Consider the following 144,179-nt stretch of genomic DNA (forward strand, 5'->3'; position numbering starts at 1 on the left):
CAGCCTGGGCTACCAAGTGAGTTCCAGGAAAGGTGCAAAGCTACACAGAGAAACCCTGTCTTGAAAAACCAAAAAAAAAAAAAAAAAGAATTGCTGTGCTCATGGTGTCTCTTCACAGAAATAGAAACTCTAACTAAGACATTAGACATCCATAGTATTGTGTCAATTTTCTAATTTCAAGAATTATGTTAACATTATGAAAAATGATACATGATGGGAAGCCCATGAAAAGGTAAAAACTCTCTTTATAAGGTCCTATGAACTTTATCAGTGACTAACACAGTTTATCATCCATCTATGCCTGGATGTCATGCCCAGATTTAAAAGAAGCAGTTTCCACTCCACCTTAGTTCTGGGTGTCATGTGGCAACCCTGTCTGGGCATGCTGGGGTTCTGGTTCTTACACAAGGAACTATGTGGCTTCCTCACAACTTAGTAGCTGAGTACCTGTATGAATAAGTTTTCCTATGAGCTTTATCAGTGACTAACACAATTTATCATCTATGCCTGGATGTCATGCCCAGATTTAAAAGAAGCAGTTTCCATTCCACCTTTCCATGTCTTCAGTGCTGGTACACACAGGAGGGTGAGAGGAAATATCCAGGCTCTTTCCTCATGGCTAACTTTACTGATCTTAGAGGACACTATGAACACATTCCCTTGTGATGAGAACTGTCCCCAAGAACCTGTAATATCACAGACATAGCTGCTGAACCTTCCAAGAAGAGATATTTCAGCCCCGAGTCTACTCTAAAAGATTCTGTCTACAGCTCTGCACCAGGCTGGTGAGGAGGGTTTGACAGTGAGTTGCAGGTGACAGGGAGTCCTAGACCCAAGTGTTACTGGATCCCCAGTGGCTCCCACCTTCTCACCTCACAGTGAGAGTATAGCTTAGCCACAGGAATGAGATTCAGTGAGGAGTGGGCTGTGGTCTCAGGACTCCACGGTGAAGGGAACAGGACAGTTGAGGCATGGTGGTTTTCATGTTTTGAGTGCAAAGGCAATAATATTATAATAGATTTTGGGGAATGTGGCTTGGACACCATGATCATATAATATAAATCACCTGTTTGGAAAGATAATCCACAGAATGAGAAAGAATACCTCCAAATTAAAGATCAGATAAGAGCCTAGCACAGTGGCAGACTTTTAATCTCAACAGGTCAATTCCTGTGAGTTGAAAGTCAGCCTGATCTACATAGCAAGTTCCAGTCCAGCCAAGACTACATAGTGAGTCCCTGACTTAAAAATAAAAATCACATGAGGAATTAATACCCAGAACATAGCTTCTAAAAATCAACAAAAGAAGCAGCCTAATATAAAATTAAACTAAGATTCAAACATATTTATATGATGAATACACACAAGTGATCAATAACCCAGGAAAATATACCTAACTACTGATAGCATGGAGAGCAAATCTTCAAGGAGTTCACACTCAACTATAATGGTTATGAAAAAAAGAAGAATCAATCTAAAAGAGTTGTTGGAATTTAAAGCCATGTCAATTTCTCCTGGGAATGTAACAATGCTCAGTTGCTCTGAAAGCAATGCAGCAATTCCTCAAAAAGTTAAATGGAATTCTCATGTGCCTTAGAAAATGCAATTGTGGAGTTATGGCTAACACAACTGAAAAAAAAAATAACTCAATAGATAGTTAGACATTGATGCCCATTATTGCATTATTTATAACAGCCCCAAGTGGAAGCAATTCAAGCATCCATCAATAGAAGGATAGTGAAGTAAAATGTAGTCAATCTGTATTCAGAATATTACTCAGCTATAAGAAGAAAAGACATTCTGGTTTTGCTCCAACAATATAAATATTGAAGATATTATGCTAAACAAAATAAGCTAGACAGGCTTTAAAATCACATTTATTTTTCATGTTATTAGTTTTTTGAGAATTCTGCACAATATATTTTGATCATATTCATATCCTCCTCCAAGTCTTCCCAGATCCATGCCCCATGCCTACCCACCCAACTTTGTGTCCTCTTTAAAAAAACAATCAAATCCATTCTGTCTTGCTCCTATGGTTTTGTATATGTGGCATTCCAGTGGAGCGTGGTCTCTGGGTGGGAACATGGTGAGTTGGAAACATAGATGCAGGTATTCAGTGCTCAGAGTGTGTTTACAGATACCTGAGATGCTGAGGTGGTCAGTGTTGTATTTTTAAACTGGCAGGAGGGAATCAAACCATACAACAAAGTTCACATGGGACGTTTATTGGGGGGAGGGTAGAGAAGGGAGGCAGAGAAGGAGGTAGAGACAGGTCCCTAAGGATGAGATTGGAGTGAGAGAGAGGGGGGGGGATTAAGGCCTGCCTTTTACAAGGAAATGTATTAAATGTGCACAGGGGGTGCTCTTAGTGACTGCAGTTGAGAATATATCCTATCAGTACAGATGCCTAAATGCTAACATCCAGTGAGTCTGAGTCCCTAAAACTCCCTTAACAGGAGCACATGGTTGGCCTAAGCTATTTTAAAAACAATCTCACCCTGTAGCCACTCAAAGATCCTGAGAAGTACAATTGAGACCTTGGATCTTTCTTCAAAATGTCACAGGGAAGTTTATAAGACTGAGCACAGGTTAGCAAGGGTACTAAAGATAGGAGTCCTGGAGGCAGAAGTACCTAGTGACTTCTTTCATACAGAGACTTGGGATCTCTCTGACTAGATATGGACAAGCAAATATGATCTGCACAAGCTCAAGCCAGACAAAATCTCAGTATAGAGAGGGGGTATGGGCATGGTGTCACACCCCTAGCTGAGGAGCTATAGAAAATTGATAGCTGATTGGAAAGGGAGAGCCAGTTTTAGTTAAAAGTATGTACCCTGGTAAGTGGACCTCACTCCCATGGGTAGCCTCACATCCAAGAGTATGTGAGCAGCACAAACTGGACTTGATGTTGTTTTAAAGACAGGACACAAAGTTGGGTAGATAGGGATGAGGGATGGATCTGGGAGGAGTTGAAATATGGGGTGAGTATGAGCAAAATATATTGTGTGAACCTCTCAAAAGTTAATTTAAGCTGGGCAGCAGTGGTCCATGCCTTTAATTCCAGCATTTGTGAGGCAGAGACAGGCAGATCTCTGTGAGTTCAAGGCCAGCCTGGTCTATAGAGTGAGATCCAGAACAGGCACAAAAACTACACAGAGAAACCCTGTCTCAAAAAAAACTTTTTGAATTTAAAAAGAAAAGAAAGGTGGATAAAAATAAGCCAGCAACACACATGGAATGCACAAGATAAATTATATGTGATGAACTGCTGGAATTGTTTCAGGTAGTCTTGGATATGGGCCAAATTCAGGGGGTTTGGCTCATGTGTCTTCTGAGACTTTGTTCTGCTGCTTAGCCAGGAGCACAATTTCTGACTTCAGTTCTCAGAATGGATGACTCATGAAAATTTATCTGTTCATTATGGGCTCATTTTTATTGATACATTTTAAAGTTATTCTTTGTGAAGTTGATACATGTATACAATGTATTTTGATCATATTTTCTCTGGAATGAAAGCCCATTGCTGGGGAGGCCTTAGGCCACGGGAATGAACTGACTATTATACTTTGCTATGGACACAGACACAAACTGCTTTCTAAACACCTATCCTTATCCTCATCCATTGCTGCAGCTCTGAGCCCTCATCAAAGGAGCTTCTTTGTGTAGTAAAATAAGATTGAGACAGAGACTCACAACTGGTAAAAAGCACTGAGAATAAGTGACTGTGGAATGCTTGGTCCTAAATACAACATTTGTATCACACCTCCTTCCCCCAGGGACTGTCTCTTTTTCTTTTTGTATATAAATGTTTTGCCTGCATGTATGTCAGTGTACCATGTGCATGCCTAGTACCTAGAGAGGTTAGAAGAGGATGTTGGATCCACTGGAACTGGATTTATAAGTGGTTGTGAGTGGCTATGTGGGTGCTGGGAATTGAACCCAGATCCTCTGTAAGAGCAGCTAGTGCTCTTAAGCACTGAGCTGTCTCTCCAGCCCTTGTTATCTTCATTTCAAATTTTTCATTAATATTCAAATATTTTAGCATGTCTCAACATTTCCTCCTGTGTATGTGTGAGTCCATAGAGAGATCACACTTTCTTTCAGGTGGGAGACATCATAACTCTTAAATGTTGCATTCCCTTACTGTATGTTGATCATTATTCTTTATGCATTTTCTTTAAATACGTTCAAATCTAAATTTACACCAGTACTAGCTTTCCCACCTTTTTTCCTACCTTATATCTGATTAAGTTACTGTCTAATGCTTTTTCACTTTCTCCCTGAAGCACTCTCTGGGATGCTTCTTGCATTATTATGGAAAGTAGATTCTAAAGATCACAGGGAGACCAATGTCTGTGAGAGGAGTGTTGGGGAAAAAGACAAAATTTATAGAGTAGCTGAAGAATGGAGGTGAAGGAGGTGTGATAACAAACTGACTTCTCAACTTCAAAGAGTTGAGTGGTAACTGGTTAGGATGGGAATAAATAGATAGACAGGGGAGGCTACCAAATTACATGAATAGACATATACTTCTTGAGAATAGATGGAGGTCTTCCATGAACTCTGGTTCTGGTTCTTGGACTCTTTCAGTCATGACTGTTGGTTGCTATATGTGGTGGTCTGAAAGAAAATGGCCGCATGTGGAGTGGTACTATTAGGAGATTTAGTTTTGTTAGAGAAAGTAGGGCTGTCACTGTAGGGCTGGGTTTTGAGGTCTCCTTTGCTTGTTATGCTCAGTTCTGCCTGTAGATCAAGACGTAGAACCCTCAGGTCCTTCTCCATCACCATGTCTCCCCTGCATGCCACCATGATGATAATGGACTAAATCTCTAAAACTGTTAGCTTGCCTCAATTAAATGTTTTTCTTTATAAGAGCTGTTGTGGTCATGGTGTCTCTTCACAGCAATAGAAACTCTAACGAAGACAGTATATTTAGCCTTGAAGATGAAGGCAGAGAGGGTATGGAAATCTAGTTCAAGTTAACTATGTAGGATAGTTTTGAACAAAACATTTCTCAAATGCTGGTCATGTCTATATGGACATGTAGGGATAGAACCTGAGCCAAAGTTTGAGGCAGTGAAGGGTGCAGGAACACTTTGGAAGCAGACACACCAAGTGTAATGGTGTGAATGGGGATGGCAGCCATAGGTTTGTACATTTGAATGCTTAGTCACAAGTAGGTGGAACAATTGGGCAAGGGATAGGTAGTGTGACTTTGATGGAAGAAATGTCTCTGGTTCAAATGCTAGCACTGTTCTGAAATAGCTCTCTCTGTCTTGTACCTGTGTCCCAGGATGTGAGCTCTCAGCTACTGCTCCAGTGCTATACCTGCCTGCCACAATGCTCCCCATGATGGTGATCATGAACTCTCTCTAAAATTGTAAGCAAGCCTCCAATAACCTCTTTCTTCTATAAGTTGCCTTGGCCATGGTGTCTTTTCACAGCAATAGAGGAAAAACTGAAACAGAAGTTGGAACCAGAGGTGGGGTATTAGTTTGATAGGCCTGGCCATGCTGGGTTTTAGAGAATATGGATAACTTTGTAACTTTAGAGTAGAAAAGTGTTTGAGTGCTATATACGTGACTTAACAGTCCATCTTAGTAGGAGCTTGGGAGACAGTTGTCTTGAGAGGCATGTGGATTACAGATGTGTGCACCACCTTTCCTAGCCTTGGAAAGATCGTAGTTTCTCTGTTATTGACTATGTTTTCTTTCCGTCTCTTTAAGCACACTTACAGATGACTGGGCCTCCATGATCTCTAAAGGAAAACAAGCTGCTGGTTGGGATGGGGGGAGGGGAGGAGCTTTCTCAGCAATCTTATTTCCCACTCACTGCTCTTTATTTAGGGAGTTGTGCTTCCCAGGTTCATCTGGGTTTGGGCTCTATTTCGTCTAAGCAGGACAAGGGTGGGGAATCATATGAAGATCTGGAGAAAGAACAGGGTGCTTCTGTTTCCCCAGTCCCACCAATGTGGATAGGAAAGTATACAATGAGTAACTTAGGCCAGTGAACTTGGTCATGATCACAGCAGTCTAGGGCTTCCTTTCTTAAATCATTAATTGCAACTCATGATCTTTTCACAAAAACTCTTGTTTAAGCTGGGCAGTGGTGGTGCATGCCTTTAATTCCAGCACTGGGGAGGCAGAGGCTGGTGGATCTTTGTGAGTTTGAGACCAGCCTGGGCTACCAAGTGAGTTCCAGTAAAGGTGCAAAGCTACACAGAGAAACCCTGTCTCGAAAAAAATAAAATAAAATAAGAGCAACAGAAACACAGTGGATTACAAGTCTGGCTATGGTTCCTGGCACACCTTTATGATAAACAAATGAGGGTTGCCTGGAGGAGTTACAAAGATCTTTATCACTGTGTTTTTTGCTCAGTAGCCAACTACCTGTTAGTTTTGTGATGACTTGGAATTTACATTTTTCTTGCTGTCAGTATACAGTAGTAATAGGGATTGGTTCTTCCAGCTGAATCAGGGTGGAAATTCAGTTTGCAACTGAGTGTAACTCTTTTATCTCAGACAACTTCTAGAACAATCATGAAGTTCAGTTTAGTGGAACAGAACTGAGTCCAGTCTGGGTATCAAAGCTACACTTCCTAAAGGCCTTCTGAGTGAGTACCTTGATATTTACATGTGGGACCTGTGGTTTCCTGGACACTGAAGTGGGCAAGTGTGGGGTTGGGGTGAGGAGGTGGCAATCACTCTGCTCTTTTCCAATTTCTTATTCATAATTCGTTAGATTACTTGTACCAGATATTTCTGTGTTTCTAGTGTCAGGTGACTTTGGGCTTGATTCAGCAAAGTGAGGACATGAGTAAAATTTTGGAATGCACCAGGAAGGAAAATGTGTATGTCCTTTGCTCTAACCCTGCCTTGGTCAGCACATCTAGTAGCAGATGAAACTCCATCTCTTCAGACCCTGGCCACAGCAACCATCCCTTCTGTTCCACCCTCATCAGGGAGCCTTCCCTGAGCTCTGATCATTCCTTCTTTACCCTCCCCTTCCCTTCTGTTCCTTTCTCTCCCCTGTAAAGGAGTTGCTATGAATTCCATTGTCACCAATCTGTCTATGTGTAACTTCTCCATCTACTGTATAAATTCTCCATTTTAAATTCCATTGATTATAAATTCTTTCTCAGACTAATAATGGTTAAAATAGATATTTTGAGATGAATATATTTGCAAGTCTTTGTTGTGACATAATTTAAAACAACATATATGGTGTGGGGGATGTTGGTCAGTAGTAGAGCATTTACCTAGCATGAAGGTGACCCTGAGAATTATCTTCAGCTCCACAAGGCAATAGAAAATAATTGTCTTTTAGACAAAGCAATCAAAATATTAAATCTTTAGAAGCTTCCTGGTCACTTCAAGGCAATGTGATCAAAAGTAGATGAATATATGTCACAAAGAGTAGATTTTTAGCATCTTAATTTAGATACTTTTATTGGTCCACATTGTTAGTCCACATTGAGTTTTTATGGCGGGGAGATAAATATATCATGTTTTAGGAAAATTTTCATGGCTTGGCAAGATCTTTCTGGATTTGCAGGACTACAGGAACATTGAGATGAGTTGTCACTTGTGTCTTTGATCTTAGTCATTCTGACAGGTTTAAGACAGGTTTAAGACAGGTTTAAGACAGGTTTAAGACAGGTTTAAGAACCTCAGAGTCATTTTGATTTGTATCTCCCGAATGGCAAAGACTGTTGAACATTTCTTTAAGTGTTTCTCGGCCAATTGAGATTCCTCTGTTGAGAATTTTGTTTAGATCTGTAACTCATTTATTTATTTCAAACCAACATTTATTTAGTGTTGTTCCAGGAAAAGACCATTCACAGGTATGTGAGTCTGTCTCTGCCTCTGTCTCTCTGTCTCTCTGTGTGTGTGTCTCTCTGTCTCTCTGTCTCTCTGTCTCTCTCTCTCTCTCTCTTTCTCTCTCTCTCTGTGTGTGTGTGTGTGTGTGTGTGTGTGTGTGTGTGTGTGTGTGTGTATAAACTTAAAACCTTTATGTATGGAACTCCACCTAATTGGAAACTGAAATTTTCAATGCAAATCTTCACACATTACAAGTGTTCATTGTGTGGGGAGGAGTTGTGTATTTCAAAAAATGAAGAGCTCATATGTGGCCTGACACATTTAATCTTGTTATAGGTTGTGTCAGACTCTGCTTCTACTCAAAATAAATAAATAAATGAACAGGATACTAAGAAGATGGGGAATGCCTTTAGCCTGACTGTCTGGAATGAGTTGGCCATCTGCTGGTCTGAAGATATATTGCACCTGTCCTTATGTAGACTTGCACACCTTTTTCCACAAAAGCAAGAACTCATATTAATGAAGTATTGAAGGACCCCACTCCATTATGAGGATATGGGGCGTTGGGCCGATGTTATGCCCCCCCAATAACTTGGCCTTAGAAACGCCATTCTGCAGGAATCAGAAAAACAGGAGTTCACAGCTGTGACTAACTAGCCAGCCGGCCTTGGAAGAAAAAGATAACTGTGGCCAGCCATCGGGCCTAAGATAGGGGATAATTGGGTCAGCGGCCTTGGGAGTAAGACAGTTGAGGATATTTTATGGCGGGCCCCTGGCCTTGAAGAATAAGCAGCTGGCCTGGGCAAGGCCAAGTCAGCCACACATCAAACTTCTGATAATTAAAGAACGCGACCCCAAGTTCACCCTGGCCTTCTGTAAAACAGCCAATAGGGACCCTGTAACTATGCTTCTCGCTTCTGTAACCACGCCTCTGCCCCTGAAATCCCATAAAAAGTCCCCTTTGCCCTCGGTAGGCGCGCAAGTCCTCCGAGAGACTTGGCCCCAGGTACCTGTGCATCTAATAAAGCCTCTTGCTGTTTGCATCTGATCTGTGGTTTCGGTGTGTTTCCCGGGTCTGGGGTCTCTCCCTGAGGAAGATCTCCCCTGGGGGTCTTTCATTTGGTGGCCCGTACGGGGATTGAGACCCCTCCCTGGGACCACCGACCCACCATCAGGAGGTAAGCCGGCCGGCCTTGGTTTATGTCATCCCTGTCCAGTCTGAGTGTTGTCTGTTTGTCTGAATGTTGAATGTTGTTTGTTTTTCTCCGTGCCTGCGCCTGATAATCTGTCTGTGTCAGTGGATCTGAAAGAGGGGGCCGACGGGCCTGGACTTCGCCACTGGAACCCTGGAAGACGTTCCAGGGGAATCTGGAAACCTGGAAGACGTTCCACGGGAATCTGAAATGCCCTCTGGGGCACGGTTTTTTGGGGCCACTCACGTATCCGAGGGATACGTTGTGCTGGTTGGAGAAGAGGGGGTTGGACCCTCGCAGTCTCCTTCTGAGGTTTTGCTTTCGGTTTGGAACCGAAGCCGCGCAGCGCGTGTTAGTGTTATTTGTATTGGTCTGTTGTTCCTTGTTTTCTGTTTAACCGTTCTCCTCCTAGAAACAACCATGGGACAGACTGTCACCACCCCCTTGAGCCTCACGCTTAAACACTGGTCAGACGTAAAGACACGAGCCAACAACGAAGGAGTCGTAATCAAGAAGAAAAAATGGATCACTCTTTGCGAGGCCGATTGGGTTAGAATGGATGTAGGATGGCCTCATCAGGGAACCTTTAACCTCAGTCTTATTTCACAGGTGGAGGGAAAAGTTTTTGCTTCCAGTCCCCATGGCCACCCGGACCAGGTCCCATACATTGCCATGTGGAGACTCCTGACAACAGAACCTCCCCCATGGGTTAAGCCGTTTCTCTTCCCCTCGGCCCCCCGGCAGCAGCAGCGCTCGCCGAATCCCGGGGCCGAGGAAGCCAGATCGGCGGATCCCTCCCACTCCCTGTTCCTCCCTAACCCCACACCAACAAGTCTTTTCCTCTCCCCGCAGGCCGCCGCTCCAGCGCAGGTGGGCGCGCGAGCAGGCTTGCAGGCGGGTGCGGGAGATGGGAACACGCAGGCGAACGTGCAGGCGGGCGCGCAGGCGGCCGCAGGTTATGGTGCCGGCGCTCAGGCGGGGCGGGGGATGGGATCGGTGGGAGACTGCTCCCCGACCGGCGAAGGGCCATTACCGAGTGCACTTCCTCCACTATGGCGGGGTGCTGGGACCGGCTCTGGGACGACTTGGGAGCCCCGATTTGGGGAAGGGGGCTCAGGAGGGACGGCGCCACTCATGAGCGCCAAACCACCGCTCCCTCCCGCCTCTCCTTCCTCCTCCCTTTACCCTGTTCTCCCACGAAAGGATTCCCCTAAGGCTCCTGTCCTCCCCCCGGACCCCAATTCACCTCTTATTGACCTCCTCACAGAGGACCCACCACCATACCCAGGGAATCGGGCACCGGAGGGACCGGTGGCCCCTGCAATGGCACCGGAGGGACCGACGGCCCCCGCGGAGGCGCCTGAACAGCCTCCAAGGAGAGAGAGGGAAGATGAGACTCCGGCTCCCTCCCCAATTGCCGGTTGCCTATGAGGAAAGCGCGACGAGCCAGCCAAGGAGTCCAGAGCCTTTCCCCTTAGGGAAGGTCCTAACCACCAGCTCCAATACTGGCCGTTCTCAGCCTCTGATCTCTACAACTGGAAACAACATAATCCCCCTTTCTCTAAGGACCCTGTTGCCTTGACTAATCTGATTGAGTCCATTTTAGTGACCCACAAGCCCACTTGGGAAGATTGTCAGCAGTTACTGCAGACCCTCCTGACGGTGGAAGAAAAGCAGCGGGTCTTCCTGGAGGCTCGGAAGCGGGTTCCAGGAGACGATGGAAGACCCACCCAATTGCCTAATATCATTGACGCAGCCTTTCCCCTCACCTGCCCGAACTGGGACTTCGTGACCCCGGAAGGTAGGGAGCACCTACGTCTCTATCGCCAGTTGCTCTTGGCGGGTCTCCGAGGGGCGGCTAGACGCCCTACCAATCTGGCCCAGGTTAGAAATGTAACCCAGGGAAAGGAGGAAACGCCGGCAGCGTTCTTAGAAAGACTTAGAGAGGCATATAGAATGTATACCCCGTACGATCCAGAAGATCCAGGGCAGGCGCCGGGGGTCATACTGTCTTTCATCTATCAGTCAAGTCCAGATATAAGGGCCAAGTTACAGAGACTAGAAGGATTGCATTCACTCAGTTTGTCAGATTTATTGAGAGAGGCAGAAAAAGTGTTTAATAAGAGAGAAACTCCCGAAGAGCGGGAAGAGAGATTATGGCAGAGACAGGAAGAAAGAGATAAAAAGCGTCATAAAGAAATAACTAAAGTCCTGGCCACTGTAATGTCTCAGGGACAGGTCAGCGAGGGAGTTAGGACGAGAGATCGGAGAAGGCCACCACTTGACAAAGACCAGTGTGCTTACTGTAGAGAGAGAGGACATTGGGCTCGTGACTGCCCAAAGAAGCCTCAAGAGTCTCGGAGGCCTAAGTCAAGGGCCACGGACCTCCTCAATCTGGAGGATTAGGGAGGTCAAGGCCAGGAGCCCCCCCCCTGAGCCTAGGATAACTCTCAAGATTGGGGGGCAGCCAGTGACCTTCCTGGTGGACACCGGGGCTCAACATTCAGTCCTGACCCACCCCGGAGGCTCTCTCAGTGACCGCACAGCTTTGGTCCAGGGGGCCACAGGTAGCAGGAGATATCGATGGACCACCGAGAGAAAGGTTCAGCTGGCATCTGGACAGGTAACCCACTCTTTTTTGCATATACCCGACTGCCCTCACCCATTATTGGGCCGAGACCTGTTGACTAAGCTCAAGGCTCAGATCTATTTTGATGATAAGGGGTGGACCGTTACAGGACCCAAAGGGACCCCCCTACAAGTCCTAACCCTAAAACTGGAAGAGGAATACCGCCTGTTTGAATCTGAGCCCTCTAAGGGGCCACCACAAGAAATGCAGGACTGGCTGAGGGAATTTCCCTCGGCATGGGCAGAGACTGGCGGCTTGGGGCTGGCTCACGACCAACCCCCACTTGTTATTCAGTTAAAAGCCTCCGCCACTCCCATTTCAATCAAACAGTATCCTATGTCCCGGGAAGCCCACGAGGGCATTAAACCGCACATCCGGAGGCTTTTGGATCAGGGAGTACTTGTGCCCTGTCGATCACCTTGGAATACCCCCCTCCTGCCTATAAAAAACCTGGGACAGGGGATTACAGACCGGTTCAAGACCTGAGGGAGGTTAATAAACGGGTTGAAGACATACACCCCACGGTGCCAAACCCTTACAACCTCCTCAGCACTCTTCCACCAACCCACGTTTGGTATACGATACTGGACTTGAAGGATGCCTTCTTCTGTTTGAGATTGCACCCCCAGAGCCAACTGCTGTTCGCTTTTGAATGGAGAGACCCAGAGTGGGACTTTCAGGACAGTTGACCTGGACTCGGCTCCCCCAGGGGTTTAAAAACAGCCCGACTCTCTTTGATGAAGCCTTACACTCAGACTTAGCCGAATTCCGGGTTGAACACCCGGCCTTAATCTTGCTCCAATATGTGGACGACCTCCTCCTAGCAGCCAGAACCCAGGCTGAATGTCAGAGAGGCACTCGGGCCCTTTTGGCTAAACTGGGACAGAAGGGCTATCGGGCTTCGGCTAAGAAGACTCAGATTTGCCAAAGCAAAGTCATTTACCTGGGTTATGCCCTAGAGGGAGGACAGAGATGGCTCACGAGAGCACGGAAGGAGGCCATACTCTCCATACCCCCTCCAAGGAACCCCCGCCAGGTGCGGGAGTTCCTAGGTACAGCCGGCTACTGCCGCCTCTGGATCCCAGGTTTTGCTGAGATAGCTACCCCCCTGTATCCTCTCACCAAGCCTGGGACCATGTTCCACTGGGGAGAGGAGCAGCAACAGGCCTTTCAACGAATTAAGAACATCTTACTTGAGTCACCAGCCCTTGGCCTACCAGATCTGACCAAGCCTTTTGAACTGTTCGTGGACGAGAACTCAGGCTTTGCAAAAGGAGTACTGGTACAGAGATTGGGGCCATGGAAGAGACCTGTAGCTTATTTATCCAAGAAATTAGACTCGGTAGCTGCAGGATGGCCCCCTTGTCTGCGCATGGTAGCCGCCATTGCTGTTTTGCTCAAGGATGCAGGGAAACTGACTTTGGGACAGCCATTAACTGTGTTATCCTCCCATGCGGTGGAAGCTCTGGTCCGGCAGCCCCCAGACAGGTGGCTCTCAAATTCCAGGATGACCCACTACCAGGCTCTGTTGCTAGACACAGACCGAGTGGTGTTCGGACCAGTTGTCTCCCTCAACCCCGCAACCCTGCTGCCCTTGCCAGACCCATCCGAGGAGCACAATTGCCTCCAGATTCTGGCGGAGGTCCATGGCACCCGCTCTGACCTAACAGATCAACCGCTGTTGAACCCAGATTTTATCTGGTTCACGGATGGGAGCAGCTTCCACCAAGAAGGAGAACGGAGGGCCGGAGCAGCTGTTACCACCGAATCAGAGGTAGTTTGGGCCTCACCGCTGCCGCCTGGAACATTGGCCCAAAGAGCAGAGCTGATCACCCTGACCCAGGCCCTCCGGATGGCGGAAGGTAAGAGACTCATGGTTTATACCGACAGCAGATATGCCTTCGCCACTGCTCATGTACATGGAGAAATCTACAGAAGAAGAGGCCTCTTGACCTCGGAGGGTAAGGAAATTAAAAACAAAAAAGAAATTTTAGACCTCTTAAAGGCATTGTTCCTCCCGCATCAGCTCAGCATCATACTTTGTCCGGGGCACCAAAAAGATGACTCTGTCGTAGCACGGGGAAATCGGCTGGCTGATCTAACAGCCCGGACAGTCACCTTACAATCCCCAAGGGGCGACCAGCTGTTGGTCTTGCAGGACCAACAGCCAAGTAGAGACCCCATGTCTTACAGCCCGGAGGACCAGGAACTAGCGAAGAAAATGGGGGCGAAATGGAGCCCCGAGCGACAAGCTTATATAATGGATAACAAATTAGTTATGCCAACCTCCCATACCAAATACATGCTCAAGTTCCTTCACGCGTTAACCCATTTGAGCAAAAACAAGATGAGGACTCTTCTGGCTGATGAGACTTCGGGTACTGTATTATTGAATCAAGAACAGGTCCTCCAACAGGTGACTTCCAGCTGCCCTGCCTGTGCCCAAGTTAATCCAGGAAAAGCCCATCTGAGCAGAGGGAGCCGCCCAGGAGTCCATTGGGAACTTGACTTCACCGAGGTAAAACCCGGACTATATGGATATAAATACCTTCTGATTTTTGTAGACACATTTTCAGGGTGGATGGAGATCTTCCCTACCAAGAAGGAGACCGCTAACGTGGTAACCAAGAAGCTCCTAGAAGAAATTTTTCCCAGGTATGGAATGCCCCAGATATTGGGGTCAGACAATGGGCCCGCCTTTGTCTCCCAGGTAAGTCAGAAGGTGGCCAGGCTACTGGGGATTGATTGGAAACTTCATTGTGCATACCGCCCCCAGAGCTCAGGACAGGTAGAACGTGCAAATAGAACCATTAAGGAGACTTTAACCAAATTAACGCTTGCAACTGGCACTAGAGATTGGGTGCTCCTACTCCCCCTAGCCCTTTACCGAGCCCGGAACACTCCTGGGCCTCATGGCCTAACCCCGTTCGAGATTATGTATGGGGCTCCCCCACCAATTGTAAATTTCCTTCACCCTGACATCTCCTCTTTTGCCACTAGCCCTACCCTAGAGGCACACCTCCAAGCCCTCCAGCTGGTGCAAAAGACGGTGTGGAAACCCCTGGCGGATGCCTACCGGGAGCAACTGAATCGCCCGGTGGTGCCTCATCCATTCAAGATTGGGGACTCTGTCTGGGTCCGACGCCATCAATCCAAGAACCTAGAGCCGAGGTGGAAAGGACCATACACCGTCCTGTTAACTACTCCCACCGCACTCAAGGTTGACGGGATAGCGACTTGGGTCCACGCGTCACATGTGAAGGCTGCCAAGGAACCCGACGAAGCTGAGAACACCGAGACATCAACATGGAAAGTTCAACGCTCTTTGAACCCACTCAAGATAAGACTCACTCGGGGGTCCCCTTGATCCCCCTAATAGTCCTCCTCCTAACATTAGGAGGGGCATCACCAGAGAGCCCCACCTGGTTAAGAAAATTACCTGGCAGGTCATCTCACAAACTGGGGAGACGGTCTGGCAAACAACCGCTCTTCATACCCCCTTTACATGGTGGCCTAACTTGCATCCAGATCTCTGCCAATTAGCAGCAGGGTCAGAGGACTGGGACATCCCTACCACTGACCCCATGAACCCCAGAGCACCAGACGTCTGTCAGGATGGTAAGGGAACTTGCAAATGTAATGACGGGAGATACGGATGTGGTCACCCTGAAGCCAGGGCAGCCCTGTCACAACTATCCTTCTACGTGTGCCCCCGGGATGGTAGGGACAAAAAGATGATTAGCCAATGTGGGGGTTATGAAAGTTACTTCTGTAAAACATGGGGACTTAGACTTTACATGATAAGACGGGACCAGGGAATTGTGTTTACGATTAAGCTTAAAATCACGGAGCTCTCCACCTTTATAGGTCCCAACCAGGTTCTCTCTGACCAAAAGCGTCCCTCTTTCCCCGCTATTCGCCCAAGCACGGCTCCGAATGCCGCTGTAACCCCAGCCACCCTCCAGCCACCCAGACCCGGTACGGGAGACCGGCTATTGAATCTTATAGAGGACGCTTACTCAGCCCTCAATGTTACCAACCCAAATCGGACTCAGGAGTGCTGGTTATGCCTAGTTTCCGCACCTCCCTATTATGAGGGGGTGGCCGTAGTCGGAAGCTTCACCAACTCTTCTTCACCCCCACCAGGATGTGCCTCGACACCTCAGCATAAGCTCACAATCTCCGAGGTGTCAGGACAAGGAATATGTCTGGGGACAGTACCCTACACCCATCAACACCTGTGTAATCGCACCCAGGTACTTGTTCCAGGACCCCATTATCTCGTGGCTCCCAGCGGAACTTACTGGGCCTGTAGCACTGGACTTACACCATGCCTCTCTCCCTCAATACTAGCTAACATGGCCGATTATTGTGTACTAATAGAACTGTACCCCAGGATAGTCTACCATACACCTGAAGATATCTATGCTCGATATGAAACAGGGGTCCCCCGAATAAAAAGAGAGCCAGTCTCGCTAACCCTGGCCCTAATACTAGGTGGATTAACTGTGGGAGGAATCGCCACCGGAATAGGCACAGGTACCACTGCCCTCATGGAAACCAACCAGTTCAGACAACTCCAGGTTGCCATGCATACTGATATCCAGGCACTGGAGGAATCCGTGAGTGCCTTGGAAAAGTCACTCACCTCCCTGTCTGAGGTAGTTCTGCAGAACCGGAGGGGATTAGACCTCCTCTTCCTGCAGGAAGGGGGGTTATGTGCTGCCCTTAGAGAAGAATGTTGCTTCTATGCGGATCATACTGGGATGGTAAGAGATAGCATGGCCAAATTAAGAAAGAGATTAGAACAAAGACAAAAACTTTTTAAAGAACAGCAGGGATGGTTTGAAGGATGGTTCGAAAGGTCCCCCTGGCTCACCACCCTCATCTCCACCCTTATAGGGCCCCTTCTGATTTTATTGCTCCTTCTGACACTCGGGCCCTTCATCCTAAACAGACTTGTCCAATTTATCAAGGAACGTGTTTCTATTGTTCAGACCTTGGTATTGACCCAACAATACCAACGACTCAGCCAGGTGGAAATGGAGCCACATCCCTATTCTTCCCCATGAATGGAAGATTCCATTCCCTGAGAAAAGAAAATGGGGGAATGAAGGACCCCACTCCATTATGAGGATATGGGGCGTTGGGCCGATGTTATGCCCCCCCAATAACTTGGCCTTAGAAATGCCATTCTGCAGGAATCAGAAAAACAGGAGTTCACAGCTGTGACTAACTAGCCAGCCGGCCTTGGAAGAAAAAGATAACTGTGGCCAGCCATCGGGCCTAAGATAGGGGATAATTGGGTCAGCGGCCTTGGGAGTAAGACAGTTGAGGATATTTTATGGCGGGCCCCTGGCCTTGAAGAATAAGCAGCTGGCCTGGGCAAGGCCAAGTCAGCCACACATCAAACTTCTGATAATTAAAGAACGCGACCCCAAGTTCACCCTGGCCTTCTGTAAAACAGCCAATAGGGACCCTGTAACTATGCTTCTCGCTTCTGTAACCGCGCCTCTGCCCCTGAAATCCCATAAAAAGTCCCCTTTGCCCTCGGTAGGCGCGCAAGTCCTCCGAGAGACTTGGCCCCAGGTACCTGTGCATCTAATAAAGCCTCTTGCTGTTTGCATCTGATCTGTGGTTTCGGTGTGTTTCCCGGGTCTGGGGTCTCTCCCTGAGGAAGATCTCCCCTGGGGGTCTTTCAGTATGATTTTCAAGAAGGCAGTAATTTGAAGTATTTATTGATATAAGCACCCCATTTTAATTGAATTATTTGTTTTGTCAATGTCTAGTGTCTTGAGTTCTTTTATATTTTGGATATTAGGCCTCTGTCAGATGTGGAGTTGGTGAAATTATTTTCTCCATTCTGTAAGCTGCTACTTTGTCCTATTTCTGTTTGTCATTTGTCTTACAGAAGATTTTCACTTTCATGAGGCCCCATTTATTAATTGTTGAAATTAGTGCCTGCGCTATTGGTGTTCCCTTCAGAAAGTCTCCTGTGCCAGTGAGTTCAAAGTTATTCTCCACTTTCGCTTCTATCAGGTTCAGTGTATCTTGTTTTATGTTGAAATCTTTGATCCACTTCGACTTGAATTTTGTGTACCATGATAGGTATGGATCTATTTGCACTCTTCTACATGCCACCATCCAATTAGACCAGCATCCTTTGTTGAAGATGCTTTCCTTTTTCCATTGTATATTTCTGGCTTCTTTATCAAAACTTGGGTGTCCATGGGTGTGTGGATTTAGGGCTGGGTTTTTGAATCATTTCCATTGACCAACTTACTTCTTTTTATGCTAATACCATGAGGTTTTATTACTACAGCTCTGTAGTACAGATTGAAATCAGGGATGGTGATACCTCCAGAATTTCTTCTATGGTATAGGATTGTTTAACTATCCAGTGTCTTTTTTTTTCATGTGAAGTTGATTATTGTTCTTTCAAGGTCTGTAAAGAACAGTATCAAAATTTTGACGGGGATTGTGTGGAAACTGTAAATTGCCTTTGGTAAGATGGCCATTTTTACTATGTTAATCCTACTGATCTACATGCAAGGGAAATATTTCCATCTTCTGATATCTTTAATTACTTTCTTCCAAGTCTTGAAGTTTTTATCATACAAATCTTTCACTTGCTTTGTTAGAGTTATCTCATGATACTTTATTTGTGGCTATTGTGAAGGGTGTTTTTTTCCTCTGACTTCTTTGTCAGCCTGTTTGTCATTCATCTATAGTAGGGCTACTGATTTATTTTGAGTAAATCTTGTATCCAGTCAATTAACTGAAAGTGTTTATCAACTATAAGAATTCTCTGATAGAATCTTTGGAGTTGCTTGTGTATACTATAATATCATCTGCAATTAATGATACTTTGACTTCTTCTTTTCCAACTTGTATCCCCCTGATCTCCTTCAGTTTTCTTATTCATTTAACTAGAACTTCAAGTACTATATTGAATAGATATGAAGAGAGTAGACAGCCTTGTCTTGTCCCTGATTTTAGTGAGATTGCTTTGAGTTTCTCTACATTTAATTTTATGTTGGCCATAGGCTTGTTGTAAATTGTCTTTATTATCTTTAGGTATTTCCTTTGTATCCTGATCTCTCCAAGACCTTTATCATGAAGGAGTGTTGGATTTTGTCAAAGGCTTTTTCAGCATCCAATGAGGTGAGTTTTTTTTTCATTCAGTCTCTTTATATGGTGGAATTTATTGACACATTTTTGTATGTTGAACCATTCCTGAATCTCTGGGATGAAGCCCACTTGATCATGGTGGATGATCATTTGGATGTGTTCTTGGATTTGGTTTGCAAGAATTTTATTGAATATTTTTGCATCTATGTTCATAAGGGAAATTTGTCTGTAATTCTCTTTCTTTGTTGAATCGTTATATGGTTTAGATATCAGGGTGACTGTGACCTCATAAAATGAATGTTCTTTTTGTTTCTATTTTTTGGAATAATTTCAGGATTCCTAGAATTAGGTATTTTTTAAAATTCTGGATGAGTTATGCACTAAAATTTTCTGGCCATGGGCTTTCCTTGGTTGCCAGAATTTTAATGACTGCTTCTATTTCCTTGGGGGCTATGTGTAGCCAGAAGTCCTCCTGTGTCCCACCTGGTCCACAGCTGCTCAGACCCAAATAAACACACAGAGGCTTATATTAATTAAAACTGCTAAGCCATTAGCTCAGGCTTACCACTGACTAGCTCCTACACTCAAACTCAGCCCATTTCTGTTAATCTATATGTTGCCACATTTTCCATGGCTTTACCTGCATGCCATTACATGCTGCTCTCTGGATGGCAGGCTGACATCTTCTAACTTGGCCTTCCTCTTCCTAGAATTCTCCTGGTCTGCTTATCCCTCCTATACTTCCTGCCTGGCTACTGGCTGCCAATCAGCAATTTATTAAACCAGTGTACAAAAGCATTATCCCACAGAAGCTATAGGTCTGTTTAAATGTTTATCTGATCTTGATTTAACTTTGCTAAATGGTATCTATTTTTTTAAAAAATGTTAATTTCTTTCAGATTTTTAAATTTTGAGGAATACAGGTTTTTAAAGTATGACCTAATGATTCTTTGAATTTCCTTGGTGCTTATTTTTATGCCCTTCTTTTCACTTCTGATTTGCTAATTGGATATTCTCTGTCTTCTTTTTAGTTTAGATAAGAGTTTGTCTGTTTTGTGTATTTTCTCAAAGAACCAACTGTTTGTTTCCTTGATTCTTTATATTGTTCTTTTTGTTTCTATTTTATTGAGTTTATCCTTCAGTTTGGTTATTTCCTGTTGTCTCCTCCTCTTGGGTGTACTTACTTCTTGTACTAGAGCTTTCAGGTGTGCTATGTAGTTGCTAGTATGAGATCTCTCCAATATTTTACTGCTATGAACTTACCCCTTAGCACCACTTTCATTGTGTCCCATGACTTTGTGTATGTTATACATTCATTTTCATTGAATTTATAGAAGTCTTTAATTTCCATTTTATTTGCAAATAGGATTTATTGTTCAATTTATCATGTTTTACTCTATGCTTTGATGAAAATGTTTATAATCTGAAAACAAGACAATATTTTGGTGATGTAATCCTTAAACTAATGTTATTTGAGATTAGTGAGAAAACTCAGTGGGAAATGTCTGTGGTGTCTCTTTATTTCTTCCTTGACCCATTGGCAATTCAGTAGAGAGTTGTTTAGTCCCAATTAGTTTGTAGGCTTTCTGTTCTTTCTATTCTTGAAACCCAGCTTTAATCTGTGGTGGTTTGATAGGATGCTGGGGCTTATTTCAATTTTCTTGTATCTGTTGAGACTTGCTTTCTGACTGAGTATGTGTTCAGTTTTGGAGAATGTTCCATGAAAAGAAGGTATATTCTGAGAAGAAGGTATATTCTTTTGTGTTTGGGTGAAATATTCTGTAGATATTTGTTAGATCCATTTAGTTCATAGTGTCTGTTAGCTACAGTATTTCTATGTTTAGTTTTTGTCTAAATGACCTATCCATGGGTAAGAGTGGTTTTGAAATCTCCTACTATTCATGTATGAGGCTCAATGTGTGATTTCAGCTTTAGCAATTTTTCTTTTACACATGTGAGTGCCTTACATTTAGGACATAAAAGTTAAGAATTGAGGCATCATCTTGGTGGACTTTACATTTGATAAGTATGAAGTGTCTTTCTCCATCTCTTTTGATTAATTTTGGTTGGAAGTATATTTTGGTAGATATTAGAATAGCTATATCAGCTTGCTTCTTGGAGCCATTTGCTTAGAAAATCTTTTCCCAAACTTTTTCTTTAAGGTAATGTCTATCTTTGAAGTTGAGTTGTATTTCTTGTATACAAAAGGATGGAACACCTATTCTGTTAGACTGTGTCTTCTTATTGAAAAGTTGAGGCTGGTGATATTGAGAAAAACCAATGCCAATGATTATTAATTCTTGTTATTTTTTAGGTGGTGGTGATGGTGGTAGTGTGGTGTGTGTGTGTGTGTGTGTGTGTGTGTGTGTGTGTGTGTGTGTGTGTCCGTCCCTTCTTTTGGGGGATTATTTATTTCCTGTGTTTTCTTTCTTTCTTTTTTTTTTTTTTTTTGGTTTTTCAAGACAGGGTTTCTCTGTGTAGCTTTGCGCCTTTTCTGGAACTCGCTTTGGAGACCAGGCTGGCCTCGAACTCACAGAGATCCCCCTGCCTCTGCCTCCCAAGTGCTGGGATTAAAGGCATTCGCCACCACTGCCTGGCTATTTCCTGTGTTTTCATGGGTGTAGTTAATCTTCTTGGGTTGGTGTTTTCCTTTTATTATCTTCTGTAGGGCTAGATTTGTAGATAGATAGTGTTTAAATTTGACTTTGTCATGCAATATCTTGTTTTCTCCATGTATAGTGATTAAAAGTTTTGCTGGGTATAGTAGTCTGGGCAGGCATCTGTGTTTTTTTAGAGTCTGAAAGACATCTGTCCAGACTCTTCTGGCTTTTAGAATCTCTGTTGAGAAGTCAGGTGTAATTATAAAAGGTCTGCCTTCATATGCTACTTGGCCTCTTCCCCTTGTAGCTTTTAATATTCTTTCTTTGTTCTGCATATTTAGTGTTTTAATTATTATGTAATGGGGTGACCTTCTTTTCTGGTCCAATCTATTTGGTGTTTTGTAAGCTTTTTGTACCTTTATCAGCATGTCCCCTTAAGGTTAGGACTATTTTCTTCTATAATTTTGTTGAAAATATTTTTGAGCCTTTGAGCTGGGTATCTTCTCCTTCTTATATTCCTACTATTCTTAGGTGTGGTCTTTTCATAGTGTCCCAGATTTCCTGGACCTTTCATGTCAACAACTTCTTAGATTTAACATTTTCTTTGACTGATGTATCATTTTCTTGTATCGCAGCTTCCACATCTGAGATTCTCTCTTCCATCTCTTGTAGTCTGTTGGTGATGCTCCTGTCTGTAGATCCTGTTTACTCACCTAGATTTTGCATCATCAGGATTCCCTCAGTTTGTGTGTTCTTTCTTGCTCCTGTTTATGTTTTCAGATCTTGGACAGTTTTATTCATTTCCTTCACCTGTTTGTTTGTTTTTCTTGACTTTCTTTAAGGGATTTATTCATTTACTGCAATTGTTTGTTTATATTCTGGATTTCTTTAAAGTGTTTATTAATTTCCCCTTTAACTACCTCTAGCATATTCATAAATTTGGTTTTAAGGTCATTTTCTTTGGCTGTGTTGACATGTTCAGGGGTTCTTGTGGTAGGATAGCTCTGGTAGTGCCATATTGCCCTGGCTGTTGTTGACTCTGTACTTGCACTGACATCTAGGCATCTGGGTTGGGGATGAATATAGATCTAGGAGCTGATTTCTGTGCTTGTTTTGTTAGATGGATGTTTTATTCCCTGGTTTCTGCTTTCTTTTGGGTCTTCTGGATTTTGTGGTCTGTATTTCTGGCAGCCAATGTGATCTCTTTTCCAGCAGAATGTTTCCATCAGAGTTGGGGGCAAGACTCTGACAATGAGCATGACCTTTGGTCCAGCAGGTGTTCTCTCTTCCTCTAACTGGCATGTTCTGGTCAGCCTGGCCTGCACCTGAACAGGGGATATCTGCCTAGATAGGGTTGGGGGTACAACAGTAGGTGTGGGTGGTGAGCAGGGGAAGTGTCAACATCTTTGGTCTTTCTGCTCAGAACCAAAGGTCTGGGAGAGTTCTGAGGGCAAGTGGGGCTCTTACCTATTCTGACTGGAAATTGTTACATAGCACCCACTGTCTGAGTTTCTGTGAGGGTCCCAGGCCTAGTTTGCATACAGCTCTCTGCTCCGATGGACTCAAGATTGGATATATTTATCTTTAATTGCATTGACACATGATAATTTTAGAACATTCCAATACATGTTTAAACTATGTTCAAATGAGCATTATAATGGTGCATGCATAATGTCACTTCACTCCAATGCCTCAGGTGCCCATCCTTCAAGTAGGAACATTCAGGAGCTGGTATTTACTGGAAGAAACCAGACATTCGAATCTGTCCAGGGAAGAAAATTGAGAGTTAAGATCTTTAAAATGTAGGTAGAGATGCATGTCCAGGAAGGCAGATATGAGAGGGTGGGGCACACAATGGTGACCTGAGTGCACACAGTCAGGGTGAGATATCAGGGGAATCGATTAAAACACATTTTGTTTGAAAATGGCAAAATGATATCTAATATACTGTGTGCTGGCTTAAGAAATAAAAATGAGGAACACAACAACTTGTCAATCATAGGCCCCAGGGTGTGTGTGGGATCTACCAGTGGTATTTTGCTAAATGGTCACGTTGTCAAATGACCTTGTGTTTGTGTGTGTGTATATGTGTGTTGTTGTTGTTGTTGTTGTTGTTGTTTATGTTTTAATGTTCACTTTTATGTATGTGGCTGTCTTGCCTACATATGTCTGTGCATGATTATCTGCAGTGCCTGAATGGCCAGAAGAGGGCATCCTTGGATTGGAGTTACAGGTAGTTGTCAGTCATGTGTGTTCTGGGGATGGACCTCAGGATCTCTGGAAGGACAACAGATGTTCCTAACTACTGATGCAATTCTCTCTTCCTCAAATTACTTTCTTAATAATTTTTATGCCTGTACACATGTGCTCTCAACCTTGGTCAGAGAAGTTTCTTTTATAGTAGGTAATGGTTGATACAGAGACTTATAATTGGTCAATGTGCTGAGAACAAGTAACTGTGAGTCTCCAGCTACAGATGGGTCATCTGTATCAACTAATCTGTTCCAGCCAAGGCTCAGGGAAACATGCTGGAAGAGTGAGTAGAAATAATGTAAGAGCCAGAGGTTAGGGAGGATAGCCATGAAAGGCTGTCTTCTGAAATGATATAGCTGATGCACACATCTACTGACAGCATCTGTGATTGCCTGCACAGACCTGGGCAAGTTCAAATCAGTCAAAATACCAGTGTATGTGGGAGCATGAAGGTTCCCCAGGCCACAACCCAGGCTGAGGGAGCTATGGGCAGCTGGTGTCTACTGGGAAGGGACAGTTACTTTCCTCTGGGGACATGGCCTCAGGTATATTGCTCATTCCCCAGTGAATGGCCCCACACTCATTCACACCTGGTCAGCAGTGACAGGACTCAGGGTATATTAATAACAGTAATAGCAATGGAGGACCTCATATTGGCGAGAACCAAAGAATTAATAATTCTTTTTTCCAGTGATGTACCAGTACTATTGACACAAGAGTGACCTCAGGTTGACAGGAATCAAAGAATTAATAACTGTTTTTATGACCCACTGATTATAACCAGGATCCCTTGTGTGGCCACAGGTTCAGAACCATCTATTGGAGCCTAGTGACTCACCATTTGACACATGAAAGACAATGACAGTCCCTTCCCTGGATTCCACCAGTAGCTAATTTGGTAGGGAGAGAGGAAGCCCAGTGAGCTCACTAGTACCCATGGTTGGCTGTTGACAGGCTGAGCTGTACCCAGGCAACTGAAGTAAGACTGAGCTTGCCAACAACCCATTATCTCCAGAATGCTTCCTGAGCCTCAGAGGAGGTGGTACAAATGTCCTGTTTACAGCCCAGCACTCAGCCATCATCTCAGTTAGTGACTGCACAGACATTAAAGCCTACCTGGGCATCACTTTGTTGCCTAATAAAAAGTGGATTTTCTTGGATATCTCTTCTGTAAAATGTTTCTGCTGCAAAATAGAAAATAAAAATGAAGAATAAAAGAAGTGAATGAACAAAACATCCCAAAGGTTTGTTAGTGATTAGAACAGGGGGGCAGGGGTTTTCATAAACGGAGGTAGGTGCACCTGAAGAACCCCCTTTTCCATTTCCATATACAACCCTATGTACAGACAGGGAGAGGATGCTTACCTGGCACAGTTCCAAGAGATGGGGGATGAACTGCAATGGGATTTCTCCCCCTGAAGTTTCAGCTTGATGAGAAATTTCGGATGGGAGCCATAAGACTCTGAACAGCAGAGTTCAAAGCAGGGCCAATAGGGGCAGTCAGCAGTACCACAGTTTCGAGTCAGGTTAAAGGGCAAGATGGCATCATCCACACAACACTGCTGCGAGGGGATGTAGATCCTGTCCCCACACATGGGTACTGGCTGGCACAGCAATAAGCCAGTATGTGAGAGAGTTGGGGATGTGTGAGATTCTGCAGCTCCTGAGTTTGTGAATAGGAGTATGGGAATGAGGATGATGCCTGAGAAACATAAATGGGACAGAATCACAATGGGTGCCACAGCTGATGATGATCAGAGACAAGGGACTTCACTAGACACTCAGAGTGGAGTTTGTGACTGACTCTGGATGTGTTTCAGGATCTGGGCTGACACATGAGGAATGTAGGATGCTAGGAAGAGTGGAGTTTGTGAAGTTTGCAAATGGGAAGAAAGATTACCCTTGCAGATTCCACATGGGTGGTTATGAGGGAGACCCTGGGAACTGAACACAGAAAGAGGGTTAATTTGAAGTTCATAGGTGCATTAGAGCTGCAATAAGTTTCAGATGTGACTTTGACTAGACTCTCCATCTAGATTCCATACACAGTGATTCTGATCAGGCTGCTGGGTAGTACGTGATGGAGGGACAGCAGAAGTGGGTTCATGACTGCAGCTGCTGCCTCTGAAGACTGACAAAGGATGACAGCCTCAAGGTAGACTGAGCAGTGTATAGAGCGAAACCATGAAAGTTCCAGAAAGATTCTTGGTTGGGTATCAAGAGACAGCTGGTGTGTTGTGGTCCTTTGTGTGTACATGAGGGAGACTGTGGTGTATTTTCCTATTGGAGATTCCATGAGCATAGTTTTTTAATAAAGCATTTGGCAGAATCACATTTAAAATATTTTAACTTTATTATTATTATTACTAGTATGTGTCTGTGACACACACACCCAGGGAAAGAGAGAGAGAGGGAGCAAGAGAGCAGGAGAGAGGGGGGATATACAAGGAGGTCAGAAGACAGTATGGAATCAGGTCACTCCTATCTTTATCTGGGTTCTGATGGTTGAACTCAGGTGGTAAGGCTTGCTGGCAATCTCTTTTATGTGGTAAAACATAAAACTCATAACATCTCCATGCTAGAAAAAAAAGCCCCTCTCTATGTGTGGCCATTTGGGTGTATCAGTGTGTGGGGGATCATGCCAGGGATTCAATGTAGAGTTCAGAGAACAATCTCTGTGTTAGTTCTCACTTCCTCCCTTGTTTGAGACAGGGTCTCTTGTTCTCATGCCAGGCTGCTTGGCTCGTCAGCTTCTAGGAGATTCCCTTGTTTTCATTTCCAGTCTTGTTATGGGAACATTGAGATTAGAGACTCCAGCTACAAGCTCTGGTTTTATCTGGGTTCTGGGTATTTTAACTCAGACTCTCATGTTTGCACAGCAAACATTTTACCCACTGAACCATCTCCTCAGCCCTAGAGTCACACTGCTAAAAGTTCCAGAGTACAATTTTGTTGAGTCTGGAACTGAAGTTGAGGCACATTGAAAAGTTAGTTGATGTTTAGGTTTTTCCAGCCCAACTCTTTCTAGGAGCACAGAGGCCTCTCCTGCATTCTTAGGTCTTAGGTGTCAGGACCCATCCACAGCAGTCGTGAACAATGGCCTACCAGAAGTTCAAGAGTATAAAAATATCAATAGTCCTAGTATTTAGTTTTCTCTTGTTGGAACAAACACCTGATTATTAGTACTTTAACAATAAAACAGCCAATTCTGGCTCATGGCTACAGAGGTTAGAAAATCACAGATCACATAGCAGCCCTTGGATGGGACTGTGTGCTGCTCTGGGTTGAATAAAGAACAAGTCTGTATAATGGAAAGAGAGATCATTAGAGGCACTTGCTTTTTTTACAAGATATTTTCAATATGACCACTCAGAGAGAATGAGAGCTTCCTCATTGCTGCCATTAACTGATACTGACATCACTTCTTTCAGAATGGCTCTGCTTTTGTGTCTCATGCCATAAAATATCTCATAGACCCTGCTCTAACTCACTCCAGCATTGATCAATTAAGATTTTATTACATAAACTTTTGGAAGACATACTCAAAAATCATAAAAATAGTCAAAAAATCCTCCAAGTGATTCTTAACCCCTATCAGATTCTGGATGATCTGCAACAATCTGCCTAAAGTTATCTAAGTGACAAGAGAGATGGCTCAAGGGATTTGAGCACTTTCTTTGCAAGAAGAAGGACATGAATTTGAATCTCCAGCACCCATGTAAAAAGCCATGCATGACCCTGCACATCTGTAATCCCAGAATTGGGAGCAGAGACAGGAGGAACTAAACAGCTTTTGGTAAGCTAGGATTATCAAAACAGTGAGCTTCAGGTTCAGCTAAAGATCTTGTCCCTAGGCAACAAGGTGGAAGGCAACAGAGAAAGACACCCTGCATCTTGCTCTCACTTCCTTGTGCACTCCCATGGGCACTTCACACTCACATAACTCTTACATAAGCATGCATTTCACACAAAAAAACAACAACAAAAATAATAAACAATTGTCAAAAATAATCTAGATGAAGTCAAATCTGACCATGGATAACTTGTGTGGTGTTCTTGAAGAATGAAAGATGGAATAGAGGAGAGTGAGGGGAGTCAAGGAGAGGCAAGACCTGAGATGGGCTATCACATGGCTACATAGAGGTGGAATTCTAGGGGACAACACAGTCAGACTTTGTCCCTACTCCCTCCCATTCAAGCCTGCACTATAGTAGGACCCTCAGTTGAACACAGATTTTGCTGATAAGAAAGGTGTGCAATCAGGCTTCAAGTATAAGATGTTGAAATTCGCTGGGCGGTGGTGGTACATGCCTTTAATCCCAGCACTCGGGAGGCAGAGGCCTGCGGATCTCTGTGAGTTCGAGGCCAGCCTGGTCTACCAAGTGAGTTCCAGGAAAGGCACAAAGCTATACAGAGAAACCCTGTCTCGGGAAAAAAAAAAAAGTTGAAATTCACGACCTTTTGATTCTGAAGGGCCAGGACTCCAGGCCACAGTGCTGGAAGCACAGCTGAGATGCACAGCTGGGGACACAGAAATGAGTGCCACTCAAGGATAGAAATTGCATTCTTTTTATAGCACAGTAGCTCTGCTTTGCCACCACAGGAAGTTTTTAGCAAATTAATGTACAGATATTTGGGGGAGTCATGGCTTTGCTCCAAGACTCCTCACCTCCCTCATCTAGAGGGCTCCATCTCTTCCCTCCTTGTTGTATCTATTCCCACAAGTGACTCTTTCTGAGACTGAGCACGTAAGTACAAAAATGAGGAGCAAAAAGGGAGTGAGACTGATGTTGGGGGAGCCACCAGGTGGTCATGATCAGGGCTACAAGCTCACATGTCTGAGCTTCTTTTGTTGGGTTTGGTAGCTAATAACAGACATTGAGACTGACCCTAGTCATGTCTGGTGTTGACAGAAAATTTGTGAGGCGGGTCTCAGAAGAGGAGGAAACTCCTGAAAATTTCAGGCAGAGTCGTTGGATCACAGCCAGAGATGCCAGCAAGGATGATGAGATGGGGAATCAAGAATAAAGTAGAGAAGGGAGGATTACAAAAGCTCAGAGGTAGCCAGGCATAGTGGCTCACGCCTTTAATACCAGCACCCATGGGGCTGAGGCAGGTGGATCTCTGTGAATCCAAAGGCAGCCTGGTCTATTTAGCAAGTTCCAGGACAGCTATGGCGACAAAGTGAGATGGCGTCTCAAGTAAACAAATAAGTGAAAATTCAGAGGCAAAGGAGAGATGCCAAATACCTGTGTCTCCTTGGGATGGAGTACTTACCAAAGTTCTTGAGCACCATGGTTCTGGTTAGGCTATGGAGCTGTAAGCGGCAGTCGTGGTAGAGTGAAGACTTCAATTGTGAGCTGTGGCTGATAAACATTCAGTATCTTTTATCTTATAGGCAGTGGTAATCCTGGGTAGGTGGAGAAGATAAGTGGAAGTTTAACAATCGGCTCCTGTGTCCAGTCCAACCAACATACCTGTTATACCCTTGAACTCCATAGTGAAATAGCTGACTACCTTCTGAAATTTAGTTTGGAGGAGGTATCATATCTGGAGACACTCTCTCTTATTCATGTGCAGACTGCCAAGGAACACTTACTCTTTCTATCCCTTTCATACATTTTACCCTGAAAGCCGTATTCAAAATGAATCACCCAGCCTTGATGCAAGGGAAAGAGCTTTGTTCTGACTCAACAAAGCTGAACTTGATTTGTCATTCATTGACGAATCATTGACACCCATGAGAGGCCTGCTCTTTTCTGAACAGGGAGGAGTGGCTTGGGAAGGGTAAAGTGAAGGTGCAGGGAAGAGGGAGGGAAATGGGAGGAGAGGAACGAGAGGAATCTGTAGTCAAGATGTAAAATAAACAAAAGCATTTAATTAATAAAAGATACTAAGAAAATGCTTAAGTTGAAAAAATTTTAAAAGTACTCACTTGGCACAGGTATGGCCTTAGATTCTACACTCAGTATTGCAACATATGTTTAAAATAAAATTCTAAGAACGAAAAGTGAATCAAAGAATGAGCAATTTTGGAAATCCCTGTTCTAGGTCATAACTTAGCTTCATGATTTCCATCAAATAACTATGAAGACTATTTTTACAGTGCAGGGGATTAGTACTCTACCACTGAGCTGCAGCCAGCAAATGTCAACAATATGGTCACCTAAACAAGACCCAAAAAGTGATGGAGCAGTTGATGTGCCAGTGTGCATGGCAGAATTCTCACAAGGCTTTACTCTTAGAATAAAAGCTAGACATAATTAATGTGTCCTGAAGGAGGAAGAATCTGTCTTCTACAGGGTCAAATCCTGATCAGTTAATCAATCCCAGAAGGTCATCTAAACAACATTAATTGAACATAGCAGGTTATATTTATAAACCTATCTACGTATATATGTAAGAATTATGATTAAAGAATAAAAGCCACAACTTTCAGAAAGAATGGGAAGATCAAGGGAGGAATTGGCGGGAGAAGTACATTAGCTACTGGTGGAATCCAGGAAGGGGACATTCATTGTCTTTCATGTGCCAAATGGTGAGCCACTAGGCTCCAATAGATGGTTTGAAACCCGTGGCCACACAGATGGTCCTGGTTAAAATCAATGGATCATAAAAACACTTTTATTAATCCTTTGATTGCTGCCAATCCCAGGTCCCCTCTTGTTGTTATTGTCAATAGTACTGAGTCCAGTCACTGGTGAATATGTGTGATTGAGTAGTGGGGCTTTGGGGTGTCTGCTGAGCCAGCAGGAGGCTGGGGGGGCACCTGTTGATTGGTTGCCCCTAAGTTGAGGTTTTTTGAGAATTGCTTGATTAGCTTTAGCCCATTTTTAGTGAACCTAAACTAAGACCTGGTTCATGCCAGGGCTGCTAGGGGAGCCTGTTATGACCCTGGCTTGGTCATTCAGTTCTTTTTTCTTTTTCTTTTTTCTTTATTTCTTTTTTTTTTTTTTGAGTAGTGGGCCATTTTAAATTCTGAATATGCATTTTTTTATTTACAGGCCAGTATTGTTGTTTTAGAACCAATAGCTTGACCATGGAGAATTGCTCTGTAGATGTAACCAACCATCTTATTAAATAAGAAACACAGAGCCAATACAGAGATGAAAGCCAAGAGGTCAGAGGAATATCTAAGAGCTAAAAACCTTACCCTTCATTGTCGCTGTTGTCCTGCCTCTCCAAAGAAGACCTACTTCCTGTGTGTCTGTCTTTTTTTTATAAAGTTTCTGTTCTGCCTTCTCATTGGTTGTAAACCCAACCACATGACCTCCTAGTCACTGCCTGTCTGTACAGACATCCAGGTCTTCTATGGTTGGTATTGAGATTAAAGGCATGTGTCTCCATGCTGGCTGTATCCTTGAACACACAGAGATCTACCTAGCTCTGCCTACAAAGTGCAAGAATTAAAGGCATGCACCAGCACTGCCCAGCTTTTGCTATGGCTTGCTAATAGCTCTGATTGCCAGGCAACTTTATTTATTAACATACAAATCACATTTTAGTACAAATAAAATATCACCATATATCCCCTTTTCTATTTTAATAAAAGGAAAAAAGTTGTAACTAATGTAAGAAAAACTATATACAAAAGTACAATAACTATATACCATATATACAAGCAATAAATACCTAAACAATGTCTAGTCCATTTGTATTTGACAAATTCAAAGAAAATAATTCCATTATCTATCCTATTTTTGTAAGTCCAAAATGTACCTAATTCACTTTCTATCCTAACTAATCTTCTTCAACTATAACTAACTAATATTCAACTCCCACAAAGACCCAAGAAGGAAATAATATTACCTAACAAAAATAAAAACAGGAAGTGCATGCAAGCAACTTCCAAAAAATTTGTGAGTTGACAGAAACAGCCAGCTGCCTGGACAGTCATCTAAGGTTTCTCTGCAGTGTCAGCCTATAGGCTTAGCATATCTGACAGACTCATTTGTGAAGTAGGATGTACACAAGGTCAACAGTTCAACCTCACATTGGGTGAGAGCAGTCCATGTACCAGAAACACTTGAATTCCACTAGTGTCATGTCATGATTCAGGATTTTAAATTCTGGAAATTTGTGATGGTTTTTTAATTCAGCTGTCCATTCTTCTTGGCTGTGTATATGTGGCTTCATCTCAGCATCCCGTTCTTCTCCACATCCCTCTATTAAATGCCAGTCTACTATTGAGAGGTGTGAGCTTAGTTACTCTTCAAGAATAACTGTTTCTGCTGCTGTTCCACTGCACATCAGAAGCCATCAACCCACTGCCTGTTTGGCTGCCTTCGAAGAAAAGGGCACTGTACCTTTTCCGGATTGTGAAGGCCACTTCAGGGACAGTGCCATATTGTCCTGGCCTCAGAAGATGCCTTTTGATAAAGCCATAACAACACTTGTTTTGGCAAGAATCAGTAGTCCTTTGTTTTGTGTCCTGTCAGTCCATTTTGTCCTGTTGTCATCAGTTGATTCGAGGATACTTTGTTGTCCAGTGCCTAACTTTTGCCACAATGAAAGTTAACTCCATATGCAGTTTTTTCAATGCCCATATTCTCTCTGAAGTACATTGGTATTTCTAGGAGCTGACATGTCTCATAGTCATAACAAAAAGAAAAATTTTCTAAGTTATTAAAACATTTTAAATGCCATATTCTGTAGATCTCTGAAGGGTTTGAAGATGACCTGTCTATCTAAAATATATCTGCTCAATCTTGAAAACATACCTAATATGACTACAAGTTCTATTATAATGTCTAACTACTAACTTTCATTTCTTTATATCCTAATAGTTGGTAATAATAACATTCAAGGATCAGAAAATTGTATTACATTGTTAAATGAACAGTATAAGTATAATTAGAAATATACATATAACATTTTCTAACAATATCAATTTTAATATATATATAATTTGTATATAATATAAAACAATCCAATCCAATGTAAAGTATATAAAACTAGTAATTGTCTTTTTCTTTTTTTAATTTTTATTTATTTATTTTTAAACAAGAACCTTAAATCTAATCTCCTTTGCTTAGCCTTTTTCCTAACCCTTGATAACAACTTGTAACCAACCCACCTAAACAATGAAAATTATCTTAAACCCAAAACCCATTAAAAGACAAAAAAAATGCCCCACACCACTTCTTTGGGCATGTGGGCATCGTATTCTTAAAATTGCTTCCTGTTGGGCATGGACGAAGGTATCTTTATCCTGAAAAGAAAAATTTTAGGTTAATTGTCAAAGGTAACTATATCCTTCATTATCCAGTCTGTGTATAATGCCAAAGTTCAGGGTTTATCTCAAGTCCTTTTCAAGTAGTCTTTGAGACTGGATCATCTCAGCTGCCATTTCAAAATTGCTCCAAGCACTTTGTAGTCCAAAGCTGATCTGTAGATGATTTTTGTCAGCTTAGTTATGTTATTATTGTCCACGTGGAATTGTTGTTGTTGTGGGGCCCCATCTTCTTTCTGGAGACTTCAGTTGATGTTAGGCCTGGCTGTGATTTCCTGCAGAAAACTGATAAGAGACTCGAACACAAAGACATATATATGCAACTAATTAAAGCCTTTTTTTCTAGATTTAGTTAGTACCCTATATGACAATTCATATATTAACAAAGTTTAAAATGTATGTGTATATATATGTGTGTGTGTGTGTGTGTATTAATCTTGTAAATTCGATCTAAAATTCATACTTTAAGAAAAGTTTAAAGAATGAGAATACAATCAAAGAGTTGAGATTAGTAATAGAATAGTCCCTTAATTAATTTGGTTTTTTTCTGTCCCATAGCAGAAGATGGATCTTTTCTTCTGGCATGATACAGGGAGTTTGTATTTTCCTTTTAACAACATGCTTGAGTTTAAAGAAGGAGAGAGCCATTCTCCAACTCCAAAGTCAGCTTTAAATTTTAAATGAACTGGGACTACAAGAAGACCAATAGTGTTAAATGTCTTTAGAGAAGAGCAGAAACAAACAATTAGGAAGACATTAAATTTTGTAGATGATGTACTCATAGGCCATTTCACTCTGTTTCCTGGGATAGATGATTTGTCCTTTTTCCTCACTTGTCTCATTTGTCCAGTATTCTTCAGATTCAATTTGTAATCCCCAGAAAGGCAATTTTTTTAATTCTTTAAACATTCTTTCTAAAGTATCTGTATTTGAGTCAGTTAGTAAAATATCATCCATATAATGATAAATTATAGATTTAGGAATTTTTTTTTGAAAATGTAATTATTATTTATTTATGTATGGGGGTATTTGGTCTGCATGTATGTCTATGCACTCAGTGTGTGTATATGTCTGGTGCCTGAGGAGGCACCAGAAAGGGGAGTTAGAGCTCGACAGTTGTGAGCCATCCTGTGAGTGCTGGGAATTGATCTCAGGTCCCCTGGAAGAGCAGCCAGTGCTCTTAACTGCTAAGCCATCTCTCCAGCCCCAGAAATTTTTTATGTATCACTTCCAATGGCTGTTGTACAAAATATTGGCACAGAGTTGGGCTATTCAACATTCCCTGTGGGAGGACCCTCCATTGAAATCTTTTAACCGATTGAGAATTATTATAAGTAGGCACTGTGAAAGCAAATCTTTATCTGTCTTTTTTCTTGTAAGGGTATTGAAAAGAAACAGTTTTAAATCAATAACTATTAAAGGCCATCCTTTTAGTAACAGGATAGGCAAAGGAATTCCATTTTGTAGAGAGCCCACTGGCTGAATTACTTCGTTAATTGCTCTAAGGTCTGTTACCATTCTCCATTTACCAGATTTCTTTTTAATAACAAATACAGGAGAATTCCAAGGGCTGGTTGATTCTTCAATATGTGGAGCATTTAACTGCTCTTCTACCAGCTCTTCTAAAGTCTGGTGTTTCTCTGTTGTTAAAGGCCATTGCTGAACCAATACAGGCTTGTCTGTTAACCCTTTTAAAGGTAGAGCTGTTGGTGTCTTTGAGAGATCATCAGTTATTGTGCCCTGTTCTAGTATAATATGGATGGCTGGTGACCACTCGTTAGAATATCTTCTATATTTCTCTCAGAAACATGTGCTAGTTTATGATTTATTTCTGAGGTTGCAGGGATGTTAATTTGAGTATTCCATTGTTTCAACAGGTCTTGACCCCACAGGTTCATAGCTATGTTAGCCACATATGGTTTTAATTTTTCTCTATCCTTCTGAACCTATACATTCGAGCCATCTTGTACTCTGTTTCACATGAGATAATGTTCCAATTCCTAACAGTTGAATGTTTACCTCCTGAAGAGCCCAAGTTGGATGCCAAAATTCTGGTGAAATTATGGTAACATCAGCACCTGTGTCTACCAGACCAGACAACAAAACACCATTTATTCTTATTGTTAATTTTGGTCTTTGTTCATTTATAGAAGTTTGCAAAAAATTTTCTTTATGTTTTTTCCTGAATTTTTTATTCTCTCTGTTTCATCATCCTGACCAGCATGATTTATTCCAATAGGCATTTGGTTATTTAATTGCTCTGAGTAAGGGTTTTCTCTACAGCTGCAGGAAAGGTTTGAACTGGATTTGCTGTGGGGGCCTGCCTGAGGCCCCCCTGGGAGTTTCCCGAAGACCGAGGCAAAGGATTACTTTGCCCGTCCCTTGTTGATCTATATTCATTGGTCCAGTGTTTTCTTTTACCACACCTTCTGCATACTCCAGAAGGAAAGGGCATTCTGTTGCCATTGTTCCTTGAAGAAACATTGTTTCTAGGAATGACCTGTTTACAGTCCCTTTTCAAATGTCCTTGCTTTCCACATCCAAAACATCTAACATTCCTCAAAACTTTTGAAATTGCTTCTCCTACCCACATGTTATCATGGTCATGAGCCTCAACATTAACCATGTATCTAATCTAATCTTCCAAGAGTGCAGACCTTGCCTTTAACGGCCTAATTATTCTCTTGCACACTGCATTCACATTCTCAAAGGCCAAAGATTTGATTATTATCTGACTAGCTTCTGAGTTCGGGAACATTCTCTGTACTACTGAAGTCAATCTTTGTAAGAAATCTGTGAAAGATTCTTTTGGGCCCTGTACAAACTTTGTAAATGACTCAAGTTATTTTTCCTGGTTCCTCAACTCTGTCCCATTCATTCAAGGTTGCTGTTGGACATAGAATTAGGGTTTGGACATCATATAAACATTGTGTTTGTACTGAAGCATATTGGCCTTCTCCAATAAGCTGATCCTGGCAGACTTGTATTCCTTTATCCCTCCATTGTTTTTCTATATTTTTAGACTCCTCCTTGAACCACACTTGTCACTGGAGTTGTCTGGGTTCCAGAACAGCATGTGCCAGCTCCCACCAGTCTTGTGGAATAATCCTATTATATGTTGACCAAGAGTTTAACATTTGCTTTACATATGGGGAATGCACGCCATAAGATATTATTGCCTCCCTAAATCTTCATAAGTCTAACATTTTAACTGGAATCCAAGTATTTTGTACATTCTCTTCATCAGGTAGCTGCTGTATGGCTACCGGATAAATTAAGAGTGATTGTGTGAAAACAGGCTTTCTTTCTGTAACTTTATGAACCAATCTTGAAACAACTTTACTGTTAATTTCTTTTGTTTGAATCTGAATTTCTCTATAATTCATTTTAACAGGTTTTTCTAAAACTTTTATCCTGGCATTTAAATTGACTATCTTTTTTTAATTTTTTTAATTTTATTTTATTTTACAATACCATTCAGTTCATCATATCAGCCATGGGTTCCCCTATTCTCCCCCCTGCCACACCCTCCCTTTTCCCGAGCCTACCCCCCATCCCCACCTCCTCCAGGGAAAATCCTCCCCCGAGGACTGAAATCAACCTGGTAGACTCAGTCCAGGCAGGTCCAGTCCCTTCCTCCCAGACTGAGCCAAGTATCCCTGCATAAGCTCCAGGTTTCAAACAGCCAATTCATGCAATGAGCACAGGACTTGGTCCCACTGCCTGGATGCCTCCCAAACTGATCAAGCCAATCAACTGTCTCACCTATTCAGAGGGTCTGATCCAGCTGGGGGCCCCTCAGCCTTTGGTTCATAGTTCATGTGTTTCCATTCATTTGGCTATTTTTTTTCAGTAATTGAGTAAAAATGAAATTTATTATAAGCCACAGTCGTCCTCCATGCTATATATATATAGCCTCCATGGTTCTATGGGTTGTGGTCTGATTGTTCTTTATTTTATATCTAGAATCCACTTATGAGTGAGTACATACCATGACTGTCTTTCTGGGTTTGGGTTACCTCACTCAGGATGATTTTTTCTAGTTCCATCCATTTGCCTGCAAATTTCGTGCTTTCATTGTTTTTCTCTGCTGAGTAGTACTCCATTGTATATATGTACCACATTTTTTTCATCCATTCTTCCATTGATGGACATCTAGGTTGTTTCCAGGTTCTGGCTATTACAAATAGTGCTGCTATGAACATAGCTGATCATGTATCTTTATGGTATAAATCAGCATTCCTTGGGTATATGCCCAAGAGTGGGGTGGGTGGGTCTTGAGGTAGTTCGATTCCTAATTTTCTGAGAAACCACCATACTGATTTCCAGAGTGGTTGTACAAGTTTGCATTCCCACCAACAGTGGAGGAGTGTTCCCTTTGCTCCACATCCTCTCCAACATTGACTGTCACTGGTGTTTTTGATCATAGCCATTATAACAGGTGTAAGGTGGTATCTCAGAGTCATTCTGATTTGCATTTCTCTGATGATTAAGGATGTTGAGCATTTCTTTAAATGTCTTTCAGCCACTTGTGATTCTTGTTTTGTGAATTCTCTGTTTAGCTCTTTAGCCCATTTTTTAATTGGACTGTTCAGTATTTTGATGTCTAGTTTCTTGGGTTCTTTATATACTGTGGAGATCAATCCTCTGTCAGATGTGGGGTTGGTGAAGATCTTTTCCCACTCTATTGGCTGTCTTTTTGTCTTATTGACTGTGTCTTTTGTCCTGCAAAAGCTTCTCAGTTTTGAGAGGTCCCATTTATTAATTGTTGTGCTCAGGGTCTGTGCTGTTGGTGTTTTATTTAGGAAATGGTCTCCGGTGCCAATGCGTTCAAGAGTGCTTCCTACTTTCGTTTCTATTAAGTTTAGTGTAACTAGATTTATGTTGAGGTCTTTGATCCACTTGGATTTGAGTTTTGTGCATGGTGACAGATATGGATCTATTTGTAATCTTTTATATATTGACATCCGGTTATGCTAGCACCATTTGTTGAAGATACATTCTTTTTTCCATTGTATAGTTTTGGCTCCTTTGTCAAAAACCAGGTGTTCATATGTGCATGGATTAATGTCAGGGTCTTCAATTCGCTTCCATTGGTCCGTATGTTGGTTTTTGTACCAGTACCAAGCTGTTTTTATTACTATAGCTCTATAGTAGAGCTTGAGGTCAGGGATGGTGATGCCTCCAAAGGTTGCTTTATCATATAGGATTCTTTTAGCTATCCTGGGTCTTTGTTTTTCCATATGAAGTTGAGTATTTTTCTTTCCAAGTCTGTGAAGAATTGTGTTGGGATTTTGATGGGGATTGCTTTGAATCTGTAGATTGCTTTTGGTAAGATTGCCATTTTTACTATGTTAATCCTACCTATCCATGAGCATGGGAGATCCTTCCATTTTCTGATATCTTCTTCAATTTCTTTCTTTAGAGATTTATAGTTCTTATCAAAAAGGTCCTTCACTTGTTTAGTTAGTGTTGGCCCAAGGCAACACTATTATATTATATTATATTATTTGTGGCAATTGTAAAGGGTGATGTTTCTCTGACTTCTTTCTCAGACCTTTTATCATTTGTGTATAGGAGGGCTACTGATTTTTTTGAGTTGATCTTGTATCCTGCCACTTTACTGAAGGAGTTTATCAGCTGTAGGAGTTCCCTGGTAGAGATTTGGGGGTCAATTATGTATACTATCACATCATCTGCAAATAGTGAAAGATTGACTTCTTCCTTGCCAATTTGTATCCCTTTGATCTCCTTTTGTTGTCTTCTTGCTCTAGCTAGAACTTCTAGTACTATATTGAATAAATATGGGGAGAGTGGACAGCCTTGTCTTGTTCCTGAATTTAGTGGTATCGCTTTGAGTTTCTCTCCATTTAATTTGATGTTTGCTGTTGGCTTGCTATAAATTGCTTTTATTATGTTTAGAAATGTTCCTTGTATTCCTATTCTTTCTAAGACCTTTATCATGAAGGGGTGTTGGATTTTGTCAAAGGCTTTTTCAGCATCTAGGGAGATGATCATGTGGTTTTTTTCTTTCAGTTTGTTTATATGGTGTATTACATTGACTGATTTCCGTATGTTGAACCATCCTTGCATCCCTGGGATGAATCCTACTTGGTCGTGATGGATGATTGTTTTGATGTATTCTTGGATTCGGTTTGCCAATATTTTGTTGAGTATTTTTGCATCAATGTTCATGAGGGAGATTGGTCTGTAGTTCTCTTTCTTTGTTGCATCTTTGTGTGGTTTGGGTATCAGGGTAATTGTAGCCTCATAAAAAGAGTTTGGTAGTGTTCCTTCTGTTTCTATTGTGTGGAACACTTTGAAGAGGATTGGTAATAGTTCTTCTTTGAAAGTCTGGTAGAATTCTGCACTGAAACCATCTGGTCCTGGGCTTTTTTTAGTTGGGAGACTTTTGATGACTGTTTCTATTTCTTTAGGGGTTATTGGTCTATTTAAATGGTTTATCTGGTCTTGATTTAATTTTGGTATTTGGTATTTATCCAGAAAATTGTCCATTTCTTCCTGGTTTTCCATTTTTGTGGAGTATAGGTTTTTGAAGTATGATCTGATGATTCTCTGGATTTCCTCATTGTCTGTTGTTATGTCTCCCTTTTCATTTCTGATTTTGTGAATTTCGGTGTTCTCTCTTTGCCTTTTGGTTAATTTGGCTAGGGGTTTGTCTATCTTGTTGATTTTTTCAAAGAACCAACTCGTTGTTTCATTTATTTTTTTGTATTGTTCTTTTGTTTTCTATTTCGTTGATTTCAGCCCTCAATTTGATTATTTCCTGGTGTCTATTTCTCCTGGGTGAGTTTGTTTCTTATTGTTCTAGAGCTTTCAGTTGTGCTGTTAATTCATTGGTATGGGACTGCTCCATCTTCTTTATGTGTGCATTTAGAGCTATGAATTTTCTCTTAGCACCGCTTTCATAGTATCCCATAAGTTTGGGTATGTTGTACTTTCATTTTCATTGAATTCTAGGAAATCTTTAATTTCTTTATTTCTTCCTTGACCCATTGATGTTTCAGGTGGGCATTATTCAATTTCCACGAGTTTGTGGGTTTTCTATAATTTTTGTTGTTGTTGAGGTCTAACTTTAAGGCATGGTGTTTGATAAAATACAGGAGGTTGTTCCAATTTTTTTTGTATCTGTTGAGATTTGTTTTGTGTCCAAGCATGTGGTCAATTTTTGAGAAGGTTCCATGAGGTGCTGAGAAGAAGGTATATTCTTTTGTGTTAGGATGGAATGTTCTGTAGATATCTATTAAGTCCATTTGAGTCATAACATCTGTTAGGTCCTTTATTTCTTTTTTATGTTTCAGTCTGGTAGATCTGACTTTTGGTGAGAGTGGTGTGTTAAAATCTCCCACTACTAATGTGTGGGGTTTAATGTGTGTTTTAAACTTTAGTAGTGTTTCTTTTATGAATGTGGGTGCTTTTGTATTTGGAGCATAAATGTTTAGAATCGAGACTTCATCCTGGTGGATTTTTCCCATGATAAATATGTAATGTCCATCCTGATCTCTTTTGATTGATTTTAGTTTGAAGTCTATTTTATTAGATATTAGGATAGTTACACCAGCTTGTTTCTTAGGTCCATTTGCTTGGAATGCCTTTTCCCAGCCCTTTACTCAGAGGTAGTGTCTGTCTTTGAAGTTAAGGTGTGTTTCTTGTATGCAGCAGATGGATAGGTCCTGTTTTCTTATCCATTCTGTTAGCCTGTGTTTTTGTATAGGTGAGTTGAGACCATTGATATTGATGGATATTAATGAGCAGTGATTGTTAATTCCTGTTATTTTTTTGAGGTTGTGCTGTGTTTTCCTTCTTGGTGTATGTTGGTGTGGGATTATCGATTGCTTGATTTTTCATGGATGTGTTTAGCTTCTTTGGGTTGGATTTTCCCTTCTAGGGCTTTCTGTAGGGCTGGGTTTGTGGACAGGTATTGATTAAATCTGGTTTTATCCTGGAATATTTTGTTTAGCCCGCCTATGGTAATAGAGAGTTTTGCTGGGTATAATAGTCTGGGTTGGCATCCATGGTCTCTTGGTGTCTGCATAAGATTTGTCCATGATCTTCTAGCTTTCATAGTCTCTATTGAGTAGTCTGCTGTTATTCTGATTGTTTTGCCTTTATATGTTACTTGGTCTTTTTCCTTTGCAGTTCTTAATATTTTTTCTTTGTTCTGTGTGTTTAGTGTTTTGATTATTATGTGGCGAGGGGACTTTTTTTTTTTTTTTTTGATCCAGCCTATTTGGTGTTCTGTGAGCTTCTTGTATATTCATAGGTATTTCTTTCTTTAAGTTAGGAAAGTTTTCTTCTATGATTTATTTTGAATATATTTTCTGTGCCTTTGAGTTGGTATTCTTCTCCTTCTTCTATCCCTATTATTCTTAGGTTTGGTCTTTTCATGGTGTCCCAAATTTCCTGGACATTTTGTGTTATGACTTTTTTGTCTTTGGTGTTTTCTTTGACTGACGAATCTATTTTCTCTATTGTGTCTTCAGTGTCAGAGATTCTCTGTTCCATCTCTTGCAATCGGTTGGTTATGCTTGTTTCTGTAGTTCCTGTTCATTTAGTCAGGATTTCTATTTCCAGCATTCCCTCAGCATGTGTTTTCTTTATTGTCTCAAATTCATTTTTCAGATCTTGGAATGTTTCTTTCATCTGTTTAATTGCTTTTTCTTGGCTTGATTTGATTTCTTCCCATTTTTTGTTCATTTTTTCTTCCATTTCTTTAAGGGAGTTTTTTATTTCCTCTTTAATGGAGTTTTTCATTTCCTCTTTAAGGGAAGTTTTTATTTCCTCTTTAATGGAGTTTTTCATTTCCTCTTTAAGGGAAGTTTTCATTTCCTCTTTAAGGGAGGTTTTCTTTTCCTCTTTAAGGGAAGTTTTTATTTCCTCTGAGGGAATGTTTTGTTTCTTCTTTAAGGGCCTCTATCATCTTCTTAAAGTCATTTTTAGGGTTGATTTCTTCTGTTTCTTCTGTCTTGGTATGTTCAGGTCTTGCAGGTGTAGAATCACTACATTCTGATGTTGCCATATAGGTCTTTATGTTGTTGCCTGTATTTTTCTACTGGCGTCTACTCATCTCTTCCTCTGCTTGGTGCAGGTGGTGTCTGTGTCTGAGAGTGTCTCTCTTGTTCTAATTTTTAGTCTTGGTTTTGTAGGAGTTCTTGGTTAAATTGGTGCTATTGGGCTGTTTCTTCAGGGGCAGCTGATCTCAGTCAGTGAAGTATATACTTATGATTCTGGTGATCTGGTTTGGTGGCTGAGCAGCGCCTTCTTCTGTGTTCCCAGGTCACGTTTTTGTCCATTCGTCAACTCCTCAGCTGATCTTGTTTCTTCAGACTTCAAACTGTAGGGATCTGAATCCTCTCCCAGATGGATTTCAGCTGAGCAGGGTAGTCTCACCAAAACCTCCAAGTTATTGGGTTTCACAGGATCAGCAGCTGGGCCCTGGGTTGTCCTCAGATGGAGTGTTCAAATTCGTTCTGGTTCTGTCCCACGGAGATAGCTTCTTCCAGGGTGTTGGGGTTAGAGGCGTCCCTGTTCCAAGCTGCGTCTGCTTGTCTCTGTCACCGGGCTTGTCTACCTCTGTGGGCTGCCGCTGGGCCTGTATGTCTCTGCCGGCTGCCGGCCTACCTACCTCTGCTTGTCACTGCTGCCAGGCCTGTCTACCTCTGCGGGCTGCCGCCGGGCCTGTATGTCCCTGTCGGTTGCCGCCGCTGGCCCATTTACCTCTGCGGGCCGCTGCCGCGGGCCTACCTGCGTCTGCTTGTCTCTGCCGCTGGGCCTGTCTACCTCTGTGGGCGGCTGCTGGGCCTGTATGTCTCTGCCGGCTGCAGCCGGGCCTGTATGTCCCTGTTGGCTGCCGCCGCCGGGCCTGTCTATCTCTGTGGGCCGCTGCCGCGGGCCTACCTGCATCTGCTTGTCTATGCCACGGGGCCTGTCTTGACTATCTTTTTAAATAGTAAAATGAGGATAAGAAAAGTAATAAAGTGCATAATTCGATCAACATTAATCTTCTGATATAGTTGTTCCATTGTCAGTCTGCCTAAAATTTCAAAGCCCAATTTTCTTCCAATGTACACATAAAACCCATTTTTTTAATGTGGAAAAAAATTTCTTTTAAATAGTTTTCTTTAAAATATCTGATATCTTAATTGACTTACCAAGTCTGTGCAGAACCGTAGAAATCTGAGAGAATTTCAAAACAGCCACCCAGTGTCCAAGGTGTGAATCCAGAGAAAGAGAGAGTGAAGGGTTCACAACACGCCCCCCCCCCACGGTCGCATTTACCAGGCGGACACTTCCGCCTAGCCAATTCCGGTCAGGCCGGACACCTCCGCCTAGCAAGTCCCGGCCAAGGCATCTCGCGTGACCAGAATCTGTGACGTTACATGGCTACGTAAGCACGCAACGTGACCATGTGATCTACGCACAATTTGGAGTAGTGACGTGACCTGGCCACGCCCCCAGCTGGTTTTTAAAGCGGAGCGCCATATTCTCTCTCCTCTCTCTTCTCTTCCTCTTCTTCTCCACGCACGTGTCTCTCCCACAGGCCTGCGCACTCTATCCCTTTATCTCTAATAAACTCTATAAGCGGATTCTGTCGTGTTTCGTGACATTTCCTTGCAGGGTAAGAACACAACGCAGCTAAATAACTAACAGAGAGAGAAAGGAAGAGAGAGAGAGAGAGAGAGAGAGAGAGAGAGAGAGAGAGAGAGGAATCATAGACACAATTTCTGGCTAAAAGCTTAAATCCAGCCATATGTTCCCTCTTGAGTCGAGTCAAGCCTGGGCTCTGGCTTCCTTAAGCTCCGACCACATGTGTTGGCTTTACAGGAAGGGGCCCTTATTGGAGAAATTATTTTGGCCACTCCACGTAGTTTAAAGGATATCTATTTAATGGGGTAACTCACAAATTAAGTAATGAGTAGGTTGCAGGGTCTGGGGAAGGTGTAACGCAGTCCAGCGGTGTTCTCCAGAGCTCTGCACAGTCCACCTTCACCGGTCAGTGTCCCGGCACCAAGAGAGCGCACAGAGAGAGCGCTGGCCCATCCAGTTCTCAAGTCCCCAGGCACCTCCCCTCGCCCCGCCTTGTAGGCGTGACAGTTGCCAGAGTCTCAATGGGGGTTGGAACTTCCAGATTCAAGCTGGAATGGCTATCCACTACAGGCCCTGTTTGGCAGGGCAGGCCTGAGTTTTTCATAGCACTGGCTTTAAGCAAATAGCTCTAGCTGCGGGTAACTGCTTGGGGTCAGTCCGGCCTGAGACCTAAGCCAGCTGGGCCCAAGCTAGGGAGCCGGGCTGCCCAGCCAGAAAACCAGACTTGCTGCCAAGCCAAGCCAAGCAGCTTTTAATGGATTCTTGCCACGTGGGCACCAAATGTAAATGTAATCAACTGTCTTATTAAATAAGAAACACAGAGTCAATACAGAGATGAAAGCCAAGAGGTCAGAGGAATAGCTAAAAGCTAAAATCCTTACCCTTCACTGTTGTTGTTGTCCTGCCTCTCCAAAGAAGACCTACTTCCTGTGTGTCTATCTTTTTTATAAAGTTTCTGTTCTGCCTTCTCATTGGTTGTAAACCCAACCACATGACCTCCTAGTCACTGCCTGTCTGTACAGACTTCCAGGTCTTATATGGTTTGTATTAAGATTAAAAGCGTGTGTCTCCAGTGCTGGCTGTATCCTTGAACACACAGAGATCTACCTAGCTCTGCCTACCAAGTGCTGGGATTAAAGGCATGTACCACCACTGCCCAGCTTTTGCTATGGCTTGCTAATAGCTGTGACCACTGGGCAACTTTATTTATTAACATACAAATCACATTTTAGTACAAATAAAATATCACCACATTTCCCCTTTATAAATTTGACTAGGGCATTAATAGTGCTAGGTTTACAGGTTAAGGCCAACAGTAAGAATATCAAGGGCCCAGCCAGGGCTGACAGGAGAGTAGTTATCCAGGGTGACCAACTGAATAAAGATTTATATTATTTTTTAAGTTTTTTTTATTAAGTAGCCTTTTTTATTAGATTTATGGAGGTTTTTTATAACTTTTGAATTGTTAGCAAAAAAAAAAAAAAAAAAAAAAGCATCGTTTTTAGAGCCAGACATAGACACCCCCTCGTTGAGGGAACAGTAAGTTTAGCGCCCTTTTATTTTGGAGGACTACCTTAGCTAAAGAGGAGAGTGATTTTTTTTAGATGAGTGATGGATTTTTTAGGGTGGCTATGTTTGCATTTATGTTGGTTTTGGAGGATGAGGGCTGAGGTTTTAGTGCCTATGGCTTCTGCTAAGCCCAAGCCTATGAGGGAGGATGTGGTGGTAATCTAATTATACTGAAATGTGATTTTGATTGTATGTTAATAAATAAAGTTGCCCGGCTAGCTCAGTCGGTAGATCATGAGACTCTTAATCTCAGGGTCATGGGTTCGAGCCCCACGTTGGGCGCCAGGTATAGATGTAACCAACCATTTTATTAAATAAGAAACACAGAAATAATGCAAAAGAGAAAGCCGAGAGGTCAGAGCTCAGAGCCAAAATCTCACCCTTCCGCCTGCGGTGTCCCAGCTTGCCGAATAAGCACTCTATTTCCTGTCTCTATTTAAAGAGACAGAACAAGCCACAGCTATCTCACCTCACCAGTTCCTCAGCTGGTCCTGTTTCCTCAGACTGGAAGCTTCTGTGTCCTCATCCCAATAGCTCTCAGCTGAACTGTGTTGCTCCAAAGCCTGAAAGCTTAACCAGCCAAATGCTTCTAGTTTCTGGTCCTCACGCCTCATATATCTTTTTGCTTTCTACCACCACTCCCTGGGATTAAAGGCTGGCTTTCTGGGATTAAAGGCGTGTGCCACCACCGCCACACTCTTGCAATGGCTCTAATAGCTCTGACCCCCGGGGCAACTTTATTTATTAACATACAATCAAAATCACATTTCAGTATAATTAGATTACCACCACAGGAGGATATTAGGACAGCTGGGAAAACTTTTTGTTTAGCCAGTTCTAGTGGTTTTAATTGATGGAGAATTTTTTTTAGCAAAATAAGCTATTTTTGGGAACCAGCTGCACCAAGACATAGAAACCCTGAGTATTATTTAAAACTCAGGCATGTATGCAGGAGGTTAAACTCATGGTACAGGCCCACCAGACATTGTTTGGTGGGATTAAATATTTTGTTTTTAGTGGGTTCTGAGTTTTTGGTGCAGAGGTTAATATAATTAGGTATGGGTTTGCCCACCTAGAGGCCATTTTTTGTTACAGACTGTAGGGTAAGTGTTTTGTTTTGTTTTGTTCTTTTGCCTGAATGTTGCCATTTGCATGACTGCATGTCAGAGAAGCTGGTATTTGTAGCTAGAGTTTTCCTGGTCCTGCCTAGCCCATGGTCAGGACAAATCTCTTTCACCTGCTAGTCCCGCAACTGCTCAGTTTTGTTTTTTTTTTTTTTTAACCACCACTAGTAAATTGAATTAATATTGGGTTATATGGTTTTTTTCTGTTTTTTGTTTTTTGTTTTTTGCAAATTTAGTTTATCAAGCACCCAGACATTTTAGTTTGGCTATTTTTTTTTACTCTGGTAAGATTATTTTAGGGGGCCTTTTACCAAATATGACCAGTGGAGACACAGCTTTATGAAGCAGAGAAATAGTTATTGGCTTTTTTACAGGTTTTTATTTGGGCCTTATTTTTATTATACTCAGGGCAAACATAAAAATGGGTGACTTTTTGTAACATAGCATTATATACCTTAGTCCAACCATAAAAGGTTTTTAAATTAAAGTATAGGTTAGGAAACCAGTTCCCCAAAGGGGCTGTATGGGAGGTTTGGTTTAGGACCTTTTTTGAGCCAGCATTGATAATTTTTTATCAATGTGAGATTAAAGGGTAGGTGGGGGTTGTAGTCCCTTATGGTGATCTGACTGGAAAGTCCAAGAGAGCACATGCATTTGTTGAAGAAGCGTAGAGACAAGCCCACTATTTAGCTGGATTGGTGACTTTGAATTTTTAGTTTTAGAGGATTTTGAGGGTATTCAATGGCCCTTTAAAGTTCAGGATTGACTTTTTATGAGCATAGTTCTTAGGATCGGTGTGTGGGTCTACAGGTTTCACATGGGAATGATTAATTTAAGTGGGGACCCTGTCCATTGTGACAGCTGTGGGTGCTGTTAGGCTGACAGTATAAGGTTCCTTTTCGCCAGGCTTTAAGGTTGTGTGTGTGTGTGTGTGTGTGTGTGTATTTCTTGATGATTACCAGGTCCCCTGTGTAGATGTAACAGTCTTATTAAATAAGAAGCATAGAGTGAAATGCAGAGTTAAAAGCCTAAGAGGTCAGAGCAGTAGCTAAGAGCTGATACTAAAAACCCTTTCTTACCCTTTGCTGCTGCTGCTGTCCTTCCCCTGAGAAAGAGACCTGCTTCCTGTGTATCTGTCTTTATTGACTTTCTGTTCTGCCTTCTTATTGGTTGTAAACACAACCACATGACCTCCTCATCACTACCTGTCTATACAGACCACCGGGTCTCTATGGTTGGTATTGAGATTAAAGGCGTGTGTCTCCAAGCTGGCTATGTCCTTGAACACACAGACTCTGCCTGCCATGTGATCAGATTAAGGGCATGTGTCACCACCACTCAGCTTCTGCTATAGATTGCCATTAGCTCTGACACCCAGGCAACTTTATTAACATACAAATAAAATCACATTTCAGCACAAATAAAATATCACCATACTCCTGGCCAGAAACCGTGGGGCATAGGAGCTGGTGCCTTTTTATAGATTGCACGCAGCTGAGGGCAAAGTTGTTTTTTCACCTGAGACAGAACTTGTAGGGAGGAGAGAAATCTGTGGTCATTAAATTCAGCCAGCAATTCTTCCCTGAGATTATGCAGAATTGGTGGTGGCCTGATATACATGATCTTAAATGGGGTCAGGCCTAAGGTGTAAGGAGAATTGCGAACCCGGTAAAGAGCAGAGGTTAAGGGAGACACCCAGTCACCACTAGTTTTAAGGGTTAATCTGGTTAAGGTCTCCTTCAGGGTCCTGTTGACCCTTTCTGCTTGGCTGGAACATTAGGGATAATAAGCACAATAGAGTTTCCAATTGGTTTCCATAGCCTTAACTAATTTCTGTGTTACCTGTGAAGATGAATGCAGGCATGTTATCTGAGCCCAAGAGCACAGGGAGGACATACTTGGGGATAATTTTTTAGCAGCTTTTTGACCACCATGGCAGCCATTTTGTGGTTAGTTGGAAAAGTCTTAGTTTATTTTGAAAAGGTATTAATACAAACTATCAAATATGTATAGCCATACAGGCTTGATTTTACCTCTGTGAAGTCATTTTTTTAGTTGGCACCAGGCCATGTTCCCCTCTTTCTGTGTTTAGTTTTTGTGACTCCACTTTTTGCTTTGACAAGAGGGCAAGTGGGACATTGGCCTATAGCTTCTGCTGTTTTGGCCTTAAGATTTAAAACCTTATGGTGTGTGTGTGTGTGTGTGTGTGTGTGTGTGTGTGTGTGTGTGTGTGCCAGCAAACAATTTATATTTATTTACAAGTGACATGGTGAGAACGTGCAGTGCCTTTTTTTTTTTTGATTAGTTACTAATATTTTGGTATGGTTAAAATGGATGTGGGCCCCCATTTCAGTTAGTAATTTTTTTTAACAGTGGGTATAGGGCATTGAGAGATGAACATGAGTGACCTGGGTTGTTTTGTTTTGTTTTGTTTTTTAATGTTAACTGAATTTTGAGTAGTTCATGAATATTGCTTTATTTTTGTGGTCCCTTGCACCCAGGATTGTTTTTGGGACATTTTGCCTAGAGGTTGTTTTAAAATGGAGTGTTGTGCTCCTGTATTCAACAGAAAATTTATGATTTTTTTTATAACCTTTAGGGTTATTTAAGTCTTGGGGAGGGACTTCAAGCCCTGTCCCCTTTAATTACGTATTATTTTTAGTTTTAGTACTTTTACTTTTGAGCCCTGTTGTACATACAGGACATTTATTCAGAGCCCAACTTTTTATAGTAGGCACATTGGTCTTTTTGCAGTTTAGGCCTATTGCTTAGTTTTTGCTTCAGGCCTTTCTCTTTCTCTTTTCTCTTTATGTGGTGAGCCTTCAGAAGCCAATGCCCATTTTTTAAACTTTAGGCTGCCTGATGCAGTTAGGAGGACTTTGATGAGTCCCTGGAGTGACAGGGGTAATGGGGTGAGGATGGCGGGCCAATGAGATGATGCCATCTCAGCAGTTACTAGGTAGAGTCGATTCTAGGTCGGGTAGTGCTGAGTCACTCCTATGCGGAAGAAGTTACACTGGGCCTCAACTCCTGGGCCTTATGGGGCCCAACATTGATTGGTGGAGGGAAGATTAGTCTGGGAGTTGATCGTTGGGAGGCTGTAGTGGTTAGGGACCCATTGGTGGGGAGAGGGTCTAGTGTCTAGGGGCTTGTTGACAAAAGGGTAGGGAAAGCAATCTTTAGCTAGCAGAAGTCTATGAGACATCTGCTGAGCCGGCAGAGGGGCTTTGGGGTGCCTGCTGAGCCATCAGGAGGCTGGGAGGCACCTGTTGATTGGTTGCCCCTAAGTTGTGGTTTTCCTGAGAATTGCTTGCTCAGCTCCAGCCCATTCTAGTGAACCAAAACTAAGACCTGGTTCATGCCAGGGCTGCTAGGGGAGCCTGTTAGGCCCCTAACCTGACCATCCCATCCTTTCACCTACCAGGAGAAAAGAAGTCAAAGAGACTCTGGCCACATACCACTTGGACTTAAGCCCTAGGCAAGTGGATTTTTCATCTGGCCACATGCATCTCGGACCAAGCCAGGGATATAAGGCCACAGGCAAACATCCTAAATTTGTGCTACAAACATTAGGGCACCTGATGTAAGACGAATTGCTAAATGACCTTATTAATAAAAAAATTAAAAAAAAATAACACCCAGATCCAGATATTGGAGTTAAAACTGAGAGATGAGAGGAATAGAACAAGCCACAGACAACCTTACCTTACAACACCTCAGCCTCCAAAGAGACCTGCTTCCTGTAGACCCACACTGGCGTGCCTTTTTGTTTGCTATCTCACTTCCTCTCTCTGCCCAGCCACTTCCTGTCTATCTATACAGACTTATAGACCTCTATAGTTAGTGCTGGGGTTAAAGGCATGTGTCACCATACCTGGCTCTGTTCCCAATGTGGCCTTGAATCTTGTGTATTATTCTAAGGACCAGCCTTAATACTATGCTTCCCAGGGGCCCAGAAGAGAAACTAAGAACAGTGAATTTTTTTTTGTGGGGGGGAGAATCTAAGTACACCAAGTTCTCTACCCATCTACTTTATTCCTCTGGAATAAGAACCTATCTACATAGCTTCAGTTCTGTTCTTGTGCCTAGCTCCTTTCTTTCCTGATTTCTTTCTACCTTTATCTGCTGCCCCCTCTAAGTTCTATCTTAATTCTATCATCTTAATTCTGCCTCATCTATGTCCTTCTCATCTCTCTTACCCATCTCATTTTTCCCCATCTGGCTCTTCCTCATCTTCCATCTCATCCCCAAGTTCTCTGGTCAAAATCTGCCTTATCCCTTTCAGTTCTCTCTTTAAGTTCTCTAGGGTATTCAATTATAAACCCAAGCAATAGCAATCCTCCCCCTCCAGCCAGGTCATCAGGCTTGAATTCCTACAGGGTTATAAAGGCAGGTAAGAATTTTCCTCAGGCAGTGACCGTCAGGCTTTCTTTTACAACTTGAAAATGAAGTGGTTAAAGGAGGAGGTCAATTGAGAGCTAATGACCAGTTAGTATATTGAGAAGGGGATCTATGTGCTCAGTTGACATTCCTAGAAGTAGTTAGGTAAGAAGTTAGGAGTCTATAATGTTAGTAATATAAAAGGAAGGTCTTAGTTAAATTGTGTGAAGCTATTACTTAAGGTCTACCTGGCCTAGGAGACAAATGCTGTTTCCATAAGGGTGTTACCTTAGTTCAGGAGAAAGTTTGGCCTTGGATGCTTGATAGGTATTTTAGATAAATACACTGTTAGGAGTTGTTGGACGCACACAAGAAAATCATTTTAGGAACCAACTAATTATATATATAACATATAAAGCTAATGTGATACCTCAGTAAAACCCCCCACTCTATCCCCTACAGACAAAGAGAAGCTTAAACCAGGATTCCAAAGTGTAGATAAGAACTTAGACCCCTTTTCCCCAGGTGGCTGTATCTGCTACAGGGACTTTGGAAAACACAGTCAGGATATTCGACCAAAAGACTAAAAAATGGGAGGCGGGTTAAAATAAATTATATGGTCTGTGCCTTTAAGAACTAGCCTCACAAAGAAAGGGGAGTGTTCCTTCCAACCTCCCTGCTGTGAGTGAGAGATTTGGAAGAGCCTCCCTGGAGGCTTGTAAACTTAGAATACACTTTACTTTTGCATTCTGTACCTATAGTCTCCAGTGGTGGCTTTGGGGATGATCTATGCACAACAAGACCCTCATTCTATTGTCTCAAAAAAGGGGCCTTAGACAAAGATATCTCAATATAGATAGACCCAGGCCAGTTTCAAGTCCCCAGAAATGATGGCACCAGCCCCACGAACTCAAAAGAACAGAGTCAGGATGTCTGATGGTAACCAATTAACCACAAGATGCCCCTCTCTGGAGTTAACATGACCAGACCCCGGAGATGAGTTGTAAAACTCCTGACAGGGCAAACAGATAAGCTAGAATAAGATAAAGTCCAGGCCCGGGAAAAACTGGACCAATCAAGGATGGACCTGTACTAACCCCCTCCCCTCTAAGAAATGTTATGGGTTTTGCCTATAAAAACTAACTTCCCTGAAAAAGAGTAACTCCTCCCTGCCTCACTGTGCTGAGGCCAGTAAATGCTTAAGATGAGTTCCCTGTCATGACTTGCAGCAGAAGTAAACCTTGTTTTTGCATTCTGGTATGCTTGTCCTTGGTGGTCTCTCTGGGGGTTACGATCTGGGCACAACAGCTAAAATATCACCAAGACTTCTTAAGCGATGGCTTGACCTTCAGAAAAGGCCTTGACTTTTCCAAGTGGTAGCTTTTGTGATAGTAGCTGAATTCCATTACATTTTGCTGTGGCTTGCAGCACTTGAACTCACAGAGATCTGGATGAATCTCTACCTCTTGAATGCTAGGATTAAAGGCATGTGTTACCACTATATAACCTCTATATGGTGGCTGGCTTTTTCCTTTTATCCTCAGATGAGCTTTATTGGGGTGCACATACAAAATATCACCACAGATACCTGGCCTCAGTGGCTTTCCTTAGCCTTTTATGGAGATTCCACAACTCCTTTCCTCTATCCTGAATTCTAAATCCAGAACCACGTGGCAGTAACTTCCAAGTTCTACTGCTTGATGGAGCTGGAACTCAACCCCCTTGTTCAAATATATTTTCATCAGCTTTCTGTTTTCAATTGTTTCCTTCACTGCTTAAGCTTTTCTTTTATTCCTTTTCACAAGTTAGAGGTTTAGCTGGGTGGAGTCTTGCCATGAGGCTACTACTTCCTTTATTCCATTTAGCATCAGGCTTTTTTTACATTTTTTATTTTCTTGATTATTGGAACTAGCACCATTACACTTTCTGGTATTCCTTTTCTTCTCAAGCTGTGCCACACCAACTCCAGTGTTGTCCGTGTGACATGAACAATTATGTCAATAATAGCAGACAGGAGATACATGTCCTATGGGACTAAGCTCCCTGGAGGTCCCTGGCAGAGTGCCTGTGTTATGCTTCCTTCTCAAAAAAGATGTACTTCACAGCTCATGAGCTCCCTGGGTTCTGTACAACTGCTTTTCTGATAATGTTCTATGTTCTATGATAATGTTCTAATTAATCTATGAAGCACAGCCAAAATTAATAAACACTTGGGTTGTGAACTATGGAGGAAAGGGGAAGCTGGACATGGATCTTAATCAGATATAGCAGAACGAGCTATTTTTTAAGACTCCAAGCTGCTAGATAAAGAAAGAATAATAGTTCAGGCACTTCTAGGGAATGAACACTCACCCACTAGGAATCCTTTAGGAATCCCAACTAAAGTGATTTATCGCAGAAGATGTTATCTCATAGGAGGCAGACAATGGGCCCCTCTGTTGAGGAAGTTCAGCATGGAAAACTTAAGGACTACAGCAGAACCCCTTCCCCTTACAGGCGAAAAAGTACAAGAGTCCATATTCCAGCAGGTAAAAAGGTTTTATATTAAAAGAGATATGTGGTAGAAAACTAAAAAAAAGACTTAGAGAAGGTCTACAGCATCCAAATTGGCTAAGTGGGTCATGAGAACCAGAAAAGTAGAAGTGCATAATAAACTAGAGAGCAGCTGAGATAAAGATGAAGGATACAGTTGCAACCACAAAGAAGCCTACACAAGTCTAGGAACTGTACTAAGTTTAAAAAACACAGACTGATCTTTGGGTCATAAAGTTCTTGTGAGTGAAGGGATATGTCTAGCGCCGATTAATGATTGTGTGCTTGCTGTTTTTTTTTAAAGATGATGTGATTGAATTATTGCCAAGCTCTTGTTGTTCCCTGTATGACTTGATAGTTTTCTTTTCTGTATATAAACTACTGATTTGCAGAAATAAAATTACAGCAGATTCAAACCACTTCTGAGTGTGTTGTCTGTCTGTCATTTGCCAAATCCTTGCCTTCCTGACTACCCAAGTCCTGGTTCTCCTACGGTCGTGGTACCCCTGATGGGCCAGGCCGTGGCAAAGCTGTGCATTTTGGTTTTTTTTTCTTTCTCAGCTTCCTTCTTTTCATTATAGATCTGCATAAGAGTGACCACTAACAACCATATGACAGAGTCAATACTACGCCATCTTGCAATCTTTCCTGCCAGTGCGATTGATCTAAAACTTCAATTTAGCCTGAGGCAGATGATTTTTGGACGAGAGCAGAAAGAGCCACATTCCTCACCAAAATACTACAAGAACAGTCTCTAGGCCACTTACTAATATTATTCTCATCTGAAACCTCTTGAGTAAGAAGAGAGAGAAACTGAGACTGGCTTGGGCTTTTGAAACCCCGAACCCTTCTCCCAGTAACACACTTTCTCTAACTAAGCTACACATACTCCAGCAAGACCACACCTCCCAATTCCTCTCAAATAGTACTGCTCTCTAATGATCAAACATTGAAATATATGCATCTATGGGTGCCATTACAACCACAGCCACCATGTGGGCACTGGGAATCAAATGTGAGGCTTCTGGGAGGACAAGTGCTTTTAGCTGTTTACCTGTCTCTTCATCCTCTTATAGAAATTCTACTTGTAATATCTTAAAACTCAAAAAAGCACAAATGCCCATTTAACAAGTGAACTGACAGACTAGCTATGGTCTGTCAATATAATAGAATGTGAGTGTGGCAGTTTGAATGTACCTGGCCCCCATAATATCAGAGAGGATGGCACTATTAGGAGGTATGGCTTTGTTGTAATAAGTATGGCACGTTGGAGGAAGTGTGCCACTGTGGGGTGGGCTTTGAGGTTTCCTAGGTTCAGTATACCACCCAGTGTCTCAGTGGATTTTCTGTTGCCTGCGAGATGTAGGGCTCTCAGCTATTTCTCAGGTAACACATCTACCTGCACGCTGCCATGCTCCCCCAACCATGATGATAATGGACTAAACCTCTGGAACTCTAAGTGGCTACTGTAGCTGGAGTTTTCTCCAGTCCTGCCTGGCCCATGGTCAGGACAAATTCTCTCACCCGGCAGTCCCGCAGCTGCTCAGACCGAACCAAGTAAACAAGCAGAGACTTGTATTGTTTACAAACTGTATGGCTGTAGCAGGCTTCTTGTTATCTAGTTCTTAAATCTTAAATTAACCCATATCTATTAGCCTATAAGTTGCCATGTGGCTCGTGACTTACATTTCGCTTTTCATGGCGGCGGCTGTAGCGTTTCTCTGACTCAGCCTTCCTGGTCCCAGAATTCTCTTCTCTGCTTGTCCCACCCATGCTTACTGCCTGGTTATTGGCCAATCAGTGTTTTATTTATTAACCAATAAGAGCAACACATTTAACATACAGAACACCCCACATCAAGCTACCCCAATTAAATGTTTTCTTTATAAGTGTTGCCATGGTCATGGTGTCTCTTTACATCAATAAAAACCCTAAAACAGTGAGTCAACAACCAAATAAGTAAAATAATGCTGATAATGATATGAATGGAACACAAAGACATTATGTCAAAGGTCTGAGGGGAGAATATGCTGCTGTTATTCTTCTAAAAAGGACATAGTATTAAATTGACACCTAATGATTTATTCTCATACCCATACATAAATGCCTCTCAATCCTAATCCGAGAAGCTTATATTTGTAATAGATAGTGATTAACATAGAGACTCTCAACTGGACAGAGTATAGCAAATAAGAGATTGCATAATGCTTGGCCCTAAAAGAAGCATGGATATCCTCTCAAACCTCAGGAACCATTGTGTAAAGGGGAATGGAAAGTGTAAGAGCCAGAGGTTTTTGATAACTATAAGAAAACATCTTCAGAGTATAACAAGGCAGCTGCACATAGGAACTCATAGTGATTAAAACAATGTAAATAAAACCTGTGCAACCCAAGATATATCCCAGTATGAAGATGGGAGTTTGGCATACAATCCCATCTCTAGCCATAGAGCATATGAATGCCAATTTTTAGATGCTGGGAGAGAGGAGAAAAGGAAAAGAAGAGGGAGAGTGAGAGAGAGAGAGAGAGAGAGAGAGAGAGAGAGAGAGAGAGAGAGAGAGAATTTTATCTACAAAGGTTGACCCTGCTAAGTTGATCACTCTGACAGTGGCCCAGATGTATAACTGAAACAACTAATGTGTTCTGCAAAAACAAGTGCTACAAGGTCCCCCTAACCTATTCCTTACAATGATGTTGTTATGGTTTTTGCTTTTATAAGCTCTTTACCCTTGAGTTTTTGTGCTAATAGTTCTTTGTGCAAGATCCTGCTACTGGTCGCTGATTAATAAAGGACTCTTACTTTGTCCTTATATATGTGGTGCTCTGTAAATTTCTCAGCTTGACTCTAACACTTTAAATGAGTTTGAATAGGATTACCTTTAAGGGGTAGACATGATCACTCCCATGCAAATTATTAAATGAAAATCACAGTACAAGGCTTGGAATGCTTCCCTATGAGTTATTGGTCAAGGAAGCCCCAGAGGTCATTGAAACAATATAGGCTATTGCCATTCATTTTGGTTCCCCACCACAAGTACATGGCAAGACTTTATTTCTAGGACTGTACACATTTTGGTAGTTTGGCAGTAGGGCATAGAGAAAGCAATCTCAAACTCACTAGAAAACTTTCTCTCTGATGGATAGTTTCATAGTACTGAAAAGTGATATGCAAATTATTTGGTGAGAAATGATATCAATGATCTTACCATTGTTGAGCCCTGCATGCTACTATGCTGACCATCTAGGCAAGATGTGCCCACAGTTAAAATAGTGGTATGACTATTATGGTATAACCACCAACTTTATTATTGAATTTGAGGCCTGCTCCATAGGAGGGGATATTTAATACTATAATCCTAGTGAAAAGCTCATAGCTGGGGAGTTTGTGGACCCTAGGTAAAACATGCTACTTTTTATACATATAAATACATTTATTTATTTTTTACCTAAATTTTAGTTATAAAAATGAATAGCACTAGTAGACATTCTTAAAATGAAATAATTCTTGTTATCTCATCACTGCACATATCTGTTTATTTTTATAACTTTCCCTATAGTTTTTTTTTGTCTATTTGTGTGTTTGTTGGGTTTTTCTTTCCAAATTAAAAGGTTAGTTCTTTGAGAATTTCATACAATATGTTTTGGTAAACACACACATTTTAATGTCTGGAACTTACTGTTGAAATTATTTGGTAATCAACTTCTTGTCACAATATTACAAACAGCATTTATATGAGTGAGTATTTAAGACTGAAATTTTGAATTATTTAGGATCTAATTCAAACTAGCACAGGTATTCATAGGCATCTTGGATAGAATATAAGTTTTAAGACCCTTGATTATAAGTATCACCATTATGAAGAACTAATGAAAAAATTCCTGTATTTCTCAATTCCTTCTGAGTATGTCAGCTTTGGTGCAATTTCTAGCACTAACCCCGTGACAGAAGAGGCTCTATCCCTGATAAGTTCCATTGTTAACAGTCGGTCCATGTAGGCATCACTACATGTCCCGAAGGAAGCTGGAATGATGCAGTTTTTTTACAGGGGGCATGTTTGAATCCGGGAGGAAATAGTATAGGGTCTGCATAACCACCATGCAATAAAGCATGTTATCCAAGGCACCCAGGGTGGTGGAGCACTTTAGTCTCCCTGCCTTCTGCAGTCCTGACTGCACCCTCAATCCCCTGTGCAGTGGGCTCCAGCTCCCAGGCACAGGTGCATCCTCCCCTGAGCAGAGGGGCCTGTGCTGATACGGAGTCTTTATCTGGTTCATCAAGACCATGATCATGGACATAGAGGCGATGGTAATGAACCTGAATTTGTTTAGCCTGAAGTTCGGCCAGATGACTACGCTCAAATCGAGTTAGTCGAGGCAAGGCCCAAGGGCTGAATGTCAGGACAAGAATGAGGCCAACCAAGGGTCCCCAGAAGGGATGGCAGGAGGGTGGTTAGCCAGGGAGATGCAGAGAACCAATTTGAAACCAGTCTAGCTCTTGATCTCTTTCTTTTTTGCGCTTCTCTAAGCCTTCGCGGGCCTTGGCCATGCTATCCCTTGCTACTCCTGTGTGATCAGTATAAAAGCAGCACTCTTCCTTAAGAGCACGGCACAGAGACCTCCTTGCTGTAAAAAGAAGAGGTCGAGCCCTTGGTGGTTTTGGAGGACCACCTCTGAAAGGGAGGTGAGGGAGGATTCATGGGCGGAAATGCCTCACTCAAGCTGTGCTATATCTTTATCTATGGAAATTCTAAGCTCTGAATAATGTTGATTAGATAAAACCAAGGAAGCTATGCCCATACCGGGCCCTGTAGCCCCGACCCCCAGGAGGACAGCCAGAGTAACTGCAGTCATGGGTTCCCTTTTCGAGTGATGGGTGGGCACTAGGGCAGCCATCTCTGCCAGAGTCTTTTCTTCCCATCTTCCTGAGAATTGATCTGGGGAAAATAGGTTAGCCTAGGGATAAGTTGAACCAATATACAGAATAAGGGGGCAGAGGGATTATTTAAATGAAGAGAAATGCATGGTGTTAGGCCATCAGTACAGGCCCACCAAGTATCATTGGCAGGGAGAAGATATCCAGACTTAAGGGAGGTATTTAGGTTATCTGTGATATTACAAAGGGGTTGATTAACCAGGGGAATGGAAGTGCCTTGGGTGACAAGGCAGCGGCCCAAGCCCATAACTTGGGAGAGTGTAAGACGAGATGTGGGTGACTGTTGCCAGCGACAATCGTGTGGGTCAGTGGTTAGGGAGAAATCTAAATCAACAGGAACTCCTTCATAAAATGGGGGGAGGGGGCAGAATGATAGCAAAGCCCGCAGGAGTCAACCAAATCAGTCTTGGAGGTATTAAGTACCTGGTAGGTTTTTGTGATGTGGGTGGTAATTATATCTTTGGTAGTTGATGGGGAAGGTGGGAACGCGGGAGAAAAACCCGTGGATGTCTGAGATATATTGGTTGTAGGAAAATCATTGTTGCCGAGAAGAGAGTTGAGACCAATAGCAACAGGGTTAGGGGAACTGACAGGCTGTTTTAAAAGCTTAATGATAAAGGTGATGCCTGTACCTCTTCCCTCCTGTGTAGATGTAACCAACCGTCTTATTAAAATAAAAAACACGGAACGAATGTAAAAGAGAAAGCCGAGAGGTCAGAGCTCAGAGCTAAAATCTTACCTCCTGCAGTGCTCCTAGCTTCCTGAAAGAGAGCTTCTTCCTGCTTGTCTGTCTTTAGTCATTCTGTTCTGCCTTCTCATTGGTTGTAAACCCAAACACACAACGGCCTGTAAGTACCGCCTCCTTAAAGGCGTATGTCTCCAATGCTGGCTGTATCCCTGAACACACAGAGATCTACCTAGCTCTGCCTACCAAGTGTTGGGATTAAAGGAATGCACCACCACCACCACGCTCTTGCTATGGCTCTAATAGCTCTGACCCCCCGGCAACTTTATTTATTAACATACAATGAAAATCATATCATCAACATGCCAATCAGGGGATGTTAAAGCTGCCATTTTACAAAGGTCGGGATAAAGGTCAGGCCACCAGGGGGCATGGGTGACTAGGAACTTTGCCAGATAACATCTTGTCGCCCCATCAGCACCTGCCAAGTATGGTTTAAGGGCTGGTGGCGATTGGTGTTTTGGGGTAGGCTAGAAAGGCTGAGGCTCAGAAGGAGGAGTATAAGACCCCAGACAGCCAGCTGACTCACAATGGGCAGCTTCATGGGTGGTCTCCATCTCTTTGGGGTCTCGGTCTTTGATGGTAGCTTTAGCATCTGGAAGAGAAGGAGGATCATGGGGGGGGGGCTAGTCAACCCCCTGGGTATGTTAGGTAAATTTACAGATTGGACCAGGTGCTCAAGGAGCCAGCACAGGGTATCATGTGCCTGCTCAAGGATGCAAGCGGAGCCATGGCCCCAGATAAGTACAGATCTGGACCATTCCAAATGCCTGTAAGGGGGTCTTGCCAAATGGCCAAAGGGTGGCTGGTGTCTGCTGAGGGGTGCCAATGGTGGTCAGCCGCTGATCAACCTTCACCATCCAGGATGAGAAAGTTAAGAACAAAGAGGGCATGGCTCAGGCAGTCTTGGGGGGAGACGAAGGAACGCTCCGACATCTTTAATCAAGACAGCCATGTTTTTAAGGTCTGGTGGGCCCATTCTACAATGCCCTGACCTTGAAGGTTGTAAGAGATACCAGTAGTGTGACAGATTTCAAATTGTTGAAGGAACCATTTAAGTCCTCCACTGGTGTATGCTGGGCCATTGTCTGTTTTTATGTGTTTTGGGATACCCAAGGTAGAGAAGCAGACCAAGAGGTGAGCAATAACATCCTTGACAGCCTCACCAGTATGAGGGGAGGCAAAAATAAATCCACTGAACGTGTCAACAGAAACATGAAGATATTTTTGTCTGCCGAAGTCAGGAACATGTGTGACATCCATTTGCCAAATCATATTAGGCAGGAGTCCATGGGGGTTAACTCCAACATGGGGGACTGGATGGGAGACTAAATAAGAAGGGCATTGTTTAACTATCTCTCTAGCTTGTTGTTTTGTGATTTTGAATTTTAAGTGATGGTTTTTGGCATTAAGATGGTAGAGGCGTGGGCATGAGAAGCTGACAGGATGGGCTCTCCTAGGACTGGAAAAACCTGTCGAGTGGCTGTATCAGCCAGAGCCTTTCCCTCTGTGAGGGGGCCAGGAAGCTCCCCATGAGCACGAATGTGGCCAATGAAAACAGGATGGGAGTGTTCTCTAAGTTTTTGTCGAATTTGAGCGAAAAGGGGAATGGCATTGGAGGTGGGCTTAATGAAGGGGGCTGTATCAAGAAGGGGAATTGAATGAGTGATGTACGCACTATCAGTGTAAATGTTAAGGGGGGAATCATGGAAATCCTGAAAAACCTGCAAAACAGCAAAGAGTTCAACCAACTGAGCTGAACGAAAGGGTGAAGGAAAGGGAAACGAGTGACCTTGAAAAGCATAAGCTGCAGTGCCATTGGCTGACCCATTGGTAAAAAACGGTCGGAGCCTCAGGCAAGGGGCTGGGGGAAATGACTTTTGGGAAAATAAAGGCATGAGTGGATGCAAAATGAAGGACTGTGTCATCAGGGAGGTGATTGTCAAAAAGGCCCAGGAACCCCGAGAAGGCAACACCCCAACAATCCAGTGTCTGGAACAAAAATTGAGTCTGTTCATGGGTGTAGAGGGTTAGGATGGAATCGGGGTCCTTACCGAAGATCTGATGCGAGGTCTGACGACCGGGCATGATTAGGGAAGAAACAAGTTGGGGATAGGTGGGAATGACCTTAGTATGACTGGCAGGCATATGAATCCATAAGAGGGAATGACCCTTAAGTTTAGCCTGGGCACTTAATGTGGAAGGGGAACTCTGCCAAAGGACCCCGGTGGGCACATGGGGAGTAGATAAGACAACAAAAACCAGTGGGAGGTAATAATCAATCTGAAAAGAGGCTTGGGAGGAAATGGCCCTGGTGATTAGTGACAGGAACTTATGGGCAGCCAGGGTTAATTGATGGGGGAGGTAGATTCACTGGGGCCCCGAAGAATGTCATAGAGGGGTAGAAGATCAGCGGTAGGGAGTTTTAAGTATGGTCGAAGCCACTGAATGTCCCCGAGAAGTTTTTGAAAATCATTAAGGGTGGTAAGGTTATCTGTGCGCAGCTGGATGCACCGGACCAAGACTCAATTGGGATGTTGCTACGCCCACAGCTGTTACACCTGTGTAGCTGTAGCAAAGCATGCCGCTTCGTTGGGGCCCGGCAGCTGAAGGGTTGAGGTTGGAGCTTCCTGGAGCGTGGCCTCAAGCGGTTTCCCCACAATCAGTAGTAGTCATGCAGCCTGAGGATTCCAGGAGGTCCTGTAGGACAAGATGGCCTTGACGACGGTCCTTGTTGGCACTAATCATGCTTTTTCTCTGTATGTCTTATCTGTGTCGGGGGGGGGGGGGGGGCGGCACTGGTGGACAGCCCCTAGGTGGACCCCTGAGAGTGGAAATTACCTAGAGCCGCTCCCATATACGGGAAGCTATGATGAAGTTGGGAATAGATGGGTGACTCATGAAGGAAAGAAACAACTTTGGAGTGATTTGCCTTTTATGGAAAGGCTAGCCAGGACTAGAAAGCCTTGGTGCCTTTATAGTAAGGAAGAAAGACAGCAGATCATAGAAAATATGAAACCGGCTCTGAAATACTGGCATAGAAGAGTATATGATAATTGGAAAGATAGATGGGTGTATAATAGTGAGGAGGAAATAAATGATATTATACAAAAATATATAGAAGGGGATTATAACCCTGGCTGGTAAAAATCTGGTTCCCACAGATGTGGTCTTTGGCGCGAGACAGATTCACAAAATTCTGAGATCATGCCCTTAAGCAACAACCGCAATGAACTCCAAGCTGCGGAAGTGATACACAGAAATAGATACTGATGTACTTTGTTATTGTTTCTTGCTGATTCTGAGTAATTGTAAAAGTTAATGGTCTGATGTAACCCCCTGCCAAATTCCTTGATTGTAAAAGTATATAAGCACTGATTTTGCAGAAGTAAATTTGCAGCAGCACATCAACACATTGTGTGTCTGTCTGTCATTTCCTCGCCGATTCCTGATTTCTCCTTGAGCCTTCTCCCTGGTTCTCCCGCAGTGGTGGTCTCCCTCTGGGTGGTCTGCGGCAGGATGTAATTCAAGGCCCAGATAACTAAAGGGCGTGGAGTGCTGGATCTTGTCAGGGGTGAGCTGTAAGCCAGCAGCACAGAGGGCCTGTGACAGATCTTGGAAGGTTGCTTCTAGGATGGAGGAACTAGGGGCGGCCAAAAGAAGGTCATCCATGTAATGTAAGATATAAGTAGAGGGCCATTTTTTGGCGTATGGGATCTACCGCCTGGGACGCGAACTTTTGGCAGAGAGTCGGGCTATTTGCCATTCCCTGGGGTAAGACACACCAATGAAAGCGGAGCATGGGGCCCTGAAAATTAACCCTAGGGAGGCTAAAGGTAAAATAAGCTCGATCATCAGGGTGTAGGGGAATGGTAAAGAAGCAATCTTTTAAATCGATAACCTTTTTTTTTCTTGTGATAGGCTTCAGAGATGGCAATGGGTGAGAGCATGCCTGGTTGGAGAGCACCCATGGGCTGCATAACCTTATTAATGGCTCGCAGGTCTTGGAGGAGTCTCTATTTCCTGGATTTTTTTTATGACAAAGATGGGTGTATTCCAAGGGGAATTGGATGGTTCAATATGACCTGTGGCAAGATGTTCCTGTACCAACATCTCTGCCGCCTGTAGTTTCTCTCATGGCAGAGGCCACTGGTCTACCCACACAGGTTCATGGGTAAGCCAAGTGATTTTGTCTGCATGGTGTACAGGGGGAGCAGTGGCCTCAATTAAAAACCCTCAAAGCCAAGACCGAGCCTGTCTGTCTTATTAGCGGGAGCAACGGGTTGGATTTAGCCCTGTTGAAGTTTACTGAGACCCTTTCCTGGGATGAAGCCCATGCGTAACATTTGTTGGGTAACCACCTCATTTGGGCTACAGAGGATGACTTTCGTTTGGGAGAGAATATCTTGGCCCCAGAGGTTGACAGGGAGCCCAGGGACCACAAAGGGGGTGACAGTACCCTGGTTACCCTCCCCATCTGACCAGGTCAGAACTTTAGAGGATTGGAGGGTGTTGTTGGATTAACCTATGCCTTTGAGGTCGGTGAGGGAGGGGGTGAGGGGCCAGGAGGCGGGCCAGTGGTCTTGGGAGATCACAGTGGTATCAGCGCCAGTATCCAGAATCCCCTGGAATTTTTTGCCATCTAGCTTAAGGGTAAGTGTGGGTCGAGGAGAGTGGGAAATAGGCTGAATCCAATAAGCCTCTGATGAGCCAATCTGAGAAGCTCCTTGGGGCTGGGCAGACTGAACTGGGTTATCAGAGGAAAGCACGGGAAGAGTAACCAGCTGGGCAAGGTGGGTGCCATGGGGACTGCAACAAGACCCTGGAGTGCTGAGGCCAAAATCTTAAGTTCTCCTGTATAGTCATTTTCAATAATTCTGGGGTAGACCTGGACACCTCTTAAGTTGGATGAGTCATGGCCAAGGATAAGGGCATGGGTGTCTGGGGGTAGGGGGTCCCAAATCCCGGTAGGGATGACTTGGGGGCCCTGGGATGGGTCTAATATTGTGTCAGTGCCGGCACAGAGGTCCAAGCCTGCGCTACCTGGGGTTGCCTGTTGGAGGGAGCAGACCGTTGGGGAGCAGTCTGCAAGGCCCCATGGGGTGTTCCCTGGAATGGAGGGGCCCCTGAAGAAAGTTTCCCGGCGGGCGGAGAGGGAGCAGGTGACCATGAGCTTCGGTTTTAGATTTGCATTCCCTCGCCCAATGAAGGCCATGCCACATCTAGGACATAGGGTGGTTGGTAATGGCTGAGTGGTGACCCCAGGCTGGGGCATCGAGGCCGTGCCCCCCAAAGGGGCAGGGATCCTCTTGGGGCATTCTCGCGCACAATGTCCAGGTTGTTTACAGGAGAAACAAAGGCAACTTTGTTGGGATCTCAAATCTTGGGTGCCCACAGACTTTAGGGCTGCACTGATAGCCAAACCTATGGCATGAGTGGAGCCAACTCCAGCACAAAGGCAGACTTACTCAGAAAGGGGGGCCCTATCTCTGTGGGGGCGGAGGACCTCCTGACAGGCTGGGTTTGCATTTTCAAAGGCGAGGTGTTTAACAAATGTGCTTTCACTTTCTCCTGAGCCCAGGAGGCGCTCAGCTGTGTCATTGAGACTGGATATGAAATCACTACAGGGCTCCTCTGGTCCCTGACGCACCTTGGCCAATGAGGTGGTAGCAGCACCTTTTTGGGGAAGTCTTTTCCAGGCTCAAAGGCCAGCAACCTGAATCTGGGCCAATAAGCCAGGTGGAAAGGTGGCCTGGATCTCGTTTTTTTGTCATAAGGAGTTTTGCCAAGTAGTTTATTAATGGTCCAATGTTTTGAGGAAGGGTCATCAGCATTGTGCTGGGCCTTCTCGCGGCAGTTTTCTGAAAAGTCAGTTTTCCATAGGACAAAATCGCCCCCAGACAGGGCAGCATGGGCCAGAAAATGCCAATCATTTGGCATAAGCCAGGCCTCACTCTGGTTGTCTAGCAACGCAAGGGTAAAGGAAGCAGTGGGGCCATACTGAGTGCAGGCTGATTTAAGGCGCTCAACAAAGCGAAGGCTAAGTTTTTGGTAAGACTGACCAGGTGGGGGGCCCCAGAGCCCGCAATCGGGGCCTCCTCCTTGTGGGGGGTCTCTCCCTCCTCCTCTTCAAGGGGAGGCAATTCCTCCCGGGCAGACTTGGCATATCTGATCCACTCACTTGGCCTCGGGTAACAGGAAAAGCCAAAACTGGCTGTGGCCGAGGTTTTTTGAGTGAGGGAAATGTGGGGGAAGGCCGAGTTTTTGGGGTGCCCAGGGCGAGATCAGAGAGCTCCTGATCAAGGAAGCATAGTTCCTTTAGAAGGGCCAGGTGTTGTCTGCGGGCCTGAAGTGTGCCCTGTAGGCACTGTAATTCTGTTACGAGATTAGGGGGAATTTCTGAATCATCGGGGGTCGGCATTGGGAGCGCTGGCAGTGAACCCACAGGGGCCTCAAAGACTGGGGCACAAAAGGGGCAATGGGAGGGCCATCATAAGGAGGGGGCTGAGTAAGATTGTATGGTGTCTTTGTTGGGAGTGGCTTTTGTGAGAGGAGGGTTAAAGGGGCCAAGGACACATGAGGTGGCCAATAAGAATTATGATATTTGGCGGTCTCTTTTTTTGACCAGCCTCATCTCCAGTGTTAAGGGATGGGGGGCGGGTCAAGATCCTGGAGGGAGGGATAGATAGACTGAGGTGGAGGTGATTGGGCTCCTTCTTTCATAATCTCCTGTATAGAGGGTGCTTGTGAAGGGGGGGGGGAGTGGGGAGTATGTGAATCATCACGAGAGGGGGGACAAGACTCTTCTTTCATGACTTTTCAACCCTGAGAAATAACCGACTGGATGTCAGGGGAGGGGGAGGTCCTTTGGATCCTGAGGATATTGTTAACAAGGTTCCAATAGGAAAAGGTTACAACAGGGACTTTGTCTGGGCCAAAGACACTGTAGTAGTCAGTAAGGCAGTCACCCACCCTTTTCCAGCATTTTTCATCGATCGTCCCTTCTTGGGGAAACTAGGGACAACAGTCCTCTAAGTGACTAAAGAATCCCTCATGTCTTGAGGGCCTCTTTAATGCCCTTAATGAAAAGATCATGGGAAGAATTTCCCTGTCCCATGGTTGAGTCTAAGTTTAGACTAACCTCGTCCTTCTAGCTCTCCTCCAGATCGTCAAGAAAGGGCGTCAAGTCGGGCAGTCTCAATGGATGATCAGCAAAAATATCTCCACCAGACGTCTGGACTTTCCTGGAGAAGGACGTTCAACTCCCAACGAGTCGAGGGTCTAGCCCCACATTGGGTGCCAGTTGCCCTGGCCAGCAGGGTCTCAATGGGGGTGACCCACCTGTGGGAGAGAATGAAAGGGATGGGGAGACACGAAGGAAGACAGCAAGACAGGGTTCTGATCAAGCTGCAAATTTTATTCTCCTCAGCAAGGCTTATATAGCATGGGAGGGGGCAGGAAGGAGGGAAGGGGTGCATGCTGGACATGCAGCTGAGGGGTGGGGGCATGCAGGTGAAGGACTATGTGCAAGTCGTGAGGCTGCTAGGTGATAAGGCCACACCAGTCAGGGCCCATTGTTCTATACTACCTGACCTACCTGATGTGTTCTTTATCTTTGGGGGCATCTGGTTTAGGGCCTGTGGCTTGTTCTCTGGCCTAGCTAGTACTTTTCCATGGTTCATGTTTGGTTCCTGACAAATGTTTTGCTTGCATGTATGTGTACCACTTCCATGCCGCATTGACTATGATAGTCAATAGGGCATTGAGTCACTGAGACTCCAGTCAGAGACAATTGTGAGCTGCCATGTGGTTGATAGTAATTGAACTTGGGTCCTCTGGAAGAATAGCCAGTGCTCTTAACCATTGAGCAATCTCTCTAGAGCCGTCATGCATGAGTAGATTTTTCACATGAAGGGTAAGATGTACATCATTCTCTACAACTAGCACAATGGCTATATTCATACAACAAACTGTACTATAGCGTTGCTTTTATGTCTCTAGGATTAGTCATGAGTGGAAAAAAATAAATATCTTCAGACAAAAATCATTTTTTGTCCTATTAGAAAAGAATGGCTCCATTACTAACTGCAGTCAGACGCTCTCACACTTTGTGTTCCCTGGCACATTTAGGAATGTATAAACATGTTCCCTAAACAATGTTAGAATTATTGCTTATTTTATTTTCATTATATAAACAGATATAACTCATACGAGGGAGGTTTCTGTAATTCTATTGTATGCTGGTAAGAAAGAAAAAGCAACCAATAGATTTAATCAATGACACTGTAAACATCATATAGGTTTTCTTATTTCCCAATTGTTCCCATGATAAACATTAAAATTCAATGTGCTTGGTGATAGAAATCCCACAGGTTGGCCAAAGCAACTCCTTCAGTTTCTCTATCTGCTGAGCTGGTAACACAAAGACATTTTGTTGAGAGGGTCAGAAATCATGGAGTATTTCATCAGTGAGGTTATGCTACCCCAGAGCCAGATGTTAGAAAGCTGCAACCTTAAAAAAAATAGAGAAAGGTCTGGTAAAATTCTATGATGCATCCATTTGAACCTGGCTTTAAAAATATTTATTTATTTTACATCCTTACTGTAGTTCCCCTCCCTTCTCTCCTCCCAGCTCTCCCTCTATTTTCCTTCTGACCCCTCCCCCAATCCACTCCTTCTCAATCTACATTCAGAAAAGGGCAGACCTTCCATTGAGGCATATCAAGGTGTAGCAAGACTAAGCACTTTGCCTTGTGTTAAGGCTGGACAAGGCAACACAATATAAGGAAAAGGATCCCAAGTGAATGCAGAAGAGTCAGAGATAGCCCCAATTCCCACTGTTAGGTGTCCTATAAGAACATCAATCTATACAACCATAACATATATGCAGAGGACCTAGGCCAATCCCATGCAGGTTCCCTGGTTGTCCGTTCAATCTTTGTGAGCTCATATGAGTCTAAGTTATTTGTTTCTGTGGGGTTTCTTATGATGTCCTTGACCCCTATGGTGCCTACAATCCTTCCTCTCTCTCTTTAGAAGGATTGCCCAAGCTTAGCTTAAAGTTTGACTATGTATCCCTGTATTTGTTTCCATCACTTCCCTGATGAAGTTTCTCTGATGACAATTTGGCTAGGCACCAATTTATGAGTATAGCACATAGACATCATTACGTTGACATTTTTTCTCCAGTCATATTTGGTTCTATTCTAGGTCTCTAGGCTATCCAGGCTCTGGGTCCTGGTACTCCAAGCAGTGTTGGGGGTGAGCCCACTCTGTGGCATGGATCTGAGGCTAGACCAGTCATTGGCTGGCCACTTCTGTAGTCTCTGTACCACCCTTACCCCAGCACATCACATAGGCACGTGGAAGGTTATATGGCTGGGTTGGTGTCATAATTCTTCCACTTGGAATCTTGCCTGGTCATAGGAGATGGACAATTTAGGTTAGGTATCCACTATTCCTAAGCGTCTTACCTAGGGTCATTCTTGTAGATTTCTGGGAGTGTACCTCACCCTGAAGTGCCTCCCTTTCAATTCATCTCTATCAGCACTCTTCCCCTCCACCCCTTCCCCGCCTGATCCCTCATGTTCTCACACCCACTCCAAGTCCATCCAGGAGATTGCCTCTATTTCCCCTTCCCAGGGAGATCAGAGCATCCCCCCTTCAGCCTTCCTTGTTACCTAGCCTCTCTGTGTCTTTGTATTGTGGCATGGTTATACTTCACAGCAAATATCCAGTTACAAGTGAATGCATACCAGGTTTGTCTTTCTCAGTCTGAGTTACCACACTCAAGATGATTTTTCTAGTTCCACCCATTTGTCTGCAAATTTCATGATGTCATTGTTTTTAACAGCTGAGTAGTACTCAATTGTGTAAATGTAGCACATTTTGTTTATTTTTTGGTTGAGGGACATCTAGGTTGTTTAAAGATTCTGGCTATTATGAATAAAGCTGCTATGAACAAAATTGAGCAAATGTCCTCATGGTGTAATTGAGCAATCTTTGAGTATATGCCCAAGAGTGATATAGCTGAGTCTTGGGATAGATAGATTCCCAATTTTTTGAGAAACCACCACATTGATTTCCAAAGTGGCTGTACAAGTATGCACTACCACCAGCAATGGAGGAGAGTTCCTCTTACTCACATCCTTGACAACATAAGCTGCTACTTTTGTTTCTGATCTTAGCCATTATGACAGGTGTAATATGGAATCTCAGTAAAATTTTGATTTACACTTCCCTGATGGCTAAGGATATTGAGCATTTAAGTGTTTCTCAGCCATTTGAGATTGTTCTTTTGAAAATTCTCTGTTTAGATTTGTGCCTCATTTTTTTAAATTGGATTGCTTGAGTTTTTGATGTCTGGTTTCTGGAGTTCTTTATGAACTTGGAAACGAGCCCTCTGTCAGATGTGGGATTGTTGAAGATCTTGCCCAACTCTGTAATGTGTCATTTTGATATATTAAAGGTATCATTTGACTTACAGAAACTTTTCAGTTTCATGGGATCTCATTTATTGTTGACTTTAATGCCTGCACTACTGGTGTTCTATTCAGGAAGTTGTCTCCTGTATCAATGTATTCAAGGCTATTTCCCACTTTATCTTTTATTGAGTTCAGAATATTTGGATTTACATTAAGGTTTTTTATCCACTTGGACTTGAGTTTTGTGCAGGGCAATAGATACAGATCTATTTGCATTCTTCCATATGCAAATATCCAGTTATACCGACACTATTTGTTGAAGATACATTCTTTCTTCCACTGTATACATTTGGCTTATTTGAAAAAAAAAAGGATATCCCTAGGTGAGTAGATTTATGTCTGGGTCTTCCATTCTATTCTCTTAACTCACCTGCCTCATTTTATACCAATACTATGGTGTTTTTATTACCACGACTCTATAGTAAATCTTGAAATCAAGAATGGTAATACCCCAGAAGTTCTTATATTATACAGGATTGTATTAACTCTCCTGGGTTTTTGTTTTTCCACATGAAGTTGAATTATTTCGAGGTCTGTAAAGAATAGTAGTGGGATTTTAATGAGGATTGCATTGAATTTGTACATTATTTTTGGTAAGATGGCTATTTTTCCTATGTTAATATTACTGATCCATGAGCATGAGAGATCTTTCCATCTTCTGATATCTTCCCCAATTTCTTTATTCAAAGACTTGCAGTTCTTGTCATACAGGTCTTTCACTTTCCTGGTTAGAGTTACACCAAGATATTTATATTATTTGTGGCTATTGTGAAGGTTTTTTCCCCTAATTTCTTTTTCAGCCCCTTTATCATATATGTACAAGAGGGTTACTGATTTTTTTTAGTAAATCTTGTATCCAGCCAAACCACTAAAGGTGTTTATCAGCTCTAGGAGATCTCTGTCAGAATTTTTGGGGTTGTTTATGTATATTATCATATCATCTGGAATAATAATATTTTGACTTCTTCCTTTCCAATTTGTATTCCCTTTGATTTTGTTTGTCTTATTGCTCTAGCTAGAACTTAATGTACCATATTGAATAGATATGGAGAGGAACAAGCCTTGTCTTGCTCCTGATTTTAGTGGAATTGCTTTGAGTTTCTCTCCATTTATTGATGTTACCTGTCAGGTGGCCATATATTATTTTTATTATGTTTATGTGTGTCCCATGTATTCCTGATCTCTCCAAGACTTATCATGAAGGGGTGTTGGATTTTGTTAAGGGCTTTTTCAGTACCTAATTGAGAAAATTGTTTTGTTTTCTGCTTTTTGATTGTTTATGTTGACTGATTTTCATATACTGAAGCCTACTTGATCATGGTGTATGATTTTTTTATATATTCTTGGATTCAGTTGATGATGATTTTATTGAGTATTTTTGCATCAATGTTCTTGAGGGAAATTGGTTTGTAATTTTCTTTCTTTGTTGAATTTTTGTGTGATTTGGGTATCAGAGTAACTATGGCCTCATTAATAAATAGACAATGTTCCCTCTGTTTCTATTGTGTGACATAATTTGAGAAGTATCTGCATTAGCTCTTCTTTGAAAGTCTGGTAGAATTCTGCCTTAAACTGTCAGGCTGTGGGATTTTTTTTTTTTTGGTTGGGAGATTTTAATGAACTCTTCTATTTCTATAGGGGTTATAGGTCAATTCAAAATGTTTTCTAATATTGATTTAACTTTGGCAAGTAGTATCTAACAAGAAAATTGTCCATTGCTTTTAGATATTCTAATTTTGTGGCATATAGGTTTTTGAAATAATACCTAATGATTCTAAATAATACTTTGATGTCTGTTTTATGTGCCCCTTTTCTTTTTGATTTTGTTAATTTGGATATTCTCTCTGCCTTTTGGTTAGTTTAGATAAGGGTTTGTCTATCTTGCTGATTTTTCAAAGAACCAACTCTTTGTTTCATTGATTCTCTGTATTTTCTCTTTGTTTCTGTCTTATTGATTTCAGCCCTCCATTTGATTATTTCCTGCCTCTACTTCTCTTGGGTGTATTTGCTTCTTTTGTTCTAGAGTGTTCATGTTTGCTGTTAAGTCAGTAATATGAGATCTCTCCAAATTCTTTATGAAGGTATTTAGTGCTTTGAACTTTACTACTTTTAACACTACATTCATTGTGTCCCCATAAGTTTGAGTATATTGTGCATTCATTTTCATTGGATTCTAGGAAGTCTTTAATTTCTTTCTTCTTTTTTTCTTGACCTACTGGTAAGTAAGTGGTGAGTTGTTCAGTTTCCATGAGTTTATAAGCTTTTTGTTAGTTCTGTTGTTGTGGAAATCCAACTTTAATACATGGTGATTTGATAATATACAGGGGGTTGTTTCAATTTTCTTGTATATGTTGAGTCTTGTTTTGTGACCAAGTATGTGTTCAATTTTAGAGAAGGTTCCTTGAGGTGCTGAGAAGAAATTGTATTCTTTTGTGTTTGTGTTACATGTTCTGTAGATATCTGTTAGGTCCATTTGGTTTATAACATTTGTTACCTCCAGTATTTCTCTGTTTAGTTTTTGTCTCGATGATCTATCCATTGGTGAGAGTTTAGTATTGAATTCCCCACTTTCAATGTGTGAGGTTCAATGTGTGATTTAAGCTTCAGTAGTGTTTCCTTTACAAACATAGGTGCCTGTTGTGTTGTGGCATAGATGTTGAGAATTGAGACATCATCTTGGTGGATTTTTCCCTTGATGCATATGAAGTGTCCTTCCCCATCTCTTTTGATTAATATTGGTTGGAAGTCTGTTTTGTTAGATATTAACATCAACTTGCTTTTTGGAGCCATTTGCTTGGAAAATCTTTCCACAATCCTTTAATCCAAGGTAAAGGCTATCTTTGTTGTTGAGGTGTGTTTCTTCTATGCAACAGAAAGTTGGATCTTGTTTCCACCTCCATTCTGTTACTGTGTGTCCTTTTATTAGGGAATTGACTCCATTGATTCTGAGAGATATTGATGACCAATGAGTATTAATTCCTTTTATTTTGGTGGTGGTGGTGGTTTGTGTGTGTGTGTGTGTGTGTGTGTGTGTGTGTGTGTGTGTGTGTGTGTGTGTGTATGTGCCCTCTCATGTGCGCATGTGTGTTTTCACTCTATGGGTTTTGCTGATGTGGGATTATTATGTTTTATGGGCATAGTTAAAATACTTAGGTTGGAGATTTCCTTCTAGTACCTTCTGTAGGGCTGGATTTGTGGATAGAGTTGACTTTGTTATGGAACACCTTATTTTATCCATTTATAGTGACTGAAAGATTTGCTGGATATAATAGTCTGGGCTAGCATCTGTGTTTTTTTTAGAGTCTTAAAGATATCTGTCCACACCAATATAGCTTTATAATCACCATTGAGAAGTCAGGTGTTCCTAATAGGTCTTCCTTTATATTTTACTTGGCCTTTCCCCTTGCAGCTCTTAATATACTTTGTTTTGTACATTTAGTGTTCTGATTATTATGTGGTGGGGCACTTTCTTTTCTGGTCCCATCTATTTGGTGTTCTGCAAGCTTCTTGAACCCTTATAGGTGTGTCCTTACTAAGGTTAGGGAAATTTTCTTCTATAATTTTTTGAAAATATTTTCTGCTCCTTTGAGCTGGGAATCTTATTATTATTATATTCTTATTAGTCTTATGTTTGGTCTTTTCATACTGCCCCAGATTCCTGGACATTTAGTGTCAGGAACTTTTTAGATTGAATGTTTTTTTGACAGATATATCAATTTCTTCTGTCATATTGTCAATGCCTGAAATTTTCTTTCAGCTCTTGTATTCTGTTGGTGATTCTTGCATCTGTAGTTCCTGTTTGCTTACTTAGACTTTCCATTTCCAGAATTCCCTCAGTTTCTGTTGTCTTTCTTTTTAAAATTTTTTATTCATTTTACATACCAAAGATTCCCTTCTTCTCTCCTCCTGGAGGATAGCTCGGCCATTAAAGTTTAGGCTCACAACCCAAAATATAACCGTTTCTATTTTCTTTATTGCTTCTGTTTTCATTTTCAGTTTTTGAACAGTTTTTTTGTTTTTGTTTTGTTTTGTGTTTTGTTTTTTGGGACAGGATTTCTCTGTGTAGCATTGCAATTTTCCTGGAACTCACTCTGTAGCCCAGACTGGCCTTGAACCCATAGAGATCTGCCTGCCTCTGCTTCCCAAGTGCTGGGATTAATGGCATGCACCACCACCACCTGGCCTTAGTTCTTGAACAGTTTTATTCATTTCCGTCAACTGTATTTTTTTTACATTCATTAAGAAATTTATTGATTTCCTCCATTTTTATTGTCTTTTCCTTCATTTCTCTAAGAGATTTACTCATTTTCTCTTCAAGGACCTCTATCATCTTCAAAACGTTGGTTTTAAGGTTATTTTCTTGTGTGTTGGCTATATTAGAATATTCAGGGCTTGCTGTAGTGGTATGGCTATGCTCTGGTTGTGCCACATTGTCCTAGTTACTCAATGAGTCATAAAAAAGATATGAAAGTAGGGTAAGAACCTGTTGGGGAAAATGGTGTCTGGAGGGAGTGTGAAAGGTATGAGAGAGTACCGGGGGAAACTGATATTACCAAGTGTATTATATGCAGGAATTAAATAGTTAATGAAAAATTACAAAGTGTTTAAAAAGAGAAAGTTAAAGATGGCAGAAACATGAATGAATGCCAAGGAGGAGTCAGGCCAAGACAATTGGTGACCATCTGTCTCAGTCTGTTAGTCTATGATTTATGAAGCAAATCACAACCATATTTGAGGTGTACATTTTCTAATTACATTCCAATGACAAATTCCTTCCCTTCTCCAACAATTAACCTAAAATTTTTCTTTCAGGATAAAGAAAACTTCACCCATACCCAGTAGGAAGCAATTTTAAGAATACGACGCCCACATTCCCAAAGAGGTAGTGTGGGGCGGGTGGTTTTTTGGTCTTTTTAATGGATTTTGGGTCTGGAATATTTTTCAGTGTTTAGGGGGTTGGTTACAAGTTATTGTCAAGGGTTAGGAAAAAGGCTAAGCAAAGGAGATTAGATTTAAGGTTCTTATTTAAAAAAAAAAGAAAAGAAAAGAAAGAAAGAAAGAAAGAAAGAAAGAAAGAAAGAAAGAAAGAAAGAAAGAAAGAAAGAAAGAAAGAAAGACAATTACTAGTTTTAAATACTTTACATTGGATTGGATTGTTTTATATTGTATACAAATTTGAAACTGACATTGTTAGAAAATGCTATATGTATATTTCTAATTGTATTTATACCATTCATTTTAAAATGTGATGCAATTTTCTGATTTTTGAATGTTATTATTACCAACTATTAGGATATAAAGAAATGAAAGTTAGTAGTTAGACATTACAATAGAACTTATAATCATATTAGATATGTTTTAAAAATTGAGCAGAGATGTTTTAGACAGGTCATCTTCAAACCCTTCAGAGATCTACAGAATATGGCATTTAAAATGTTTTAATAACTTACAAAATTTTTCTTTTTTGAGACATGTCGGCTCCTGGCAGTACCAATCTACTTCAGAGAAAATATGGGCATTGAAGAAACTGCATATGGAGTCAACTTTCATTGTGGCAAAAGTTAGCCACTGGACAACAAAGTATCCTCGAATCAACAGGACAAAATGGACAGACAGAACACGAAACAAAGGACTACTGATTCTTGCCAAAACAAGTGTGGTTATGGCTTTATCAAAAGGCATCTTCTGAAGCCAGGACAATATGGCCCAATCCCTGAAGTGGCCTTCGCAATCCAGAAAAGGTACAGTGCCCTTTTCTTTGAAGGCAGCTTAACAGGCAGAGGGCCGATGGCTTCTGTTGTGCAATGGAACAGCATCTGAAAGCTCAAGCCTCTCGATAGTAGACTGGCATTTAATAGAGGGATGTGGAGAAGAACGGGATGCTGAGATGAAGCCATATATATACAGCCAAGAAGAATGGACAGCTGAATTCAAAAACTGTCAACAATTTCCAGAATTTAAAATCCTGAATAATGACAGGACACTAGTGGAATCCAGGTGTTTCTGGTACATGGACTGCTCTCACCCAATGTGAGGTTGAACTGTTGACCTTATGTACATCCTACATCACAAATGAGTCTGTCAGATACACTAAGCCTATAGGCAGAAGATGATGCCCCAACACTGCGGAGAAACCTCAGGTGACTGCCCAGGCAGCTGGCTGTTTCTGTCAACTCACAAATTTTTTGGAAGTTGCTTGCATGAACTTCCTGTTTTTATTTTTGTTAGGTAATATTATTTCCTTCTTGGGTCTCTGAGGGAGTTGAAGATTAGTTAGTTATGGTTGAAAATTAATTAGGATAGAAAGCACATTAGATACATCTTGGATTTACCAAAATAGGATAGATAATGGAATTATTTTCTCTGATTTGTCAAATACCTGTTTAGGTATTTATTACTTGTATATATTGTATATAGTTATTGTACTTTTGTATATAGTTTTCTTTTGTTAGTTATAACCTTTTGCTTTTTTTCTTTTTATTAAAATAGAAAAGGGGAAATGTGGTGGTATTCTAATTGTACTGAAATGTGATTTTGATTGTATGTTAATAAATAAAGTTGCGCGGGGGTCAGAGCTATTAGAGCCATAGCAAGATTGTGGTGGTGGTGGTGGCACACGCCTTTAATCCCATAGATCTCTGTGTGTTCAGGGATACAGCCAGCATTGGAGACATATGCCTTTAAGACCTGGGGGGCTGTACATACAGACAGTGATGAGGCAGTCACATGTTTGGGTTTACAACCAATGAGAAGGCAGAACAAAATACTATAAAAAGACGAACAGACAGGATATAGCTCTCTTTCGCTCTGATGGAATAGGCGTTAAGTCCAGATAGAGCACTGTTAGTTGCTTCCAACATGTATGTGCTACTTATCATACCTAAATACATGCCTTGAGCCATATGAGCATATGTTGATAATTGACATTGACATTGGAGTTCTGCAGGACTGCTTAATTGCTTCATTTGGCAACTTGCATAGTATTTTTTAGAATCATGGAAGCTAGACCTCAGCAGAGACTTTTAGGACAGTTCTATCTTGAATCATCTGAGTTGTATTCCCTAATTGTATAGTTAGTGCCTTAAGCAATAGGAGTCCTCCCCCAAACCCTGAAAGGGAGCCAAGAATTACATCTATAACCTACCTAGTTTATCCTGACCATCCATTTGAATTATTTCCTGTGTATAGTACTGGAGTTTTTGTTAGTCTATGGTTCTTGTGTGATCATTGTCAGCCCAAGTGGTGTGTGTGTGTGTGTGTGTGTGTGTGTGTGTGTGTGTGTGTGTGTGTACATATACTTACATGTCTTAGCTATAAATTTAGGTAAATATAAAACAATACCATTACTTGAGGTCTTATCAATCTTGGCGTTATTTGTCCCTCATCTCTTCTCTTTCTGTACAGACCTCCCTCCCTCTTCCACACTTCAAGCCCCCTTTATATCATCTCTCTCCTATCATTCTCCTCCCACTCCACTTCCACACTCCTTTTATAGTTCTTTTATACTTTCTTGGATTTTTGTGGTTACTCTGTGTTGCATACTCACATCTAAAGACTTGGAGCTATGAGCCACAGGTGATAAAACATGTGGTATTTGTCTTTCTGGGTCTGGGTCATCTCACAAAATATAATCTTTCTAAGACTATCCATTTACCTGAAAATTTCATGATTTCATTTTTCTTTGCAGTTGAGTAGAATCCATTGTGTATATATAGCACATTTTCATTATCCATTATCAGTTGATGAACATTGAATATCTAGGCTGTTTGCTTAATTAATAATAGAGCACAGTGAACATGGGTAGAGCAGGATATAGTATTCTTTGGGTGTATGCTCAAGAGTGCAATACCTAGAGCAAATATTAAATCTATTTCTAGCCTTTTGAGAAACCTCCCCACTGATATTTGTAGTGGTTACATTCACCACAAACAGTGAATAAGTGTTTCCCTTTCCACACATATTCTTCACAGTGTCTGTTGTATTTGTTTTCTTAATTTAAGCCATTCTGTTTGGAGTAATATAGAATTTTTTTTTTCAGTTTTTCAAGACCGGGATTCTCTGCATAGCTTTGTGCCTTTCCTGGAACTCGCTCTATAGACCAGGCTGGCCTCAAACTCACAAAGATCCACCTGTCTCTGCCTCCTGAGTGCTGGGATTAAAGGCACCAACACCCAGCTAGATAGAACCCTAAAGTAGGTTTAATTTGCATTCCCCTTGTGGCTAAAGATGACACTTTTTCAAAAAAGCATTTATTTCTTAACAATTTGCATTTGTTTTGAGAACTGTCTGTTTAGTTTCATGCCCCATTTTTAATCAGGTTGTTATCTTAGTTGGGGCTACTATTGCTGTGGTGAAACATTATGAACAACTAATTTGGGAAGAAAAGGGTTTATTTGGCTAATACTTCTACAACACTGTTCATTGAAGGAAATCAGGGCAAGAACTTAAATTGGGCAGGAACCTAGAGGCAGGAGATGATGTAGAGGCCATGGTGGAGTGCTGCTTACTGATTTGCTCCCCATGGCTTTCTCAGCCTGCTTTCTTGTAGAATCTGGGACCACCAGCCCAGGGATGGTACCACCCACAATGGGCTGGATTCTCCCTCATCATTAAGAAAATGCATTATACCTGTATTTTTTTTCATTTTTCTTTACTAAGAAATTTTCTACTCATGCTACATACCACCCCCAGATCCCATCTTCTCCCTCTTCCCACCCCCAAGCCCTCCGTCCCACGCCACCCCACATCCCCACATCCCCCAAATCATGGGGAGTCAGCAGAGCCCAGCACACTGAGCCTAAGCAGGTCCAAGCCCCTCCCCACTGCACCAAGGCTGTGCAAGTTGTCACACCACCAGTACTAGGCTCCTAAAAGCCTGCCCATGCACCAGGGATGGATCCTGATCCCCCTGTGTGGGTGCGCCCCAAACAGTTTGAGCCAAACAACCATCTCTTATGGAGACATCTTCTCAAGTGAGTTTCCATCCTTTCAGATGATTTTAACGTGTGTCAAATTGACATAAAACTAGCAAAGACAGTTGTGTATTTTCTTGGTGATCAGTCTTTTGAATTCATTGTATGTTCTAAAAAGTAATGATCTGTCAGAAATATAGCTGGCAAATATTTTTCCCATTTTATAGGCTGCCACCTCAGTCAATTAATATTTTTATCACAGAAGCTCTTTAATTATATGAGGTCCCATTTGTCCATTACTGGTTCTATTCCTTGCTTAACTGGTGTCCTACTAGAAAGTTCTCACCCAAGCCTATATCCTGAAGTGTACCTCCTGCTCCTTTCCCTAGATGTCTTAGAGTTTAAGGCATAACAGTGAGGTTTTTGATCTATATGGAATTTATTTGGAGGCAGGATGAAAGAGAAGGATCAAATTTCATTATTCTCCATGTAGACATCCCCTTTCCCCAGAACCATTTGTTGAAGATGCTGTCTTTTCACTAATGTATATTTTTGGCATCTTTGTGAAGAAAAAAAGATGTCTGTGAGAGCATGAGCATCTATATGGGTTTTCAATTCTATTCCATTAGAAAATGTACCTCGTTTTGTGTCAGTACCATGCAATTTTTATTACTATGGCTTTGTAAAAGTATAACATAAAACCATGGATGATGATACCTCCAGAGGTATTTCTATTGCTTAGAATTTTTCCTATCCTCAATCTTTTGTGTTTCCATATAAATTGTAAGATTGTTATGTTCAATGTCTATGAGGAACTGTGAAGACTTTTGATGACAATTGCATTGACTTTGTAAATAACTTTAAGCAGTATGGACATATTCACAATATGAATCCTATCAATCCAGCATCTGGAAGGTCTTTTCATCATCTTATATATTCTTTAATTTCTTTCCTTGCTGTTTTAAAGTTTTCTTTGTATGGTTCTTTCATTTCCTTAGTTCAGTTTATTTCAAGGGATTTTATTTAAGCAACTGTGACTAGAATTGTTTCTCTAATTTCATTCTCAGTATGTTTGGCTTTGGCATATATAAAGGCTACTGGTTGTGGTATATTAATATGATATCATGCCACTTTGCTTAAGGTGTTTTTCAGCTCTAGGAGTTTCCTGGTACAGTCTTTGGAGTCTCTTATATCTGGTTATGTCATCTACAAACAGGATTGCTTGTCTTCTTCCTTTCCTATTTGTATACTTTTAAATTGTTCTTGTGTTTCACTGTTCTAGTTAAAATTTATTATGTTTAAATACATGACCTTTGTCCATAGTATCTTTCTTAAGGCTCAAGGAGCCTCCTGGGAATGGGAACAGAAAGGTTGTGAGAGCCAGTGATTGAGGAGTACTGAGATGAAACAGTGTGCTTTGGATATGACAGGGCTGCTGCATTCAAGACTGATGTGGAACCCTGGAAACATACAGAACAAATGACAGAGACACCCAGCCAGGGCAACATTCACATGCCACAAAAAGAGACCATAGGATAGTGGAAATGATCTCAGGTCCATCATGAACCTCCTGAGGTCATCTTCTTTCAAGGGAGTTTTAGAGCAAACACAGGAATATTTCTGCTATGATGGGAATTAATCTCTATTTTGTTTGCCCAGAGTGTTAACCTCCAGCCACAGGTGACACTGTATCCCTTGAAATATGAGCAATTCATCTGAAGAATAAGTTTTTTAATTTAAACAAAATTAAATTTTTTCCTAAAAAAAAAAAAAGCCCAATTTAGCATCTATTCCACGTTGCTGCAGATACAGATGGCTACATGTGGCAATGTCAATCATGGTGGACTGAGCTACAGCTTAATGCCATTGATATCATGACAGATAAATTGGGTGCTTTAACATGATTCATTTAGGAGAAAATATTGACGTGTGATGTCTGAGTTGAGTAATTGTCATCACATTAAAGAGTGCACAACAGTTTTATGAGATAGAAGACAAAAGTCCATCAAGGACTAGAAACTTGCTGACACAGGTTCTCCTGTTGAGGGTGGCATTGTTCTGGAATCAGCATAGCCAGTGTTGGAGTTGCTTGTGCTTCATTTCTCAACTTCCTATTTTTCTGGCCTGATCTATGCATCATGTTCCCAGTGATACCATGTGATATAAGACTGTCATCATGCATCCTTGCATTTGAAACTATTCTCTCCATAGCTGCCAATTGTTCACTGTTTTTGCATTCACAGTTTCTATTTTTTCCATATAAAAACTGACTTTTCATTATAAAACAACGAAAACTTGGAAAAGTAGGAAATTTCCATAACAATACCAAAAGCCAGTCTTTTTCTCTACTGTTGGTTTATTTTTACTCACAAATTTACAATCCTTTACAAACCTTGCTGTATCAACAGTCATATACATCACCAATGTTTTCTCATAGTCTCCAGAAGCACACATATTTATGACAGCTACATGGTTATCATTCACAACTCTTACTTTTCTCAGTTATAACACTGAGAACTTCTTGTTTTGGGAAACCACATTCTAAGGAGTTAGTGATAATATGTAATTCCTGTTCCATACATGGTCAGTGGTCACTCCAAATGATGCTTTCAAAACTACCTAAGAATGAAATGTAAAGCAAAAGAAACATGCATGCCAATATTTTTTAAATTATTTTTGTTTTCAATACATCACAACTGCAATTTCCCCTGCTGCAACTCCTCCCAGCCCCCACCACCACCTCCCCTCTCCCCCACATCCACTCATCTTCCATTCCCCTTCAGAAAAGAGCAACCTCTCAGGGATATCCACTAAACACAGCATAACAAGATACAACAAGACAAGGCACAAACCCTCATATCAGGGCTGGGCAAGGCAACACAGTAGGAGCAAAAGGGTCCCAAGAGCAGACAAAAGAATCAAAGATACCCCCATTATCACTGTTAGGAGTCCCACAAAAACACCAAACTAACAACCATAAAATATGTGCAGAGGACCTAGTATAAGCCTATGCATACTTCCTGACTGCCTCTTCAGTCTCTGTAAGCCACTATGAGCCCTATTTAGTTGACATCTATAAGCTGAGTTCTCCAAGTGCCCAAGACCTCTCTGGCTTCTACAGTTATCCTTTCCCCTTTTCTACAGGGTTCCTGTGGTGATATTTTATTTGTACTGAAATGTTATTTTAATTTTATGTTAATAAATAAAGTTGCCCTGGGGTCAGAGCTATTAGAGCCATAGTAAGAGCATGGTGGTTAGAAGAGCTAGGTAGATTTCTGTGTGTTCAGGGATACAGCCAGTATTGGAGACATACGCCTTTAAGACCTGGAGGGCGGTACTTACAGGCAGTGATGAGGCAGTCATGTGGTTGGGTTTACAACCAATGAGAAGGCAGAACAGAAAGATTATTTAAACAGGGACACAGGAAGTACCTCCCTCTCTCGGGGAAGCTAGGAGCACTGGAGGAGGTAAGATTTTATCTCTGAGCTCTGACCTCTCGGCTTTTCTCTTTTACCTTGGCTCTGTGTTTCTTATTTTAATAATACGATTGGTTACATCTACATCTGGCGCCCAACGTGGGGAGAATCCATTAAAAACTGCTTGGGGCCGGCTCCCTAGCCGGAGCAGCCGGCTCCCTAGCCCCGGCCCAGGTCTGGGCTCAGGCTGGACTGTGAGCTGCTTGCTTAAAGCCAGTACTACAAACAGCTCAGGCCTGCCCTGCTAAACAGGGCCCCTGGCTGTAAAGCCAAGCCTTGACTCGGCTCAAGAGAGAACAAATGGCTGGCTTTAAGCTTTAGCCGGCTACCCCTTCGCTTTCACTTTCACTTTCGCTTTCGCTTTCGCTTTTGCTTTCTCTCTTGCTTTCTCTCTGTCTCTCTGTTTCTGTCTCTCTCTCTCTCTCTCTCTCTCTCTCTCTCTCTCTCTCTGGATTTACACCTAAGACTCTAGGTGACTGTTTTAAAATTCGCTCAGATTTCTACTGTTCTACACAGATTTGATAAGTCATAAAAAAAACTATTTAAAAGACAAATTTTTTCCACATTTAAAAAAATGGGTTTCCTGTGTACATTAAAAAAAAATTGGGTTTTGTTTAAAATTTTAGACAGTCTGACAATAAAACAACTATATAAAAAGATTAGTATTATAAAAATTATACAGTTAATCACCATGCTTATTCTCATTTTACTATTTAAAAAGATAGTCAATTTAAGTGCCAGGATAACAGCTTTAAAAAAAAACCTGTTAATTTTAACAGTAAAGTTGGTTCAAGTTTAGATCATAAAGTTACAAAAAAAAGCCTGTTTTCACACAGTCATCCTTAATTTATCCTGTAACCGTACAGCAGATGCCTGATCAAATGGCTACACAAAATATCTGGACTCCAATTAAACTGATGGATTTTAAAAGGTTTAAAGAGACAATAATATCTTATGGCATGCATTCCCCATATGTAAAACAAATGTTAAACTCTTAGTCAACATATAATAAGATTATACCACAAGACTGGCGGGACCTTGCACAAGCTGTTCTGAAACCCAGCCAAAAAATTCAATTTCTAACATGGTTTAAGGAGGAAACTAAAAACATAAAAACACAATAGAGGGATAAAAAAATACAAATTTGTCAGGATCAACTTATTGAAAAAGGCCAATATGCTTCAATACAAACACAATGTTTATATGATGTTCAAACTATAATTTTATGTCAAATGGCAGCCTTAAATACATGGGACAGAGTTGATGAACCAAAAAAAAAAACCTAAGTCATTCACAAAGGTTATACAAGGCCCAAAAGAATCTTTCACAGATTTTTTAAAAAGACTGGCTTCAACAGTAAACAAAATGGTCTCAGGATCAAAAGCTAATAAGACAATAATTAAAGCTTTGGCATTTAAAAATGCAAATGCAGCATACAAAAAAATAATCAGGCCGTTAAGGACAAGATCTACACCTTTAAAAGATTAAATTAGAAAAACAATTAATGTTAAGGTTAATAAACATGATACATGGGTAAGAAAAATAATTTCAAAAGGTTTAAAAAATGTTAGATATTTTGGGTGTAAAAAACAAGGACATTTTAAAAGGGACTGTAAACAGGTCATTCCTAAAAGCAATGTTTCTTCAAGGAACAATGACAACAAAATGCCCCTTCCTTCTAGAATATACAAAAGGTGTGATAAAAAAAAACACTGGACCAACAAATGTAAATCAACAAAGGACAGACAGGGTAATCCTTTGCCTCAGTTTTCGGGAAACTCCCGGAGGGGCCTCATGCAGGCCCCCATAGCAAAACCAGTTCAAACCTTTCCTACAGCTGTAGAGGAAATCCCTGCTCTGAGCGATTAAATAACCAAATGACTATTGGAATAAATCATGCTGGTCAGGATGATGAAAAAGAGAGAATAGAAAATTCAGGAGAAAACATAAAGAAAATTTTTTGGCAAACTTCTATTAATGAACAGAGACCAAAATTAACGATAAAAATAAATGGTGTTTTGTTGTCTGGTCTGGTAGACACAGGTGCGGACATTACCATAATTGCACCAGAATTTTGGCATCCAGCTTGGCCTCTTCAAGAGGTAAACGTTCAACTGTTAGGAATTGGGACATTATCTGGAGTGAAACAGAGTGCAAGATGGCTGGAATGTATAGGTCCAAAAAAACAGAGAAAAAAATTAAAACCATATGTCGCTAACATAGCTATGAACCTGTGGGGTCGAGACTTGTTGCAACAATGAAATACTCAGATTAAAATCCCTCCAATCTCAGAAACAAATCATAAACTAACACATGTTTCTGAGAAAAATATTAAAAGACATTATTTTGAGTGGTCACCAGCCATCCATATTATACAAGAACAGGGCACAACAACTGATAATCTTCCAAAAATACCAACAGCTCTACCTTTAAAATGGTTAACAGACAAGCCTGTATGGGTTCAGCAATGGCCTTTAACAACAGAGAAACTCCAGGCTTTAGAAGAGCTGGTAGAAGAACAGTTAAATGCTCAGCATATTGAACAGTCAACCAGCCCTTAGAATTCTCCTGTATTTGTTATTAAAAAGAAATCTGGTAAATGGAGAATGGTAACAGACCTTAGAGCAATTAACAAAGTAATTCAGCCGATGGGCTCTCTACAATCTAAAATTCCTTTGCCTACTCTGTTACCAAAAGGATGGCCTCTCATAGTTATTGATTTAAAAGACTGTTTCTTTTCAATACCCTTACAAGAAAAAGACAGAGAAAGATTTGCTTTCACAGTGCCTACTTATAATAATTCTCAACCGGTTAAAAGATTTCAATGGAGGGTCCTCCCACAGGGAATGTTAAATAGCCCAACTCTGTGCCAATATTTTGTACAACAGCCATTGGAAGTGATACGTAAAAAATTTCCTAAATCTATAATTTATCATTATATGGATGATATTTTACTAGCTGACTCAAATGCAGATACTTTAAAAAGAATGTTTAAAGAAGTAAAGAAAATTTTGCCTTGCTGGGGATTACAAATTGCTCCTGAAAAAAATACAAAGAGGAGATTCTATTAATTATTTAGGATATAAAATAGAGCTACAAAAAATTAGACCCCAAAAGGTGCAAATTAGGAGAGATAGACTACAGACTCTTAATGACTTTCAAAGATTATTTGGAGATATTTCTCATCTACGAACTATTGTTGGGGTAAAAAATGATAAACTGACTAATTTGTTCAAAACCTTAGAAGGTGACAAGGACTTAAATAGTCCAAGAGAATTATCACCTGAAGCTGAGAAAGAATTGGCCTTGGTAGAAAAGAAAGTACATGAAGGGCACGTGGATCGTATTGATCCAAAGCTGGATTACATTTTGGTTATTTTACCTTCTAGGCATTCCCCTACTGAAATATTAATGCAGAGGGAAGATATTATATTAAAATGGATATTTTTACCAAATAAACCAAATAAAAAATTAAAAACTTATGGGGAAAAAATCTCTGACTTGATTTGGAAAGAAAAATTGAGACTTCGTCAATTAGCAAGAATAGACCCAGCAGAAATTGTCGTACCTTTAACTAAGGAGGACATTAAAAAATTATGGACAGAAAGTGAACCTTGACAAAGAGCTTACAGTAATTTTTTGGGAGAAATTAACAACAAATATCCCAAAAGCAACAGAATTGATTTTGTAAAGAGAGCTGATTGGATCTTGCCTCGAATTGTACGGCAAAAACCCATATCTGGAGTTCATACATTTTATACAGATGCCAACAAACAAGGAAAGGCAGGTTACAAATCAAAAAATTTAAGTAAAGTGGTACAAAGTCCTTATAATTCAGTACAAAAATCAGAATTGTATGCTATTCTGTTGGTATTAATGGATTTTTCAGAACCTCTCAACATAGTAACTGACTCTCAGTATGCTAAAAGAGTGGTATTACATATTGAGACTACAGAATTTATCCCTGATGCTTCAGAATTAACTTCACTATTTATTCAATTACAAGATACAATCAGGAAAAGGAGTCATCCTTTATATATAACTCACATCCGATCTCATACTGGTCTGCCAGGCCCTCTAGCACAAGGCAATGATGAGATTGATAAATTATTGATAGAAAATGTGCTGGAGGCCTCAAAATTTCATAAAAAACATCATGTCAATAGTAAAGGTTTAAAAAAGGATTTTTCCATAACCTGGCAACAAGCCAAAAAAATATTAAAGAAATGTCCTACTTGTTCCTTCTATAATCAAACGCCATTACCAGCAGGATGTAACCCAAAGGATACTCAGAGAAATGAAATCTGGCAGATGGATTTGTTTCACTTTACAGAATTTGGAAAACTGAAATATGTACACCACACTATCGATACTTATTCAGGATTTCAATGGGCAACTGCTCTGAGTTCTGAAAAAGCTGATTCTGTAATCACTCATTTGCTAAAAGTTATGGCCATCATGGGTATACCTGCACAAATCAAAACTGACAATGCTCCATCATATGTCTCTGTTAAAATGAAACAGTTTTTTGATTATTACAAAATAAAGCATATTACAGGTATACCACATAATCCTACAGGTCAAGCAGTTATAAAAAGATCAAACAGAACTCTAAAGGATATGCTAAATAAACAGAAAGGAGTAACAAAAACCCCCAAAAATAGACTACATAATACTCTATTAACTTTAAATTTTCTGAATGCCAATGAAAAAGGAACAACAGCTGCAGAGAGACATTGGGTAATAAAAAAAACTACAAAATTAAATCAGCCTATATACTTTAAGAATGTGCTGACCTCAGAATGGAAGCCAGGGTATGTATTACATTGGAGACGAGGTTTTGCTTTTGTTTCTACAGGAGAAGATAAGCTGTAGATACCATCAAAATTAATAAAGGTTCGATTTAAACAAAAAAAAACTCTTAATTAGAGGAGGTGATAGTTCATCAATCAGCATGAACATCCGATTTAAACTAACTTGTACCTGTAACACATGTCTTTTCATTTAATCAGATAATAACTTGCCAAAAAGGAACATCCCCAAAATTAGTCTTGGGGGAAGGTTATTGTTTTTGTCTTTTAGGAGAATAAAGGTTAAGGAATCTAAAGGACACAAGACAAATGAGACAACTAAAGAAAAGGGACAAATCATCTATCCCAGAAAACAGAGTATATGGGAGTATATGGCATATGGGTATATATTATCTAAAAAATTTTATGTCTTCTTAAATGTTTGTTTCTGCTTTTCTCTAAAGATTTAACACTATTGGTTTTCTAATAGTCCCAGTTCAATTAAAATTTAAAGCTGACTTTGGAGTTGGAGAATGGCTCTCTCCTTCTTCAAACTCAAGCATGTTGTTAAAAGGAAAATACAAACTCCCTGTATCATGCCAGAAAGAGCCATTTTCTGCTATGGGACAGGACAAAAGCCAAATTAATTAAGGGACTATTCTATTACTAATCTCAACTCTTTGATTCTATTCTGATTCTTTAAACTTTTCTTAAAGTATAAATTTTATATCAAAATTTACAAGATTTATATATATATATACATTTTAAACTTTGTTAAGATATGAATGGTCATATAGAGTACTAACTAATTCTAGAAAAAAAAAGGCTTCAATTAACTGCATATATATGTCTTTGTGTTCGAGTCTCTTATCAGTTTTCTGCAGGAAATCATGGCCAGGCCTAACATCAACTGAAATCTCCAGAAAAAAGATGGGGCCCCACCACCACAACAACAACAACAACAACAATTCCACGTGGACAATAATAATATCACTAAACTGACAAACATCATCTACAGATCAGCTTTGAACTACAAGGTGCTCAGAGCAATTTTGAGATGACTAGCTGAGATGATCCAGTCTCAAAGACTACTTAAATAAAGACTTGAGATAAACCCTGAACTTTGGCTTTATACACAGACTAGATAATAATAAAGGATATAGTTACCTTTCCTAGAATTTGACAATTAACCTAAATTTTTCTTTCAGGATAAAGATAGCTTCGCCCATACCCAGCAAGAAACAATTTTAAAAATATGACACCCACATTGCCAAAGAAGTGGTGTGGGGCGGGTGGTTTTTTGGTTCTTTTAATGGGTTTTGGGTCTGGGATAATTTTCATTGTTTAGGGGGGTTGGTTACAAGTTGTTGTCAAGGGTTAGAAAAAAGGCTAAGCAAAGGAGATTAGATTTAAGGTTCTTGTTTAAAAAAAAATAGTTACTAGTTTTAAATACTTTACATTATTACCAACTATTAAGATATAAAGAAATAAAAGTTAGTAATTAGACATTACAATAAAAATTGTAGTCATATTAAATATGTTTTAAAAATTGAGCAGATATATTTTAGACAGGTCATCTTCAAACCCTTCAAAAATCTACCAAATATGGCATTTAAAATGTTTTAATAACTTAGAAATTTTTCTTTTTTGAGACATGTCGGCTCCTGGCAGTACCAATCTACTTCAGAGAAAATATGGGCATTAAAGAAACTACATATGGAGTTAACTTTCATTGTGGCAAAAGTTAGCCACTGGACAACAAAGTATCCTCAAATCAACAGGACAAAATAGACAGACAAAACACGAAACAAAGGACTACTGATTCTTGCCAAAACAAGTGTGGTTATGGCTTTATCAAAAGACATCTTCTGAGGCCAGGACAATATGGCACCATCCCTGAAGTGGCCTTCACAATCTGGAAAAGGTACAGTGTCCTTTTCTTTAAAGGCAGCTAAACAGACAGTGGGCCGATGGCTTCTGTTGTACAATGGAACAGCAACTGAAAGCTCACGCCTCTCAATAGTAGACTGACATTTAATAGAGGGATGTGGAGAAGGGGATGCTTAGATAAAGCCATATATACACAGCCAAAAAGAATGGACAGCTGAATTCAAAAACCATCAACAATTTCCAAAATTTAAAATCCTAAATCATGACATGACACTAGTGGAATTCAGATGTTTCTGGTACATGGACTGCTCTCACCCAATGTGAGGTTGAACTGTTGACCTTGTGTACAACCTGCTTCACAAATGAGTCTGTCAGATACGATAAGCCTATAGGCTGAAGATGATGCCCCAACACTGTGGAGAAACCTCAGGTGACTGTCCAGGCAGCTGGCTGTTTCTGTCAACTCACAAAATTTTTGAAAGTTGCTTTTGTGCACTTCCTGTTTTTATTTTTGTTAGCTAATATTATTTCCTTCTTGGGTCTCTGAGGGAGTTGAAGCTTAGTTAGTTATAGTTAAAGATTAATTAGAATAAAAAGTAAATTAGATACATTTTAAACTTACTAAAATAAGATAAATAAGAAAATTATTTTCTCTGATTTGTCAAATACAAATGGACTAAACATCGTTTAGGTATTTGTTACTTGTATATATTGTATATAGTTATACTTTTGTATATAGTTTTTCTTTTGTTAGTTATAACCTTTTGCCTTTTTTCTTTTTATTAAAATAAAAAAGGGGAAATGTGGTGATATTTTATTTGTACTGAAATGTTATTTTAATTTTATGTTAATAAATAAAGTTGCCCTGGGGTCAGAGATATTAGAGCCATAGTAAGAGCGTGGTGTTTAGAAGAGCTAGGTAGATTTCTGTGTGTTCAGGGATACAGCCAGTATTGGAGACATACGCCTTTAAGACCTGGAGGGCGGTACTTACAGGCAGTGATGAGGCAGTCATGTGGTTGGGTTTACAACCAATGAGAAGGCAGAACAGAAAGATTATTTAAACAGGGACACAGGAAGTACCTCCCTCTCTCGGGGAAGCTAGGAGCACTGGAGGAGGTAAGATTTTATCTCTGAGCTCTGACCTCTCGGCTTTTCTCTTTTACCTTGGCTCTGTGTTTCTTATTTTAATAATACGATTGGTTACATCTACAGGTTCCTTAACCTCCAAGGGGAATGATCCAATTTGGGCTCTCTGTGGCTGTTCCCATCTGCTCCCATCAGGAGCCTCTGGTTCCTGGTTATCCAAGAAGTCTCAGACATGGGCTCCCTATCTTGGCATGGGTCTAAAATTAGACTTGTCACTGGTTGAACTGTCCCTCAAGCTCTGTGCCTCCATTGCTCCAGCATATCTTTCAGGTGAGAGAGATTCTAGATCAAAAGTTTTGTTGCTAGTTTGGTGTCCAAGTCACATTACTAGAAGCCATGCTTTGTCACAGAGGATGGTCAGCCCAGGCTCTGAATGATCCAGTACTAGGAGTACTTGTTAGAGTGACCCTTGTAGAATCCTGGAAGTTTCTATTGCACTAGGTTTCCACATTGCCCCCCAAAATGTCCTCCTAATATTGTCTCCCTCCTGCTCCCCCTTCTGCTTTGGATATCATTCTATATAAATAAAATGCTGATTGGCCAGTAGCCAGACAGGAAGTATAGGTGGGACAAGCAGAGAAGAGAATTCTGGGAAGTAGAGGCTGAGGAGGGAGACACTGCCAGCCACTTCGAGGAGAAGTAACATGTTAAGATACCGGTAAGCCACAAGCCATGTGGCAACTTATAGATTAATAGAAATGGGTTAATTTAAGATATAAGAACATTTAGCAAGAAGCCTGCTACGGCCATATAGTTTGTAAGTAATATAAGCATCTGTGTGTTTATTTTATAAAAGTGGGCTGTTGGACTGCCTGGGCTTGATGGGACCCAGAGAGAAAACTCTAGCTACACCCCTCACCTAATCCCATCTGTTTTTATTTTCACCTGCCCCCAGTCCACTGCCAAAATCTATTCTATTTCCCCTTCCCAAGAAAAACCATACATCTAACTTTGAGCTCTCCTTCTTAGTTAGCCTTTTTGAGTCTGTGGATTGTAGCATGATTAGTTGTTATTTAGCAGCTGATATCCAGTTATAAGTGAGTACATAACATGTTTAGCTTTCTGGGTTAACTCACTCATGATGATTTTTTTCTAGTTCCATTCAAGTGAAAATTTCAAGATGCCATTTTTTTAGCAACCAAGTAATACTTTTAACAGCTGAGTAAAAATTGTATAAATAAACCACAATTTCTTTATCCATTTTTTGGCTGAGGGACATTCAAGTTGTTTCTAGTTTATGGCTATTATAAAAAAAAATGAGTGACCTGGTTCTCTGATGCAGGAAGAAGGCTGGATGAAGGGAAGTAAAAGGAAGGGAATGAAGAAGAAATTATGTGGGGATTGGACTCAAGACAGGGAGAGGAAATCAGTGCAAAATTTACACAGAGGTTTTTAGTGTAGAACGAGGCCAGATATGGGAAGTTTCTCAATACTGGCCATTGCAGTATATGAAGTTACTTAAGTATATAAGAATTTTGAGAGGTTGTTTATGAGTTAATTGAATAATAACCTAATGGATATGGGCAAGAGAGACATAGGTCTTCATAACTCTTTTATTCCCTTCTTCAGGTGTGTCCAGCCTCACAAACAGTTAACTAAAGTGAGAGTTAAGTATAGTTAAATGTCCCTGTTTTAGAGCAATGATATTGGGCCAAAACATGGGGGAACACTCTTATTCAGCACGGGAGTTCTTAGATGTTATAGAGTTATAGATGGAAAAGGCCTATTAGAGAACCATGGAAAACTTACCAGAGTGAATAGAATCCAGTGTTGGAAATGGATAGATTGGAAGAATAGAGGAGTCCACAAAGGGCAATCCATTTCAATAGTGCTTCTTCTGAGTTACAAAAACATTATGGGGTTTAAGGGTCAAGAGGAACATTAAGGCAAATTTCCTTGGTGGTAGAATTGTCAGAGGAGTTCTTAGTATCACAAAAAGGGCAGCATTGTGGAGGCTCTGAGAACAGCTCATGGCCACCAGGTAAAATGGTCATTTCTTCTTACAGGTTTCAGAGATAGGGAGGAGGTCCCATGCCACATAATTGGTTGATTTCTCACAACACGTGCTTGTGGTTGGTTGATATGTGGGCAACAGGAAAAGGAGAACGTTCAAACCTTTAATTAACATGAGTCCGGCATATGATGTGTGCCATCTGTAACTCCTTTTAGCTTAGGGTGCTTGGTAAACTTCTTTGGGGGAAATGGCAACTAGAGCGGCTTTGAGGGGAGAGTGGAAAAAGGAGGGTGAGTGAATTGGGAATACATGCCGCAGTCACATTTGGGATGGCTTGACCAACGGAATCGGTTTCCTCTTGGCCAAGAAGCCAAAGTTTAGAGAACAGAAGTCTGGGAGAAACTTGGTGGTCTTTCTCTCTCAAAAACTGAAAGCTTTCTTGGAAAAAAACTTAATCTCTCTCAAAAAAACTAAAAAGCCTTTCAGGTCTTTGCTTCTCGGATTTTCTCTTTCTGTGAGGGCAAGAATTTAACTCACCTGGAGACAATATCAGTATGGGACATCACCTGTAATTACTCTAAGAAAAAACAAACCTCTTGAAAATGACAAATCCTCTTTGCTAGAAGCTAGTATTAGAAAAACAGCAGATGCTTCGGACCCTAGCCAGAAATCCCCCTGCAGCTAGAACCTAGCCATAGAGCTCAGGAAAGTGCAGGCGGAGATCTGCAGAGAGCCAAGGGAGGCAGATTCCTCCCTGACAGGAGGGGCTGCTGGTATGGAGGAACCAGTAAAGCTGAACCTTGGCTCCAGGTGCTACAACATCAGGGACTGTGTGTCTGGGGATGAGACAGATCTATCAGGGGGAAAGTCTCTCTGAAAGGCTGTGAAAAAGCTTTATCTTAAGTGCTTTTCACGTTCTTTCACTGACCAGTAAATTGGAAGAGCAAACACGGAGGGAATTTTGCTTCAGGTACAAAAGGACCTGCCTGAATATGTGTGAGTAGGCAAGTACAACTCAGTTCCAGAGACAGTATCAGCAAAGAAACACACCTATCAGTGACATCAATTTCAGGGAGAACAGAAATCTCTCAATCTCCTGTGGTTTAAAAAAAATAAATAAAAAGCTTGACTCAAAACTCCCCTTGCAAACAGCAAAAGCAGGAAAACAAACCCTGTAAAGGAAACTGGAAGTTTCCTCCAGTACCTGAGAAGCATTATGGGAAAAGTAGTTTGTAGTAGCATGCCAATATAAAGAAAGGCAGCTTGGGAAATGAAGTCCAAAACATAGTGATGCTATAAAGAAAGGCATCTTGGGAAATGTAGTGCATAGAAAGCAAGACAGCATAAGCAAGCCAGTACAGAGAAAAGGCAGATAAACTGGGACAAAAACTTTCAAACACTTAGCTTAAAACATTGCTTTTTTTTAAGCACTGCTAAAACGCTTGGCTTTTTCTCCCAAAACACAAACAGGTGATCAAAAGCTTGCCTCTTTTTATCAATAAGCCATTTTGAAACCCTTAAAGCAAAAGAAAGTGATTCCTACATTGGGAAATTACTTTAGGCATTGGAAAAATTATGGGCAAGTAAAAATAAAAAAGTTGGGTTGTGTTAGGAGATATTAGAGAGGACAAACGAGAATAATCAAAAGTTCTGCAATAAATGATTCCTTTAAAAATCTAATAGGGGGGCAAGGAAGCAGGCATTCAAAAAGAAATACTGCTTTATAGATGGGGACCAACCTTCAGAAAATCTAGCTGTCTTACTAAAGGTTGAAAAGCTACAATTACAGTCTGAGTTAAATACCTCATGGTCAGATTATATTACAGCTGCTATTAAAAATTGGCATCAGGGGTTGAGAAGCTAGTGAAAGAAGCAAAAATACTAATTTTTGAAAATGTTCTTCCTCGGAGTAAGCTAATGACAAATGTGGTTCATGAAACAATATCTATATTCTTGACTCCTTTGAACAATAGCAGTTTGGTGAACAAATAACCTTGCCAGAAATATAGGGCTAATAAAAATTTATCAGAAACATCAGCACTGTTAAAAGAACTCATGGCAAATATAGCTTTTAAAAAATTAAGAAGGGGGGAAATTGTCTGAGAGTTTGGTGATCAGTGTGGTACAAAGGAATGTCAGCTCCAATGACATCCTCTAGAGAAACTGGAATGAAAAGCAGCAAAAACAATGTTCCAGATAATGAGGTTCCATCTTGCAGTCTGGGAATGGTAGTAGAATAAGGAAGATTCCCCCAGACTGCTGAGGAGTTTGGGATGAAGTTTCAGCAATGTTTTTGGTATACAGGGGAGCCTACAGGCACAAAGTGCATCTAGCTCAAGGGAAAGGCTGTGTGCTGCAGGAGGCAAGGCAGTATGGATGTGGATACATAATCTACTTGAAAACCAGATGATTCCAATGTGAGCCCAAGATGTTAGATATGGCACTAAAAGTTTGACTTTGATATGCCTCCATTACTTCTTCTTGGAATGGAAAGGTTTATTCTGTAAAAATATAACTTTTTTTTGTTTTGTTTTGTAGGATCCTGAAGTCAAGATTTCACCTTGAGTTTCAGATGACACATGGACTTGGATCCACAACAGTGTTGGAATTGTTAAAGATTATGGAGACCTTCAAAGATGGACTGAATTCATTTTGCATTAGATGGTTGTGAGCCTATGGACAAGAAGCAGAAGGTTATGTGATCACTTAAAAGTGATGTGATTGTGTATCAATTTAACAAGGACTGGAGTTGTGGTGGTTAATCATGTTGTCAACTTGATGGTATTTATAATCACCATGGAAATAAATCTCTTGGCATGTCTATAAAGAATGATCCAAATTAGGCTAATTAAGTTTGGAAGAAAGACACCAAATGTAGATAGAAAAGCTCCATAGGATGATCCTAGGACTGTATATAAAGGACAAAGCAAACTAAGTGTATGCATTTATCTTTCCATGCTTCCTTGCTGTAGATGCACTGTAACTGGCTAACTTATGCTACCCTTGCATGACTTTTCAACAGTGATTAACTCTAATCCTGTGCCAGAATAAATACTTCCTTCCACAAAGTTATTTGTGTAGGTATTATGTCGTGGCGATGAGAAAAGGAAATACAGGGTGTAAACAAATTACTACTTTCACCGTGTTATCAAAAAGATGCATGCTGTGATGGTATGAGATTGGCCTCCATAGACTGGTATTCTTGCATGCTTAGTACCCAGTTAGTGAGAGATTAGGCAAAGATTAGGAGGTGTGGCCTTTTTGGAGTAGGTATGACCATGTTGGAGTAGGTGTGCTTTGATGGAGGAATTATGTCACTATGGGTGAGCTTTGAGGATTCAAAAGCCCACACCAGTTCCAGTATCTCTCTGTCTGCTACCTGAGGATCAGAATATAAAGCTCTCAGTTACTTACACCTTCAATATCATAACCACCAACATACCACCTAGCTCCCAACATGATGATACTTTGTTACTATTTATATATGCTATTCTTTGGAACTGAGACACCATTTGAGGAAAACTCTTTAGAAAAAAGATATATATTTTTTCAATACAAATGGTTTTCTTCTCCTCTTAATTGTTTATTTAGTTGCTCATGCTTATTTGGTACTTCCAAATATTGACAAACTCATAAGAACTATGAGTTTCTTTTTGTATATTCCTGATATAACAAACTATCTTAATCTCAAAATTTCTGAGTAGTAATTGGCTCCTTGTAATTCTAGAGAAACTGGCAGTTTAAAGATCCAGGGACTGTCCAGTTTCCGTTTCTGATGAGGGCTGCCCTCCCCTCCAAAGGCAGTACCATGTTACTTTGTATTTTTTGAAGTGGAGTATCTGTGTATAGTCAAACTTTCCTTGAATTCTTAAGATTCAGTGACATTCCTATCTCAGTCCATAGCTGGAACTATGAATTAATGCCACTAAACTGGCTTATGTAATACCCTCTTTCTCTGGTCTCAGGTAACACAGCATTTTCTAGTAAAATTGTATGGAAGAGCAGGATTCTCACTCATACCTGCCAGGAAACAAAGAAGAAATGGTTTTTTTTTTTTGAAGAAATGGTTTTAATGACAATGTTATCTTCAAAGATACATACACAGTAGCCTAAGTTTTTCTCTACCTTGGTCCCACCAATTTAAAAGTACCTCTATCTCCAATAGCCCTATGAATTTTTAATTGGAGGGATATTTCAGATTCAAACAACATAATGAGATGTTCTACATGCATGAAGGAAAAGGAGGTTCACTTTCTTCCATATGGCTTTTTGCAGGGAGGATATTAGAAAATAGTGTAAGAATGGAGTCAAGTGAGAATTGTGAGTGCTTCTGAGAAAACTTGCAAAAAGAAAACAAGTGTCTTTTTACCTTTGTTTTTTTCAAAACCATAGAATTCTTCTTGGATTATGCTTTCATACCCCTCTAATGTGTAGCTGGTATAAGTGAGTTTATTCCATATTATTCATTAGAACTTTTGTTATGTGTTTATATGCCTTTATGAAAAAAACATGTTTTGTCACAAAAGGATTGTCCACATGTACATCTTGACCTTGTGATTTTACACTTTACTCATGTGACTCCTCTTAACCCTAAGAGTATAAATTGCTCTAAATAAAGATGGCTATTGCATGAGATGTTATTTTGCCTCATTTATCAGCTCTGTTCTCGCAGGTCCCAGTGCCAAATAGAGCAGTAAAAATAGTGTAGCCCTGGCTGTCCTGGAACTCATGATGTAGACCAGACTGGTCTTGAACTTAGATATTTGCTTGCCTCTGCCTCCCAAGTATTTGGACTAAAGGTATGCACCACTACCCATGACTCCTAGATGACCTTTCAAAGAAACATTATTTTCATCACGAAAATGGAGAAGTCTTTATCCATTCTTTGGTTATGGGACCTCTGGGTTGTTTCCAGTTTCTGTCTATTGTGAATACAGCTGTCATGAACATAGTTGATCAAGTGTCATTGTGGTAGAATGAAGTGTCCTTTGGGTATATGCCCAAGAGTGATATATAGCTAGGTCTTGAGGTATATTAATTCCCAATTTCTGAGGAACTGTCATATTGATTTCCATAATATCTGCACAAATTTTCATTCTAAGATCAATAACACAGGTGACAGCTCATTCTGGTGAGGATGTGGTGCAAGGGGAACACTTCCCCCATACTGGTGAGAGTACACACTTTTGGAAGTTAACTGCTTATGGTTGCATCATCTAACTTTGACAATAATGCAGATGCTGGAGACAGAGGATGTACTCAGGATTTCTTTTTATTTCTCCTGTCAAAATCATCTGGAAGACTAGAGTGTGGTGATAGCAGATGGATAGGAGCACTTTTATATTCTCATGATAGAGGTAGGAAACTTTTATTGCTTTTTTCCATAAGAGCACATTCAGATTTCACACCATAGAATGAACTCTGCATGTATATGTTATATGTAACTCAGCATATACACAATACTGATGATTTCTAATGTAATCTAGGTGGTGCTGTGAGAAGCATGCCAGACTCAACAGCATTGGGAATATGCAAACCCAGCTCAAGAAGGACTATAGAGGTAGCACTGCTGTAAAGGTATGATGTCTACATGCACTCCTTCTGATTTTCATGCCAGCCACACACAGATTAAACAATGACAAAACTCTTTCAAAGGCTATCCCTTGCTCTTTTCCAGGGGTTGCAACTAGTCCCATAGGACTCTGCACACAAATACCTTTCTTTGTCTTTTCACCCCTCACATGCATGCCAATGCTCTTCATGCTTAGGGGCACCTTTCAGCCACATCCCACAAAGATACAAAACTTCATACTAAGAAAACAAAAACTATTGTGGCTACCATGAAAATCATTCAACTTCTGTCATTTATTTTCCAACATCTGCTGGACAACATTTTGTCATGTCCTGTGTTGTTTCAAAAGATTGTTATGGTGGCTTATTCACTGTTCTCTTCCTGTGAAAAGACACCATGATGAAGGTGAATCTTAAAAGAAAGTATGTATTTGTGGCTTACAGTTTGAGAGAGAGGCCAAGATTGTCATGGTGGGGAGCATGGCTACAGGTAGGCATAGTCCTGGGGCAGTAGCTGAGGAGGGAAAAAGTCGTCTGACAGGAGGGAACTTCAATTAAGAAAATACCTCCCTCTCTAAAATTTAGTTGTAGGTTAGCCAGTAAGGCATTTTTGTAAGTTAGTGATTGATGGAACACCCAGTCCATTGTGGTTGGGGCCATCCTTGGGCGGCATGTCCTGGGCTCTAGAAAAAAGCAAGATGAGCAAGCCATAGGGAGTAATCCAGTAAGCAGCACCCCTCCAGGGCCTCTGCATAAGCTCCTGCCTCCAAGTTCCTGCCAATTTTGAGTTCCTGTCCTGGTATTTTAATGGTGATCACTATACAGAAGTGTAAGGCAAATAATCTCTTTCCTTCCCAATTTGATTTTCGGTCATAGTGTTTCAACACAGCAACAGAAAACCCATTTTTCTAGAAACACTACATTTCTTTGTTTTTTACCTGTACTCCTAAAGAATTTGTTTGGAGATATTCATTACCAAGTGTATCTTGATTGGAAAGGTGGGGTGGTGGTGATGTGAATCATCAGATGACAAGAAGCCTATTCAGGTCATTCTCTTCGACTTTCTTATCTTCATCTTCTCTATAGACAACAGAGATGGCAACACAAATCACCATGTTAGGTAAGTAGAATCCTGAGCCCATTATCATTTCATTATGTCTCCAGAAAAGCTCCTGATTTATTAAGCATAAGTTGATTTTACTTCCCTCATCCTCGAAATCACCTCACTTGTCTCTTCTCTATCCTTGCATCTCCTGTAATTCCACCTACTTCTCTCCTGTCTTTATCACTTCAAAAATATCTACACAAGTCTCCCAGAGCCTGGATGAACAAGATCTTACAATGATTGTGCCACAAAGCACAAGCCTAACTTTAAAAACATCTTTTTTTTTTCACCAGTCCTTTCTAAGGTCCTTATGGTCACAATATCATGTTCAAATACATTTTTTTCTTTCCCCATAGTTTCTGTCTGGAGTTGAACACTCTTCCTCCAGTGCTCAATAGCAATCATAGGTAAGAATAAGGAAAAGTAAGAAATGGGAGGGGGCTGTCTCTAGAAAACATTATTGACAATTTAATAGTTAGCTGAGCAGGACCATCAGGTAGTTCTTTCATGACAGGGTCCTAACTGGGAGATGGCCAGGAGATGTGAAAAATATAAGATAGAGAAAATAAAAGCTGGATTTGGGAGGTCTTGCACAAGCTATGTCTTATGCCAAGCAAGTCTACTGGAGGTACAGCATCTTATGCAGTTTCTTCTGAAAGTACAGATGAGACAGTGTCAGCAAAAAGCTATCCTACAGTGGGAAAAAGTCAGTGGGAGGCTGAATCAAACAATGTTGCACAAGAATAACACCGGATATTTCAAGAATAGATTAAGAATGAGCCTTCCTCCATCTTAGGCTTAAAAGCCAACTTATAGTAAAGATAAACTATGTCCATTTCCATTTATGATTATACCTCTGTTTTTCAGAGATTAGGCTATGCCCCACCTGTAACCTTAACTTCAGGTGATTCTACACTGCCTGTTTTAGGAATGTCTTTGTTTCAGTTATGCATAACCATTGAGAGCTGGTGGTTTGACTTCCATGCCTCAGGAGGGGCTGGGTTCTCAGGTGGGTGAGTATAGGGGCAGGGCCTTCCTTAGCTTTCATAATAAACAAAATGGAAGAATGTTAGTCAAGTAAGAATTGCCCATATTCTCGAACCAATCTCCTCCTCACCCTTAATGGCTCAGTGGCAATGGCCCTATCATGACTAATGTGACACATTTATACAATCACATATTTTCTCTATGTGCATGCTGAATATATGTTATAAAGCCCACTATCACAACCTGGTATCTTTTCCATCTCCACTCAAAGGCAGCCTTTTGTGTCTTTCTCTCCAATAAATTTCTTGTGTGAGGTATGTTTTGTAGTGTGATTGTTGTGGTATTTCTTGGTCCAGATCACCAAGATACTCATTTGCTGCAAAGCCTTTCAATTTTAATAAATAAAACATTATATATGGATAAAATATTTTAATAAAGTTACACATGAAGATTGACATCAATACTTACAAACAAAAAACTAAAAAGGTTCTACAACTTACAAATGTCTGAGTAAGTTATTTAAGGTATATATAGGATAATACTTAAAGATAGTATATTTCATATTAAATCTTATAAAGCCCAAGATCAATACTTACAAAAACTGTCTATAAAATATGTATAATTTAAATTTCTTTAAACATATTTGGCTATTAAAATACTACACAATAGTTACAAGTACCAGACTAGATACTGTTAATGCTAAAGTGCAAGGAGGAAACCCATCAACTCAAATAATCATAGCCAAATTAATTAAAGCATGGAATTAATTAAATCAAGCTTCTTTATTCATGTATATGGACTGCCTCCCCCTAAGGTAGGGTTTGAGAGGTCAACATTAGATTAGAAAGACAAGGTTTTTATAGCTCAGGGATAGGGATTTCGAAATGGGGGATTTGGTAGGCAAAATAGGCAGGGTTACAAGAACAAAACATAAGCATAACAAGTTAGTCATAATGGCACCCTGTGACAAAGACATGGTTGCATGGTGGCATAATAAGGTAACCATAACAACAGGGTAGTCATAGGCTGGTCAAATAACCTTTTCAAACAAAGGCGTGGTTGCCATTTCCTGGAAGAGATTGTACAGAACCATTTGTAGTTAAGGTTACAGGTGGGGCATAATCCAATCCTTGAGGAACAGAATTAATCATAAACAAGAATTAACCTAGTTTGTCTTTACTATAAGATGGCTTTTACGTTAAGATGAAGGTAGGCTGGTTCATCAATACTTGTAGTTGTTACTCATCTTCTAGATGTTTCCCATGTACAGCCTGTACTGCTGTCTTTTACTATACTGGGATATCACCTACTATTCCTATTGTCATTGATGGGCCAGTACAGATGTGTTCATCTCATCTGAGTGACCTATAAGGCCCATGGCCTTGGGATTTGTGAGCGATATTTTGTGCAGATGTCCAAATATTACCAATTCATTCATCATTTTTGTTTTCCAGTCTCTAATTATCCACAAATTACCCATTTCCCAGTACACTGTGAGAAGCTGGTGCCCTTGTTTCAGAATGGAATTCCCCTTGGGTGTAGTGCTCCACAGCTCTAATAGACTCTGTGCCTTTGAATGGACAACCTGGGGTGCTGATCTTGTCCTGGCTGTGTTCACTTGGTCTGAAGATAACTTCCTAGAACCCCTCATTTGTCACATCCTGTTATAGTGTCTCCAGAGGGAAAGGTTCAGCTACACCTTTGGCTGTTAACCACATCCTTGTACAATATGAGTGTCTGGGATTTTTGGAGAAGATGAACAACTGTGGCATGGACATCCTTAGCACAGAAAAATACTGTTTACAGGTGCCTCTCTTCTACTTCAACTTCATTCAATAGAGATTCCAATTATTGGTTCAGACCTAGGGCCTCCTTAGCCCTCTCATGCTTGTCTCTCCAGATAATTCTTTGCCTTCCTGTAGCCTACTTAAGGAACCTCTCTTCCCATCACACCTCTAACTCTTGGTGTACCCCACCTCTAGGTATGGACAGGATCCCCTTGGCTCTTTCTCACAGCACTTCTCAGTCTTTTCTCATATTCCTCATCTATCCCTCTCTGCTACCCATTGACCTGACAAATAATCCCTACCAGGAAACTCACAGCCACCATACCTCCCTAAGATCCAGAGAAGGCAACATAAACCAATAAAAAGAACATCCACCCACAGATAAGACCAAATATTAGCACACAGAATTACATTTATCCCCAACCCAGATGCCTAGACATGAACTCAAAATAATAATCATTAGTAGCCAAAACAATATGTTTCTAACAGAACCCAGTAACCCTACTACATTAGGCCAGAGAAACACAATATAGTGGAAGCACAAGACGAAGGGTGTAAAATAGGTATTATGAATATGTTCAAGGACCTTAAAGAAGATATGAATGAATCCTTTAATGAGGTCTATGAAAACAGAAAGAGTGGAACAAAATAAGGATAACATTTAAGACATGGAAGTATAAATAGAATCACTAGCTGGTCAGTGGTAAAGTGAATTTTTAATCCAAATATTCAGAAGGCAGAGGCAGGTGGATCTGAGTTCATGACCAGCATTGTCTAAAGAGCAAGTTTTAGGACAGCCAGTACTACACAAGGAAATCCTTCCTTGAAAAAAAACCAAACCCAAACCCAAGCCAAGCTAAAAGAAAAGAAAAGAAATAAAATCACCAGAGAAAATGCAAACAGATAAAACTGAAACTGAAAATTTTAGGAAGTCAAAAAGAACTCATTCATAAGCCTCACCGACAGATTACACAAGACATGGAAGAGAGAAATCCAGGTGCTAAAGACAAGGTAAAGGAAACGAATAAAAAAATGTCATGTAACACAAATTGCAAAACTGTCTTATTAATAAAGCTTTATTTGTTATAGCACAAATAAAATATTACCACAATGTTAAATTTAAAAAATCCCCACACAAAACATCCAGGAAATCTGGGACACTATGAAAAGAACAAATCTGTGAATAATAGAACTAAAGAGAAGAAACCCACATTAAAAGTACAGAAAATATTTTCAACAAAATCATGTCCAAGGGATCTGGACAATATCAAGAAGCAGAGTAAGAGCTGAGATGTTGACTCCATTCTGGGGTCATTTTGAGATGGTCAGATTCAGAGGCTGGTCTGGGTCAGCTCTCAGGGTCCATTCCTGGCTCTGTTCCACAACAGTCTTGATATGAGTGCGGTGTATCTGCCAGTGGACATCTGCAACTTTAAGAGCTAGGGAAGTAAGCAATTTTGTGCATTGTCAGACAAACTTTCAAGAACTTCTGGGGGCAGGTGTTTCCATACTCTCATAAGTCCCCTGAGTCTTTTGGAACCACTGGATGTGGGTAGCCAAATAAAATCTCAAAAGGAGAGTAACCATATTTACAGGGTATGCAGCAACCCCTAAACAGTACAAGTGGCAGAATTTCTGGCCAACTGAGGTCTGTTTCTTGTCAATGTTTGACCAGTACCATTTAAAAAGTTATATTCAGTCCCTCAACTTGGTGAGCATTGCATCAGTGCAAATGCCACTGTAGGTGCAGGATCTGTACTCTTTTGACTGCCTCAAGCTGTGCTGTCCTGGTAATTGGAGCCAGTGGTGGCAGCATCATGGGCAAAATTTCATCCTCTGAGAACCGAATGGAGGTGCTTCTTGGGTGTCTTCAGTCTTTGCAGCCAATGTGATCTGGGCCTGAGAAGATTTCAGTATCTGGTAGTGAAGCCATCCAAGACAGTCTTAAGCCAAGAGAAATCACAAATCAGTATATGGGAATGGCCTGAGTGGCCAGGTGTTACCAGAAAGACCTCTCAGATTCTGTTTATCAAATCTAGAGTTCCTTCAGTTGGCCAGCAGTTATCAATGGAAGGCCACTCGATTTCACAGAGAATCTTTAATTTGGTGGGCTTCATCTTTATTCTGTAGTCAGTAGTTAATCCTCTTTTAAAGTTCTTAAGCATGCTTTGTAAGACTGTGAAGTCTCAAATAAGGACTGTGCAGACCCCATGATGAAAAGAGTTCCCTAACCAGGGTTTGGGAGAGTTTGCAATCCATGTGGTAAGTAGGGTGGGATGGTGAAGACCAACTTTTTCCTCATGAAAATGCCTGCCTGGATGGTTTCCTTGCAGAAAATTTAACAGGTGTTTCCTTAGGGCCACACACATTTCCTCACCCTCAGTCATCTCCGATTATGGGAGGTGGTTGGGTTGCCCAATCAGGTGAAATGACCTCAGCAGAACTACAGCTTGAGGCCCTATCAGATTCTCTAGCCACAGTGATGTGAGACCTTTACAAGCATTCATAGACTCATTCCTTCAGAAAATTATATACTTCCATTTTAAATTCCTCATCTACTTTTCTGGAGACCAATACTAGTGTCTTGGTATTCCTTTGAGGCTTTGAATTCAATATCCTTTGGGGTGACCAAGCCTGCACTGACTCCTGTAGATCCCTGGGGATCACTACCTGGTCTGAATGCTTAGCCTAATCTTGTCTTCTTCTTGACTCTGGTCCTTTTGTTCACTGGAAGAGGACCCTGGAATCTTGAGGGTGCATACCTACTGGTTCCAGAGACATTTGATTGGCTGATAGGCCAGGGAACAACAGTCATTCTTGATCAAGTGGGGGGGGTGTAATGGTGAAGGATATCTCACTGGGGACTCCAGAAATGTTGTGGTAATCTTTCTGGAATAAGAAACTCCAACAACAATGAAAGTGGAAGTGACAAGATGTCACTGGTGGACCAAAGCCAGTGTAACTCAGAAAGTATATGATTCCAGGCCGAGTTTGAATTTTCGTTTTATACTTTAAAAACATAAGATGGAACAGGCAAGAAAGAGAGATTTCACAGAAGCCTTTATGTCAGTTAATAGGTTGTTAAGGACAAAGGACCATTATTTCAATTATCTCTCCAAGTCATTCTGTTCTAGGTAGCAAGTGAAGGCTACAAAAGCTTCTCAGTTTCAAGAGGTCCCATTGACTGATTGTTTCTCTCAGTGTCTGTGCTACTGGTGTTATATTTAGGAAGTGATCTCCTATGCCAATACATTCAAGACTACTTCCTACTTTCTCTTCTAGCAGGTTCAGAGTAGCTGGATTTATGTTCAGGTTCTTGATCCACTTGGGCTTAAGTTTTCTGCACGGTGACAGATATGGGTCTGTTTGCAGCCTTCTACACATTGACATCCAGTTATGCCAGCACCATTTGTTGAAGATGCTTTCTTTTCTCCATTGTACACTTTTGGCTTCTTTGTCAAAAATTATATGTTCATAGGTGTGTGGGTTAACGTCAGGGTCTTCAATTCGATTCCATTGGTCCACATGTCGGTTTTTATGCCAATACCAACCAAGCTGTTTTTATTACTGTAGCTCTATAGTAGAGCTTGAAGTCAGGGATTGTGATGCCTCCAGAGGTTGTTTTATTGTACAGGATTCTTTTGGCTCTCCTGGGTTTTTTGTTTTTCCTTATAAAGTTGAGTATTATTCTTTCCAGGTCTGTGAAGAATTGTGTTGGTATTTTGATGGGGATTGCATTGAATCTGTAGATTGCTTTTGGTAAAATTGCCATTTTTACTATGTTGGTCTTGTCTGTTCATGAGCATGGGAGATCTTTCCATTTTCTGACATTTTCTTTTTTCAGGGACTTAAAGTTCTTGTCATATAGGTCCTTCACTTGCTTGGTTAGTGTTACCCCCAAGGTATTTTATGTCATTTGTAGCTATTATAAAGGGTGATGTATCTCTGATTTCCTTCTCAGCTTCTTTGTCCATTGTATATAGGAGGACTACTGATTTTTTTGAGTTGATCTTGTATCCTGCTGTGTTGCTGAAGGTGTTTTTAAGCTTTATCAGTTCTATGGTGGAATCTTTGGGTTCACTTAAGTATACTATCATGTCATCTGCAAATAGGGAAAGCTTGACTTCTTCCTTTCCAATTTGTATCCCCTTAATCTCCTTATGTTGTGTTATTGCTCAGTCTAGCACTTCAAGTACTATATTGAATAAGTATGGGGAGAGTGGACAGCCTTGCCTCATTCCGGATTTTAGTGAAATTGCTTTGAGTTTCTCTCCATTTAATTTGATGTTGGCTGTTGGCTTGCTGTATATTGCCTTTATTATGTTTAGGTATGTTCCCTGTATTCCTGATCACCCCAGGACTTTTATCATGAAGGGGTGTTGGATTTTGTCAAATGCCTTTTCTGCATCTAGTGAGATGGTCATGTGGTTTTTTTTTTCGAGTTTGTTTATATGGTGTATTACATTGACAGACTTTCATATGTTGAACCACCCTTGCATCCCTGGGATGAAGCCTACTTGATCATGGTGGATAATTGTTCTGATTTGTTCCTGGAGTCTGTTTGCCAGTATTTTATTGAGTATTTTTACATCAATGTTCAATAGGGGGATCACTCTGTAGTACTCTTTCTTTGTTGTATCCTTGTTTGGTTTAGGAATCAGGGTAATTGTAGCCTCATAGAAGGAGTTTGGTAATGTTCCTTCTGTTTCTATTATGTGGAACAATTTAGAGAGTATTGGTATTAACTCTTCTTTGAAGATCTGGTAGAATTCTGTGCTGAAACCACCTGGTCCTGGGCTTTATTTGGTTGGGAGACTTTCAATGACTATTTCTATTTTTTTAGGTGTTATTGGACTATTTAAATACTTTATCTGGTCTTGATTTAACTTAGGTATGTGGTACCTATCCAGAAAATTGTCAATTTCTTTTAGGTTCTCCAGTTTTGTGGAGTAGAGGGTTTGGAAATATGACCTGATAATTCTCTGGATTTCCTCAATGTCTGTTGTTATGTCCCCCTTTTCATTTCTGATTTTGTTGATTTGCATTCTCTCTCTCTTTGTCTTTTGGTTAGTTTGGATAAGGGCTTGTCTATCTTGATTTTTCTCAAAGAACCAACTCTTTGTTTCATTAATTTTTTTGTATTGTTCTCTTAGTTTCTATTTTATTGATTTCACCTCTCACTTTGATAATTTCCTGGTGTCTATTCTTCCTGGGAGACTTTGCTTCTTCTTGTTCTAGAGATTTCAGGTATTCTGTTAAATCACTAGTGTGAGATTTCTCCAACTTCTTTATGTGGGCATTTAGTGCTATGAATTTCTCTCTTAGCACTGCTTTTATAGTGTCCCATAAGTTTGGGTATGTGGTGTCTTCATTTTCCTTGATCTCTAGGAAGTCTTTAATTTCTTTCTTATTTCTTCCTTAACCCATTGGTGATTCAGTTGAGCATTATTCAGTTTCCATGAGATTGTAGGTTTTCTGTAGTTTTTGTTGTTGACTCTAACTTTAAACCATGGTGGTCTGATAGAACACAGGAGATTATTCCAATTGTTTTGTATCTGTTAAGATTTGCTTTGTGGCCAAGGATGTGGTCGATTTTAGAGAAAGTTCCATGGTGTGCTGAGAAGAAGGTATATTCTTTCTTGTTAGGATGGAATGTTCTGTAGTTGTCTTTTAGGTCCATTTGGGTCATGACATCAGTTAAGTCCTTTATTTCTCTGTTAAGTTTCGATTTGGGAGATCTGTCCAGTGGTGAAAGTGGGGTGTTGAGATCTCCCACTATTAATGTGTGGGGTTTTATATGTGGTTTAAGCTTTAGTAATGTCTCTTTTACATATGTGGGTGCCCTTGTGTTTGGGGCATAAATGTTCAGAATTCAAACTTCATCTTTGTGGATTTTTTCTGTGATGAGTATGTAATGCCCTTCTTAATCTCTTTTGATTGATTTTAGTTTGAAGTCTCTTTTGCTGGATATCAGGATGGGTACCTGCTTGTTTCTTAAGACCGTTTGATTGGAAAGTCTTTTCCCAGCCTTTTATTCTTAGGTAGTGTCTGTCTTTGAATTTGAGATGTGTTTCTTGTATGCAGCAGAAAGATGGGTCCTGCTTCTGCATCCATTCTGTAAGCCTATGTCTTTTTATAGGTGAATTAAGTCCATTGATATTAAGGGATATTAATGACCAGTGATTATCCATCCCTGTTATTTTTGGTAGTAGTGTGTATACTTCTTTTCTTTGGGGTTTACTGCTGTGGCTTTATCTATTGCCTGTGTTTTCAAGGGTGTATCTGACTTCCTTCAGTTGGAATTTTCCTTCTAGTGCTTTCTGTAGGGCTGGGTTTGTGGAAAAGTATTGTTTAAATCTAGCTTTGTCTTGGAATGTCTTGTTCATTCTTTCTATGATGATTGAAAGTTTTGCTGGGTATATTAGTCTGGGCTGACATCCCTGGTCTCTTAGTGTCTGCATTATATCTGTCCAGGTCCTTCGGTCTTTCAAAGTCTCCATTGACAAATCGGGTGTTATTCTGATGGGTTTGCCTTTATAGGTCACTTGGCCTTTTTCCTTTGCTGCTCTTAATATTCTTTCTTTATTCTGTACATTTAATTGTTTAATTATCATGTGGTGAGGGGACTTTTTTGGGGAGGTCTAGTCTCTTTGGTGTTCTATAGGCTTCTTGTATCTTCATAGGCATTTCCTTCTTTAAGTTGGGAAAGTTTTCTTCTATGATTTTGTTGAATATATTTTCTGTGCCTTTGAGTTGGTATTCTTCCCCTTCTTCTATCCCTATTATTCACAGGTTTGGTCTTTTCATGGTGTCCCAAATTTCTTGGACATTTTGGTTCATGACTTTGTTGTCTTTAGTGTTTTCTTTGACTGATGAATCTATTTCTTCTACTGTATCTTCAACGCCAGAGATCCTCTCTTCCATCTCTTGCATTCTGTTGATTATACTTGCATCTGAAGTTCCTGATCATTTACTCAGATTTTCTATTTCCAGCATTCCCTCTGTTTGTGTCTTCTTCATATTTTCTATTTCCCTTTTCAGGTCTTGGACTATTTCCTTTATTTGTTGCATTGCTTTTTCATGATTTTCTTTCAGTACTTTATTGTTTTTTACAGGACTTTAATTGTTTTCTTCTAATTTGTTTGCCCTTTCCTCTAGTTGTTTGTAGTGTTCTTCCCATTTTTTGTATTTTCCTCTACACAAGCCTCTACCTTCTTCATGATGTTATTCATAAGGCTGTTTTCTTCTGTTTCTTCCAATTTTTGATGTTCAGGTCTATATGTTGGAGGTGGGTTAGGTTCTGGTGATTCTGTATTGCTCTTCCTTTTGTTGTATGTACTACTGCCTCGACGTCTGCCCATCTCATTGTGGTTCTTTCTTGGTCTTATCAGTGCACTAAGTTCAGACAGAGCTGACAGATTCAGGAAGTCTCTCTCTCTCTTGTCCAGATGTGAGCTCTCTTGTCCAAATGGGAACTCTGGGGCAGGATGGAAGCTCTTATCTAGATGGGAAGTCTGGGGCAGAATGGAAGCTTTTGTCAAGACAGGAAGTCCAGGGCAGGATGGGAGCTCTCTCTCTCTCTCTTGTCCAGAAGGGAAGTTTGGGGCAGGATGGGAGCTCTTGTCCAGAAGGGAAGACTGGGGCAGGATGGGAGCTGTCTCTCTCTCTGGTCCAGAAGGGAAGTTTAGGGCAGGATGGGAGCTTTTGTCCAGACAGGAAGTCCAGGGCAAGATGGGAGCTTCTGTCCAGGCAGGACATCCGGGGCAGGGTGGGTGCTCTTGTTCAAAAGGGAAATCCAGGTCAGGATGGGTGCTCTTGTCCAGAAGGGAAGTCTGGGTCAGGATGGGAGCTCTTGTCCAGAAGGGAAGTCCAGGGCAGGATGGGTGCTGGGGGCAGGTCTCTAAGTCTCAGGAAGTGGCTTGGGTCTCGGGTGGATGGGCATGGGGGCAGGGTGTGGAGATTGCAGGGTCCGCCAGGTGTCTTGGAGAAGGGGATCCTTCCTGGTGGGGCTAGAAGGGATCCTGCCCGGTGGCCAGAACCTGGGACCAAGTTGGGCAGGTCTTCCCCAGAGTGGCTGGTGCCCAGGGATGGGGTCTGGGCTGAGCCAGGACACTCATCTTCAAGTTTGTTTTTTTAAGACACTAGAACTGCATTGCAAAAGGCTTTTGCAGAATTGGCATAAATACATCCCAGAGTAAATCGTATTTCCATGTTGAGAACAAAAGTCCGGAAACTTAAAGTTTGCAGTGGCATGCTTAAGCAAAACTTTTTTCAGCAGGGAGTTCCAGAGTTTGTCCAGTGTGGAGTATGTGGCAGTCTGATGTATAAAGGTGTGAGATGAACAGCATAGCAGGATATGAAGGAGTTGAAGCACAAAGTTATATGGTGCTGAGTCAAATATCAACCACTCAGCAATTGACTTTTGTGCCCTCTATGGAGAATATGGTGTTAGGTCAATGAAAGGCAGCAGTGTTTCTGTTTGCTCTTGACTGGGTGCCTCTGTTTAGCATCCAGTTAAAAAATAGTCTGTGATTTCACACACACACACATTCAACCTTTAAGCAAGACACTCTTGGAGAGCTATTTCTATCATAAAGTTCTTATGGGTGGTAATTTATAAAGAGTTCTTTATGTTACAATAATATGGATGACACTGGAAGTTCTTTTAAGAGTGTATTCCTCTCTTAAGTGAAAGAACTTTTAAAAAACGGGTTAGACAGACTACAAAAAAAAAAAAACTTGTGCCCTCCCTTTGACTATCAGACTATTCAAACAACAGTTCCCAAGAAATTAGAATTTCCCAAAGGATTTCATCCTGGGAGAATGAAAAAGATGGGGTCCTAGTACCAATGAGGAGGAACTTGTCTCCTGGAGAGATTTTATGCAATTCCGACAACTTGTGAGACCTCTTTACAAGGAAGAATGAAGCTACAATTTGGTGATATTTTATTTGTGCTGAAATGTGATTTTATTTGTATGTTAATAAATAAAGTTGCCTGAGGGTCAGAGCTAATAGCAAGCCAAAGCAGAAGTCTGGCAGTGGTAGCACATGCCCTTAATCTGATCACATGGCAGGCAGAGTCTGTGTGTTCAAGGACATAGCCAGCTTGGAGACACACGCCTTTAATCTCAATAGCAACCATAGAGACCTGGAGGTCTGTATAGACAGGCAGTGACGAGGAGGTCATGTAGTTGGGTTTGCAACCAATGAGAAGGCAGAACAGAAAGTCAATAAAAAGACAGACACACAGGAAGTAGGTCTCTTTCTCTGGAGAAGGACAGCAGCGTGTGGTAAGAAGGTGGTCTTGGTCTCAGCTCTTAGCTATTGCTCTGACCTCTGGGGCTTTTAACTCTGGATTTGGCTCTCTGTTTCTTATTTATTAAAACCGTTCAGAATTACATCTACATTTGGTGCCCATGTGGCGTGGCTCAGCTTGGCTCAATGACCCAGCTCCCCGGCTCCCCAGCTTGTGCCAGAAACAGGGTTAATTTGAAGTTCAGAGGTGCATTAGTGCTGCAATAACATCCAGACGTGACTTTGGCTGGACTCTCCTTCACCAAGATTCCACACACCATGATTCTGATCAGGCTGCAGAGTAGTAGGTGACAGAGGGAACAGCAGAAGTGGATTTATGACTGGAGCTACTGCCTCTGAAGACTGACAAAGGATGACAGCTTCAAGGTAGACAGGAATGGGTATACAGCAAAACCACGATAGCATCAGAATGAGATTCTTGGTTGGATATCAATAGACAGCTGGTGTTTTGTTGTCCTTTGTGTGTAGGTGAGGGAGAGACTTGGGAATATTTTCCTATTGAAGATTCTGTCAGCAACTTTCTTTAGGTGTTCAGCAGACTTATGTTTAAAATGTTTTGACTTTAGTGTTGTCATTATTATTAACAGTATTCCTGTGTGATCCACATACAGAGAGAGAGAGAGACAGAGACAGAGGGACAGAGACAGAGAGACAGAGATGACAGAGGAAGAAGAGGGGGTGAGAATGAGGATATTCAAGCAGGTCAGAGGACATTGTGGAATTAGGTCTTTCCATCTTTACATGGGTTTCAGCAATCACTTTTGTGTGTTGAGCCATCTCCACAGTCCCATGCTAAATAAATAAAACAAAACAAAAGAAAAACAACCTTTCTGTGTGTCCATTCACAGGTGTCATTGTGTATAAGAACATGCCAGGGATGGCACATGGGGTTAGGAGACAATCTCCGGTGTCAGCCTTGACTTCCTACCTTGTTTGATACAAGGTCTCTTGTTCCCTGCTGTGCATGCCAGGTTTCTGGCTCTCTAGCTTCTAGAAAATTCTCTTGGTCTTTTTCTTGGGAGGGGTGGATTAGACTCCAGCTATAGTTGTGGCTTTATCTGGGTTCTGGGTATTTTAACTCAAGTACTCATACAAGCACAGGAAACATTTTACCCACTGAATTCTCTCTTCAGTCCTAGAGTCACCCTTAAAATTACTTAAAAAGAGAACAATTATGATGAATCTGAAACCGAGTTAGAGGCTTGTTGGTAAGCTCATTGTTTTTCAGGGCTTTCCATCCCCACTCTTCCAATGAGCCCTGTAACTTCTGCAGTCCTCTGAGGTGGCAGGATCCATCCACAGCAACGACACACAATGGTTTACATGACATTCAAGAACATATGAATATCAGTAGTCAAAGTGTTTGATTTTCTTTTGTCAGAACAATCTGCCTGAGGTTTTATACTTTTAACAACCAGTGAATTGTGGCTCCGGGCTATAGAGGCTGGAGAGTCACAGACCACACAGTAGCCTTTGGACAGGACTGTGTGCTTCATCATCTCTGTGTGAAGGAAGGCCAGTGGGTATATTGGAAAGAAAGAGCATGAGAGGGATCCCCTTTCTTTTTAAGACATTGTCAAGGTGACTACTAGGTGAGGATGGGAGCTTCCTCATTACTGACATCACTTCATTTAGGACAGCTCTGCCCCCATGCTCTAAAACAGTTTATAGGTGATGCTCTGACTCCAGGATTGACAAATTAAGATCTTATGACATAAACATTTGGGGGCACATATGTAAAACCATTGTAGTAGTAAAAAATCATCAGTATCTATTAACCCATATCAGATTTAGGTGACCTGCAAACATGTGTCTCTAAGGGGACAGAGAGAAGGACCAGGGGATTTGAGCACTTACTTTGCAAGCAGAAGCACCTGAATTTGACTCCCCAACAACTATGTGAAAAACCAGGCATGACCCTTCACATCTGTAACTTCAGGATTAGGAGCAGAAACAGGAGGATCTAAAGAACTTGCTGGCCAGCTTGAGTACTCAACACTGAGTTTCCGGTTCAGTAAAAGATCTTGTCTCAAGGAAACAAGATGGAGGGCAACAGAGAAAGACATCCAGCATCTTGCTGTCACTCTGTGTTAACTCACACCCATAGAACTCATAAGCATGCAGCATGTACTTGCATGGACACACACACACACATACAGAGAGAGAGAGAGAGAGAGAGAGAGAGAGAGAGAGAGAGAGAGAGAGAGAGAGAGAGAGAGAGGGAGAACAGCAATAAAAATAATCAACAATTGTCATGAAGACAGATCTGGATATGAGTGAGTAGGGTGATATTGCTATAAAGTAAGCAATGGGATAGAGGAGAGGGAGAGACAGAGACATGAGAGGGTTACCACATGGTTACCTAAAGGTGGAAATTTAGGGGACAAACACAGCCAGACTCTGTCCCTGATTCCTCCCTCTCAAGCCTGCACTATAGTAGGACACTCACTTGCACACAGACCTCATGCCTAGTACCAAGAACCTCATGACCTTCTGATTCTGAGAGGCCCAGGACTCCAGGACACAGTGCTGGAAGCACAGCTGAGATGTGCAGCTGGGGTCATAGAGATGAGTGCTACTCAATGGTAGAGGTGGCCACCTCCTCACAGCACTGTTTCTAGGGTGTAGCTCTACTTCCCCACCGCAGGTACTCTTGCCAATTAACAGGCCGATATCCCGAGGAGTCCCAGCCAGGTACACTCCAAGACCTCCCAACAGCCACAATGCTCCAACTTCTCACTCCCCACTGAACCTGTTCTTACAAGTGACTCATTCCAAGACTGAGCACAAAATTAAAAAAATGAGAAACAGAAAGGGAGTGAGATTGATGCTGGAGGAGCCACCAGGTATCCGCGATCAGGGCCAAAAGATCATGCCTCTGGGATCCTTTTGTTGCCTCTCTAGACTAACCCTGAGATGTTGGAGACCGACTCTGGACAGCTGTGTCTTGAACCTTGTGTTACCTGCCACGATTTATCAAGCCTCTTGTAAATAAGAGGCTTTTAGTCTAACCTAGGAATGTAGGATTAAATAAACCTCTTTAAATCAGCTAGCTGCAGGGGCCTGGGACCAAAGAGACCTCCTGCTGACCCTCCTTAGGAATTTTCTTTGTCCTCTCCTCACTCCTGCTCCCCCTCCCTACCTGAAGCCCTGTTTATAAGCTCTAACACCAGTCAATAAAGAGAGACCTTGACGCAACTCAGACTGCTTTGTCTTTCTTCAAGCGCTTGGTCTCCTTTCCCTCTCGCCCCCCATTGATTCACAGGTGGTCCCTCCTCGAGACCCTCGAATAACCTGGCCTGCTGGACGGGACAAGTGGTGCCCGAACGTGGGGCTCGAGGCACGGCGGCTCACTACTGGACGGCAAAGAGAAAACGTGGTCTGGCCAGACTCACTAGGGTAGAGGTGCCCCAACAGCATCACTCGTGCGCCGCGGGCAGCCTTGAGGTAAGTGCCGTTCATCAATCAATGGGTAAAGCACTCTCTAAAGAGGCTCTCTTCATTAAGGAAATGAAGAAATCAGGGAGAGGGGAATAAGAGTCAAAAGCAAAGAAAGAAAAAAAGATTTAACTAAGTTTTTCTGTTTCATGGAAGAAAAATGTCCCTGGCTGGTTATTAATGGCCCGGGCATCCACCCTTTGACGTGGAATAAAGTTGGAAAGGATATCAATAACTTGCTTAAGGACGGAGAGTACGTCCCCGATGCATTCTTTAGTTTCTATGGAGTAATCAGAGATGTTTTAAAGGATTCAGAAAAAGATAGTAGGGTGTCACATCTTCTGGCACTTGCTGAGGACCTATTAAATAATGTGTCCATCCCAGAAGACGGTAAGAGTGAGGTTGTCACAAATCACATTGAACAAAAGACCAAAAGACCCACCGGGACCCTCAAGGGTCCAGAGGTTTATTGACATCTACCAGTAAGAGCGCTCTCTGTCTTGTCTCTGTCTCTGTCTTGTCTCGTTACGTTTTGTGCCAGTCATCTGATTTGTACTTTGCAAGCTCGATTTGTACTTTGCAGGCTCTCACTGGGACAGACGTGTCCGGACAGTGATCCTGGGAGGAAAAGAGAGATGTCTCATTCCCTGATTTGGGCAAGGGACCCCCTAGTCCCGAGCCATTTGGGGCCACCTCAGAAGTGACCATTTGATTTTAGGTGTCTCCTCCAGGGAGTGCTCAGGAGAGGAGCATCTTTTGGTACCTTTCCCCAGGTGGGAGGAAGTGCCACTTTGTATTTTGTCCCAGGAAATTGTTAGAGACATTTTGTGGGGTTTTTTTTGTATGTTTTATTGTGGTCATTGTTACTTGACACTCTGTTTCTCTTCCAAGAAATAAGGTACATGTCTGAATGACAAGGATGTGAAAGCCCCCTTATGTCTGTTTGATCAAGGACAGAGATCCTTGAGTCTGGATTGTTTTTGGTGTGATTGAGCCTGGAGGGTCACTCTCCACAGAGCACATCAGGCTGTCATTGTTCTTGGAGCTTTGTTGGTTGTCTCGTTGGGGCAAAGTTTTTTTTCGTGTGCCCTTTGTCTTGTGTGTAGTGTGTTAACTGTTCTCATTGTTGACTTGACTGTGACGGACGCTATGGGACAGTCCCCTTCTTCTCCACTAGACCTTTGCCTAGCCCACCAGAAGGATGTGCGAGCCACAATCAAGGGGATTGCTTGCTGTGAGTGAGGCCATCATCATCTCAGTGCTGATGTGCTGGTACTTGGATTGCCTGTGTAAATGTCATCTGTTTCTGCTACTCATCTCCCTATTTTCCCGGGGAGAAGGAGAGAGAGGCACAGCGAGGACCACCTCCCTCCTTCCCTAGCTCTCTTGCTATCAGGACTGCAGGCAGCTGGCTGCTCTCACGAGGGTGGGGGTGCATGCTCTCGGTACAGGCGGGCTAAGATTCTCATGTCTTGCTCTGGACAGGACAATGGCTGCCTGCAACTGACAAAACTGTGTGAACACTGAACAGAGAATCTGAGTTTAGTCAGAGGAGTTAACAAAAACTTTTTTTTTCAGGAACACTGGCAGCCAAGGACATACTTTATGACCACTGCTCCCCCTCCCTTCCTTTACTGTGATAACTTCAAAGTCTCTTCTGCCAGCCAGGAATTTCTCTTGTTAACCCTTCTCTGTCCTGATTGCGAAACCTCGGTAACCACCCCCCCAACTTCATCTCCTACAGACAAAGAGAAGCTAAAACCAGGATTCTTAAATGTAGATAAGAACTTAGACGCCTTTTTCCAGGTGGCTTTATCAACTACAGAAACTTAAGAAAACACAGAGTTAGGATATATGACCATCTGACAGAGACTAAGTGGTCATAAAACATCCCAAACTCCCCAAACCCGGGAGACAGCTCATAAAACTCCTAAACACGGTTGCTAAACAAATGAGAAATAAAGATAACATAAAAAACTACTGATATGAACCTAAAGAGGGATGCGGTGGTGGGAGATGAATTATGTGGTCTGTATTAGCCTCACAAAGAAAGGCATGTGCTCCTTCCAACCTCCCTGCTGTGTGTGAGAGGTTTGGAACTAGCCCCCGTGCCAAGGCTTGTAAACTTCATTTGTATAAACCTTGCTTTTGCATTCTGTACCTGAGGTCTCCGGTGGCTTCTTTGGGGATTCGATCTGGGCATAACACTGATATTGCTTGAAAAAGAAATGTTAAATTACCAGTTCAAGATACTGGGGAAATTATGCTTTCGTTTCCACAGGAAAAATAAAAATTTACATGGGTTTTGGTCATTTGAGTTCAATGTGTTACAAATACTTGCCATCATTTAAGAAAATTGGTTTCAAATTATTGTTGGTTAAAATAAAAGTTTAAATAAATGATTTTTTGACTTGAGGAAGCAGTTTAAGATATAAAAATTTAAAGGCTTAAGCATGTCGTGAGGGTTTGAAAAAAAATATAATAAAACTTTAAGGTCTAACTTTAAAGTTTAAGTAAACATGTTTCAGATTTCTTTCTCTTGCTATTCTGCTGTTTCATGGAGACTCCAAAGGGTCATAGTTTTAAAAATGTCTGTCTATTCTACAGGTATGAATGAAAATGTGGCCACATGTATGTTTGGTTTTGAATGTCTGAGTTTGCATGCATGTCCTTCTGTGTTAAGGAATACAAGTTAATACTAGTCATCTGGCTATCCAGATACTAGTTTAAAGCATAAACGGTTCTATTTAAATAAAAACAAACTGAGAGGTATATTTGACTAATATATCTATAGGAGAACAAATTAGCCTGGTCATTATTACCAAACTTAGAGATATTTTCAAGATTAGGCCTAGATTTGTTTGGCTCAGATATATTTAATAGATAATGGTCCTCAATCCTGTCAATGATCTGATGAATATGACATTTAAATTATTTGATTAAAAACTTACTATCAGAAACAGAGACTCCTAGCTCCCCAGCTCCTAGCAATGACTCCCAAGGTCTCCAAAGAAGATATGGAATGACAAAAAGATGCCACCTGAATTGTGAATGACACTGACCACAGGGCAAGATGCCCCAATGCAACGCCTGCCTCCAGGACCCAGCCCAGATTATGGACAAGTAGTAGGACACTGTCAGTCTTCCGTGTCCCTATTCCACAGAAAAGGTACTCTGCCTTATGGGCTTGATGGTGGTAGAAGATTGATGTTGTTCTGACTGGTACCTCCAACGCTATAGAGACCTGGGTAGGGATTGATCACTGTAATTTATAGGATTGGAAGCTTCTTGGTCTGCACTCAGATATAGTTTATCCTTCTCAGATTTCTGACAGTACTGATGGCTAGGCTAGCTCTAACTTTGTCAGCATGGCAGCATCAACCAGATCTTTCTGCAAGGCCATAGCTAGCTTGTAAGCTCACTTTTAAAAAAATGTTCTAATGTAAAAATTTAAATAAATCATAAAGGTTCGGGTATGAGTCTAAAATAAGATATGTTTCAGATTACTCTCCTGTTCTATGGTTCATAACTTAACATTTAGGAGTCCTGATGAGCTGGTAGAGCAATGACCACTTACTGTTCAGTCACAAGCTCAACATTTTGGATTTGTTTTAGATGTCATCTAGATATGTCTAAATGTAAGCCTAAAAGTGCTTTTCACCAGGCTTAAAATCTCTGTCCAACTTACACCTGGCTTTCTGGACAGAAGTAAAATGCCCAAATCTGTAGTTCTTGTTGGGACTCAAAGGTATAAGTCTACTTCTGCTGTTTTACAGATACCCATTATCTGCTTTGTCTACAATATGGATTTCAGTACAGATTGGTAATACTAATGTATCTAAAACTTTTATGTCATTCTGCAAAAAGGCCTCAAAGGATTAAAAGAGCCATAAAAACATAGACCCACTCCACAGAGGTCAAAAGAACCCAGATAAGTATTCCTAAAGATGGTATTTTTCCTCTCTCATGGTCTTGGGATTAGTGCTTTTCCTATTACTAAGGGTATAAACCTAAGGGTTCCAAATAAGTTCATAAATTTTAACCTCTGTTCCTAGTTTAAATCTGTCTCAACAGATTTCTACTTGGCTGTCAGACACCTCCAAGTTTCAGTTGCTGACTCCACCACTCCAGATGACTGTGGACTCCGGACGTGCTAAAGGCTAACGTGGACCAGCCCAGCTAACATGATTCTTCTCTGTCACTATGGTGTCAGGCAGCTACATGCTACTGACGAATGCCCCCTGCCCAGTCTTTGACCAGATTTTCAGCCTTTTGGGGGAGGGGCCCTGATAACGACACCCCAATGCCAGCTTGAAGCAGTTCCAGAAGAGAATACATCGTCCCATTTTCCTTGTTCAAAAAAGGCTGAAATGCTGGGTCAAAAGAAAACTCCCTGGCATAGAAACAAGATGGCTAATTATACATAGACTATGCATGGACATTATAGGCCATGAGTTATTAAATGTAATGCCATAATTTTAAGATTAAAATTTGCCAAAAAGAAAACGGGGGAGTGAAAGACCCTAGCCCTTCAGGCTTACACCCCCAAGCCTCAGGAATAGAGAAAACTTCAAGCACCAGGAAATGAGAAACTAAAAATCTAGTTCCAAGAGCAACCTGACTTAGCCATTGTTCAATCTCCCCTACAACCATATAACAATGTAAAGAGATTTCTGGTAAGAGATGTGCTCAACTGTGACTGGGATAGTTGCAAGTGTTCCAGGAAGGACCACTGTGACTTTTGTGTAAACTCCACTCCCGCCTTGATACCCCCCCCCTTGAGGTTTCAGGAAAAATGTACCTGTTGATGCAAATTACCCGTCTGTGATCACTCTGTACCCAAACCATGATCTTGTGAAACGAAATTGTATGGGAATTGTAATCTTATGGGTTTTTCCTTTATTAGCCTTTATGGGGCTGCAGTAAGATGCGGCTCTTGCTCTTAGGAGCAGGGTTTGCCCTTCTATATAAAAGCTTTATAGAATCCCCTTGGCCTTCTACCCTGATCCCCACCCTCCTGGCCCCCCTGATTATTTTCCTTCTCCTCATTACCTTTGCTCCCTGGGCCTTTCAGCGGTTGACTCGGTTTATCAAAAATCAGATTGATTTGGCCTTACCACGACACGTCTCGATTCATTATCACAGAGTAGATTCCGAGGAGGCCCATCAAGGACTCAGATTCAGTGTCCTAAAGCCCTAACGTCCCCACGGTCTTGCTAGAGAGTACTCAATGACGGGATTAGTACAGGGCCCACGCAGGAGACAAGAGCGTACAGAGGTCGTTGAGAGTGGCTCAACATGGCACCTGCAGTGCATGGGAGTCCCCCTGTATAGCCTAAGACAGAGGCTCTCTCGGACCTCCGCAACCTCGATCACATGGACTTGGTCCATTTTTGAGAAAAGAGGGGGAACTGTTGGAGACCGACTCTGGACAGCTGTGTCTTGAACCTTGTGTTACCTGCCATGATTTATCAAGCCTCTTGTAAATAAGAGGCTTTTAGTCTAACCTAGGAATGTAGGATTAAATAAACCTCTTTAAATCAGCTAGCTGCAGGGGCCTGGGACCAAAGAGACCTCCTGCTGACCCTCCTTAGGAATTTTCTTTGTCCTCTCCTCACTCCTGCTCCCCCTCCCTACCTGAAGCCCTGTTTATAAGCTCTAACACCAGTCAATAAAGAGAGACCTTGACGCAACTCAGACTGCTTTGTCTTTCTTCAAGCGCTTGGTCTCCTTTCCCTCTCGCCCCCCATTGATTCACAGGTGGTCCCTCCTCGAGACCCTCGAATAACCTGGCCTGCTGGACGGGTCACTGAGAGTGTCTGAGGTTGACAGGAAACTTGTGAGGAGGGTCTGGGAAGAAGGAGAGCTCTGAAAACTGCAGGCAGAGTCATTGAACTGTAACTGGAGATGCAAGCAAAGATGATGAGATGGGAAATCAAGAATAGTAGTGAAAGGAGGATTATATAAATTCAGAATAGCTGGGCATGGTGGCTCATACCTTTAATCCCAATACTATGGCGGGGGCAGGGGAGGGTAGTGAGGGCAGAACTAACATATGAAGATCTCTGAATTTGAGGCCAAACTGATCTAAATAGAAAGTTCCAAGGCAAGCAGGGCTATATAGAGACTGTCTCAGATACTGGATGGGTGGATGGATGGATGGATGGATGGATGGATGGATGATAGATAGATAGATAGATGATAGATAGATAGATAGATAGATAGATAGATAGATAGATAGATGATAGATAGATGGTAGATAGATAGATAGATAGATAGATAGATAGATAGATAGATAGATAGATAGATAGATAGAAGATAGATGATAGATAGATAGATGATTGATATATAGATAGATAGATAGATAGATAGATAGATAGATAGATAGATAGATAATAGATAGATAGATAGATGATAGATAGATAGATAGATAGACAGACAGACAGACAGACAGACAGATAGATAGATAGATAGATAGATAGATAGATAGATAGATAGATAGATAGATAGATAGAAATGAGGGATGTAGATGTGACCACCACGTTTCTTGCAGAGCAGCAGAGTGACCATCTTGGACTTAGAGTGTGGCTGATACACCCATGCTATTTATACTCTACAATGAAACTCCGGGATGGGTGGAGTACAAACTGCTACAGAACAGAAAAGCATATGCAGGAGTTTAGCAATCTTCTCCCTAGGCGAGTCAAACACCCAGACAATTATACCCTTCAAAGTCCCATTGTGTGACTGCTGAATATCTTCTGGAATTCAGTCTAGAGGAGATATCACATCTGGAGACATTCTCCCTTTTTGTGTACAGACTATTATCAAATGCCATCAAAATTTCTACCGTTTTCATACATTCTGCCCTAGAAGCCTCAAGTTCTCACCCTACCATTAGTTCAGCCCAATTCTGAATTCTGTTGTTTAAAATTAGGATGTTCTTGCTTAGTATGTGCAAGGAACCAAAATTCAAGCCCCAGTAGTACAACATGCTTTTAAAGTTAAATTCTAAGAATGAAAAGCAAGTCAAAGAATCAGCAGTTTCTGAAAATCCTGTTGTAGATTGTTATTCAACTTTATAATTGCCACCAAATAACTATGAATACTTTTAATTAAAAAAAATTATTTTGCAGTGCTGGGGATTGAGTATTTGGCCTTGGTCCTCTACCACTAAGCTGCATTCAGGAAATGTCAACAATATGGTCACCTAAACAAAATCTAAAATGTAATGCCTCTAGTTGGCATGCCATTGTGTATAGGAGAATTCTCATGAGGTTTCAACCTTAGAAGAAAAGCTAGAGACAATTAATGGATCCTGAGAGGGAAGAATCAGTCTTCTCCAGGGTTGAATCCTGATAGGTTAATCAATCCCGAGAGGGCATTCTTAAATAAATATGAGCAACATTAAATGAACTCGGCAGGTTATCTTTATAAACCTATATCAAATATATTTTTAAATTATGATTAGAGAATAAAGGCCATGAATTTTAGGGAAAAGGGAGGAATATCAAAGAAGGAACCGCTTGGGGTAGATGGAAAAGGAGATTGATGTAAATGCAGTACTCAGGTATGACATTTTCAAAAAATAAAAAAGAATAAAAATGGAATAGAGGGTTTTGGGAGTCAATGTGCAAAACTATTTCTGTGATTCTCTTAAACAAATGGGAAGCCCAAATGTAAAAATGGTGTTTTCTATCTTCCTCCTGTGAAATAGTAGATCTCATTGTAAAATCACTGTGTATGTTTATAGACAGAACTGCCCCATAGGATTCAGGAGGCCAAGGACAGATTAAATAAAACAAGACCCCTAAAAATTCAACATAAACATGTAAGGAAAGAGGCCCCTCCATAGTCAACATAAATAAACATTACAGGACATACCTGAGATCTTGGAAATTTTATCTAATCACAATGCACAAATTTTATCTTATCACAATGCACAAAAGCAATTACTAATAATGGCAACTTTGGGCTGCAGCTGTAGCTCAGTGGAAGATAATGTGTTTTGCATGTTTGATGCTATATGGTCAATCCCCAGTAGTGAAAAATAATAACAAGAACTTTGTCAAAGGTAACCATTTTTGGAGAAAATATTTGCAAAACACAGGTTAAGGCAGTCCTTGAATTTTTGACATTCAAGCACATGGAAAGTGTATTTCACCAAGGGATCAGGAACTATGGAGTATAGTGAGATTCATCAGTGAGATTATGCTACCCTAGACCCTAATGCTAGAAAGCTGTAACATTAAAATATAAAGAGATAGTTCTTGAAGATCTTGTGTCCTAGTCATCTATTATTATCATTAATAAAATAGTCATCTATTTTATTAATTTGGATTGTATCGCTCTATCTCTTGGTTAATTTGGTTAAAGGCTTGCCAGTCTTGCTCATCTTTTCAAAGAACCAGATCCACATTTCACTTTTTCTTTGTAGTTGTTTTTTTTTTTTCACTTCTATTTCAGCCCTGATTCTTAATATCTCTTCCAATTTACTTCTTTTTCTTGTTTAGTTTTGTTTTTTGTTTGTCTGTTTTTTCCTTTTATTTTATTTTACAATACCATTCAGCCACGGATTCCCTTGTTCTCCCCCACTCCCCCATCCTGCCCCCCTCCCCTTCCCCTCAGCCTATTCCCCATTCCCACCTCCTCCAGGGCAAAGCCTCCCCCACCCCCGAGGACTGAGATTGACCTGACAGACTCAGTCCAGGCAGGACCAGTCCCTTCCTCCCAGATTGAGCCAAGCGTCCCTGCATAAGTCCCAGGTTTCAAACAGCTAACTCATGCAACGAGCCCAGGATCTGGTACCACTGCCTAGATGCCTCCCAAAGAGATCAAGCCAATCAACTGTCTTACCTATTTAGAGGGCCTGATCCAGTTGGGGGCCCCTCAGCCTTTGGTTCATAGTTCATGTGTTTCCATTAGTTTGGCTATTTGTCCCTGTGGTGATGGGATGGCCAAACACCCTAATAGTTGTGCCAGAAACCCCATCCATGGCTAGGCCCCAGGTGGAGCACCGGGAGTCTAGCGAGAAAGAGGAGGGTTTATATGAGTGAGAATTGTTGAAACCAAGGTTGGATAAAGCACAGGGACAAATAGCCAATTTACTTCTTTTGGGTACTGTTTGTTCTTGTTTTTCTAAGGTCTTTAGGTGCATCATTAAGTTATTAATATGCAATCTCTCCAGTTTTTGATTTATAAAATTTTTAATGCTATAAAATTTCTTTATGATTTATTGTATAGGGTTTCCTTTTCATTGAAGCATTCCCTCCAAATTGAAACAGTTGGTCCTAGAAGGCAGGGAAGACTTCATTCATGTAGAGAAACAATGTGAAAGAATGTAAACCGTGGTTTCAAGTTGCCTTCATCTCTTATGAGACTCTTAACATCTTCTGGCCCTTGGAAGAGAAGTGTGAACAATTGTGGCTGATATAAAGGCATTGTTACTGTCTTCAAAGGTCTAGGTCTAGCAGAGGCAATAGACATGTCACCAGAAATTGACAAACCAGTGTTGACTGCTCTGAAAGAGAGCCAAGAGATGGCTATAGTTGAACATTTCGTATGAGCTTCTGGATCAGGGACTGTGATGGGTTTCAGAGGGTGGCACATAGGTACTAATGGATAGAAAATGAGTTATCATTGGGAAAATGGCACATTGGGATGCTCAAAGAGCCCTTGGCCTTGGTCCAAAGTAATGCAAGTAGGAAAAGGATTGAGGGTTTTCATTGCATTGTTGCTAAGAGTTGGGGACAGGTGAGGACTGCTACCTATGAGCTAACACTTCAGGGATTGAACTTCTTATTGCTTCTTGAAAGTGAGCATGTGATGAGCCCAGCTGCACAGTAAGACAAAGCCAATGCTATAGAGCAAAGTATTAAAGAATAATATCCAAAATCATATTTTTCTCTCAAGCAGAGAGGTGAGAAATGCTACTTATTAAAAACTGGTTCACTTGACTCTATGGGAAAATGTGTAAAAATATGCCTGCCTGGAGTGTTGTGACTAATGAGTAAGTAGCTGTCAACATGCACAGGGCTCCAGATGGTCTGTCTTCACTGCCTGTTTAGCTTATGAATATACTTGCCAGTAATTAAATCTCTCCATATTCTTGCACTGGGCCCAACTGAATCACCACAAGAGATCAGACTAAGGGTACAGAGCAGGACCAGGATCTTCCTCCTTAGGGGTGCTCACTGCACCCCACCCTCATTCAGCTAATGTGGATATTACATCTGCATTTGTTATTCTCCAAATTCAGAGTCACGATGATTCTAGTGGAGGAGCCAATTTGGATATGTGTGTGTGTGTGTGTGTGTGTGTGTGTGTGTGTGTGTGTGTGTGTGTGTGTGACTTCTGGGTCCACTTAGTGTTGTTGTGTGTTTAGGGCTGACTTTTCGGAATGGATAACTAACCTATCAGGGGCTCTGTCCCTGAAGAAGACTAATTATCCATCTCACAGCAACCATTAATGACTTATAGCTCTTCACCTAGGTTCAGGGGCCTTGTGAGAGTTCCCCTGTTTACATTGCATGTAAATTGGTGTTGTCACTGTTAAAGGTCTTATTTAGGCGACCATATTTTTAAGATTTTGTGGGCACAGCTTCTCTGTTATGTATAAAAGGGACAATCTCACAACAGACCTCCTGGTCCTCTGGCTTTTACAATATTTTTGATCCTCTACTCCTTTTCTTTCACACTTTGACCATCACCTGGACAAGTTTTCTAGACATTCTGGGTTTTCTCATTCTTTCCCTGAAGGACCCCTGACCCCTACACCTGTTTGTCATTCAGGTATTTGTCCTTTGTGATCTCCATGCCTTACTCAAAACACATACCTTTTTTCTTCCCCATCTTCCTCCTCCAGTAAGATGCCATGATTTACATTTTGCATGCCCTGGTGTTTTTCTTTTTAAATTCAGATTATGTTGCGGTCAAACTTCAAAAAAATATATAGCTAAGTATAGTGATGCATAACTTTAATGCTATCATTTGGGAGACAGAGGCAAGTGAATCTTTGTGAATATGATGCCAGCCTGGTTTATAAAGGGAGTTGCAGGGTAGCCTGGGCTATAGAGAAATGCTGCACCAAAAAACAAACAAAATTTATTCACTAACAGGTTCTCATGATATAACCCAGGCTGATCTTGAACTGTCATTCTCTTACCTATGCCTCCAGAGTGTTAGCATTGGAAACATATTTCAGCACAAAGAATTTCTTTAAATGTAGTTTTATTTACGTGTTTTCTTCTTTTGGAAAGATCTTTTCATGTATCTTTCTGCTACTGTAGGTCTGCAAGGGCCACACCGCATATCATGAATCTTTGGTATTAATAAATTCACTGCCACTGATGTTTTGACTGTTTTAAAGAGAAATATAGTTTCTTCTTCTTCTTCTTCTTCTTCTTCTTCTTCTTCTTCTTCTTCTTCTTCTTCTTCTTCTTCTTCTTCTCCTCCTCCTCCTCCTCCTCCTCCTCCTCCTCCTCCTCTTCCTCCTCCTCCTTCATCTTCATCTTCATCTTCATCTTAGTCTTCTTTCTTTTCTTTTCTTTTCTTTTCTTTTTTGAGGAAGGGTTTCTCTGTGTAGCTTTGGGCCTTTCCTGGAACTCACTTGGTAGCACAGGCTGGCCTCGAACTCACAGAGATCTGCCTGCCTCTGCCTCCCGAGAACTGGGATTAAAGGCATGTGTCACCACAGCCCAGCGAGATATGGTTTCTAAGTAATACTGTTTATCGCTTTAAAATATTTAGTTCAACAGCACTTAGCTGACTATATTTTCTTATGTCTTTCTCCTTTATTCATCTGAGGACTCCAAGGGAGTCTGCTCTATGTACAGACACCTCCATGCTGTTGATTACATCAACTGAATCACCCAGAGGCTCTGAGTTCTCTGGAGACAGCTGGACCAGTACAGAGCTACAGAACTCTCTGCAAGGAAACATTGTCCTTCTACTGTGTCTGATATTGCAGCTGTGGCTTCTATGCTAAATCTACCATGCATCATACTGCACAGCTTGGAGATTCTTCTGTGTGCTGTGGCAGGAATCCACCGTGCTGCACTCAAGCCCATACACCATGAACCCACCATACTGTAGCTCAAGTCTGCACATCATGGCATGTCTGTACTTTGGTACCTCTATATCTCAACCCACATGAGACATGAAGCAGAAAGCTGTTTTTGGTTCTGCTATTGTGCATTTAAAAGCCATTTTTAAATTATTTTAGGCCTTATAGAAATTCGAGAGCTCCATGTTGTGATGCCAAATGTAGTTAGAAGTTTTCCTGTGTCCCACCTGGCCTGCAGTCAGGACAAATCTCTCTCACCTGCCAGTCCTGCAGCTGCTTGAACCCAAATAAACACATAGAGGCTCATATTATTTGCAAATTATACTCAGGATTCTTGCTAGCTAGCTCTTACATCTTAACCCATTTTTATAAATCTATACTTGCCACGTGGCTTGTGACTTACTAGTACTTTACATCTTGCTTCTCCTGGCAGTGGCTAGCAGCATCACCTCTGCTGTGTCTTTCTCCTTCCTCTCTCTCTAGTTAGAATGTCCCACCTAACCTTATTCTGCCTCACCATTGGCCAAACATCTTTATTTATCAACTAATCAGAGCAACACACATTCACAGCATGCAGAACAATATCACCCATCAGAGATCATTATGACTTTTTGTGTGTGTGTGCAGTAGATAACTATCCGCTTGCTTCATGTAGATTTAGAATTTATATTTTTACTGTTGAGTATTTTGCAGTGGTAATAGGGATTGGTTCTTACAGCTGATATTAGGTGGAGATTTGGCTTTTGCCTGAGTATAGCTAATATATTTCAGGCAACTTCTAGAACAAAATTCAGTGAAATTTATCTGGATCCATTCCAGGCAAAGAAACTATACTTCCCAAGGCTGACTAAGTGAGTACTTCAACATTTATTTGTGTGATTAATATGTGGGCCACCAGATCTTCAGGGACACTGAATTGGGCAAGTGCAGTGTATATGGGAGGAGGTCACAACCACTCTGCTCTTTTCTAATTTCTGTTCCATAACTGTGTTAACGTGTTCCTACAAGCTGTTTCTCTGGTTCCAATGTTAGCTGGCTTTGAGCTTATTTCAGCAAAGTGAGGACTTAATCACAATTTTGGAATGTACAAGGAAAAATAGGTATGTCTTGGTCAGCACATTTAGTAGCAGATGAAGCTCTATCTCCTCAGACTTAGACCACAGCAATAGTCCCTTCTGTTCCACCCATCATCAATGTGCATTCCCAGGGTTCTGAATACCCCTTCTTTTCCCTTTCCTTTCCTTCCTTTCCCTTCCTTTCCCAGTAAAGAAGTAGCTGTGACTCCCCACTGTCATCAATGAATAAAGACAAGGAATCTAGACAAATGTTACTGTGAACCTGAATAGACCTTATGTGTTTATAAACCTTATTTATCAAATACACCTTATTTACCAAACATTTGTTGCTACTTATCTAAAATTTTTAGAAGTTTGGTGTTGAATAGTTAGCAGACATAAGTAGTTAGGTGTAAATCTTTAAGTCATCTGTTGTTAATCTGAGTAGATCTTTATAACTTTGAATTTCAGTTATTTTACCCTCTAAACATTCTCCTACTGGAATATTAATTTGGGGGAAAGATACAATGATAAAATGGATCTTTTCACCACATAAACAGAGCAAAAAAATAAAACTTATGTGGAAAAGACCTCTGAGTTGATTCTAAAAAGAAAATTGAGACTTTGTCAATTAGCAGGAATAGATTCAGCAGAAATTATAGTACTTTTTACTAATACAGTTCAAGCACAAAAACACCTTGGCAGTCTTGCTGGTCTTATAGGATACCTTGGTATATTAAAACAAGTAAACTTGGTTATTAAGGTGATAAGGAAGTGTAAAGACAGAGTATTATACTGACTCACATATTATGTATATAATGACTGTTGGTGTGTTGGTTAGCATTGTAAATGCATGAGAAATTCCCAAGCCTTAAATTTTTACCATCATACAAAATCCATACCAATCCAAAGTACTTTAGAGACTTGTTGTTGTTTCCTTAGTCTAAAAAGAGATATAATGATAAGCAGAGGTCTCAGTAAGAATGAGAAGGGTTATACTTGTTGCTTTATATCAAGTAGTGATCTTAAGGTGGTGAATTCACATGGAATATACTCTTTAACCTTAGTGAAAATGGCTGACAATCACATGGTTGCTTCCACCTTGATGAGGTCATCGGCTAAGATGGAGGGTAGCCACTTTTTTACTATTTAAAAATATCTATTTTCCTAAACAACAGTTTAATCTAAGTTATATGTATAGCATATTCTAGACAAGAGTTGAATCACATACATACTCATGTACTGTTTTTTAATTATTAGCCTTTTGCTATAAATTTAAAAGCAAATTTTGGTTACAGATTTTATAGATTTTAAACTATATTCATGAACTTACAAATCCTGAGATAGAGTTTACAGAATAATCCTAAGAGATTTTTTTAGAGCAGAGAAATTGAATACATATTTTTAAGAGTGGGAAGTAAAACCTTAGAGATAAGAGACTTTTAGATGTGTAGAGCAGAGCAAGTTTAGATACAAGAGATTTGGGAATCATTTGTCCTTGCACTGACAGTTGTTACAATTTGTAAGAATTTGGAAATTTTTTAAAGAATTTTTAAGACCTTTTTAATATTGATATTTTCTAAAATCACAGATTGATATCATTAACTGAGAAATTACAAAAGGAAAAGCGAAAATATAAGCACACCATAAAATATTTAGAAACAACAAAATATTGTTACAAAATTACCCTTTTTTATTTTACATTTTTTAGACAAGTTCTCACTGTATATCCTAGGCAGGCCTTGAATTAAAACCCCTCCTGCTTCAGCAGCTCATCCCCTAGGACTCTATGGATTAATGGTGTGAGCTACCACACCCAGCTAAGCAGTGACTTAGGAAACCTTGTTGTGGAGATTTTCTTGTGGATTTTGGACATAGAGTTAATTCAATCTTCCATCCATTTAGAATCCTGCTATTTACAGGAGCTCACCTACAGCAAGCATTAGTAAAAGCAACATGGGAGGAAGTGGGTGTGGTCTTTAGAGAGTATATAAGGACGCTCTAGGGGCCAGCCAGTATATGGATAAACTAAAATTACCTATAGCTGTAACTCACCGTATATTTAGACAGAAAGATGACCAAATGGGAGCAGAATCCCTTTTAATGAACAGCTGAATTTTAAGCATTTTTAAGTAAAAAAATCAATGACTTTCCACCTTAAATTGTGCACTCACCCAAGAAATAGTCTCTGGCTCCAGCAGTGTTTAGTGGGAACACAACAATGTTAGCTCAGCCCTGGGATATGATCCTCAATGTGTGGAGATCTCATGCCTTTGCTACCAGTATTTGGGAAGCACACATGCCATTTATCCCAGCACTAGGAAGGTTGAGACAGGAAGTGATATGGCTGAGTGGAGAAGGGTATATAAGGTGTGAGGAGACAGGAACTAAAAGCCTTTTTGGCTGAGGATTCAGGGGCATTCAGTCAGAGGATTTGTTGAGTTGACGAGGTGAGAAGTGGTTGTGGCTTGTTCCTTTGTCTCTCTGGTCTTTCAGTAGTTACCCCAATATCTGGCTCCAGGTTTTTGTTAAGACCATTTAGGATTCATAGAACAAGGCACAGGAGAGACAAGCAAGAACTCAACCCCAGGAAGGGTTCTAATATTGTAGAAGCCATGAAGGCTTAGAGAAAATATAGAACTTCCAACAAAGGGGTGAGACAGGAGTGTCAAAGCCTCGGGGCTCCAGAAGGACTTTAAGGAAGCTGTAGGAATTAGCAGAGGAAAGCAAAAACAATTGCATTGTAAGAGAGCAGAAGGTGGGGGAGACATCCGTGCAGGTATAACAGGCCAGAGGCACAGCAGGCTGTAGGAGCCAGGAAAGAGGCACCCATATCCACAGTGAATGGCAAGCCACAACCCAGATAGATATTTACAAGGAGTAGATGAGGGAAAATGGTTAGAAAGCAAGTAGAGGGAAGCAGCAGCTGAAGAATCAGACTCTAGAATTTGGAATCAAAATCTATGGGTGGCAGAAGCCAGCAGAAACAAACGACCTGTACATACCTTAGGAGAGTCAAATCAACAGCTTGGTTTGTAGTGGCCAAGTTCCTTGTGAGGGAACTCATTTATGCCATTTCTATGTTTTTTTGGCAACAGATGAGTGAATTTAAAAAAAAAAGACATGACTGTTCCTAGTTGTGGTGGAGGAGAAGGTTTATTGTAGTTTTTTTGTTTTTTTTTTTTTTTAAAAAAGAACATAGTAAGAGGCAGGGGCAACTAGGAGAGTCCAGAGAGTGAATGTGACCCTGAAACAGACAAAGTGAAAAGCAGGAGGAGGAGAGAGCCAGAAGAGTAAAGAGTAAATGAAAAGGGGCCAGATAACCAAAATTTCAGGATTATATAGGGAAGGACTTCTGGAGAACAGGAATAGCAAAGAGAAGACTGATGAAGGAAATTTTTGAGCCCTGGCTATACACAGAGGACGTTGTAGGATGGAGCTGAGAGATGTTCCATCCAGGGAAGAGTGGAGGCAGGGATGTGCACACTACAGCTGACCTACTCCTTTGCCTTCACCCCTCCTCATATTTTCAGTTGCTGCCTCTCATTTTGCAACAAATTTACAGATCCATCCATGGTAACTTAAAGACAGGGCATTTATACAGTTGTGTGTGTGAAGAAACCAGACAACATTAACATGGCTTGGATCAGAGAAAAGAGAAATAGGGAATGGGGCATCTTTCCATTCCCTCAATCATGCACAGTATTTGTAAAAGTCCCAAATAATATTGGGATCTAGGGTGCTGTTAGGTAGCCACATTTGAATTGATCATCTAAGGCATATTGAGGGTAGATTTGATTGCAAAAGCAAATCAATTTGTGAACCTTCAGGTTAGGTTGCTTATGGAGAAGGTGGAGGCTTTCTAAAAGATATCCCAAGGGGAAGAGGAAGGGTATGGATAACACCATTCCCATGACTGAGGAAGAGAGGACAGTCCTAAGCCAGTAGTTGAGGGTGTCCCCAGAACTCAGAGAGGACCAAACAATGAAGACATAAGCCATTCAATGTATCACCACACTCAGTGAAAATCAGGGCTAAAATTCCAAAACTCAATGCCTGATACAAAGGCTTTCCCGTGAAGCCAAAAGGTATAAAACCAATCTCAAAAATAAAGTCTCACCAAAGGGAAAGGATAGGAGTAGGGTCAGTGAAGAGGATCAGCTATGGCCTTAAAGACTATGCCTAGGGATACCTCCGCCTCTAAGAGTACCAGTGGGGGTACTGGATGCCCAACAGTCACTTCTTTGGACTTAGGGAACCATTTAAAATGTTTGAGAGTGATCACTTACCAATTGCCTGTGATTTATGGAAGGTCCAGTAATTGGTGGGCCAGAAAATGAGTATGTTGTGGGTGGAGCAGATGGGGAGTGCCCCATGTAGCACAGACCCAGAAGGGGGACACAAACATCAGGAAAGCCTATCTGAGAAAATAATATTGGGATCAGACCTCACACAACAGATTTATTGGGTGAAGGAAGGGTGCAAAAGGCTGCTTCTGAGCTGTGATGGAAAAGAGAGACCAAATTGTGATGGCAGACTTTAAAGGGGATGTAGAGAATGTGCTTAGGGAAAATACACAACAGTAGAAACATGTCACATTAGTGATAACAGATCGATTGGCACTGAGTCATTGAAGGCAGGGCAAAACCTGGTTCCAGAATGTGGGAAATTCTTAGTTGACTCACAAAAATAATTCTGTCTTTTATTCTTATAACATTTTTATTATTTAATATCATTTATTTCTAATGTTATATATTTTAATTTTATAATATCCTTATTTTTACTATGAAGAGATAATATAGTCATATAGCAAGATCTCCCACTTTTTTAAAAATAAAATTGGTTGGAATGGACTGTTCATTCTGTTCATCTCCTTTTATTATGTAGGGTGTTAACATTTAACAAGTTTTGTTCTGATCATTTATGCCAGCACAGTCAGTGGTAGGAAGACAGCAGTTATTAACTTAGAAGACAGGGCAGAAGCCCTGTATTGGATCTTTAAAAACTGATTTCATTATTAGTTTGTATTTTAAGAATCTGTAAAGGTTAAACATATCTTTGAACTCTTTTTAAGATTATGACTTTTCCTGGATCCAGATGTAGCCTGTCAGTAAGCCCGTCATAGTAGCTGTGTCTGGGGCCCTAAGCCAACTACTCAACTATGTACTTGATATGTGAAATTATATCTAAAAGCCTGTTTACTCAGCACTCTAACAACAGCCATCCTTCCATTGATGATGCTGTCATTTCCCAGAATGCACAGTACAGTGTTCCAATTCCTCAACCTGAAGGGACATGCTACAAATTCATAGTCTCTCAGACTGAAAAATGAAATCATGTGTACTTCTTGTAGGGGACTGTAAAGTGACATTTACCTGAACTTTAACTGCATCCCAAATCTTATCAGTCAGTATAAGTTTGACAAGTGATAGCCAAAAGGAAAGAGTCAATAATTTTTTGTCTGCTCCCTGCCGTGTTTTTCCTGACTCTGCTGGGAAAATTGATACCTTCACTATTTTGTTTTATTACTAAATTTTGTGTAGTGTAGGCAGATCTTTGTGTATATGAGTGCAGGTCATTCTGGCTATTTTTTAAAACAATTAGTTCCATCTCTTTAATCATGTAATGATGTGGCACACAGGAGGCTGGCCGGGCCAAAGTGTCCCATTGGTGGGGTAACATACTAAGCAGATGCAGCAGCAGGCTGCAGTGCATGGAAAATCACTCACACCCAAAGTCACAGCATCCACGTGGAAAGAATTTATGGTAATAGGGAGATAGAGAGAAAGATAGGGAAAGAAGGAGACAGAGAGAAAGAGAGAAGGGAAGGAAAAAGGAGGTGTGCATACCTAATGGTGGGAAAGGGAAGAAGGGGAAGGAAGAAAGAGAGAAAAGCGAGGAGCTTTTTCTTAAATGGAATGTAGGATGGTGTTAGGGGCATGCTGGACAGGTCCCCAAGGGGTGAGTCAGAATACTAACATTCCTCTGTTTTGATTATTATAAAAAGGTGAGTTGTTGTTAGCAAGCAGAGGGTATGAGGGCACTGAATTCTCAAGACTACTTCCTGCTGACCCAGGGATGAAGTGTGAGGGGGAAGCTTGGAGTTGGGTTACTCACAGTGGAATGTGTGAGTGAAGAAGCATTTCAGTTGGTTGTCAACATGGAAATCTCAGGTGTGGAGATTTCAGGTGTCTGTTCCTTGAGGAAGCTGAGAGGGTAGGTTGCTAGGATGAAAATAATAGATAATTATTATTGGCCTCATGAGTGAAGCCCACCATGAGAAGAGTGACAACCACCAAAAAGAATGGAACAGGGAAGTGCCCAGGGCACACAGAACAGGCAAGGGTGAATGATCAAGACACAAGAGCAGACATGCTCTTCAATGGGACATCTTGAAAAACCAACTTCCAGTTGCTGGGCAGGTGTCTACCTAAGCCTAGAGAAGTGGTACCAGCAGTGAATTGAGGGCTGATGTGTTCTTTAGGAGTGCATAAGCCATCATATCTGTTGTTTCTCTGGAGGTGAGGGTGCATCCATCCCAGTTGGCATCGTCAGTGCTGGTGCAAGGGCTGGCATATATGAAGGACCCTCTGTGGCTTGGCCTTGTCCCAGACAGGAGGAGGGAAACTGCAAAATATGCTAAAAAATGGGTGAGGTCAAAATGGGCTCTGGAGACTGTGTTAAGTTTTTATAAGACCAGATTTCTTGATACAGTAGCAGAACTTTCCCCAAAAACCTGAAAGATAACTGTAAGACCATTGATTATATATCTTGGTGCCATAGCAAAAGAAAGGATTAAAACCCATAGAAATTTAAGGACTTTTAATAACTCTTTGTAGTCAATGCTCTATTAGTTCATCAAAACTGCATTTATCAATATTAAAACTTTGAACTTCCAGAGTTATAACTGCGACCAATCTATCCTGTATGAAACTTGTCCATCCTGTACCATGAGTCTGTGAATGAGGCATACCTGTTTGTATTTTTAACAGGAAACTTATTAATGAGCTATCAAGGTGCTTCTAGTCTTAGGATTGGGGCTGATAAACTGATCATCAAACACTATCAGATCTGAGAAGGATAAATTTAAGAAGTGAGACAGTTTTCCAGTTACCTAGGCAACAATCCCAAGTCTCTCTATGGTCGTTGGAGGACAAAAGCCCCAAAGGCAGCATCTGCTCAGCTGCTAAGCCCAGAAGATCTGACAGATTTCTTTTGTGGAGTAGGAATTTGGGGAGACTTATCCACCTTGACTTTGCAGCATGGGGTAATTGATCCTCTTGTTGTTCCACTTATCCACACTTTGGACAGGATCTCAGCTTTTTGCTACATGGCCAGTCTTGCCATAAGCTTCCAGGTGGAAGTTCTTCTGTGGCCATGTATCTTCTTAGAGAAGATATAGGATGCTTGCTGCCAGGAGCCAACAATTCTCTCTACCATAAAAAGCTTTTATATTAAATGCCATATTCTCAAATATTTAAAGGTGTTTGAGGACTGGGCAAACAAAATCTGTTAGGTATATTTAAATTAATTTAGAGAGGATATACAAATTAAATTTGGATTTACAGATTTCCCAGTTAGTTATAGCTTAATGAAGTTAGCAAGGAAAAGGAGGGTTATATTCTTAAGCCTGAATAGACCTTGAGTAAGGAGAGACATTTTTAAGCCATTGGCAGTGATATTTGAATCTATTACCATTTTAAGGCCCTGTAGTTGTAGTTCTGATCTTTGAGTACAGCCAGATTATAATCCTGAATGATTTATATAGAAATAATTACTTAAGGTCATAGAATACCTCTTTGTTTCTGCATAAAGAAGGCCAAGTGTCTTATCCTGTTACAGAACTATTTTAGTTAATAAATATCAATTGACAATATTGGGTCCAGTTTCCTGGTACCAATGGGCATTAGGTAAACAATTTTTCCCCTAGTCAGGAATTTTACCTTCAATCCAGTCATCTAGCCTATCTTGGGAACAGGGAGCTCAGGACAACACACTCTCCCCCATGACTTCTTCAAGCTGAAATGGGACACAGGCAGTCATAGCCTGGTGAGGACAAGAGGCTAATCAAAGGTAAGGAGGAAACCCAGGCAATGGGGTATTTATTTGAAGTATGTGGTGCTCTGACCTATCTGTAGAGACAGGGAACAATTACATTTGCCTGGACTGGTCCACATCATGTAGAAAAGAGTCTCTGCTGGCATCTGTAGCCAGAAAACCTGGCATCCAGTGCTGCAGGTTGTGACCCATAACTGTTGCTTTGATGATGTGTTTGCCAGCCTGCTGAAATAGATATAGACTAGAGATAAGAGTCAAAATTTATGAACTTATTTGGAACTTTTAGGTCCATAGTTTTAGTAACTGTGGACCAGGAGAGAGACAACTGCTGTCTTCAGGAACAGACAGGTGAGGAAAACTCACTTATCTGGAGTTCTTTCGACATCTGTGAAGTGGATCCAATGGCTTCTTTTGATCCTCTGAGGCTTATATGAATTCATATTTTATAAAGTGATCTGAAGCATTTAAATCATCTGTTTATATCTTTGTAACTGGTACTTATATCCTGAATCATTTATCAAGAGACCTAAAAATTGTTAAGAAAGGGTTGAAGATCTCTCAAATGTCTTCCTGCAATATCAAAAATAAAGTACATGGTATTTTAAAAAGATTTAAAAATCTCTCAAGCATTAGTGCTGCTACCCTATCCTGTCATGGAGGGTGTGGCTCATGCATGGAACTGGGAAGGTGGGTCCTCCAGGACAATAGGAGCATGCTGTCCCACCCATGAGCTCCCCCAGGGCCTTTCCAGCCTCACTGCCAGCAGAGCTGATGCCTGAGAGCCTAGGAGGGAGGAAGAGGATTGGTCTCTGGGGAGGACGCACAGACAAGCACTTACTGCCCCCACCCATGCCTGAATCAGGAAGTGACTTCCTGCTGCCCTTAGTAAAGATGACATCTGATCAGCCAGGAAGTGAATTCCAGGGGCCCTTTGTAAATATGGCCATGTGGTGATATACTGTGTACCCTAATAAAGCTTGCCTGAAAATTAGAAGAAGGAGCTAACCACTAGTTAACCATTGAATTCTAGAGGTCTGTACAGACAGACAGGAAGTGATAGGGCAGAGAGAGGAAGTGATGAGTTGGTGAGGAGACAGGAACTCACTCTCTTTAGTCTGTGAGGATTTTGTGGAGGTAAGAACTAGTGACTGGCTGTTCTGCTTCTCTGATCTTTCAGCTTTCACTCTGATATCTGGCTCAGTTTTTTGTTTGTTTCTGGGTTTTTTTGTGTTTTTGTTTTTGTTTTTGTTTTTATTAAAAGACCATCCAAGATTCCAACAACAGCAGTCTGTCTTGGCCTTAGCCAAGATGGGTCTGCCTACCTACATGATCACCCTCTGCTGCCTGACCATGGGTTCACCTTTTTTTTCTCAAGATAGACTGAACAGATATGGAACAGATAAATTGAAACATTTAGAAGTCAGTTAGAAACATGGTTATGTGGCCATATCCAGAGCCCCCAGTAGCATTGGCAGCAACAGAGGAAAGGCAAGCTGACAGAGCGGGGAAGGGCTTGGCTCCGCTTGGGCTTGATCATGAAGCAGTAAATTGCATCCAAAGCCTCTATGGTATACTTAGGTGGCATTGGTATTTGTCTCTGGAGAAATACACAAGGAATTTAAAATGGGAATGTATAACTTCTGAACAGTTAATGAGTGTATAAATTCTTGTAATGGTCCCACACCCATGTAGCTTCAGGATCTGACTGTGACCCAACTTGGGTTCTGCTGAGGTCATTTTACCTGAATGGGCATTTGCTTCCCATAATAGGAGGTGACTGTGCATGGGGATATCTGTGTGGCCCTAAGGCTTTTAAATTGTGATGAAGAGAGCACCTGATTGATGGAAAAGCTGATCTTCAACAGCACAACCTATGCACCACACAGAGAGGCACATATGTAACACAGACCAAAAAAAAAAAACAACTTTCAATGCTGCTCTGGGGTTGTAAAAAGAATGCTGCAGAGTAGCAGAACTTAGGAATAATTTTTTTCTATTTATTTGAGGGTCTTTAGGAAAGGAATGTACACATTCTGATTGTAACTTTCTTTATTCTCTCATTTGTTCTCTTCTTTTCTTTTTTTTTCAGAGCTGAGGATCGAACCCAGGGCCTTGTGCTTGCTAGGCAAGTGCTCTACCACTGAGCTAAATCCTCAACCCCTGTTCTCTTTTCTTATCTTAGTTTCTCTGTCCTTTTTATGCTGAATAATGGGGGTTACATTTAAGGTCACATTTCAGTGAAGTATAAAAAAGAGCCATCCCAATATATACAAGTAATAAATCTCAAATTCTTAATTAGCTGTAAAGTGAAGCTGCAGCTGCAAATAAAGAATCAGTCATTACACTATGTAACATTTTGTGATTAGCAGAAATGTTGGGTTTTCTAGAAGTGTTTGCAGAAAGAGAGCTGTGTCATAAATGCTTTGGTAGGAACTTAGGGTTACCTTAATTTTATTAATATGAGCTTGCTAGGGCATTCTCCAATAGCACAGTGACAATAAAGGCATTTTTAAAATCTTAAAATATATTTTCCTATCCTGTGTATAACTTCTAATTATCTAAGAACACCTGCAGTTGTCATTAGGAGTTTCAGAATTAAGTTAATTTGTATAGCCTTGGCTCGTCAGAATGTGTTTTCACAAACTGAGGTCAGGAATGGATGCAAGGACTAAATCATTTGCCAGCTATCAATAATTAGGCTTTCTTGTATTTATGACCTAGCCAGATAGCTCAGTATATCTTTGTGAACTAAGATAGGGAGTGGTTATCTAAAAACCCATTAGCAAAACACCTTTTAAAGCACCTGATCTGCATTGTGAACGTACTTTGAGGCTTTAAATCAGCTAATGCTGTAAAAAGCTATCTTAGTAGCTGAAAATACTGTTATTTTCCTATATCAGCCTGAGCTATGATATAAAACAGCTTTTAGGTATGACTCTTAGGCCTCATGTATAACAACAGGCCTAGCTATGAAACATTATTTTTATTCATCAAAATTATGTATCTTAAGGAGGAATTATCTTTAATGGTCCACAGATACAAATGTCCATAAGATGGAATATATATTCATGAAATAAACACACAGGCAGTGGGGAAAATTTCATACCAATACATAGTAGCAGTGAGCATGCAGGGGGACAGCAGAATCAAAATACATTCTGAAGTCTGTATTCTTGTAAGCCTTGCTTGAATGAGACATATCCATCAGAGAGATATTCTTCTGGTAGACTGACACCTGAACTTTAATTGTCATCTCTTGCACCTCTGATAAAGCCATTGCTACCAACACATATGACATCTCCCAGCTCCTGATTAGGAAACTCCTCTCATCATGGCATCTGCACAGTCCTGATATGAGACCTACACAGTGCTACAAACCATGTTTAACAACTCTAAAAAAAGGATTTACTAATGACTATGGAATAAAGACTGAAGCCCTCCTAATTAAAATCTTTCAGTGAAATCAGTTGATGTTCCTTTGATGTTGGCTGGATATCTCTAGATTTGACTTTGAATAACAAATTCTGAGAGGTATTTATGGGACCACCCATACACTGAGGTCAGTTACCACGTGTTGATTCATGATGTCTGTTGTCCCAAGACCCTATAGGATGGCTTCACTACCAGATAGTGCAACCTCCCCAAGCCTCAGACCATATTGGCTGCAAAGACTGAAGACATCAATGAAGTACCCCTATTGGCTTCTCCAGTGGATGAAATTTTGCCCATGATGCTTTATCCCTTCTGGTTCCAACTGCCAGCACCACACAGGTCCTAGGCAGTTGCAAGACCACCTGATCCTACCCTTCAAGTGGCTTTTGCCCTTATGCAATGCTCACTGAGTTGAGAGATTGAACAGAATTTTAAAATGGCAATGGATAAACATTGCCAAGACTGCTTAACAGTAGCTCCTAATGGTACACATTTCACCTGCCACAAGGGTATTTATACCTGCTACACAGAAGACAATCGCAGACAAATGCCCTACTTATATGTGCTTCCAGGAATCAAGGTCCAGCAATACTTAGCTCCCTTAGATTCAAGAAATAAGAGAACTCATGTACTTTCATTAGTCCTACTAAGAACTACTAAGAACCCAACAGGGTACATGACCACAGATGCTGTGACAATTGGCATCCAACTAGTCAAGAATAGCCTACTCCATACTCAGATCAATAAAAATTTAACTGTTGTTTGCTAAGCATAGTATCTCTTCAGAATAAAGTATATTAGTCTGTAGCAATGGTCCTCCAAAGTTTTAGAAGACAAGACTTGATTACCAGTAAAAATAAAACATATATGTGGTTTTAAATGAGGAATGTTGTTTTTATGCTAAACAGTCAGAAATATTACGAGAAAATGCCAAAAAGTTATTAGAAAGGATTAAGGCTGGAGACAAATGAAAGCCAGTGGAGTATGATATAGATGATATGCCAAAATTATCAAGCCATTTCTTCATGATAAATCCATACAGTGTCATGAGGGTGAAGAAGAGGGAATGAAGCAGAATAAAGTAGAAAATACCAATATTAGATACTGATTTAATAATAATTTACTCAAAGCATTGCTTGTACTGTCACATGCTACATGGAACCAAAATGGCCTAGAAGAATTGTTGAAACAATTGAGTCATTGCATTTTTCAGCCTGATAAATGCCTTATATGTTTATGTAAAACCTTTCTTGCTTGCTTTTCCCATCTTGTGGTTTTAGAGAACAAATTGAGAATAAAAAGTAGGGGCTAAGGAGATGGCTCAATGATTAAGAGCACTGCTGCTCTTCCAGAGGTCCAGAGTGCAATTCCCAACAACCACATGGTGACTCACAACCATGTACAACTGTAGTCCAGTGCCATGCTTCTTCTGGCATGCAGACATATATGCATACAAAACACACACTTAAAATACATAAATAAATCTTTAAAGAGCAGGACAATTCTAAATGGATCTAGGGTTGAAGTCTTTCTGGAGCTTTCCTGGCTTCAGTCCACCAGTGACAACTCTGTTCCACTATTACTGGTATTCAAGTGATTATTCCAGAAATATTAGTCATCAAAGAAAAAAGACCACCCCACAGCACTTCCCCTTTCTGTCTAATCAAAAGGGAAGGTTTTCATTTTAACATAGTAAAATTATAAATAACAAAAGTTATCAAGCAAGAATTAGAGTTATAATATCTAGTCTATTTGTATTTGGCAAAATTAAGGAAAATATCCTATCATCTATTCTATCTTTGCGAGTCTAAAGTTTTACATCTCATTTATTTTTTATTATAACTATGGAAAACAATAATTATAACTACCTAGTCTTTAACTCCATCAAAGACCCCAGAAGGATATTATCTGAGTAAACAGAAAGTACATTGCAAGCAACTTCAAAAATTCTAGAAATAACAGAGTCATTTGGCTGGCTGGACAATCAACCAAATTTCTTTTGTAATGTTGGGGAATCTATCTTCAGCCTATTGGCTTAGAGTGTCTGTCGGAATTTCAGTTAAGCAGGAAATTTGAAAGACTGTTTTGCCTAGTTTGTCAAAATTCATTCAGTTGCTTTTCTCTGTGTCATGCAGAATGGCTGGTAGTTTCTTCTGTGAAGCAAGAAACTGAAGGAAAATCTCCCCTTGTTTTGGCAAAGTTTCGTGGTCATTTTCTTATGGGTCCAGCATATCTAGTTTATATAACATACTGTCAAGAAGTCCAGGCAAGAGCAGTTTCTTGGTCAAATGGCTAGCCTCTTCCACATTGTAAGCAAAGTCCATAATGAGTTTCTTTGATGCTCATCATCCCTTTTTAAGTAATTGGTGCTTCCAGGAGCAGATGTGCCTCACTGTCCAGAAAAGTCTAAGTTCTTAAAACATTTTAAATGCCATATTCTGTAGGTCTTCCAAGTGTTTGAAGATTATCTAACTATCTGAAATATATCTCTGAATATCTAGAAAACTTAATTAACATGATTATAAGTTTTACTATTATAGATTAATATTAATTTGTATTTTAACTATATATTACATTTTCAAATGAGCTGCATAAACATAATACCTTAAACAACAGTAGAAATACTTAGTATAACAAAATTGACCTTAAATTTGTATCAATAAATCAAAATCCATATCAATGTAAAATATTTTGAGATTAACAATTGTTTTTTGATTAAAGTAGACTCAATAATCCATTGTTTTTAATCCTTTCTATATCATACCCCACTTTTTTTAGAAAGAGACTGACTATGACCATTAGCCACTTATAATCAACACCCTTTAAATAAAAACAAACATTTATAAACAATATTTTGGGGATTTGGGTGTATCTTTTCATACTACTTCCTGATGATTGTGGGCACTGACAATCTTTAATAATCCTGAGAAATTTTAGAATTATGGTAAAGTCCTGACTGGAGTAGTCTGGGAGGCTGCATTGTCACAGCCAGTTGCCTTGAATTCTGGATATTGGATCACCTGGAGACCTCTCAGGGAGTCATCACTGATGAAACCATATTAACATGGAAGGAATCCACAGCTTCTCATCTTCTGTGGAAACAAAAGCAGAACCTCTTTTACAAAGCAACATACCCTTAGACCCAAATCCTGAAGTCAAGATAACTTTAAAATATGTTAGTTTAGCTTAGCAGCCCACAATCAAATGTCTCTCTGTAGGTAAAAATCCCAAAGACAACACAATAATATAATGTAGAAGTAACCATCTTATTAAATAAGAAACACAGAGCCAATGTAAAGATAAAAGCTCAAGAGGTCAGAGCTAAGAGCCTTACCCTTCCTACTTCAGCAATCCTCTTCAGCCAAGAGAGACCTACTTCCTGTGTGTTTGTCTTTATATAGACTTTCTGTTCTGCCTTCTCATTGGTTGTAAACCCAACCACATGACCGCCTCGTCACTACCTGTCTGTACAGACCTCCAGGTCTTCTATGGTTGGTATTGAGATTAAAGGCGTGTGTCTCCAATGCTGGCTGTATCCTTGAACACACAGAGATCTTCCTAGCTCTGCCTACCAAGTGCTGGGATTATAGGTGTGCACCACAAACACCCAGCTCTGCTATGGTTTACTATTAGCTCTGACCCCCAGGCAACTTTAATTATTAACATACAAATAAAATCACATTTACATACAAATAAAATATCACCATACAAAAATCCAGACTCTGTATTTTTATCTTTGTGTGGCTTATTTTATTTTTATTACTCCAGTTCTTACTTAGGGACTTTCTCTACCCATTTTATATTTTCTCTCAAGCCTAGGTATATTTTTAAACATCTTATAAGCCATTTATAGGTTTTTGTCCAACTGAATCTGTCTTTATTGTATAACTTTTCTGACCAGCAGAGTTTTTAAACTGTTAAGCTGCACATCTAAAATGAATTCACAGCTTTAGCTGCTGAATCAGCCCACTCAGCTTTTTTTTAAATAAAACAAATAAATCTTTGAAATAAAAAATAATCACTGGCACAAGAAAAATGCTCTCCAAGACCTTGGAACACTTCATCCTGAATGGAATGTCTCCATCAAACCCCTCCCCTCGGGACTTAGAAAGTAACAGGGAAGAGAAGGAAGAAATATTCCCACTCAGCTTTTTCACATGGCATAGGTACCAACCAGTCATGTATTGATGTAACTAACCATCTTATTAAATAAGAAACACAGAAACAATGTAAAAGAGAAAGCCAAGAGGTCAGAGCTCAAAGCTAAAATCTCATCCTTCCGCCTGCGGTGTCCCAGCTTCCCGAAAGAGGGCTATTTCCTGTCTGTACGTCTTTTTTATAGTATTATTGTTCTGCCTTCTCATTGGTTGTAAACCCAAACACGTGACTGCCTCATCACTGTCTGAATGTACAGCCCCCTAGGTCTTAAAGGCATATGTCTCCAATGCTGGCTGTATCCCTGAACACACAGAGATCTATGGGATTAAAGGCGTGTGCCACCACCGCCACACTCTGTCTATGGCTCTAATAGCTCTGACCCCTGGGCAACTTTATTTATTAACATACAATCAAAATCACATTTCAGTACAATTAGAATACCACCACAGTCATGCTTACTTCCCTTATTCTGGGAAGCAGTGTTCAGTAACATGGAACTGTGCTCTCAAGTCCACAGCCAGTGACTGGGAGAATCCTTTCTGTACCACAGACTATGAGAAAGACCATATGCCACTTATGGTGGCTGGTAGCCAGCTCCATCTTGCTGGCAGCTGTAGGGAGACATGTCTCTGTGCTGCTGATGGCATGAAACTGTGAGACTAGAAAGCCAAGTGTGACTCTGTTTCTATGCATTCAGAACCTCTTTAACCTTTTTCAGGTCTGCGTGGATCAATGTCTGATGGTGGGTGCCAATTGTAGCCAGCCAAAACTTTCAAGCATGCCAGTACTCAAATAACCAGTCAAAGGCTTAATATTAATTACAAACTGTTTAGTCTATGGCTCAGGATTCTTGCTAGCTAGCTCTTTCATCTTAGATTAACCCATCTCTATTAATCTAAGTATTGCCATATGGCTGTGTTATTACTGGTCTACTGGAATGTTGCTCCTTGGCCAGTGGGCTGGTGTCTCCTCTGACTCTACTTTTCTTTTCCTTGTCTCTCTGCCTGAATTCCTCACCTCACTCTATTATGCTTTGCCATAGACCATAACAGCTTCTTTATTAACCAATGGTAGCAACACATATTCACAGCATACAGAAAGACCATCCCACAGCAAGTAGATCCAGTAAGAAGTAATCAAACTTGAGGCTTAAATTAATGAAGTAGAACCAACCAATCAACCAACCAACCAACCAAAGAATAGTACAGTACAAAGATTCAGTGAAATAAAGAGTTGGTTGAGAAAATCATTAAGATTGACAAACCTTTAGCAAAAGTAACTAAAGGACACACAGAGAAAAGATTCATATTGATAAAGTTAGAGTTGAAATTTGGGGCACAACAACAGACACTGAGGAAATCCAAAGAATCATAAGGACATACTTTAAAAAATCTGTACACCACTAAATTGGAAAAACCTAAAGTAAATGGATAAATTTCTTGATATATATGATTACAAAAGTTAAACCAAAATGAATTAAGCAATGTAAACATACCAATAACCCTAATGACATTGAAGTCTCCCAATCAAAAAAAAAAAGTCCAGGTTCAGATGGTGTCTTAGTCATGATTTCTATTGCTATGATGACCCACCATGACCAAAATCAACCTGGAAAAGAAAATGTTTATTTGGAAGCACTTCCACATTGTTCACATTGAAGGTACAAAGGACAGGAACTCAAAGAGGGAAGAGACCTGGAGGCAGGAGCTCACACAGAGGCCATGGAAAAGTTCCGTTTAGTGCCTTGCTCAGTCTGCTTTGTGATAGAGCCATGAACTACCAGCCCAGGAGTGGCACCTCC

The 144,179-nt window shown here is 41.0% G+C and overlaps 1 protein-coding gene and 1 long non-coding RNA gene across 3 annotated transcripts; one reads left to right on the forward strand and one right to left on the reverse strand.

Annotated features, from left to right (window-relative positions):
• Positions 1–5,397: 5,397 nt before the first annotated feature.
• LOC143273272 (uncharacterized) lies at positions 5,398–96,535 on the forward strand. Of its 2 annotated transcripts, XR_013051209.1 has the most exons (5): positions 5,398–6,616; positions 18,723–18,809; positions 74,049–74,118; positions 74,706–74,977; positions 93,946–96,535. It is a non-coding gene; the product is annotated as an uncharacterized LOC143273272 (long non-coding RNA). The 2 variants fall into 2 exon arrangements; XR_013051208.1 differs by lacking the exon at positions 74,706–74,977 and having other exon boundaries at positions 6,323–6,616; positions 93,946–96,533.
• Positions 22,951–29,035, reverse strand: LOC143273144 (insulin growth factor-like family member 3). The gene is made up of 4 exons (XM_076571539.1): positions 28,907–29,035; positions 24,995–25,331; positions 24,746–24,813; positions 22,951–23,138 (listed from the first exon to the last, which is right to left on the reverse strand). The coding sequence occupies exons 1-3, from the start codon at positions 29,004–29,006 to the stop codon at positions 24,765–24,767; spliced, it is 486 nt and encodes a 161-aa protein (XP_076427654.1). The 5' UTR covers positions 29,007–29,035; the 3' UTR covers positions 22,951–23,138; positions 24,746–24,764.
• Positions 96,536–144,179: the final 47,644 nt, after the last annotated feature.

This window comes from Peromyscus maniculatus, chromosome 1, assembly GCF_049852395.1.
Source record: "Peromyscus maniculatus bairdii isolate BWxNUB_F1_BW_parent chromosome 1, HU_Pman_BW_mat_3.1, whole genome shotgun sequence".
NCBI lineage: Eukaryota > Metazoa > Chordata > Mammalia > Rodentia > Cricetidae > Peromyscus > Peromyscus maniculatus.

Bases quoted from the DNA above. Each gene is read 5' to 3' on its own strand.
- LOC143273144 (XM_076571539.1), bottom strand. From the start codon at position 29,006: ATGTTTATCAGCCACAGCTCACAATTGAAGTCTTCACTCTACCACGAC. The intron at 25,332-28,906 runs GTAAGTACTCCA...TATGTTTCTCAG, and splicing joins CATGGTGCTCAAGAACTTTG to GCATCATCCTCATTCCCATA. The intron at 24,814-24,994 runs GTAAGCATCCTC...TCTATTTTGCAG, and splicing joins ATCTCTTGGAACTGTGCCAG to CAGAAACATTTTACAGAAGA.